This window comes from Perca fluviatilis, chromosome 1, assembly GCF_010015445.1.
Source record: "Perca fluviatilis chromosome 1, GENO_Pfluv_1.0, whole genome shotgun sequence".
In the NCBI taxonomy this organism is placed as follows: Eukaryota; Metazoa; Chordata; class Actinopteri; order Perciformes; family Percidae; genus Perca; species Perca fluviatilis.
Window position 1 is genome coordinate 1,297,799 of NC_053112.1, and position 144,179 is coordinate 1,441,977.

At 41.4% G+C, this 144,179-nt stretch overlaps 4 protein-coding genes, 2 long non-coding RNA genes and 2 pseudogenes across 7 annotated transcripts in view; 7 read left to right on the forward strand and 1 right to left on the reverse strand.

Annotated features, from left to right (window-relative positions):
* The first annotated feature begins 4,914 nt into the window (after positions 1–4,914).
* On the forward strand, positions 4,915–5,737 carry LOC120566887. Its single transcript, XR_005640481.1, has 2 exons — positions 4,915–5,054; positions 5,622–5,737. It is a non-coding gene; the product is annotated as an uncharacterized LOC120566887 (long non-coding RNA).
* A 191-nt stretch (positions 5,738–5,928) lies between these two features.
* On the forward strand, positions 5,929–17,938 carry LOC120566300 (annotated as a pseudogene).
* Positions 17,939–43,825: 25,887 nt separating this feature from the next.
* On the forward strand, positions 43,826–49,396 carry LOC120566495 (E3 ubiquitin-protein ligase TRIM39-like). Its single transcript, XM_039813014.1, has 2 exons — positions 43,826–43,989; positions 47,097–49,396. Exon 2 carries the CDS (start codon positions 47,099–47,101, stop codon positions 48,746–48,748), a length of 1,650 nt encoding a protein of 549 aa, XP_039668948.1. The 5' UTR covers positions 43,826–43,989; positions 47,097–47,098; the 3' UTR covers positions 48,749–49,396.
* Positions 49,397–54,455: 5,059 nt separating this feature from the next.
* Positions 54,456–55,185, reverse strand: LOC120566915. Its single transcript, XR_005640489.1, has 3 exons — positions 54,844–55,185; positions 54,556–54,737; positions 54,456–54,472 (listed from the first exon to the last, which is right to left on the reverse strand). It is a non-coding gene; the product is annotated as an uncharacterized LOC120566915 (long non-coding RNA).
* Positions 55,186–66,158: 10,973 nt separating this feature from the next.
* LOC120566750 (E3 ubiquitin/ISG15 ligase TRIM25-like) lies at positions 66,159–71,254 on the forward strand. The gene is made up of 2 exons (XM_039813377.1): positions 66,159–66,347; positions 69,790–71,254. Exon 2 carries the CDS (start codon positions 69,792–69,794, stop codon positions 70,905–70,907), a length of 1,116 nt encoding a protein of 371 aa, XP_039669311.1. The 5' UTR covers positions 66,159–66,347; positions 69,790–69,791; the 3' UTR covers positions 70,908–71,254.
* A 4,192-nt stretch (positions 71,255–75,446) lies between these two features.
* LOC120566444 lies at positions 75,447–80,843 on the forward strand (annotated as a pseudogene).
* An 11,127-nt stretch (positions 80,844–91,970) lies between these two features.
* LOC120566759 (E3 ubiquitin-protein ligase TRIM21-like) lies at positions 91,971–101,466 on the forward strand. Of its 2 annotated transcripts, none has more exons than XM_039813388.1 (3): positions 91,971–92,082; positions 95,091–95,373; positions 100,625–101,466. In XM_039813388.1, the coding sequence occupies exons 2-3, from the start codon at positions 95,103–95,105 to the stop codon at positions 101,371–101,373; spliced, it is 1,020 nt and encodes a 339-aa protein (XP_039669322.1). In that variant the 5' UTR covers positions 91,971–92,082; positions 95,091–95,102; the 3' UTR covers positions 101,374–101,466. The 2 variants fall into 2 exon arrangements, with proteins under 2 accessions (XP_039669322.1, XP_039669332.1); XM_039813398.1 differs by having other exon boundaries at positions 95,094–95,373.
* A 40,575-nt stretch (positions 101,467–142,041) lies between these two features.
* LOC120566800 (pyrin-like) overlaps positions 142,042–144,179 on the forward strand; it is a 6,486-nt gene continuing 4,348 nt past the window's right edge. Inside the window, exons 1-2 of the mRNA XM_039813454.1 lie at positions 142,042–142,062; positions 142,801–143,080. Of these exons, the coding sequence (XP_039669388.1) occupies positions 142,810–143,080 (271 nt within the window). The 5' untranslated portion in view covers positions 142,042–142,062; positions 142,801–142,809. The remainder of the gene's footprint in view (positions 142,063–142,800; positions 143,081–144,179) is intronic.

Consider the following 144,179-nt stretch of genomic DNA (forward strand, 5'->3'; position numbering starts at 1 on the left):
TCTTGGGCCACTGTCATACACTATTTTCACAAATGATTTATCACTTGTTTTAAAAAAGGTCAGTATATCGATGTATGCAGATGATTCAACTATTTATGTGTAGGATTCTCGTAGGGTACAGATTTGATCATTGGCAAATTATCAAAGATGTTTTATCAATATTAATAAAGTTATGAATATGGTTATTAATAACTTTATCAAATCGACAAACAATCAAAACGGGGCACCACCATGCTAGTCAGGGACCAATAATCAAACTGTGGAACAGTCTCATTTCTGTGGTAATCCTTTAAAAAGGAAATAAAGGAAGGGGGTGAATCCAAGCAACGGACCTGATCGACCAGCAATTGTTACAACAAGTACACAAATAATCACAAACAACTGCTAATTAAGTATAATAAGATTTATTAACTTCACAATTATCAGTAGCTAAACAATAATCCTTCAATAATAAACTCATATACCTTTTTATAATATCACAACCAAAAACAAAGCAAAAACAAAGCAGCATGTGTCATGGACATGTCTGTGTGTGTGTGAGTGTGTGTGAGAGAGAGTGAGTGACAAAGGAGGGGGGCGGTGTCGGAGTGTAGTTCTAAACACCAAAACAACTCCAAAGATGGCTACTCCTGTGAGCTGCACAAAACTATTTAGCCCCAAGAGGGCGGTAGTGGTGCTGCGTGCGCGGAGAGGGCTGAAGAAGCTGGGGGTTGCTAGGCAACGGGCACGCTTAGCCGATCTGGTAGCTAGTTCCTGTTTTAGCTCTGTACAAACGTAGGGAGATCCCACGTGTGAAGCTACAGCGTTAGCTTGGTAATTGCGCGGCTAGCCTGTGTCGTGTGTGTGCGTGTGTGTGTGTGTGTGTGTGTGTGTGTGTGTGTGTGTGTGTGTGTGTTAGTAAAGGACGAAAGAGAAGGAGAGTAAAGAAAAGAGGCACTTCTGATCTTAAGATATTGATAATGACCTAGTTCCCCTCAGCCACTGTCCTACAGACTGAGACTTTTGGTTTTGCTGAGGGAAACGTCACTATAACCACTCCAGTAGCTAGCAGCTGATTTTCGCGATTCTATCGCAGACAGTAACTAAATTCCATGAAAGGAATGAATTAGCAGGTAGCGATTACGGTTTTAACCCAGCTACTTTAACACAACATAAATCAAACGATATAATGATCAGTTATATATTCACAGACAGATTAATAATCACATATGGACCAGTACATGATTAAATCAGATCACATTAATGGCAACAAGTGGTAGCGAACCCTTTTGCTCATTAGTAACAAAACAAAACGCACTAGTTCTATTATCTGCCCAGAACTGTGTAAGCCTTACTGTATATGCGTTGTTTGTTAGTTAAACCGTTTGCCAGGGTTTAACGGTCCGTTTCGTCCGGAGCAAAGGACGAACGTACTCCAGGTCGACCACACAAGAAAAAGAACGTAGTCCTTTTCTTCAATCCAGGCTGATTAAGCCCGCTGAAGATGAAGGAATACTTCGACAAAGTATTCCCTCGGATCCCCTTGGTATATCAGGCCGATATAAAGTTTGTACCAGCTCGAAACTCGACCAGCGAGATGATGCTAGTTTTCTAGCTTACTAGTCCGGACTAGAGTGCTTCCTATCAGTGTTGCCAACTCCTCAGTAAGGAAAGTCGCTATTGGCTGTCCTAAAAGTCGCTAGAAGTCGCTAGATGACGTCATACGCTCATTTGCATACAGCTTAGTGGTTGTGTCAGCAAGGTAGATAGAAAAAAATAGAAATCTTTAGCCAAATAATCACAAATTCAATACAGGAATTTATTTTACCTTATAATTATTACTTAGGTAGCCTATCTTTGAAGTGAAAAAAGAAAAAGAAAAAAAGAAATTCTACAATGGGATGGAGAAAGATTGATAAATAATTCTCAAAAAAGGCTGGGTTGCCCAGGGCCAGGCCAGCTCAGCGGCGACTTTCTCCGCTCACGTCCCGCTGTCTCTCCTACCTACACCGGCACCCGCGACGCTGTCCCTTCTCCCCTTTCTAATGCGCGGCACTGTGCTGCTGCACAATGTGCACATGAGGAGAGAGCACACAGAGGGGGGGCTGCTCCTCTGCTCCTCAGTCACAGAACAGAAGAGAGGTGAATGTTTTGGCGGCTACAGGGGAGAAATACCTTGCGTGCTCGCTGGACAATACTGGCGACTTTTTCTACCTAAAGTCGCCAGATTTGTCGCTAGTCGCTTTTGTGAAAAAAAGTCGCTAAGGGGGTCTGAAAAGTCGCTAAATCTAGCGACAAAGTCGCTAAGTTGGCAACACTGCTTCCTATTGCGACGTGAGTCACGGTGGAAAAGCGAAGAAAACACACCTCCTAGTGGCGGGTGGTGCATTCAAGGACCGACGACCAATGAGAAAACTGCAACCTGGTCATAGGTGTGAAGCAGTTCTTTGTCTCACCACCAGTCTGCCTTGTCCACACGTGTTAAATGCACTTTCTCCATGTTGCGAAGTGGCGGCTTGTATGAGTTTCGTGAGACTGGTTTTGGAATTTACATGTAGGCCAAGATCCTTTGTCTCGCAGTCAACTCAAGTTGAGCCAAAACGCTGTTTAACCAACTCTTGGTCCCCAACATATGTCTTCACCTACATTTCATGAGTTAACCACCAACCTATCACAAGAGCTGCAATCAGTGGTTGAATGGGTAAAGAGGAATAAGCTAGTTCTTGATGTTTCAAAGATGAAAAGCATGATGTTCGGTTCACATTATAATCTTCATAATCAACCTGAGTCAAAGCTTTGTATAAATGATGTATTTGTTGAACAGGTCCATGAGACCAAACTGCTAGGAGTTATTTTAGATAGCAAATTATCATGTACAAAACATGGTTGTTAAGATGGGAAGTGGTGTTTCTGTTGTAAAAAGATGTGCACCATATTTGTCACAAAGCTCAACCAAAGTAGTAGCTAAAGCTTTAATATTGTCTAATATTGACTATGGTTCAGTAGTATGGTCTAATGCAACACAAGAAAAAATAACTATATTGCAAATGGTGCAAAATAGAGCCAACACTATAGTGCTTAGGTGTGGATATAGAACAAATGTTACAATGCACAAATGTTTAGGTTGGTTATCTGTAAGAAATAGAGTACTCTATTCATTATGTGTTTGTTTTTTAGGAATATTCTTCTAAGAAGGAAACTATCTATTGTATATAATAGTTTACCTTTCAGTTCAGATATACTGTACATGATTATGCAACTAGACATGAAACAAGAGGTAACTTTACTTTACCAAAGCAAAGACAATTAAAGCTGCAAGCAGCGATGAACGGACCCTCGCACCCCTGCCAAATGAACGGCCATACCGACCAGCGTCTTGCCAGTACGACAGTCGACATGGCCGTGCATTTGCATGATAATCAAATAGTGCGCAGAGTGCGGGGCGATGGATACTATGTATTGTAACTTCTTAACTAACTTAACTACTTCCTGTTTCATGGCTAAAAGCACAAAAAGGCTTATTTATTTAACCAATTGAACCTCCGTATTGTTATTTTTCATTATTTTTTCTTCTCCCTTTTCCTTCTCTTCCTTCCCCACCCAATCCCGATAACTCTTTAATTCAACTTAATTCTTTTGTGTTACTGTCTGATCGTTATACCACTATGACACCTGTTTTGTTTCCCTAGTCATCGTTTGATGGTATTTGTTGGCACATGTTTGCTCTGTCTATATCACCAATAAAATTATTTGAAAAAAAAGGCTGCCACACTGTTGGTAAATAAAAAAAATAAACATGCATTATGTTGCTCTATATCAAGTGTGGACCAAAAAATTTAAATTTCATGTAATTTGGATGTTTGTCAAATGAGGATAACTTCATGAGGTTCCATCATGCTGCTGGTACCGAAAGTAAACGTACAACGAGGGCGAAGAAGAGTACCAACAATATAAATAAAATGCATAATTAACATGTGTATGTATGTATGTACATACATGTATGCATATGTATGTGTGCATACTAGTCAAATGTTTGTTTGTCAACTTTGTTGTTTTTAGCCATGTGTATTGTTGTGTATGTACACTGAGAGCAACAGAAAGCCAGAGGCAAATTCCCTGTACGTGTTCATATTTACGTGGCCATTCAAACTGACTCTGATTCTGAAACAGGCAGAGGAGCCAGTATTATCAGGCAGCTGCTATGTCTCTAGTCACTTTTTTGGAGACAGAGTTGAACTGTTACTGCCTGAGACACAGTTGCAATGTAGCGTTTGTAATGTAGGTCACTGACCATAATGTGACCTATCTCAATTTACACAGCAAGCTGGGAAATAAACGTCAGTAATGAGTGCAACAAGTTAGTAGACTGCCAAATTGTCACTGGACCTTTCTCTCTGTGTGTGTGTGTGTGTGTGTGTGTGTGTGTGTGTGTGTGTGTGTGTGTGTGTGTGTGTGTGTGTGTGTGTTTGTGAAAAGAGATCAAAGGAATGGAAAGAAACATGACCATAAATGACAGCAAAACACAATCAAGTCACACACTAGTTCTCATCTACCAAAATCAATTTGATTTGATTTAGATTTTTTATATTGATATGAGATTAACTTAGAGAAATCACGAAGCATGTAATAATTAGATTTTTTGTTTGCTTTAGATTGCTTGACAGTCCTATTTTTAAACTGTTTTTAAATGGTTAAATCAAGGGGGTGATCCAGAGCCTACAACAGACTTTAAGTATAGTGCCGAGTAAGCAAAAATTAAATCAAGACCTGGCCATATCCACAGAAACCTGAAACAGGATATTTAATCACAATACATATCTGCCTATCTGTGATACCAAATTTGGTATCAACCACATTTAACTTTTGGGGTGTCATCAAAAATGATTTAATATAAAAGCTACTTGTGGATACAGTGTTTGATAGAGAAGACCTGGGAGTTCCTGCTTGTGGCTGCGCCTATGTTCTGCTTGAGATCATTTGAAACATTTGAGTGCATCTTGTTTTGACACCTACTCTAAAAACAAGAACCGGACCTTTTGAGAAGGATCGGTGATTACTGTTGACAGAGAGGTCAGGTAAGGACAACTTTTAATATCATCATTTTTATAAGCATTTAATACATGTGCAAAATGTCTCATTTATTGAATGTCTGCAGTAATTCATCCACACATTTTGACAAAACCAAACAATAGGTTAGTATTTATTAGCAGTAATAACCTATTCTGAAAAGGATTGAGTCACGTTGTGAGTCAAAGCCCACCTGTAACCATACAAAGACATGGTTTCAGTGTGGATAAGTTTCCTATACATCAAAATGTTAAGTGCTGCTTAAGTTAGATAGATAGATAGATAGATAGATAGATAGATAGATAGATAGATAGATAGATAGATAGATAGATAGATAGATAGATAATATTTAATGTCACTGCATATTTTTACACAACTAAACTTGGTTGGAGCAATCAGGTTTGCAGCTTAGAAATACATGAAAAAATATAAAATATGCACACTTGCACACCTCCCTCATGCCCATGACCTCATACACATCATTACCCATGATATAAATGAGCAGTGAACACAAAGGTTTAATTACATGGACTTAAAAACTCTAAGATGACACTTACTTTGTAATTATCTAACAGAAATCAGCCGCCACAATGAGTACGGACGCGGAGATGGCCATTTATGGCAAAGCTGCCATTTACCTTCGTAAGCCAGAAAGGGAGAGGATTGAGGCTCAAAGTGCACCATTTGATGCCAAGAGTGCCTGCTACGTGACCGATGTCAAGGAGCTGTACTTGAAGGGAAAAATCATCAAGAAAGATGGTGACAAAGTCACAGTCGAAACCTTGGAAACTAAGGAGGTTAGTATCATAAAGTCAGAGTCAACTGGGAGAATCAATATGATCAGTTCTCATTGTGAAAAAATGTTTTCACATTTCCAGCAAAAGGTAGTGAAAGAAGCTGACGTCTATCCAATGAACCCTCCCAAGTATGACAAGATTGAGGACATGGCCATGATGACCCATCTCAATGAAGCCTCTGTGCTGTATAACCTCAAAGAGCGTTATGCAGCATGGATGATCTATGTAAGACAATCTGCCTAATGAGAAAAGAGAACTATTGCAAATTGCTATACTTGTAGAAAACATAGAGTTAACTGTTGAATCTCTATGATCACTTTCAGACCTACTCTGGGTTGTTCTGTGCCACTGTGAACCCCTACAAGTGGCTCCCAGTGTACGATGCTGAATGTGTAAGTGCCTATAGAGGCAAGAAGCGTATGGAGGCTCCACCCCACATCTTCTCTGTCTCTGACAACGCTTTTCAGTTCATGCAAACTGGTAAGTCATTACCGGAACAATTTATCAGTATATGAAGTTTCTGTAAATCATAGTTAAATATTTTGTTTTTGCTTTAACAGATAGGGAGAACCAGTCTATCTTGATCACGTGAGTTTGTTACATTTACATTTATAGACTTTGTTTAGCAAAGTTAAATATCTTTATCCAATTGTATACATCTGTGTCTATACCTAGTGGAGAATCTGGTGCTGGAAAGACTGTTAACACCAAGCGTGTCATCCAGTACTTTGCAACAATTGCAGTTGGTGGACCGAAGAAGGACGACTCAAAGGTATGTTACTGTATGATTAAAATTCAGGGTTATTTCTCTATTGAATATTTTTTCAGGGGAAAAAATTAAGTCATTTCTAGACAGTAATTCTAAACCTGGATTATAGGGGTCACTGGAGGATCAGATTATTGCAGCCAATCCCCTGCTGGAGGCCTATGGTAACGCCAAAACTATTAGGAATGACAACTCTTCTCGTTTTGTAAGTATGCAACAATTTCTACCCATGAGAGAGGTCTTGTTACAGATTGCCAATGTGGAGGGACAATAAAAATCCTTTGATCCAAACAGGGTAAATTCATCAGAATCCATTTCGGCGCAACTGGCAAACTGGCAAGTGCTGATATTGAGACATGTAAGTAATAATACTCATAGTACATACAAACGACTGGAATTGAAAATTGGCCAGGCTGTGATTTATGAACAATATTTGTAGATCTGCTGGAGAAATCAAGAGTGACATACCAGCTTTCTGATGAAAGAGGTTATCACATCTTCTTCCAGATGATGACCGGCCACATACCTGAGCTGATTGGTAAGCACATTGGTGTTGCACATTGTTTAACCTCTTTTCATATGGAACAAATGTTCTGACATTTTCACTCTTTTTGATCTCCAGATTTGGCACTCATCACCACCAACCCCTATGACTTCCCCATGTGTAGCATGGGTCAGATCTCTGTGGCCAGCATTGATGACAAAGTTGAGCTGGAAGCCACTGATGTGAGTGATCTTCACTTCAAAATATTTAAAACATTTTTTGCATTAAATGCAATTGCATTTTCCTAAAGTGAATATATTTCGGTAATACTATTTTGAACTCAGAACGCTATTGATATCCTGGGCTTCACTCATGAGGAGAAAATGGCCATTTACAAGTTGACTGGTGCTGTGCTCCACCATGGTAACATGAAGTTCAAGCAGAAGCAGCGTGAGGAACAGGCTGAGCCTGATGGCACAGAGGGTGAGTGTTTAATGCCAGCTCAAAGTGAATAGCTTGGGAACAACAGTAATGAGGTTCTTAATCACACTTGTGTCGTTTTACATCATGATGGAAATCTCTGAACTATTTTCAGAGGCTGACAAGGTTGCTTACTTGCTGGGCCTGAACTCCGCTGACATGCTCAAGGCTATGTGCTTTCCCAGAGTGAAGGTCGGAAATGAGTATGTCACCAAGGGACAGACTGTACCTCAGGTAAATATGAATTACCAATATCCTACAATAAAAAAACAAAACAGATTGGTGATGTTAGTTTTACTAAATCAATGTAGCAAAGGGTTTATTGGAAATTACAATACAAAGGCAGTGTTCATTATGTTGCTACTTTAAGAGTTTTACACAATGAATGCTAAATACATAATGTAGAATAAGTCTAGGACTGTTTTAGATGTAATTTTTTATTATTAGATCTTTTGTATTAATTACCTCACTAGTGAGGTGCCCATTCAGGCGGATTGCTTGGCCTGTGATATTGGTGCTTTTAGCTTTCTCGAGAATCCCTCATACAATCAACTTAATGCTCACACTGGGCTTCCTGAGCAATACACCTGCCATGACATAGTTGCGTCACATACCCAAACCACGGCTCCTCATGGTCAGAAACACTTTTCAAATACACTGGTTCAGGGGGGAAAATGTCAAGAGCAAACTTTACCATTGCCTGTGGGCCCAAGGTAAAAGGGCCACAAACAGCTATAGATTCATTATGATGTTCAGATATGAAAAATATAGGATATGTTACAATCCTAAATCATTGTACCAATAAATAACTTACAAAGCAATTAAAAATGGGCAACTCAACAGCAGTTCTGACTTACTGTGTCCTACTTCAGAGGAAAACATACTGCTTCCCTGACAGAGAAATGGTACTGGTTACATTGCAGATTAAGATTTTTCCTCACAAAATTATTCATCATTACACTATGCAGCATTATTTTGTAAGTATGTAAGTACATTCTGTTGATAATTCCTGTCTTTTACTCTTCACTTTAAGTAGACATCGGAATGCAGGACTTGTACTGTGTGGTGATAAAAAACATTTTGACTAGGCCTAGTTCTAACACTGCCAACACATTGCCAGTTAGAGAAAAGCTGAGAAGTACAGGATGCTGTTTTTGTTAGAGTGATTAATCGTTGCGTTCACGCTGCTTTCCTTGGTAAAATCATTCCTCTATGTCAAATAATCCCATCCGCTCTGTGCAAATGTCAGCGACAGGGTACCGGCCATTCTTATTATACATCCAAGGTACAGGTAGATGCGGAACCAGACCTTGGGTTAGTTTGTCTGCGGAGGCAGCTGCCAGGAGGAAGAAAGGCTTTGCCGAACACCATATGGTGCCTGGCTTATATATCTATATAATATCTATTGTCGGCAAAAACATCTTGTTAGCGTCATGTCCGTTTACATGTGTGTAACATCTTTCACATATTCAAGTCACCAAATTCAACCGGAAAACCGGACAGACAGACTCACTCACACATATTCGTGCCTTTATTAAAGAGATTAGAAGAAATACCAGAAATCAATACTAATGATTTTTACAAAAAGGTCAAATCACATCCTTGTTTCTATTCAGGTGATGAACTCAGTGACAGCCCTGGCCAAGGCTATCTATGAGAGGATGTTCTTGTGGATGGTCGTTCGTATTAACGAGATGTTGGACACTAAACAAACAAGACAGTTCTACATTGGTGTCCTGGACATTGCTGGTTTTGAAATCTTTGATGTAAGCTTCATTTCCAACAATTCATATATATATATATGAATACTTTTCATATTGCCCTGCGAGAGATTATACTGGTTAATTGTCCCCTCACAGTTCAACACCTTGGAACAGCTGTGCATCAACTTCACCAATGAGAAACTGCAACAGTTTTTCAACCACACCATGTTTGTCCTGGAGCAAGAGGAGTACAAGAAGGAGGGTATTATCTGGGAGTTCATTGACTTTGGCATGGACTTGGCTGCCTGCATTGAGCTCATTGAAAAGGTAATAATTTGGTGATTATATATAATTGTTCTTAATTTGAATAAATTTATCACTAAAAGAGCGTATTTTGGCCATATCTTCACTGTTTTCGCTTTTTGCTCGCAGGTTTCTCTATAGAGCTCCCCCTACAGCTTCGGAATAGATATTTGGCAGCTCCTATGTTTACTCATATCGGACTCCTCGCTCGGTCAATCTGCCGTTTCCTCTTTCTCTGTTCCGCCGACAATGCTTTCCTACCTTTCTGCTTCTTTTTTACTGGCTCAGCCATGACGATAGTGTGAAAAACTCCATCGCTACCTTGTTAGCCGGTTCCTGAATGGCCGTATGTTTGCAGTGCCATGAAGCTATTTGTTACATTGCGAGACCTGATATCACGCGATACTTCCTGACGCTGAGGCCGGCCGAAAGTTGCAAGGGTGGTTTTTCCGCTCACAGGCGCTAGGGGTAAGCGAGAAGACCACCATTCAACTCGAAAGAAGTCATATAACCATTCCAATGACTCCGAAGCTGTTCAGTTAAGGTAAATTAGGCTAAAAAAGATGCATAGTTCCCCTTTAATGACATACTTCTTCCAACTTTTTTAAGCCCATGGGCATCTTCTCCATCCTTGAAGAGGAGTGCATGTTCCCCAAGGCCACAGACACATCCTTCAAGAACAAGCTGTATGACCAGCATCTTGGAAAAACCAAAGCATTTGAGAAGCCTAAGCCCCCCAAGAAAGGCAAGATTGAGGCCCACTTCTCCCTGGTGCACTACGCTGGTACCGTGGACTACAATATCGCTGGCTGGCTGGACAAGAACAAGGATCCACTGAATGACCCGGCCTTGTCAGCTGTACCAGAAATCCCCAGTGAAACTGCTGGCTGTCTGCTTCCCTCTTATCGTTGAGGGTATGATAGTAACTACAGTAAACTGAAACATGTTTTTAGGCTATACTGTATATGTTTAAGTAACTGTAGCAAGTGTTAATGTACATTTTATTTGTCATCCTAACGAAACATGTCCAATTAAAAATATCAACAGATACTACCAAGAAGGGAGGCAAGAAGAAGGGTGGTTCTATGCAGACTGTGTCTTCACAGTTTAGGGTAATGTTGCAAATTTATCTTATATATGTATGTATATATAGCTTGGTTTATTGTCTAACTCACAATTGATTACATGTCATAAGACTCACCATTTTGGATCTACAGGAGAACTTGGGGAAGCTGATGACTAACTTGAGGAGCACCCATCCTCACTTTGTGCGCTGCCTGATTCCCAATGAGTCAAAGACTCCAGGTACATAGAGAACATAATCTCAAGAGATTATTTGAGGAGTGGTTTTGTTTTGTTAATATGGTTTCCATAATTTTGTGCTGCTTTAACTAACTAAGACTATTTATTCAAAGAAGTAATTAAGAAATGTATTTTTTACAGGTCTGATGGAGAACTTCCTGGTCATCCACCAGCTCAGGTGTAACGGTGTGCTGGAGGGTATCAGAATCTGCAGAAAAGGTTTCCCCAGCCGAATCCTTTATGCTGACTTCAAGCAGAGGTATTAATGGATATTTTAATAGAATTTTGATAAAGACTATTAAAAGAAAATGTTCACACTGACAATTAACTCTCATAAAAAAGGTACAAGGTGCTGAATGCCAGTGTCATCCCCGAGGGCCAGTTCATTGACAACAAGAAGGCTTCAGAGAAGCTGCTTGGGTCAATTGATATTCCGCATGACGAGTACAAATTCGGACACACAAAGGTAAACACCTTGCTCTCTTATTTTACTGTAGATTAATGACCAAAGAGGTTAGGTTGTTCAGTGCAGTGTGTTTGTTTTTCTGTTAATTATATAAAGCAAAATATCTCTAAATTACGTACGTGATTGTAGAGTTTGGTGCAAAGTGATTTATTGTTAGGATAGAGGCAGAGCAGCCTGCATGTGGCCATTATCAAAACACCTTCACCTTAGAAGCCCTGGACCATGTGGGGTAGATGAAATTTTTTTTGTTTTTGTTTTACAGGGTGTGAAGTATTCATTATCTGAGTTCATCCTACATTCATTTTTATTTTGTGTTTGATCAGGTGTTCTTCAAGGCCGGTCTGCTGGGTGTCCTTGAGGAGATGAGAGATGAAAAACTGTCATCTCTGGTCACCATGACTCAGGCTTTGGCCCGTGGTTATATCATGAGAAAGGAGTTTGTGAAGATGATGGAAAGGAGGCATGTTGAAAACAGCTCATTCTCAATCATGGTATTAAAAATCACTAACAATATTGTTTACAACAGCTACTTCTTGTCCGCAGGGAAGCCATATATACCATCCAGTACAATATCCGCTCATTCATGAATGTCAAACACTGGCCATGGATGAAGGTGTACTACAAGATCAAACCTCTGCTGAAGAGTGCTGAAACTGAGAAGGAGCTGGCAAATATGAAGGATAACTATGAAAAAATGAAAACTGACTTGGCTGCTGCCCTGGCCAAGAAGAAGGAACTGGAGGAGAAGATGGTGTCCCTTCTGCAGGAGAAGAATGATCTGCAGCTGCAAGTATCATCTGTAAGTACACATCAACAGAAAATTGTGCTTTTCATGTTTTTCAAAGTTGATGTGCTAACATTTATCTTTATAAAATTAACTAGGAATCAGAAAATCTGAATGATGCTGAAGAGAGATGTGAGGGACTTATCAAGAGTAAGATTCAGATGGAGGCCAAACTCAAAGAGACAGCTGAGAGACTGGAGGATGAAGAGGAAATCAATGCTGAGCTCACAGCAAAGAAGAGAAAGCTGGAGGATGAATGCTCTGAGCTCAAGAAGGAAATTGATTATGATGACAGCTTACTTCCTTGGCGCAAAGTAAGAAAAAGAGAAACATGCCACAGAGAACAAGGTTTGTATATAATAGTAAAATATTTCCGCTAAAATACATTCTGGAGGGAGACCGTGAAGCCGTAATTTTACTTTTTTACTTTTCATTAGTCCCAATTTCCCGCAGAGCTGAGGTTGAGGGGGTCGGCGACTGGAACAGTGAAAGAGAATGTCAATTCAATGAAAAAAACAAAAAAAGCACAACAGTATTTTCACTTTAGCATTTTCACTTAATGCAGAATGATAAACAAAATAGAGATAAAAGCCTTTTTCTCCTGACTACGCTAAATTCCCATGGAATAGAATAGCCACAGCAGGTCTTAGAAAGTGAATAATTTATTAATTATTGTGTTTTCTTTCCCATGATGAGAGTAGAATTGTGTGCACCCTGCAGTCCATCTCACAGCAGTAAACACATTTTATTCTCACCCAAAGACAGAAACAGAACTCGTTCTTAGAGAGAAAGGACACTACATAATGTAATGGAAAGGCATTTGACCCTTTGCTGTTTTTCATTGCTTTTACAGGCTGGTAGCGTAGATACAAGTGCACCCCCACTAATTTTTTTTCTTCTCCAACCTGCACATTGAAAAATAATACAGAGGAAAAACTGTAATAATCCGTCCAGCATATCAAGTAAGATTATAATGATGACAGTTTAAAGACAAGATGTTTCTTGCACATTTAGGTGAAGAACCTGACTGAGGAGATGTCCTCTCAGGATGAGAGCATTGCTAAGCTGACCAAGGAAAAGAAAGCCCTTCAGGAGGCTCATCAGCAGACTCTTGATGACCTGCAGGCAGAGGAAGACAAAGTCAACACTCTGACCAAGGCCAAGACCAAGCTTGAGCAGCAAGTGGATGATGTAAGATTACAAAGTCTCTTGGATTGGCAAAGCAGGATTCTTGAATTTGATGATTAAAAATGAATCGTATTTTTCAGCTTGAGGGTTCTCTGGAGCAAGAGAAGAAGCTCCGTATGGACCTTGAGAGATCCAAGAGAAAGCTTGAGGGTGATCTGAAACTGGCCCAGGAATCCATCATGGATCTTGAGAATGAGAAGCAGCAGTCTGATGAGAAAATTAAAAAGTAACAGTTTTTGAATTTGTACACAAGAATCATTCTTATAAACTGTGTGGTCAACTGCATGAACTCTATGTACTTCATCTAAACTTCTCACAGGAAGGACTTTGAAATCAGTCAGCTCCTTAGCAAAGTTGAAGATGAGCAGTCACTTGGTGCTCAGCTTCAGAAGAAGATCAAGGAGCTCCAGGTGACACATGGTTTTAATTTTAATACAATTTTGTGTATTAAAAGTTAAAGTTTACGGTATATCTACATTGAACAGGCTCGTATTGAGGAACTGGAGGAGGAGATTGAGGCTGAGCGTGCTGCTCGTGCCAAGGTTGAGAAGCAGAGAGCTGACCTCTCCAGGGAACTTGAGGAGATCAGTGAGAGGCTGGAGGAGGCCGGTGGTGCCACTGCTTCTCAGATTGAGATGAGCAAGAAGCGTGAAGCCGAGTTCCAGAAGCTCCGTCGTGATCTTGAGGAGTCCACTCTGCAGCACGAAGCCACTGCTGCTGCTCTTCGCAAGAAGCAGGCTGACAGTGTTGCTGAGCTGGGAGAGCAGATCGACAACCTCCAGCGTGTAAAGCAGAAGCTTGAGAAGGAAAAGAGTGAATACAAGATGGAGATTGATGACCTCTCCAGCAACATGGAGAATGTTGCTAAAGCAAAGGTACACAATGCTATTTTATTACCCAAATTAGTATAGTAAAAAAATTACTTGATATTATAGATAATATCTGATCACTGATCTCATCTATATTTACTCATTAGGGAAATCTTGAAAAGATGTGCCGTACTCTAGAGGACCAACTCAGCGAACTGAAGACCAAGAATGATGAAAATGTCCGTCAAATCAATGACACAAGTGCACAGAGAGCACGTCTCCTGACAGAAAATGGTATGGTACAAGCTGTCAGTTAATGATCTGTTGTGTATGTTATTGAGAAACGTGACACAAACTGATGTATCATGGCATCTTTCACACAAGGTGAGTTCAGCCGTCAAGTTGAAGAGAAAGAAGCTCTTGTCTCCCAGCTGACCAGAGGCAAACAGGCATTCACACAACAGATTGAGGAGCTGAAAAGACATGTTGAAGAGGAGGTTAAGGTAAGAAACATTTAAGTAAGTGTGTATTGGTATTATTGGTTTGGGATTCAGGAATTTTGTAAATTCAATCATATTTCTTACACCAGGCCAAAAATGCTCTTGCCCATGGACTGCAATCAGCCCGCCATGACTGTGATCTGCTGAGGGAGCAGTTTGAGGAGGAGCAAGAGGCCAAGGCTGAGCTGCAGCGTGGAATGTCCAAGGCCAACAGTGAGGTGGCTCAGTGGAGAGCCAAGTATGAAACTGATGCTATCCAGCGCACTGAGGAGCTTGAGGAAGCCAAGTGAGTAACATTCAAACAATTCAATGGCCAGTGTATCATTTTAGCACAACTCAACTTTGGAGCAAACATTGTACAGCTCTGCCTTCATATGTTCATCTAGATCTTTAAAAACTAGCTATTAATAACAACACTAGGCTGATTATAAATTGCCCATCCCCCTTTCCAAAACCTGTTATTTTGAAATACTCGCTACTCTAAGAATATTAAGGCTTCAAACAAACAACAATGCAACACTCAAAATACAAGAACTCACGCAACACTAATACTTTAGGTCACTTCATAGTTTAAGTGGGAAACTAATCTTACCTTCTTTAAACAGGAAAAAGCTGGCTCAGCGTCTTCAGGAGGCTGAGGAGCAGATTGAGGCAGTGAATTCCAAGTGTGCTTCGCTTGAGAAAACCAAACAGAGGCTCCAGAGTGAGGTGGAGGACCTCATGATTGATGTGGAGAGGGCCAATGGGCTGGCTGCCAACCTGGACAAGAAGCAGCGGAACTTTGACAAGGTAGTTTTGTTAACTTTGCGTCGCCAAGCCACACAAACAATGAAAGACATATTTATTTTTCCTCATATTGCTACAACAAATAATCGTGTTATTCAGGTGTTGGCAGAGTGGAAACAGAAGTACGAGGAGGGTCAGGCAGAGCTCGAGGGAGCACAGAAGGAGACTCGTTCTCTCAGCACTGAGCTGTTCAAGATGAAGAACTCTTATGAGGAATCTCTGGATCAGCTGGAGACTTTGAAGCGTGAAAACAAGAACCTTCAACGTGAGTTCTACATTATGCAACAGTTACATTGTATTCAACCCATGTATTTCTTACATTGTATTCAACGTGTGTTGGAATAAATTTCACATTGTAAGGCTTAACAATATAAAACATGTATATCTCTATGCAGAGGAGATCTCAGATCTGACTGAACAGCTTGGTGAGACTGGCAAGAGCATCCATGAGTTGGAGAAGTCCAAGAAGCAGGTGGAGACTGAAAAGTCTGAGATCCAGACGGCTCTTGAAGAGGCTGAGGTACATTTTCTTCTGGGGACATCTACTGAAAAAAAATCTAAATCATGGACAAATATACTTTAAAAGGTTTTAAGGCAGATATTAATATTTATTTCTTTGATATCATCAGGGAACTCTGGAACACGAAGAGTCTAAGATCCTGCGTGTCCAGCTGGAGCTCAACCAGATTAAGGGTGAGGTGGACAGGAAGCTGGCAGAGAAAGATGAGGAGATGGAGCAGATCAAGAGGAACAGCCAGAGGGTGATTGACTCCATGCAGAGCACTCTGGATTCTGAGGTCAGGAGCAGAAACGATGCCCTGAGAATCAAGAAGAAGATGGAGGGAGACCTGAATGAGATGGAGATTCAGCTGAGCCACTCCAATCGCCAGGCTGCTGAGTCCCAGAAGCAGCTGAGGAATGTGCAGGCGCAACTGAAGGTATTGTTAGACACAGAATTGTTGCACAGACTTTTGTCAGTGCAGGTACATTTTGGCATTCGTGTGAATATTGTCCTGATATTTTTTCTCTAGGATGCACAACTGCACCTTGATGATGCTGTCAGAGCACAGGAGGAATTCAAGGAACAAGCTGCTATGGTGGATCGCAGAAACGGTCTGATGGTAGCTGAAATTGAGGAACTTAGAGCTGCTTTGGAACAGACGGAGAGAAGTCGCAAAATTGCTGAGCAGGAGCTGGTGGATGCCAGTGAGCGTGTTGGACTTCTGCATTCTCAGGTGAACAAGCCTAATCATTTCTTCAATAATTCAAAAATCTAATGACATTTTAAGTAACATGTGAAAATCAGACATGTGATGGCTAATGTGCCTACATATTTTTTGCCTTTTAGAACACAAGCCTTCTGAACTCCAAGAAGAAGCTTGAGTCTGACCTGGTCCAGGTCCAGAGCGAAGTGGATGACACTGTTCAGGAAGCAAGGAATGCAGAGGAGAAGGCCAAGAAGGCCATCACTGATGTGGTTTACATTTTAATTGGTCTTACTTTCACTCCAATGTGTATTTTCAAGATTATTCTAATCAACATTTTATGCTGTCTCTTCTAGGCTGCTATGATGGCTGAGGAGCTGAAGAAGGAGCAGGATACCAGCTCCCACCTGGAGAGGATGAAGAAGAACCTGGAGGTCACTGTTAAGGACCTGCAGCACCGCCTGGATGAGGCTGAGAACCTGGCCATGAAGGGTGGCAAGAAGCAGCTCCAGAAACTTGAGTCCAGGGTAAGAAAGAAAGAAAGAATGAAAGAAAGAATTTGCAGATCTGAAATAAAAAAAAAAATTATTCTTATTGCCTTATTGTTCATTAAAGGTGCGTGAACTGGAGGCAGAGGTTGAGGCTGAGCAGAGACGCGGAGGAGATGCTATTAAGGGTGTCCGCAAATATGAGAGGAGGGTGAAGGAGCTCACCTATCAGGTACAGTCACTTTGATAGTTGTCAAATCAACTTATCTATTACAAAAACATTTATTTACTTTAAATAAACTTTAACAGACTGAGGAGGACAAGAAAAATGTTGCCAGGCTGCAGGATCTAGTTGACAAGTTGCAGCTCAAAGTCAAGGCCTACAAGAGGCAGGCCGAGGACGCGGTAAGGGCAATATATAGATTTACACAACACTGAAAGCTTGATACTGTGGCAGATTTATTTCAATTGAAGATTACCTTTGGTCTTTTAGGAGATTCAAAAATGTCAATCTTTATGTTTTTTCAGGAGGAGCAGGCCAACACTCATCTGTCCAAGTGCAGGAAGGTGCAGCATGAGCTGGAGGAGGCTGAGGAGCGTGCTGACATCGCAGAGTCCCAGGTCAACAAGTTGAGAGCGAAGAGCCGTGACTCTGGCAAGGTAAACACACCAATAAAGACTTAAATTAAATTTTAAAAAAGTTATGACAGAAATATACTTTCAGTTAGATTTGTTTGAAATAAAGTTGATGAAATACTTTTTTATTTGTGTTTTTAGGGTAAAGAGGCAGCTGAATAAAGAAAACTGCCTGATCAGCTGTTTCTAATCATATAATATGATGTGAGATGTGCTGTAAAAATAAATGGTTTCCTTGTCACAGTTAAATTGCTGTCTGCCTGCTTCTTGTCCTTTACATGGTTTTCCTCAAAATGATAAGTGTTAGACTGGGAAAGTGGCTTTCCAGTAAAAGCAATTTTATTATGTAGTACTATATGACCCAGCTGACCAAGCTTTATCAACAAAAGTCTACAATTTTGATTTAAATGGTTGGCTACATGGCCTTAATAACTTGTATGAATCAGATTTTCCTCAAACTAACAAATGCTTAAATCTACCTTCATGTGACTTATTTGACCTCTTCCAATATCAATTTTCTGGAGAGAAAAACATTGGATGAATGCATTGCTTAATGAGCATACCCACCCAAATAAAATACTTAAAAGTCATGGGGGCCACAGGCCAGCATGATTTACAGGTTAGTCAAAGGTACACAAATCAGATGATGGAGATGCAGATTCTTACCCTGAGACTGTATCCACACAAACATTGACATTTTTTATTTGTCTATAATATAATAGTGACATCTCAGGGTGTTTCATGACTTAAATGGCGTCAAATACTGTAAACACAAAATTTTGCTGGCAGGTAACAAATTCAAAGTAAAGCTGCAAGCAGCGCTTTGATCGGGCTCCCTCGATCCTCTGCCATGCATTTGCGCGCACTCAAACACTGCAAATCGTCACCAAATGAAAAGGGAACACCCTGCTGAGTTCCAATGATACCTCACACAAGACTCTACGCCATACAGTTCATTAGCTGACATTAAAGGGGGTGTGGCTTAAGCATATGGGGTGGGGCAAACCGTCACCAATTAAAACCAAAAAAAATTGACCAAAAAGTCAATTTGGGCTCTGTAGATGTCCCCAGACATGGACCCTTCTTGTTCATCGATAAATGCTCAAAAGGGTCGTCATGCAACACCCACTACTCGTTGAACTAAAAGTTTTGCTTTTCATAACTTTTCATTGATGAGTTCTTTAGATGACAAAGACTGAATCTGAAGTTGATTGGATGAAATCTCTCAGAATAGTTTGTTAAAAGCATAGCACGCATAGTCTTTGGGCCTACTTCCCTGTTGCAACTAGGGCCGCCTTATGACTTTGAGTAAATTTTGCCAGTAAATGTCCTCAGGGTTAGAGTCTTATGAATCATAAAAAGTTTTGAGGCAATTGACAATGTACATGTTACACCCACTTCCCTGTTTTGATGGCAAAACACACAAAATGGTCGCGCGTTGAAAAGTTTTTCTTTAATAACTTTTCATCTTTAACGCCTTAAGATGGCACAGACCAAATTTGAAGTTGATCGGATGAAATCTCTAGGAGGAGTTTGCTAAAGTACGGAAGGGAATGGCCAAAAATCGTGACTAACTTCGAACTCTTCAATTAAAAATGGCGGACTTCCTGTTGGGTTTAGGGTATGGCTCTAATTACCTTTTTTGTACATCTTGACATGGTACATATGTGTACCAATTTTGCGTAGTGCTACGTGCACGTAAGTACTGTAGGGGCTTAATTTTTAAAAGTTTTCTAGGCGCTACGTTGTTTCATTTTTGTGCGATGATCTAAAAGTTTTTCTTTTAATACATTTTCATCTTTAACGTCTTAAGATGGCACAGACCAAATTTGAAGTTGATCGGTTGAAATCTCTAGGAGGAGTTCGTTAAATTAAATTTTCACCAGAATTGATGCGACCGCCAATTTTGGTGAGTTTTTAAATATGTTAAGCCCCTCAAAAAGCCAATTCATTTGCCAGACAAAGAATAATAATTCCTTCAGCTGCAATAGGGCCTTCACTGCTGTAGTTGCTCGGGCCCAGAATACTGTTAAACGAATGGTCATGTATAGAGCAATGCAAGAATGGAACGTGTTACCTGAACAAATAACCCAAGAAAGCCATTAAAGGAGATATAAAAGTTTAGTTAAAACATATCTATTGATGAGAGAAGTTGAGTAGACAAAGAAACAATATTGGTTGAGGTTTAACAATATATGTACAGTACAGGCCAAAAGTTTGGACACACCTTCTCATTCAATGCGTTTCCTTTATTTTCATGACTATTTACATTGTAGATTCTCACTGAAGGCATCAAAACTATGAATGAACACATATGGAATTATGTACTTAACAAAATATTGTGAAATAACTGAAAACGTCTTATATTTTAGATACGAAGATGAAAAAGTTTTTGTCTTATAACTTTTTTATCATTTATGATGTTGTTATGTGTATTTATTATTGCATTGCCACATTTATTATATTTGAAAGAGAGTTATAAGGAACTCAGGAAGAATAGCACTTGCAATGCAGGAACTAATGAGGATCCTAAATAAACAAACAAGAAATATATATATATATATGTATGTATATATATATATATACAGTGCCTTGCGAAAGTATTCGGCCCCCTTGAACGTTTCGACCTTTTGCCACATTTCAGGCCTCAAACATAAAGATATAAAACTGTAATTTTTTGTGAAGAATCAACAACAAGTGGGTCCCAATTATGAAGTGGAACGAAATTCATTGGCTATTTCAAACTTTTTAACAAATAAAAAACTGAAAAAGTGGGCGGCAAAATTATTCAGCCCCTTTACTTTCAGTGCAGCAAACTCTCTCCAGAATTTCAGTGAGGATCTCTGAATGATCCAATGTTGACCTAAATGACTAATGATGATAAATAGAATCCAGCTGTGTGTAATCAAGTCTCCGTATAAATGCACCTGCTCTGTGATAGTCTCAGAGGTCCGTGTAAAGCGCAGAGAGCATCATGAAGAACAAGGAACACACCAGGCAGGTCCGAGATACTGTTGTGGAGAAGTTTAAAGCCGGATTTGGATACAAAAAGATTTCCCAAGCTTTAAACATCCCAAGGAGCACTGTGCAAGCGATAATATTGAAATGGAAGGAGTATCAGACCACCGCGAACTTAACGCAGACCCGGCCGTCCCTCTAAACTTTCAGCTCATACAATGAGAAGACTGATCAGAGATGCAGCCAAGAGGCCCATGATCACTCTGGATGAACTGCAGAGATCTACAGCTGAGGTGGGAGACTCTGTCCATAGGACAACAATCAGTCGTATACTGCACAAATCTGGCTTTTATGGAAGAGTGGCAAGAAGAAAGCCATTTCTTAAAGATATCCATAAAAAGTGTCGTTTAAAGTTTGCCAAAAGCCACCTGGGAGACACACCAAACATGTGGAAGAAGGTGCTGTGGTCAGATGAAACCAAAATCAAACTTTTTGGCAACAATGCAAAACGTTATGTTTGGCGTAAAAGCAACACAGCTCATCACCCTGAACACACCATCCCCACTGTCAAACATGGTGGTGGCAGCATCATGGTTTGGGCCTGCTTTCTCTTCAGCAGGGACAGGGAAGATGGTTAAAATTGATGGGAAGATGGATGGAGCCAAATACAGGACCATTCTGGAAGAAAACCTGATGGAGTCTGCAAAAGACCTGAGACTGGGACGGAGATTTGTCTTCCAACAAGACAATGATCCAAAAACCTAAAGCAAAATCTACAATGGAATGGTTCACAAATAAACATATCCAGGTGTTAGAATGGCCAAGTCAAAGTCCAGACCTGAATCCAATCGAGAATCTGTGGAAAGAACTGAAAACTGCTGTTCACAAACGCTCTCCATCCAACCTCACTGAGCTCGAGCTGTTTTGCAAGGAGGAATGGGCAAAAATGTCGGTCTCGATGTGCAAAACTGATAGAGACATACCCCAAGCGAACTTACAGCTGTAATCGCAGCAAAAGGTGGCGCTACAAAGTATTAACTTAAGGGGGCTGAATAATTTTGCACGCCCAATATTTCAGTTTTTTATTTGTTTAAAAGGTTTGAAATATCCAATAAATTTTGTTCCACTTCATGATTGTGTCCCACTTGTTGTTGATTCTTCACAAAAAATTACAGTTTTATATCTTTATGTTTGAGGCCTGAAATGTGGCAAAAGGTCAAAGTTCAAGGGGGCCGAATACTTTCGCAAGGCACTGTATATGTATATATATATATATATATATATATATATATATATATATATATATATATATATATATATATATATATATATATATATATATATATATATATATATACACAGTACAGGCCAAAAGTTTGGACACACCTTCTCATTCAATGTGTTTCTTTATTTTCATGATTATTTACATTGTAGATTCTCACTGAAGGCATCAAAACTATGAATGAACACATATGGAATTATGTACTTAACAAAAAAGTGTTAAATAATTGAAAACATGTCTTATATTTTAGATTCCTCAAAGTAGCCACCCTTTGCTTTTTTTGATAACTCTGCAAACCCTTGGTGTTCTCTCAATGAGCTTCATGAGGTAGTCACCTGAAATGGTTTTCACTTCACAGGTGTGCCTTGTCAGGGTTAATTAGTGGAATTTTTTCCCTTATTATTATTATTATTAAAAAAAGCAAAGGGTGGCTACTTTGAAGAATCTAAAATATAAGACATGTTTTCAATTATTTAACACTTTTTTGTTAAGTACATAATTCCATATGTGTTCATTCATAGTTTTGATGCCTTCAGTGAGAATCTACAATGTAAATAGTCATGAAAATAAAAAGGAAACACATTGAATGAGAAGGTGTGTCCAAACTTTTGGCCTGTACTGTATATTTTATATATATATATATATATATATATATATATATATATATATATATACACACACACACACACATATATATACATTGTAGAAATATATTGGGTTTAGAATAAAAATGTCCTGTAGCCTGGGATGGCCTCGCTGTCTCCTCCTGTCTGGCATGTGTAAGATAAGACGGGTTCAAATTTAGTGGAGCAAAAGTGCTCCTGATTTGTTTAATAAACAATTGGAACAGAATGCACCTAATGAAAGCTCTTAAAGGAACAAACAATCTCTAGCGCGCAACTGCTCTATCTTCTCGGAGACAGAAAGTCTGAGTGATATCCAACCGATTGGCGGCCCACACGCAATAGCGGAAGGAGGAACCTGAAGATGAATAAAAGAATAGGGAAAAGGAAGGTCCGGTGTCAGACCTGGAAAGACTTTGTTGGTGGTTAGGGAGAGAAAGTCTCGAAGGAGCGGCTGATCCATATGCATATGAAAGATCTGTTTGCAATATCATTTTACTAAAGATTGTTATAGGTTAACTGAACGAATACTGAGTATTCATTTCTTGGTCTGCCTTTCAACGAACACAATAAGTAAAGGGGAAACTTTGAGAAGTGACCGGTGGTTCTTAAAAGACTCTGGCTTTTTGAGCCAGAGTAGAATCGGTCGCTTTTTTTCCTACAACATACATACACATATATACACACACATATATATATACACACATATATATACACACACATATATATACACATATATATATATATATATATATATGTATTTTGGCCCTAAACCATTTAGTGATTTGTAAACCAGCAAAAGTATTTTGAAATCAATTCTTTGAGGCACTGGAAGCCAGTGTAAAGACTTCAGTACTGGAGTGATGTGATCCACTTTCTTGGTTTTAGTGAGGACTCGAGCAGCAGCGTTCTGAATCAGCTGCAGTTGTCTGATTGATTTTTTAGGGAGATTTGTAAAGACACCGTTACAGTAGTCAAGTCTACTGAAGATAAAAGCATGGACAAGTTTTTCCAAATCCTGCTGACCTAATCCTAATAGTCACATTAAAGATAATGGAACAGTGACTTCAAATGGTAGCCGTAGAAGTTCATGTCATATCAGGGCGCTGCAGGGCGTTACAGGATGTAGCGTGGCCCAGCAGAGCATGGATGAAGCTGCAGTGTTCAGCAGGACGCAGCATGACATTGCAGGGCCCCGCAGAGCTTAGCAGGGAGTGCAGCAGGACCACGGCACCAGCTGCAACCAAGATGTTGGTGCCATCGTACTCCAAGGAAATATGCTGGGTGAAAAAAGACTCCGGAGAGTAAACTGCCCAAAAGCTAGGTTAGTAACAAGCATTTCTGGGACGGGATGCACACAAATGGAAAGGGAGAGGAGAGAGCAGCTCAGTGTGTCAAAGGAAGGAAATCCCCCGGGATTCTAGAACTATAACAGCGTAACTAAGAGAGACAGGCAGTTTAAGGAGTGGAGCCTGGTCAGGCTTAGAACTCTCCCCTGCCGGATTGGGCTGTACTGGCCTGCCTCCCTCTTTTTTATTATATTATTAATCTGACGACTATGAAGAGAAGCAGGTGGGCCTGGTTAGGTGGACGCTGCAACTCCTCACTCCCTAACTATAAGCTTTATCAAAGAGGAGAGTTTTAAGTTTATTCTTAAATGCGGTGATGGTTTCTGCCCCCTGAACCCAGACTGGGAGCTGATTCCACAGGAGAGGAGCCTGGTAGCTGAAGGCTCTGGCTCCCATTCTACTTTTAGAGACTCTCTGAACCACTAGTAGCTCTGAGTTCTGGGAGCGCAGTGCTCTCGTGGGACAATAAGGTACTAAGAGCTCTTCTAGATATGATGGTGCTTGACCATTTAGAGCTTTGTAGGTCAGGAGAAGGATTTTAAATTCAATCCTGAATTTTAAAGGAAGCCAATGCAGAGAAGCTAATACAGGTGAAATATGATCTCTTTTCTTAGTTCTCGTCAGAACACGTGCTGCAGCATTCTGGATCAGCTGGAGAGTCTTAAGGGACTTATTTGTGCTACCTGACCGTAGGGAATTACAATAGTCCAGCCTGGAAGTAACGAATGCATGGACTAGTTTTTCAGCATCGTTTTGAGACAGGATGTTCCTAATTTTGGCAATGTTACGAAGATGAAAAAAGGCTGTTCTTGAGGTTTGTTTTAGATGGGCGTTAAAGGATATATCCTAATCAAAAATAACTCCTAGATTTCTGACAGTAGTGCTGGAGGCCAGGGCAATACCATCCAGAGTAGCTAAATCTTTAGATAATGAGGTCCGGAGGTGTTTAGTGCCCAGCACAATAACTTCAACTTCAACTTCAACGTTAGAGTTGAAAACCCTCAGAGCCCTGAGGCCATTTTTACAATTCCTTGTCCGTCTGGTTTTATTTTCTAAAAAAGCTTGTAAAACATCAACCCTGTTGTCTAAAGTCAATTCATGTACATCGTTATTTTCAAGAAAAATTGGGCTATTAGAATATTTGTGCTGTAGTGAGGTCACTTGAATGTAAAAACACGTTGTATGACCTGAAAGACAAATAAATAAATAAAACGGAAAATGAATCTCACTGATATTTATTGATATCACACATAAACATTACAACTTATACAGTTGACAAAATATATACATTTGTTCCAAAAAAGTCCAGACGCTTTTGCCAATAATCAAAATAATAATGTCATTGTGAAAAACGGGCTTCTCTGCCCACGTCCACACAGGATGGTGGCGACAAGGACACACTGAGAATGGGTGGTGATGGGATGAAGACACAGCCAACAGCCAACGTGGATTTGCAGGAAAAATGTAGATTTATTTACAGTGCTCTAAAATACGTCATCCAGCACTCTGTTAACAACAAAAAAAACTTCCAAAACAAACAAACAAAAAATTAACCACTGGGTTTCTCAATTTAACTAGCACAAGCAAAAAAAATCTCTTCTCTCAACAAGTTTCTGTATACAACCTCTCAGCAAGTTGACACTCTCCCCCACTCTCTCTCGAGGCAGAAAAACCTGCGCTTTAAATAAGGCCCTTCAATTACACTAATTGGTAGAAACCAATTTCACAGGGGGTTTTGTTAAGTATAGTGGTTCAGCAGATATTTGACCTAATCACACACATACATTGAAATATACTTCATACACCTCATGTACTCCTAATAATACTAATAACATTAATTTCCTGTAATTGAATAAACATTGCATTACAATACAGCCCATAATTTTATACTGACACAATAGCTTTCCCCCGCTCAAATAAACCCTTTCCCCTGTCCCAAACAGGGAATAAAATAGCCATTTTCATGGAGTTCGTGTTCCTTGGGGAAACTAATTGATGCGGGACCAGGAAAATGAAAGTCGGTGCTATCAGTGTAATGTTGGTGTTTGCGTGCACAATGTATGGATTAACAGAAAGAAATGTGTTATGGAGCAGAATCGACGGGTACCACGTCGTTCGCTATGTGATTTACAGCTGTTTGGTGAGTAACTGAAAGTTGTGTAAATAAAGATTGCGCATGAATGAACCACGCTGCGTTTGCCGGCACCGTGTGTAGTTACAAACATTCGCCGCTACATGTCTGTGTGCTTGTAAGCGCGTTTGTGCGTGTAAGATAAGGAGTCAGTTTAAATGTTGTGGGGAATGTCAGGCGAGTTGGGGAAAAGGAGGGGGTCTACCTTTTCACATTTCCCTCCTCTTCTGGAGGATCGCCACTGGGGTGGCGAGACAGAAAATCTGCCACCACGTTCTGTTTGCCAGCCCTGAACTGCACCTCAAATCTAAAGGGCTGCAAAGCCAAAAACCAACGCGTTATGCGTGCATTAGTGTCCTTCATCTTGCCAAGCCAGGTCAAGGCTCGGTGGTCCGCTTCAAGGACAAAGTCTCTACCCAGCAGATAGTACCGGAAAGTGTCCAGTGCCCACTTTATCGCAAGACACTCCAGCTCCACAGCTGAGTATCTGGTCTCCCAGGGAAACAGCTTGCGACTTATGTAAGCCACCGGTCGTTGCTGTTCTCCCTCACCCTGGAGTAGTACTGCCCCCAGACCAACTCCAGAGGCATCGGTCTGTACAGTCCATCGCTGGGTAAAGTCTGGGCTCTGCAGCACAGGGTCACTGCACATAGCCTCTTTTAAGTCCTTGAAGTCCTTCTCATGCTTCTCCTCCCACCTGACCTTCACCGGACCAGACTTTCTTGTCAGGTCAGTGAGGGCCGCAGCTCGGCTTGCAAAGTTAGGCACAAACCGCCCCAGGTACCGCACCTCCTGCTGGGCCAAAGCGCATTTCTTGGGCTGCGCAGTCAGTCCTGCCGTATGTATGCGCTGTAGCACCTCCCCAAGATGCCCAAGATGCTCGTCCCAGGTAGCACTGAAGACAACAATGTCGTCCAAGTAGGCAGCTGCGAAAGCACCAGTCCCATCCAGCACACGGTCCATCAACCGCTGGAATGTGGCTGGCGCCCCCTGCAGGCCAAACGGCATCATCTTAAACTGGAACAGGCCCTGGGGTGTCCTGAAAGCTGTGTAAGGTCTGGCATCCTTAGCCATTGGCACCTGCTAGTAGCCCTTACACAGGTCCAAGGTGGAAATGAAGTGTGCCTTCCCAAGGCGCTCAATAAGGTCTTCCAACCTGGGCATGGGATATGCATCAAAGTGTGATTGAGCATTTACCTGCCGAAAGTCGATACAGAAGCGCATGCTGCCATCTTTCTTTGGAACCAGGACGACAGGTTTGCTCCAGGCACTCTTCGACCGCTCAATCACTCCAAGTCTCTGCATCACCTGCAGCTCCTCCTGGAGGACAGGCAACATCCGCTCTGGAACTCGGTACATCCGCTGCCGGAGTGGTGTGGTGTCCTTCACTCTTCTTTCTGCTCTCAACGAAGGCGGTCGCTTTTCTCCCTCTCCCTCCCAGGCCTACCCTGCTTGCTATCTTGTCTCGTGCTGTCTGCTGTTTCTTGTACTTTTAGAGTCTCTCTCTCTGCACTGCTCCTAAACTACGAATTATGGATTTGATTAACTGGTCTCTCGGCGCAATTGACACCATATTCTCGACGAGAAGCTCGGGTTCGGGGGAACCTGACTGCCCTGCCGGGACGTTCGCTACACGATGGACGCGTGGGAGAGGTGGCGGGTCGTGTGTCTGGCGGTTCTTTCCGTGGAGGACATTGAAGATATCTACCTATTCGGAACCATGATAACAGGTCTTTTGCTGATTGGCTCAGGCATTGCCCTGGTTTATCGAGAAATTAAAGTGAAGACGGGAACAGAGCAAATTACCTGGCTGCCCGTCATGGTTGAAGCTGTGGGCAGAGCTGTCGGAACTCAAATTGTGACTCTGAACTCCGTAAGCCACAAATTGGATACTGTGATTATCATGGGCCCAAAATTGGATACCATCTTGGAGAGACAGTCAGCTCTGGACAAGCTGGACAACATCTTGGGGAAACTCCACGGTTTTGGCAAGGAAATTTGATCGTTACGGAGACCAGAGGGGACATTTCAGAGAAGTCGGGAGTGACTAACTGCCGGCTTCCTAGACCCAAGACAAAACAAATTCCAACCTTATCTTTTCGGCTCCTGAACCAGCGCTGGCCTTGGCCAAGGCCGGTGTTGAATACTCACCCCCCTGGAGCACTACAGCGAGGCACACTCTTCATTTCCCCACCCGACCCACTGGCACCTGTTGATTGTTACTTCGTACTGGGTCCTGTTTCAGGGCTAACTCCATGGCAACCGGCTGTGTATCGGCAATGACAATCGTGCGGACTGAGTAAACCAGATTACGGGGGCCAGACGTGCTTGACTTAACAGGCCTACACATACACAAACTTTGACATACATACAGATTTGCAACCACACCCCAGCCCCTATCCAGCGCCTTCACCGCTTCTTCCCCAGTCAGGCGGGGGGTCTGGGGCCAGCGCCTTTGTTTGGCTGCAGGACCAGATGTCTGTTTGCCTGTCCTGGACTACCTCTACTCCGCAGCCCCTATCCCGATGCACCCATCATCCCACCCCCACTGCGTGTCATGTTATATTGTTATGTTGTGTTATGTGCAGCAGTGCAAATGTACTGTTATGTGGTGTGCAGCAGTGCAAATGTATTGCTTGTGTGCTTATGTGCTGAGGTGTTTTTTTCCTGTTCCCACACTGTACCCCTATTCAGGGGCATAGTCTGGGAGTTTCCTTTTTCTCCTCGTCTCTCCTCATGTCATGCTGTATTTTCTTCCCACTTATATGTGTATGTACCTTGTAAAGCGCTTTGTGATTTATATCTGTGAAATGCGCTCTATAAATAAATTTTACTTACTTACTTACTTACTTACTTCAGCAGGACGTTGTGCTCAGCCATTGATGTGGATCCGGGCTGGTCGCTGAAGAGGCCATCAGGTATGACAGCCCACAACTCCCGCTGCTGTTGTGGGGTAAGATGTGTCATGTCAATCTCTCCTGCTGGATGGTCTGTAGGGAAGAACTGCTCTGGGGTGTCTTCCTCCTCCTTCACTGCTTGTACCAGCAGCTGTTGGCTCAGTGGCACCTCTCTCGTACCCACTCTTTCAGCAGGTTAATGTGAAATACCTGCCGCTGCTTTCTCCTCTCTGGCATTTCCAGCTCGTAGGTTGTGGGCCCCAGCTTCCTGCTGATGCTGTATGGTCCCTGCCACTTGGCCAACAACTTGTTCTCCTCCGTAGGCAGGAGTAGAAGAACTTTCTGGCCTGGCTGGAAGGTTTGTTGCCTTGCTCTCTGGTCGTACCAATTGGTCTGGGTCCGCTGCGCTTGCTGCAGGTTGTCCTTCACTAGGGTGGTCATCTCTTCCATCTTCTCCCTCATGGTGATGACATAGGTGAGGATGTTGCTGGTAGTAGGCTTTGGTGACTCCCAGGCATCTCTGAGGAGATCAAGCGGGCCCCTCACCGGTCTACCAAACAGGAGCTCGAAGGGGGAGAACCCTGTTGAGGCTTGGGGAACCTCCCTGTAGGCGAACATGAGGTAGGGGAGCCAATGATCCCAGTCCTTGCCATTGGCAGCTACAAACTTTCTCAGCATGCCCTTCAAGGTCTGGTTGTACCTTTCTACCAGTCCGTCAGTCTGGGGGTGGTAAGGAGTAGTCCTAATCCCCTTAATACCCAACAACCCATACACCTGCTTCATTGTCTTTGAAAGAAAAGCTGTTCCCTGATCAGTTAGAATCTCCTGGGGAATCCCTACCCTGGAGAATAACTGTAGAAGTACAGTGGCAATGGTTCTAGCTGTGACCTTTTGTAGGGGAAAAGCTTCGGGGTAGCGGGTGGCGTAATCACAAATTACCAGTATATATTGGTGGCCTGCCTGTGTGCGCTCTAGGGGGCCAACAATGTCCATCCCTATCCTAGTGAATGGCACATCAATAACTGGGAGAGGCTTAAGTGGGAACGGCTTGACCTTGTGCTTGCTTGAGATCTGACATGTGGGACATGTTTTGCAGTATGTGTATACATCAGTATAAATGCCAGGCCAAAAGAATTTGCCGGCTATTCTCTGAAGGGTTTTTACACTTCCCAAATGACCTGCCCAGGGGATGTCATGACCTAAGCTCAATATCTTTGGCCTTAGGCTACAGGGGATCACTAGCTGCTCATTGCTGCTCCCTTCAGGCTGGTGATATAGCAGGCCCTGTTGCACAAAGAAAAATTCTCCCAAAAGAGCTTTTGCCTGACCTGTGCTCACCCCCTCAACTACCGTAGCCTTGCCGAAGAGCTCTTTTAGGGACTCATCTTGCCTCTGCAGCTCTTTTAAATCGTGGGGAACTTCCCATATATCTTCCCCTGCAACTCGTTCTGGTTCTGACTGAGCCATAACTCTAACAGTGCCCAACAGCTTTTCTCGTCTGCGCTGCTGACGGGTCTTCACCGCCTTAACTTTCTCTGGAGAACTGATCTCCTCTCGGCTGAATGGCATCATCTCCAATTCCCTCTGGCTATCTGTCTTGGTCTGAGACCTGGTAGCAACCATACTCACTGGCAGAGTAGACTGCACCAGTTCTGGCAGTATAAGCACATCCTGGCCTAAAATCACTGGATGGCTCAACCCCCTAACAACGCCAGCTCTTAGCCTATATGTCTGTTTGTGCACCTCAAGACAGATGTCGGCTATCGGATACTCATGCTCATCTCCGTTGACACAGCACACTCTAAGGCGTTCACCTGTCAGCGTTTCGGGCTGAACCACCAGGTGGGGTTGGACAAGAGTCTGGGTGCTGCCGGTGTCAAGAAGAGCCCTCGCTGGCCTGCCATTCACTGTGACCTCTATTGTCTGTACCTTGCCAACATACACAGAGTTTTTAATAAGCCTAGGGACGGAACACACACAGCTTTTTGCTCTCCTGACAGGGCATTCTCTAATAAGGTGTCCTGGCTTACCACAATAGTGAGATACATAGCTGTCCCTACTCATGGGGGGTATGGTTGTAGGCGGGTTGATATGTCTAACGTGAGTGTTCTGTGGCGGGTAATATCTGGTGCCTGGACCCCTACTCTGCTCACTACCCCTTGGACCAACTCCACCCCCATAACTGACAGACTTACCCTTTGTCATTGGTCGGTTGGCGCCCTGCTGGCGGAAGTCCTTTGGTCCACGGCGAGCAGCCAGGAATGAGTCAACAAGCTCTGCTGCTTTGAGCCCAGTGTGTGGATCATGCTCCTTGACCCACACCCTCACATCTGGAGTCATAGAGCGGAGGAACTGCTCCAGAATGAGGATTTCCCCAATCTCTTCAACCGTCTTTTCAGCTGGCTTAATCCACTTGGCGTACAAGTCTTTTAGCCGGTTATAAAACTCTCTTGGGGTCTCCCCCGATTGCAGGTTTGGGTCCCTGAATCTCTGTCGGTACACTTCTGCACTTATTTCATATTTTGCCAAGATGGCATCTTTCACCTTTAAGTAATCCACTGCGTCGTACGGATCCATGGCTACATACGCTGCCCGTGCCCTACCGGTCAGATATGGCACCAGGAAAATAGCCCAGTCAGCTTGGGGCCACCTGTAGGCTGTAGCCAGTCTCTCAAATGTAGTCAAGTATTGCTCCACGTCGTCCCCTTCTTCCAGCCATGGTACGGCTGCTCGGGTCCCCGTTGCTGGCGATGGAGCTGCCGGTGGTGCTGCAGGTATCTGCGGAGCCGCTGGCGGCGCTGCCGGTGCTGGTAGCGCTGCCGGTGCTGGTAGCGCTGCCGGTGCTGGTAGCGCTGCTGAGTCTGGTAGGGTGGCTGGTGGCAGAGCTCCGCCAGCACCTCTCTGGTCCAGCTCATCCCGAAAGCTGTTGAGCTGTACTTGCACACTTCGCCACCTCTGCTCCTGCTTAAATGACTCGCGATCCTGGCTCTGCAGGGACTTCTCTACCAGGCTGTATAGAGCTGCCAGATCTGGTGCCCCACCAGTGTCATCCACCAGCTCTTCCCCACTGACTCCTTCTCCCTCCTGCTCATCATCCTTGGCCAGCCGTCTGTACGACCTTGCCTGTCGTACCTGGACCCGTCTTCCAGGCCTCTTTCTCAGTGTCCTGGAGGACGCCACAATCCCACTTCTGACACCAACTGTGAAAAACGGGCTTCTCATCCCATCACCACCCATTCTCAGTGTGTCCTTGTCGCCACCATCCTGTGTGGACGTGGGCAGAGAAGCCCGTTTTTCACAGTCATATTTATTGATATCACACCACACAGCAATGCTACACAAGCATTTGTGTTGTCTAAAACAGTTCTATGTATTTAGAGTCATCCAGTGTAAAAATAAACATAATGAATATTATAACTCATATAAATGACAAACTATTTACATATCTTCAAAAAAGGCCCAAAAGTATCCCAAATATCTAAACAGTGATGCCATTCTTCTCTGAAATAGACTGGAATTATCTCTCTTTTTCACTTTACTCTTTGTTCTCGCTCGGAACAGCCTGGAGTGATCTATCTTTTCCACTCTCTATAGTCTTTGTGTGACGGACCTGCCTTCCCATTGGTTGAAAATATAAACACTGTCTTGCAAAGCATCATGGGAGATTTATACTAGACGGCGCACAGAGCTAGCGGCAGAAATTACCGAAAACGAGATAAATTATGGACATCGAGTGGATAAATCTTGGATGTAAGCGTTTGGATTTATTGCTGAACAACTCCGAAAAGAGGCACAAGTTCCAGGCTGGATAGAAAACCTTCTGTAAAGGCTACAAAGACAACAAAGACACCCCCATGATGGCTAGCTCGTTAGCTAGCAGGAGAAGACGGCAAGAAGCTAGCGGCAGAAATGACCGAAAACGAGATAAATTATGGACATTGAGTGGATAATTCTTGGATGTAAGAGTTTGGATTTATTGCTGAACAACTCTGAAAAGAGGCACAAGTTCCAGGCTGGATAGAAAACCTTCTGTAAAGGCTACAAAGACACCAAAGACCCCCCCCCCCCCCTCCCGCCCTGTGATGCCTAGCTTGTTAGCTATTACCAGGAGAAGACGGCAAGAAGCTAACGGCAGAAATGACCGAAAACGAGATAAATTATGGACATCGAGTGGATAAATCTTGGATGTAAGAGTTTGGATTTATTGCTGAACAACTCTGAAAAGAGGCACAAGTTCCAGGCTGGATAGAAAACCTTCTGTAAAGGCTACAAAGACACCAAAGACACCCCTGTGATCCCTAGCTCGTTAGCCTTTCGCTGGAAAAAAGGGTAAGATGATCGATAAAACTTTCATAAAGTTATCTAAATATTAATCGGAGGTGCCGTGTGACGTCGTGGACGATGTCAGTGTACTGTGAGGGTTAACATCAGAAAATTGTAGGTCATCCAGGATTTTATATCTTTAACACATGCTTGAACAGTAATAACAGTGAAAGTTAATTGAGTGTTTCCTAATAATATTACCAAGAGGAAGCATATATAAGGAGAATAGAATTGGTCCAAGCACTGAGCCTTGTGGAACGCCATGGCTAACTTTAGCGTATTTGGAGGATTTTTCATTAACATTAACAAATTGAGATCGATCAGAGAAATAGGATTTAAACCAGCTTAGAGCAATTCCTTTAATGCCAACTAAGTGTTCCAATCTCTGTAACAGGATGGTATGGTCAATAGTGTCAAACGCAGCACTAAGATTTAGTAAAACAAGTATGGAGATAAGTCCTTTGTCTGCAGCAGTTAGAAGGTCGTTAGTAATTTTCACCAGTGCCGTCTCTGTGCTATGATGCTTTCTGAATCCTGATTGAAAGTCCTCAAATAAACTATTGCTATGTAGAAAATCACATAACTGATTAGCAACTACCTTCTCAAGGATCTTGGAGAGAAAGGGAAGGTTAGATATAGGTCTATAGTTGGCTAAGACCTCGAGGGTGGGTTTTTTAGAAGAAGTTTTACTACTGTATACTACCACTATACAGTAGCCCACTTTAACAGCTTTAAACAGTCTCTCTGTGTCAGTTCTCTGGACTTTAGGAACTGGTTACTGATGGCCTCTTACACACTACTTCCTCCATTTCCTCTGGTTGTTTCACAATAAAAGCTTTCCACCAGAGAACCAGTGGAAGGCTTTTAATGTGAAGCAGCTGGAGGAAATGTACAATAAGCAGAGCTTTGTTAGCAGTGCTGTTCTTTAATAAAAACTGGTCTACACAACAGGTTGTGGACATATTCTGAGCTGTTTTATCAGAGTAGCGCTTCAGCTTGCCGCCCCACTTTAATGGGCTTGTTTGTGCACAGCTCGTTGCTCGTTAAAATACTTCTGTCAGGGCTGGATGAGTGCTGAGGCAGGAACATGATTCTGGACCCAAAGTTCACGATACGATAGGGCAGATGTCGATTGGACGATACCTCGAACAATGATGTGAAAAGCAGTGGCAGCTGGCCAATAGCCTCCAGCTGGTGCTTGTGCTACGCTACATCGATGCTAACAGTAACATTCAAGAGCGTTTTTTTCGAGTTCATTACGATCCAGAGTGCAACCGCCAACACCATCGCTACAGCGCTGCTGGAGAGGCTCAGCACCATACTCTCACATGAACAAAAGGCCAAACTTATTGCCCAGGCTTACGACGGAGCAAGTGTGATGAGGGGAGCCAACGGCGGAGTGCAGCGTAAAATATTGGATGTGTATGAAAATGCGCACTACGTCCACTGCTATGCACATCAGCTGAACCTCATCATGCAGCAGGGTACTTCATGCATCCCCAGGATCGGCACTTTCTTTTCCGACCTTGCAGGATTTTCTGCTTTCTTCTCCAGGTCTCCCAAGTGAACCACCGTGCTTGACAAAGTGGTTGCGCATAGACTCCCCAGAGCCTCTACAACACGGTGGAACTTCCACAGTCGCGCTGTAAACACTGTGTACGAGCACAAGGATGACCTCCTAACGTGTTTCCAGACCATCAGACACTCTGGGAACTTTGACCCCCCTGACTGTCAGAGAGGCTGGGGGCTTTGTGAGAATGCTCGAAGATGATGCTTTCTGTTTTTTCCTGGCACTGTTCCACAAGATCATGCCAAATGTGGACATGCTTTTCAGCCAGCTGCAGAAGAGGAACATCGACCCTGTCTTCATTAAAGCACTTGTCCAGAGGTTCACAGACAGCATGCTAACAATCAGGTAAATAACTATATTTACTATTGGCTGATAAAGCTGTTGTTGTTAGAAAGATGAATAGCTCACTTCCAACAGTGTAAAAGCCTAAATGTGTCTTGACATCAAAATGAGTGATTATCATAGAGCACATCACAATTATATTTGTTTTAGTATTTTAAAAGGAAAGAGAAGACACAATCAGACTTGGATAATAATGCAGGAAAGTATTACACAGTTTGTTTTATTTATTTGTCTGTTAATTGTGTATTGTATTCGATTGCTGTATGGTTGGTGGCAAACCAGTTTCCCTATTGGGATTAATAAAGTTTTTTCAATTCAATTCAATTCAATTAAAACAGGCGTATTCAGGTGTCCACCAGGTCAATTTCTAGAAGAGGCCTAGTTGTTATTGAAGATTGAAGATTAACTTTGTCATTCAGACTATTACTTACATAGGACAAGTGCACAGCAAGAACTAAATTATATTGCATCCCTCTCACAAATGTAATAGAAAAATGACTTAAAAATGTAATAACATAAGTTAATTATGTACATCACAGGTTAAAAGCAGTTACTAGACATAGTTTGTGTGTGTGTATGTGTATATATATATATATATATATATATATGAGTAACTGGTTATGTGTGTGTGTTGAGAGGGGGTTACAATGAGTTAAGAAGTCTGATGTAAATGTAAATGGACTGTTCTTATATAGCGCTTTTCTAGTCTGAATGACTACTCAAAGCGCTTTAACATTGTACAGGAACCATTCACCATTCACACACATTCATACACTGTGGCCGAGGCTGCCATACAAGGTGCCACCTGCTCATCAGATAATCATTCACACACATTTACACTCCAATGCGCAGCATCGGGGGCAACTCGGGGTTCAGTGTCTTGCCCAGGGACACTTCGACATGGGCCAAGGATCGAACCACCAACCTTCCGATTGGCAGGCAACCACTCTACCACAGCCGCCCCAATGGCAAGTTATCAAATTAAACTTTATTTTTTGGACCCAGGGCCTCATTCCCTCTTTGTGTGGGGACAGCGCATCTGACGAGCAGCAGCAGCCCATAAAGCGACGGAGGATGCTGGGACCAGGAGAACAACAGAGGTTGGTTACAGAGGTAAGTTGTGATGTAATTGTCAGTGTTTCCCCTAGAACTCCTTTTTCAGGCCTGGTAGTATGTAGCCAAAACCAAAAACCCTGAACAATCAGCACCTTAGTAATCATATACTTGACTTGGACATAGGCATGTGTTCAGTCAGGATCACTTGCAACAAAATAGCTTTATTGCAAATTAAACCTGATGATGTATCTTTTACAGGTATGTGATACCATCCTGATTCATGCCAAGGAGAGGTTCTCCTTCACCCAGCACCTCATCAGCAACTGTAGAGGTGTACCCCATGTTGAACAAGGCCAAGCTCAAAACTGAACTGTCCCTCATCTATGAGAACAGTGAGTTCAAGGCTTGTAGTGGTGCAGTGCCCCTGTACCAGTTATTTATGGAGAACAACCTTCAGAGCACTTTCACAGAGACTGTCAGCCTCCTCAAGATCCTCATCACCACACCCATGACAACAGCTGAGTCAGAAAGGTGCTTCTCTACACTGAAGAGGATCAAGACCTTCCTGAGAAACAGCATGACACAGGATCGCCTGAATGCTCTGGCTATGCTCTCCATGGAAAAGAAACTTGTCAGGGACATTCCTGACTTTAATAAAAGGGTCACTGAGAGGTTTGCCACTCAGAAGGACAGATGGGCAAAATTCTTGTAGAAATAAGATGACACACACACACACACACATACATACACACAGCAGCACTAACCACGTTTCTTTGTATATAGTTAACCTTAGCATAAAAAATCATCCAGTTATATATGGTACTCTAGAAAGTCTTAATAGTGTGTTTGCTAATATATATATATATTACTGTATATTGGCAGTACGGTGGCTCAGTGGTTAGCACTTCTGCCTCACAGCAAGAAGGTTCTGGGATTGAACCCAGGTCGTCCCAGGCCTTTCTGTGTGGATTTTGCATGTTCTCCCTGTGCTTGCGTGGGTTTCTTCCGGGTGCTCCGGTTTCTTCCCACCATAAGACATGCATGCAAGGCAACTAGGACTACAGTTGAAAATTAGCCAATTGGCTAACACTGGTGCATTTACAGAAATGTTCATTAATGTGCATTGTCTTAATCAAAGGAATAAATAAAATATGTTGTTTTGTATCAATTAATTGTTGCAGTTCTGGAGCACATTAACAATTAGTTACATTTAGTTTGATCATAAAATACTGTATGCTGTTCTTCCAATCAAAGGTTTGAGTTCAGCTACTTGATATCCATTTCTATACTATACATCCTTTATACAGTGTAAGATTTTCTATAAACTTTATAATAATTTCATGTTATTGTCAGGGTTCAAAATGAACTTTTTCGTCCACCAGCCAAATGACTAGTGAATGTTCAAATTTGACCAGCCACTTTAATAGATTACCATTGTTTTTTTGGCTGGTGAGTGAAGCAAATCTACCAGCCACATGCATATTTTACCAGCATTTGGCTGGTAAATGGTGCTAATTTTGAACCCTTGTTATTGTCCACTTTCCACTCTGTTCTGACAACATGCCTGTTGCGTTGCCTATTTACTACCAATGGCACCATTTCATGCGCTCAACAGTGCAGCGTCCGCCTAACCCGGCCCACCTGCTTCTCTTCGTAGTCATCAGATTTATTTATCATATAATCAATAGTATAGCGAGAGTAGAGGGATGCAGGCCAGTACAGCCCGATCCGGCAGGGGAGAGTTCAAGCCCGATCCGGCACCTCTCTCTAAGCTAACCTGCCTCTCTTTGTTATGCTATTATAATTCTAGACTACCGGGGAAGTTCCTTCCTTCCTGTGACACACTGAGCTGCTCTCTCATCAATGTTTTCATTTGTTTCCTTTTGTATGCATCCTGTCCCAGAACTGCTTGTTACTAACCTAGCTCTGGGGAGTTTACTCCCCGGAGTCCTTATGTTTCTTCTTCACAGAGCTATGCTCTGCGATTCCCTGCAATGCCCGACCGCGTCCTGCTGCGTCCGCTGCATCCATGCTCTGCAGTGCCACGTTACATCGCGCAACACCCTGCTGTGATGTTTATACGCACAGAGTAGTCAGGATCCGGAATAGGAGACTGCACTACTCAGTATGACACGATGTGCCCTGCTATGACATGAACTACAATGACTACCTTCAAAGTCACTGTTCCATTATCTTTAATGTGACTATTATTGCCACTGTTCATCACACCCCCAACCGGCCCCGTCAGACACCGCCTATCAAGAGCCTGGGTCTGCCGAGGTTTCTTCCTAAAAGGGAGTTTCTCCTCGCCACTGTCGCAACAGCCACTGCTAATGCTTGCTCTTGAGGGAATTACTGTAATTGTTGGGGCTTTGGAAATTATAGAGTGTGGTCTAGACCTACTCTATCTGTAAAGTGTCTCGAGATAACTCTGTTATGATTTGATACTATAAATAAATTGAATTGAATTGACCCTCCCCCACAAGGGGCACTGGTGTAACAGTCAACATCCTTTCCAAAAGATGTCACTTATGTGTAGAAATAGTCAACTGTTTACAAATTCAGTTTAAATGCAAATGAAAGGCTTGTGTTTGTGCAACATGATGTTTATGTTTTTGTGTAAAAATGCCTCAACTTTTTAATATTGGCATTAAATAATTACTGACTATTTCACAGAGCACTGCTGTCTTGCAGTTTGTGTTAAATTGTATCGCGATGGTTACAAAAAACAAAAACGTATGGCACAGCCCCACCGAGAATATTTTTCACCAGCCGCCATCATGTGACAGGTATGGAACTGTTAGCAAGTCCTCTTTGGAGATTCAACACATCTATCTGAAATTGGGTCAGCAGAATCTCAAGACCTTCGCGGTGTCAAATTGGGAAGCTTCTGTGTTACCGTACAACGAAGTGCCATGTCGGGCAATTTCCACATTTCACCATAACAAAAGAAGCGGTTGACTTTACGTTGTCCAATCTGCCCCAAATTGCTGAAGACATCTACACGCCTATATTAAGTCATAGTCATAGCACTACCTACACAAATGTATTCGTATTTGACACAGATCATTAGGTTTACATAAAATTTACATAGTGGGGTCTACACATGGTATACAGCAATATCACGGTTCATGAGTGTATGTTATCTATTGCCACATTGTGGCCACAGGAAGTGGAACAAAATGTACAATACGTCTTTTTCAGTGGCACACACTCCATGCAAAATGTCTAACTCATGCGCACAGTGTTTGATTATCCTACAAATGCACAGCCACGTTACCAGTGCTTCATCAGTATCCCCAATGTGAATGTGCGAGGGCCCATTCACCACTGCTTGCTGCTTTAATTAAAACTGTAATTTCAATAAAATGTTTTCTTTTCTTTCACACTATGTGTATATATGGCTGCTGTGAGCATTCTGCCATCTGAAGATCAGTTTCTGTGCTCCATCTGTCTGAATGTGTTCACTGATCCTGTCACCATACCATGTGGACACAACTTCTGCAAAAACTGCATCACTGAACACTGGAATACCAATGACCAGTACTTGTGTCCGATGTGTAAAAAGGCTTTCAACACAAGACCTGAGCTGCACGTCAACACTTTCATCTGTGAGATGGTTGCTCAGTTCAGACAGTCAGCTCAACAGAAAGCCAGCAGCAGCAGCTCAGAGCAACAAGTGTCCAAACCAGGAGAAGTTCCCTGTGACGTCTGAACTGGAACCAAACTGAAGGCTCTGAAGTCCTGTCTGGTGTGTCTGGCCTCCTACTGTGAGACTCACCTGGTGCCTCATCTAACCATATCAAGCCTCAAAACACATCAGCTGATTGATCCTGTGGAGAACCTGGAAGGCAGGATTTGTACGAAGCACAAGAAACCTATGGAGCTGTTCTGTAAGACTGACTGGACATGTGTCTGCATGCTCTTCTCTGTTTTAGAGCACAAGATGCATGATGTTGTTCCTCTGAAAGAAGGATATGAAGGAAAGAAGGCCAAGCTGGGGAAGACAGGGGCTCAAATTCAGAAGATGATCCAGAAGAGACAACTTAATATTCAGGAGATCAAACACTCAGTCGACCTCAGTGAGGAAGATGCAGACAGAGAGATAGCAGAAGGTGTTCAGGTCTTCACTTCTCTGAAGGAGTCTGTTGAGAGAGGCCTGAATGAGCTCATCAACACGATCAAAGAGAAGCAGAAAACAACAGAAAAACAGGCCGAAGCTTTCATCAAAGAGCTGGAACAGGAAATCTCTGAGCTGATGAAGAGAAGCACTGAGGTGGGGCAGGTGTTACGCTCTGAAGACCACCTCCATCTTCTCCAGAGTGTCCGGTCCCTAAACATCCAACAACCTCCACCCACCAAGGACTGGACAGAGGTCAGCATCCGTCCATCATCATATAAGGGGACTGTGGTGAAAGCTGTGGTTCAGCTGGAGGAGACACTCAGTAAACAGATGAAGAAGTGGCTCGCTGAGTCTGAGCTGAAGAGAGTCCAGCAGTATGCAGTGGATGTGACTCTTGATCCTGATACAGCACATCCTAAACTCATCCTGTCTGATGATGAGAAACAAGTGAATCATGGTGATGTGAAGAAGAAATTTCAAAATAGCCAAAAGAGATTTTCTTATCGTACTTGTGTTTTAGGAAAGCAGAGTTTCTCTTCAGGCAGATTTTACTTTGAAGTTCAAGTTAAAGAAAAAACTAAATGGACTTTAGGAGTTGCCAGAGAGTCGATCGACAGGAAGGTAGACTTCACAATGTGACATGAGGATGGTTACTGGACAATATGGTTGAGAAATGGAAATGAGTACAAAGCTTCTGCTGTCCATTCAGTCCTCTCCCTTTTCAGTCCCGTTGAGGACCTTGGTGTCCCTGTCTCTCTGAAGTCTCCTCCTCAGAAGGTGGGGGTGTTTGTGGATTATGAGGAGGGTCTGGTCTCCTTTTATGACGTAGATGCTGCAGTCCTTATCTACTCCTTTAGTGGCTGCTCCTTCACTGAGAAACTCTTCCCATTTTTCCATACTGGTAATAATGATGGTGGTGAAAACTCTGCCCCTCTGATCATCTCTCCTGTCAGAGTAAACTAATCACTGATCTCATTTCAGGTTTTGATTTGTTTTTAATCAAGGGAACAAATGTACATATTCATATCTTTTAAATCTAATTTTCTACAGAATCTGTTTCCTGTGGTGACTGATTTACACTTCATTCCATTTATTATGGTTAAATGTGCAGTAATTGTTTGCAAATTAAATCAAACTTCATCTTGACATATTTGGTGTCTTTCGAAACGGATTGCTTCTGGAAGTAATAATAAATGTCTGTGGGTTTAACAGAGGTTCAAATAAATATCGTACACATAACGTGTGTCATGATGCATCAAATTAATGTTTTGATTATGTAATTTTATTTAATTTATTTATATTTAATGTTCAGCCACAGAAAACATATTACTGAATATTTCATTGTATCATGAAGCTTCATTTAAGAGTAAGGCCTATTACATCCCATAGTGTCTACAGAACACAATATGTGTCGTTATACCGGGTATAAAAAGTTAATGGATGTTTCTATCTTGTGTGAAAAGTTTTTTAATAATTACTGGTCACTTTGGCCATTTTTTATTTGTTTCATGAATTCGATAAGATGGTTTATGAGTCAAAGAAATCTGTAAATATGTGATTGTAGAATCAAAAACTGTAAAATAAAGCAGTTGTTGAACACAAGGTCTGGGTAAGCAATGACTTGATCACCAAACACTGAACAGAAAAGCCAGGTTTTTTTTTTATTTCAAAAACATTTATAATGTCGAGAGTTCGGACTGGAACAAACAGACGAAATTTGGTCCGACCAAAAGAGGTATTTAGTTGAAAAAACTCTGACACAGAGAGAGAGTATTAGAGGATGGGGAAGCCCGTCTACAAACCAATCAGTTACAAGCATCAGGAGACGTAGCTTATGTATGGGATAATTTTGTCACGTATAGTTCTTTAGTGCGCTCGCATAACTGCAGTGTGAAACCAAAACTTACCAGAAGAAAATGTCTTGAAAAACAATTGTTACAAGTAAGAATGTTATTGTGGATATCTTTAATTACCATTCTGACTAGTTAGAATATCATTTTGACTAGGAGAAATGCTATTATAAATATCTAAAATGTAATTACAGATAGGAGCGTGGTTTGATTAAATGTTAAAATGGCCTGCCACAGCACCTAAGACATTTCTCTTGTTTTCATCTATAGTTGTTCTGCAGAGCTTCTTCTTGTGGGTAACGTCTGACAATAACAATAACTTTAGTTTTCTATGTTGTAAGTTGACATTATTGTTTAAAACCACATTTCAATACTGACAACAAATGTTGTATAATCTCTCTGAAAGAGTCAAACAACAATAATTGATGAGTGCAGGATATTAATTTACACTCTGAACATTTCTTGAGAGCTGACAGCCTTCTAGACTCCCTGCTAGTGTAGACCACTACCTGGTGTTGTGACACAGAACGACCACTAGATGGATCACAGCACAAAGGAATGATGAGACAAAGGTACTGTACTGTTGCCACGCTGAGCACCAAACACTCCTGATACATGAGAGTGAACACACTGTCGGTCTAGTACAGAATAATCACTCATAATGGATGAGGACACAGCCAACAACCTCACATATGTTTTCCTTCAGGAGGAGACACCATCTCCTCCATCTTCACCAGTTTATAAAGAGAAAATCTACTTGTTTCAAGATTCTCGTCTTGTTTTAACACAGAAGTTTATTTCTGAAAAATCACTGAAACAAAGAAATCTGGTGAACTGGTAGAAGTAGAATTAACTCACATGTTGTGTTCCTCTTTTGAGAAATAAACTCAGTTGCCAGTTTATTAGGTACACCTGCTAAAACTAATGACATCTAATACAACATACTACAGTAAATCAAATATCAGTAAGGGTAGACTAAATAACAGAAATATATCAGAACTATAGTAACTTATCTAAAACATTCTTATTTTACACATATCACTTCTATTACAATATGAAATACTATATTTCTGCTACAGAGGCAGATGTTTAAAAAAACCTTTGTTTCAATCTCCTTTCATGTAAACTGTGTGGATGAATGGATGAATCCAGCAAAACACCTTACATACAACATGAGAGCAAACAGGAATTAACTCTCTTTATCTTTGATATTTTTAACTCCCCAATCTTAACACATTCAATGTGTGAAAAGACCTATAGTTATAAGTATATATTTTATTTCTTGATATTCTGATTGTCTTGTTGATGATACATATTATTTTTGTTGCACGATTTGATGCAACATTGCAGATGCGTGTGACGTCTCTCTCTTTGTGTCAAATAAACTATAAACTAAACTCTTCTGGTTAAAATAAAGCTGAGGCACATTAATGTTTCAACACACATAATAAATCATTAGTTATAGCATGACCATTGCTCCATATCAACCAGACAACACCCTGGTATTTCCCAATAAGAGTGCACATGAGAGGGAGGAAACAAACCACAGAGCTGCAGTAAGAGGTGGAGCAACACTGGAAGGAGGAGAGTTTCAACGTCACACTCCAGAAATGAAAGTTAAGTTTGTCAGAGTGTCAGCCACGCTGCAGTAGAGACAAGACTCTGTTTCTCTCTGAAAGAAAACTCAAACTGACTTCATCAGGTCTTTCTCAACAACACAGCAGAGTCTCTGCCAAACACTGGTGAGTACAGCTGATCATATTTACACTTTCAACAACCAGGATTAACACTAAACTTCAGCTCTACTCACAAAGGAAGTTTCACTCTTTTAATTACTTGTGAAATTTGTAATAATATAACTAGACTAACAGTCTCTCTGTGTCAGTTCTCAGGACTTTAGGAACTGGTTACTGATCGCCTCCTACACACTACTTTCTCTATTTCCTCTGGCTGTTTCACAACAAAAGCTTTCCACCAGAGAACCAGTGGGAGGCTTTTAATGTGAAGCAGCTGGAGGAAATGTACAGTAAGCAGAGCTTTGTTAGCAGTGCTGTTCTTTAATAAAAAGTGGTCTACACAACAGGATGTGTACGTATCGATGATGAAATGAAATGAACACCACAGTCAGCTGACACTTTAACACCCCATGTTTTGTTTTTATATGTCCGTGTGAATGTCTCTTTGTGACTGGAGCCTTGTCAAAGACAATTTTCTGTAACCCTTGTGTAACAGACAATAAAGTATTATCTTATCTTATTCTGTGCTGTTTTATCAGAGTAGCGCTTCAGCTTGCCGCCGCACTTTAATGAGCTTGTTTGTGCACAGCTTGGTGCAAGTTAAAACACTTTTGTCAGGGCTGGCCGAGTGCTGAAGCAGAAACAGGATTCTGGACCCAAAGCTTACGACACGATAGGGCAGATGTAGGTGTAGAATTCATTATAACAGAAAACAATCCAGGCTTACGTGAGTCTTTAAGAATCCAAACAAGGTAAAAATTCCAAAAGTAGTAACTGGACTCCACTATGGCATCAAAAGTTCCAAACCAAAGGGGTAAATAGAAAACAGGAACAAGCAGTTAAACTCGACCCTGGACCTTCTGCGTCCAGGCATACACCTCTGTATATATGCGCTTGCTCTACCAACTGAGTTAACCGGCCACTTAAACGCTGCCTTTGTCAAGGTTGAAAGCAAGTAATGTTTGGACAGCAGCCTCTGTGTTGTTGTATTATTATCCTCATAAGTAAACAACACAACATGATTGGTTATGATTCTTATATTCGCAGTGTAAAGCTCAGAAAAACTGACCTTGTTACATGAAAACTATTCGACTAACTAATGTTTGAGTTGCATTAAAGTACTCATGACGAACACAACAGTTCTAAAAAAATACTGATGTGCGAATTAATAGCACGAAAAAAATGTTCCCAGTGTGTAAAGGTCTTAACTCATGTGCACAGTGTTCGATAAACCCAGAAATGTACAGCGACAATGACCAGCAGCCCATCAGGACCCAAGACATGCAGAAGTGTGAGAGGGCCTGTTCATCACTGCTTGCAGCTTAAAGGAGAACTCCAGGCAATTTTTATGTTAGTCTTGATTGCTATAAATATGTGAGTACTGTCGATAGCAAAAAAAGCCCATAGCTACCAGTTAGCTAAAACAGCAGTTGTCGGGACATATTCTAAAGAGTGCCTTTGTGCCTCTTAACAGACACATAATGCAATTAAAATGTCTGTGCAACATGAACAGGGCTCTTACATGACATCAAGATGCGTTTTCAACTCAGACATCCTGCCGCTAGCTCGCCCTGTTAGCTGCTAACTGCCATCCGGCAGTATGTTCAGCCAGGCTTCTGCGATAATCATCACGCAGCAGTTCCATGTGTATTTGTAGCTCATCTATTGTGTGTGACATCAATCTGGCGTTGGTGAGTTGGAGTCTTGGCAGTGGCGATCTATATTGTAGTAGCCTTAGCCGGGCTAGCAGGCCCGACCGGCGTCCTTGCTTCTGCTTCCTCCCCACCTTCCTCGCCCGACGCAGCCGGCAACAATCCAACGAGCGCCCGCTTGTGTGGTGGATGTCCTCCAGAGGACAGGTCATGCCTTCGCTGCAATTTCTTTTTAGTTAGTTTCCCCCTCAAACAAAGGTAATTGAGCACTGTAGTGGTTATGACCATATCAGTGACTATGTAACTACATGGAAACGGGATAAGTTATGTTTGTGGCTTGCACAGTGATAGCGTTATTGAAGGCTAGCTGTAGCTCGCGCTTGGAGCAGCTGCTTCATCTGCATGTTGCCCCTCTGTCTGTCTGGTTCTTTACAATTCTTGTGAGGCTAGTTCTTCGTCTGTATACTCGGGTTCAAATTAATAAGGACGACCATCAAACTCAAAAGGCTCTTCCGTATTCTCCATAGTTACATTACTCCAAGCTTCTTCCCTTGTGAACACCGCTCTTCACTCTTCACACTAAGCTCTGATCTGCACACTAGGCTACTGTTTAACTTTTCCTGCTACAACTGAATTCCCACAGGACAACGCGAGGCTACAGCTAGCCTTCAGTAACTCTATTACTGTGCAAGCCACAGACATCAATTATCCCATTTCTATGTAGTTACATAGTCACTGATATGTTCATAACCACTAAAGTGCTCAATTACCTATTTTTGACTGGGAAATGAACTACAATTTTTTGCCGGGAAGGCATCATCTGTCCTCTGGAGGACATAGCCAGAACACCGGGCGCTCTGTTGATCGTTATCAGCAGCGGGAGGCGAGGAAGGCAGGGACATGAGAGAAAGTAAAAGCAAGGATGCCGGTTTGGCTTGCTAGCCCGGCTAAGGGAACTACCACACAGATCGCCACTGCCAAGTCTCCTACTCACCAACGCCAGATCGATCGCACACAAAAAGCATACATACACTATGCTACAAGTACACACAGAACTGCTGCATGATGATTATCATCGAAGTCTGGCTAAACAACACACTCATCCCTGGCGGCAGTTAGCAGGGCGAGCTAGCTACCGGCAGAAGACAGAGTAGGCGAATTTAAAAAATGTCTGAGTCTTGTGGTCACGTAAGGGTCCTGTCCATGTTGCACAGACATTTTAATTGCATTTTGTGTCTGTTAAAAGGCACAAGGGCTAGCCATTTTAGCTAAGTGAGAGCTCTACATGTAGCTGCAGCAACTCTGTGTTGCTTGCACCGATTTGGCTCATTTGTTTTTCTATTCGAGAGTACTCGAATATTTATTATATCAAGATTAACGCAAAAATTGGATGGAATTCTCCTTTAAATTAAAACTGTATTTTGAATATAATGATTTTCTTTTCTTTCATACTATGTGTAGATATGGCTGCTGCAAATTATCTGTCATCTGAAGATCAGTTTCTGTGCTCCATCTGTCTGGATGTGTTCACTGATCCTGTCGCCATACCATGTGGTCACAACTTCTGCAAGAGCTGCATCACTGATCACTGGAATATTAGTGACTGGTGCCAGTGTCCCTTATGTAAAGAGGCCTTTACCAGAAGACCTGATTTGAGGGTCAACACTTTCATCTCTGAGATGGTTGCTCAGTTCAGACGGTCAGTTCAACAGAAAGCCAGCAGAAGCAGCTCAGAGCAACAAGTGTCCAAACCAGGAGAAGTTCCCTGTGACGTCTGCACTGGAACCAAACTGAAGGCCCTGAAGTCCTGCCTGGTGTGTCTGGTCTCCTACTGTGAGACTCACCTGGAACCTCATCGGACAATGTCAGGCCTGAAAAGACATCAGCTGATCGATCCTGTGGAGAACCTGGAAGGCAGGATGTGTACGAAGCACGATAAACCTCTGGAGCTGTTCTGTAAGACCGACCAGACATGTGTCTGCATGCTCTGCACTGTTTTAGACCACAAGACACATGATGTTGTTCCTCTGACAGAAGAATATGAAAGAAAGAAGGCAGAGCTGGGGAAGACAGAGGCTGAAATTCAGCAGATGATCCGGAAGAGACGACGGAAGATTCAGGAGGTCAAACACTCAGTCGACCTCAGTAAGGAAGATGCAGACAGAGAGATAGCAGAAGGTGTTCAGGTCTTCACTTCTCTGAAGGAGTCTGTTGAGAGAGGCCTGAATGAGCTCATCGACACGATCAAAGAGAAGCAGAAAACAACAGAGAAACAGGCCGAAGCTTTCATCAAAGAGCTGGAACAGGAAATCTCTGAGCTGATGAAGAGAAGCACTGAGATGGAGCAGGTGTTAAGCTCTGAAGACCACCTCCATCTTCTCCAGAGTGTCCAGTCCCTAAAGATCCAACGACCTCCACCCACCAAGGACTGGACAGAGGTCAGCGTCCGTCCATCATCATATGAGGGGACTGTGGTGAAAGCTGTGGCTCAGCTGGAGGAGACACTCGTTAAACAGATGAAGAAGCAGCTACCTGAGTTTGAGCTGAAGAGGGTCCAGCAGTATGCAGTTGATGTGACTCTTGATCCTGATACAGCACATCCTGAACTCATCCTGTCTGATGATGGGAGACAAGTGAATCATTGTGATGTATGGAAGACAATTCCAAACAGCAAAAAGAGATTTTCTTATCGTACTAGTGTTTTAGGAAAGCAGAGTTTCTCTTCAGGCAGATTGTACTTTGAGGTCCAAGTTAAAGAAAAAACTAAATGGACTTTAGGAGTGGCCAGAGAGTCAATCAACAGAAAGGGAGACATCACACTGAGCACTGAGGATGGTTATTGGACGATATGGTTGAGAAAAGGAAATGAGTACAAAGCTTGTGCTGTCCCGCCAGTCCTTCTCTCTCTGAAGTGTCGGCCTCAGAAGGTGGGGGTGTTTGTGGATTATGAGGAGGGTCTGGTCTCCTTTTATGACGTAGATGCTGCAGCTCTTATCTACTCCTTTACTGGCTGCTCCTTCACTGAGAAACTCTTCCCATTCTTCCATACTGGTAATAATGAAGGTGGTACAAACTCTGCCCCTCTGATCATCTCTCCTGTCAGAATAAACTAATCACTGATCTCATTTCAGGTATTGATTTATTTTCAATCAAGGGACCAAATGTACATATTCTTATATTTTACATCTTATTTTCTACAGAATCTGTTTCCTGTGGTGACTGATTTAGACTTTATTCCATGTATTATCATATGGTTAAATGTGCAGCAATTCTTTGCAAACTGAATCAAACTTCATCTTGACATATTTGGTGTCTTTATAAACTGATTTCTTCTGGAAGTTATAATAAATGTCTGTGGGTTTAACAGAGGTTTAAATAGATATCGTTCACATAACGTGTGTCCTGATGCATCAAATTAATGTGTTGATTATGTAATCAGATACACATTTATTTGTATTTGATGTGCAACCACAGAAAACATATTGTTGAATATTTCATTGTGTCATGAAGCTTCATTTAAGAGTGAGGCCTATTACATCCCATAGTGTCTAAAGAACACAGTATGTTTCATTATACCGGGTATGAAAAGTTAGGTAATGGATGTTTCTATCTTGTCTCAAAAGTGTTTTGGATAATTACTGGTCACTTTGGTATTTTTTTTTCTTTCATGAATTCTGTAAGATGGTTTATGAGTCAAAGAAATCTGTAAAATATGTGATTGTAGAATAAAAACTATAAAATAAAGTAGTTGTTGAACACAAGGCCTGAGTAAGCAGTGACTTGAGCACCGAACACTGAACAGAAAAGCTGGTTTACACACAAGGTGTATTTCAGTCGAGGATGATCTTTTTTTATTTTTTTGCATTTAGAAAACATTCATAATATCAAGAATAAAGTTGAACTTTCAGTATTAGTGCCAGGCATAAGAAAAATAATATATATTCATTGAAAAAATTGCAATAAAGAACAATCAGTGACTAGGATGAAGTCGGAATGATAAAAAAAAATGCAAAATTGAAAATAGGTCGAAATATCAGGAGCAATGTTTGCATAAGAAAAGAATAAATCAGAGATAGAAGTTTTTTTTTCATTTTGATAATTAGCCTTTCGCCAAGCCCCGCCCCCCTTAGTTACTGTTGCTACGTCCGACAAACAAATGGTCAAACACGACCAGCGCGACAGATTGCCATGACGGGATGAGGTATACCCGTACGTGTCAGTGACCTTTTTGGGAGCAATACCTCCGCGATATCCTCCAGATCGAAGCAAAAGGGGTTACAGTATGCAGTGGAGGGATATATTCAAATGTTCGACTTTGTGGTAAACTGACGAAAAATAAAGTTGGGGAGCTCAAAGACCCAACACAACAGCAGCTAATGTAGCTAGCGTTAGCTAACATGTTAACTAATGTTGGCTAAAGCTAAAGGGCTCGTTAAACTTAGCTTAGAGAGTAGGTTAACATTCTGGCAATGATATCCATGGTAATCATAACTTTGGTCCAATTTGTGTTCTTGCCTCTAGTTAGTAGATATAGACAACACGGTAACTAGTTAGCTGTTAGCCTTAGCTTTGAGCAGACGTATTTATGCTTCGTACGCGTTCGACACATTTAACTGGGAGTGGGGCCGTCCACACTGTTTTATCCATTGTAGGCGCACTCACGTTGGCCCTCGTTCTGACTCATGAAAAAAACATGAGTAAAATAAAAGACACTACATAAACCAGTGGTTCTCAACCTTTTTGTGCCCTATCTTATCCAGGTCCCTACGCCCCATCAAATATTATGTAGGCTAAATCCCGAATATTAATGATTATGCCCCAATATAGGCCTATTATTGTGTTACTATTGTTATAAAAAAAAAAAAAATATAACACACATGTATTAGTTTCCCAGGTATCAAAAGCCATGTGAATAGAAAATATATATATTTACAGGTTTTAAAGAAAAATGCAACCATTTGACATTCAAATTAAATAACAGCAGCCAATCAGACGACTAGATATGTAACATTCAAACTATAATTAGGTATTATCAAAAGGCCTGCTGCATGGGGTGAACCCAGCACCTTTATAAGATGACTATAATTTGAATGTCCTTTTGTTTGTGAAGTTACCTTGGGGTGTCATGAAATGAGCTTTAAATAAAATGTATTATTATTATTATTATTATTATTATATATTATTATTACAAACACTAACAGTAGCCAATCAGAAACAGCTAGCAATTTAACATTCAAATCTAGTTTCATTCAAATCTAAAATCGAACTGTTCCAACGGAAAACAAGCTGGCACTTATAAAGGATCACACACACACCACACACACGCAAGCACGCACGCACACACACGCAACAGCACGCACGCACACACACACGCACGCACGCAAGTATTTTGGGATGACAAACGACTTGGAACGACACCTACTGCCGAATGGAAATAAGTTTACAACCTTTGAAAGTTAGTGAGAGCGCTTTTTAATGCTTAGAAGAGTCTAGGTTTGCTATGGCCTGTCTTGCGAGTAAATAGCAGAAAAAACGTTTGAGAAAACGCCCCACATCGCGCTGTGTTTTGTGGAGGTGTGAGAGTCCCGTACATAAACTGATCACTTCTATCGCTTCCTAAGAGTTTTAAAACACCAAATAAGCCCCACGGCCGGAGTTTATGGAACAGCTGAGTTTGCCAAACAACAACAAGCACAGGTTCTCGCAGTCTTTTTTTTTCGTGATGGCTGTTTGTCAGTAGAGTTGTGTTTATAAACATCTCGAGTGTTACGTTTTAGTTTTGTGTAATGGGGTTAAAACAGAGTCGCGATTGCTTTTTTCTTACGTAGTAGCTACAGAGTTTTAAGACGGCTGAGCCGTTCCATGAGGGAGCACGGGCTGCACCAACACTGAGACCAGGTAGGATACGCTGGTGTCGCAGTGCGTACTGGCTTTAATGTTGCAGCTACTTGTTGGTAGATGTATGTTTGCGTTCCGCCCCCAAGAGCACCTCAACGCCCCTTTCCAAAATATTGCTTAACGCCCCCATCATCTTCTGAACGTCAAGTACCGCCGTTGAGGCTACTCGCTACTGTGTGTTTATTTAAATATAAGTACACCTACATGTAGGCCTAAGAGATTGCAATATAAACCTGTATATTACTATTAGGACTATAGAATACATGTGTCAAGGATGTAGGCTATAAATTAAATAAACTTCAGCTGGAGTCCGATTTACCACGGCAACACTGTTGACCGCATCAGTGATCTCTTTCCATTCCGCATTCTTTATACAGTCTTTAATAACAGTTTTCAGGCTGCCAAATAGTACACACGTTAGTACAAATGAACCTGAGTTATCAGGGTTTCAATTTCCACCTCTGAAAAGTGCCGGCTTCTCAGCCGGATTACGTCTTGCCATGTCGGAATTGTAGGGCGAGGCCTCAAAACCCGAGAATATATTGGGGCGTGATATTTAAACACAACTCCTCCAGACAATCTCTCGGGGTATCCATGGATGTATTAAGAGGGGGTATCTAGTGTCCGATTTCCAAACGCCGTGGGCGCACCGCTTCACCATCTTGCTTGGAGTCAATGTTTGTCGGACCTGCTCACATAGTAACGGTTGCTATGATGTGTGATTGGACAATGGACGTTTTGGGGGAGGGGCCGGCGAGAGGTCAATTAAGTCAAAATGTTGAAAAAGAATTTGAATGAAAGTCTAAATCCGATTTTGAGAACAGGGTCTAAATATTTTAGGAATAACGTAGAAATATGGAGAATAAAGTCTAAATGTCGAGGATGATGATGAACATTTTGACTTTATTTTCTAAATGCTAAAACCAATCTGAAGATCTTCCTCCTCTGATGTTGTTCCCTTATGTCTGGTACTATGGGGAAACTTGTCTTAACATTTGATAGCTAGACTGGATATTTATTGCAGATTCCGATCCAGGATCAACATTCTAGAATACTGGAATAGAATTCTTACTCCAGTTTCAGATATCTACAATCCAGTTGTTACGAGTCATCATTTTAATTTAGATATCATAAATGCTAGCCTGACATGGTCATACTCAGATTCAAGTCAGAATGTGAGTCTGAAACCGCTCCATTGGGCTGTGATTATGGGGCGTATTCCAACCGAACCAGGAAAAAAAATGCCTCTGCATTCATTGGATAGACCTACAACCAATCAGAGCAACGGAACTCAACTCAACTGTCAACAGAACTCAACACTGTGTATCGTCTCCATAGCAACCACTCTTTGCACAATGCATTCGTTATAACTTCCGATTTTTAGACTTTTTTGAAGCTGGATATATCATTTGTTGCGTGTAAATATGAATGTGGATAACGTTAGTGGTAGTGACATGCTTGCTACAGTTCCATTTCTAGAGATGAATTGGCGAAAATAACGTTTTATTTCTCTGATTCACGGCTTTGTTCTAGCGCCGCTGGGTGCTCTCTTTCTCCAGTCTCTCGCTATCTCTCTCCACCATATTGAGAATGTGGAGATGACGTCACTACACAGTTCCCCGCCCCCTTCCGCCATTTTGGGAGGCTACCCGCCAGAACCGTTCATTGTTTGTGTTGGTAGTAGAGGAGGTTGTTGCAGTTCCTCACTATTTTTAAATGCCTGGAAAACACTGCTTTGTAAAAAGAAATGCTCCAGTGTCTCACACGATTGTCGTGGAAACCGTAGGAACCATGCACACTTAAAAATGATGGGTTAAAAATAACCCAACTTGGGTTGTTTTATAACCCAACCGCTGGATCACTATTGCACCGGACCAACAGTAGTTAATTTGACCCAGCAAGATGGGTTGGTCATTTTTAACCCAACAAATGAGTTAAATATTCTACCCAAATGCTGGGTCAAATTAATTACAATTCTGGGTTGATTCAACTATATATTTGTTATATAGTGTACCCAAATGCTGGGTCAAATTAATTACAATTCTGGGTTGATTCAACTACATATTTGTTATATAGTGTACCCAAATGCTGGGTCAAATTAATTACAATTCTGGGTTGATTCAACTACATATTTGTTATATAGTGTACCGAATGCTTGGCAAAATTAACCCATATCCCAGATTAATTCTAACACATTACAGTACAATTTAAGAAAATAAATTGCAATAAAACTGTTAAACTACAAACCTAGAACAGAATACATGCTAGATTTATGCATATATGCAATAAACACTTAAACAATACAAAAACAAAACATAATGGAATCTTTGAAAAAAATGTATTATATCAACAATATAGTGGAACTGGTGCAGTTCATATCACTCAGGTAGGAAAACATTCAGAGCAAAACAACAATTACGAATGAACTGGCTGAACATTCAACAGGCCAACAGTCAACAGGTCTATAGTGAACAAATTCAAATTCCTATTAAAAAGCTGCTATTAAGAGCCATTAGCTCTACTTGCAAGCAAGTATTCTACTTTGAATAAACTTTACCATTTTAGACTCCCCTCCTGGCATTTCATATGACCAAGTTTCAAACAACTTTGATGCAGCATCCCCATGCAGGACAAGCCTGTGCAATCTATAAAATGGAAAACACATTTTTAAAACCAATTCAATGTGGCACACTAATAAAACATTATAAACAATGCATCCTCATATGTAAGATCATATTTCCCTATACCTACCATGCCTTTGGTCATTAGGTGAGGGAACTCTTCGAAGATCTGATCGATTGTCCAATTGTTGTCCCTAATCCACTTGGCCCTGTAGACTGCCGTGTTCCGCATGTAGGTCTCTATCTGGCTGAGGGGCTGAGAATTGTTTCTCAACCATTCTTTAAGCTGTGACTCATGTTCGTCTGATATGGTACATTCTGTAAAAAAGAACAAGAAAGTTGTCATTCACTGAAATATGGATGTTTTGCTTCATCAAATAATTTTTCAGTTTAATAATTACCTGGTATGAGAGCCCTTGCAAGAGCGCCATCATCTGGCGTTTGTGGTGGTGTCTGTGCCGTGCTCTGCGACCTGCTGGTTGATCTCAGCCGCTTCCTGACGTTTCGCAGCCTTTCCTCCAGGAATCCAGTGGCTGGCTCTATTCATCTATTGGAGTCACTTTGACACATTACATGGAAGCTACTGAAAAAAAGAGGAAATTATATTTCATAAGAATTCATGTCTGAAAAGGGCTTTAGTAGCAATGCAGACTTGATATGCTGTGGATGGGAAAACAAATATTTCTTACCTTTAAATCTTTCGACAAGGTCTGGCACTCTGTCAAAGTGTTAATGACAAAGCTATCCATTGATCTGAAACAAACACAAAAAGAGCTTAAGCAAAGATACAATTGCTATTGTATTAACTATTCGGATATCACCATGTAAAAGCAATGCAGACTAACAGAAGAATGTAATCCAATGTGAAGATAACAGCCATTTTATTTAGCATCACAATCCTCCCTCTCTACCTATACAATTCATATGAGAAATTGCATGCATGTAAATTGTTTTTATATGAATGCAATTCATATTTGAATATTTGTGGCTGCTCACAGCATAGCCTTCAGGGCACGACTGTCAGTACAACAGTCTACAGCAGTGGTTCCCAAACTTTTTATTATATATTTCTTAACCGTTAACTCAAGTGGCCCTTGGCCCCGCCATTTTAAATAAGCATTTGTTCGTATCTATTGTGGGTCACCACATTACTTAAATAAATGCACATACATGCATTTAGTCAGACATATCAGGTTATCTCACTGTTTTTACATACTTTAATCAGTCAAACACTGTGTTATGCTTTCACATTTCACATTAAAAGCTTCAGGAAAAACTAGTGCATTCATTTATAGCCAGTTAAAATAATATAGCTAGCAAAGCAACTAACGGACAGCCTGTTGGCTAGTAAACTATCTAGCTAGCTAGCTAGATAGTTAACTGGCGAATCACCTGGCTAGCTTGAAACTAGCTGGCAAATTAGCCTGGTGAACTCAATAAACATGACCATATGCCCATGGGCATTATGAACTTGTTTCATTAATTCATTAATATAATTCAGACCAAACGGATAAGCTGTAGGCTATCCATGCTTCCATGATAACGGCTAAATGGCTAGCTACGTTGTTAGCCAAACTAACCAACTAGCCTCACAATATAAAAGATAGTACTTTAATAGGTAACGCAACACAGACAATGTGAATTAGACATGTAGCTAGTGTACACAAACCTTTTATTTATTTGCCTCGTTGGATGACCAGACAGAGAACCAGGTTCTCTGCTGTGACAAGCGCTCGGTGTGCGGACTCTGGTGATGATCTGATGACGTTCGAAGCACAAACAACCCAAGTGCTGGGTCAACTGATGTATGTTGGGTTGATGGATTTTGACTCAACGCATGAGTTGCACAAAATAACCCAACTTCCATATAAATAACCCATAATGGGTAAAACATTTCATAACCCAGCGGTTGGGTAGATGAAATAACCCAGCATTTTTTAGGGTGTGTGTTAAAGTTTTTTCGTTTCCCTACATAGAAAAAGCATGAAGGAGAGCATGTCTCCGATGTGACAAGGAGACGTCGGATTTCTTGGGTGGCTGCAATTAGAAGAAAGGACTTTTCTCTGGTCCAGCATAGAGACACCACACTGACTGGAAAGGATCCCTACAGAGACAGACCTTTTAGTGAAAGAGTAATATCCTTTTAGTTTAACATCAAACAGCCCCAAAATCACCATCACCAAGCTCCACCAGACTCCATGTAAATAATCAGGACTTTTAGCGTGTATAGAGCCAGCATATTTCCACCAGACTCCATGTAAATAATCAGGACTTTTAGCGTGTATAGAGCCAGCATATTTCCACCAGACTCCATGTAAATAATCAGGACTTTTAGCGTGTATAGAGCCAGCATATCTCCACATGTAAATGGGTGAATTAAGGGTTTATTTCAACCAAACCAGAGTGGTGATTGTTGGAACAGTGGAAAGATGAACCAACCGGCTTTTGAAGCTTTTGGTTTTATTTAGTTTCTGTCCCCTTTGAATGAAGTGTGTTTTACGATGGTAAAAGTCCTGATTATTTACATGGAGTCTGGTGGCGTTTGGTGATGGTGATTTCGGGGCTGTTTCATGTTAAACTAAAAGGATCTTACTCTTTAACTAAAATGTCTATCTCTGTAGGGATCCTTTCCATAATGTTGTCAGACACTTAGAATAATAATCAAAAACTGAACTTTTAGTGGATGCTAACTGATTAATATACTGGACCAGTTTCAGAGGTTGTTGTTCCTATCAGTTTGTCTCTGTAAGGGCCCTTTTCTTTCGCTCGTAATTTCTCTGTTTAAACCATGGATGTATTAAGAGAACAAGACGCCTTAATGATAATTCCTTGAGCCTTCTTTCCAGCTCCGTGTCTGTGTCGCTCTGACACTGTTGCCCCTGGCAACCGATAGTGTAGGATCCCAAAATGGTGGACGGGCTCAGACACCTTCCAAATCGTGACGTATGTCCTCATTCTCAATAACACTACCGTGCTTTGTTCTAACGCCGCTGGGCGCTCCCTCTCTCCAGTCTCTCTCTATCTCGCTCCACCATATAACGCTACCATGCTTTCGGGGAGTTGTTGAGGCTCCTCCGCTGAGGATTTTAAAATGAATGCGTGGTCTTCTGTAACAGACACGATGGTGGAATCTACACATCTCAATTCTCCAGCGGCAGCCACCTGTTGTAAAAAAATTCAACACAAGCCTTCTTTGGTGACGTAGTTGATTCTGTTACTGTTGATCATCTGTCCGACAATCTGATTGGTGCGAACAGATCCTGTTCAGGCAATAATTAATAATAATAATTAATAATAAGTCCAGACTGAACTTCCCGACCTTGAATGTTGTGGGCGGGTCTAAGTTCGGCTGACATCCAGGCTACATAAATGCCATTTTGCGTATCTAAAGTACATTTTAACTACAAATGTAATTATGGATAACCACTGTTGGCATTATGACTGGTAAATATGCAATTGCATGGATATCTGTTTTTTTTGGATTTCTGAAATTAAAATGATGACTAGTAACAACTGGATTATATATATATCTGAAATTGGAGTTCTTCCTAGTAAGAAATCTATTGCAGATATCTAAAGTTTATTCTGGAATGTAGGTACTGTTTCCTGATTGCGTCCTACACACTGCTTCCTCTATTTCCTCTGGCTGTTTCACAATAAAAGCTTTCCCCCAGATAACCAGTGGGAGTTTTTTAATGTGAAGCAGCTGGAGAAAATGTACAGTAAGCAGAGCTTTGTTAGCAGTGCTGTTCTTTAATAAAGACTGGTCTACACAACATGATGTGGACATATTCTAATAAAATATATTGCAGATATCTAGAAAGTTATTTCTAACTAGGAATAATTAAATACAGATATCTGCAATGAATATCAAGTCTTGCTACTAAAGGGGGCTTTCACACCTATTTTGTTTGGTCCGTTTCGTACTTTTCAGTTTGATCCGAACCAAAATCACAGATGTAAAACAACCCCCGGACCACGGACCAGGACAAACAGCTGAAATTTGGTACGACCAAAAGAGGTATATCAGTTGAAAAAATTCTGACACAGAGAGAGGATATGAGAGGATGGGGAAGCCCGTCTACAAACCAATCAGTTACAAGGTCCTGCTACACCCTGCCATGCTCTGCGATTCCCTGCAGTATCCGGCTGTGTCGTGCCGCGTACACTGCATCCACCCATGCTCTGCTGTGCCACGCTACATGCCCTGCTATGACATGAACTACAGTACTACGACTACCATTGTAGTCACTGTTCCATTATCTTTATTATGACTGCCACTGTTCATCACACCCAAACCGGCACCGTCAGACACCGCCTACCAAGAGTCTGGGTCTGCCAAGGTTTCTTCCTGAAAGGGAGTTTTTCCTCGCCACTGTCGCAACAGCCACCGCTAAGGCTTGCTCTTGGGGGAATTACTGGAATTGCTGGGGCTTTGTAAATTATACAGGGTGGTCTAGACCTACTCTATCTGTAAAGTGTTTAAGATAACTCTTGTTATGTTTTGATACTATAAATAAAATTGAATTGAATTGAATTGAAGAATCGGGAGACGTAGCTCACGTATGGGATAGTTTTGTCATGTATAGTTCTGTAGTGCGCTTGCATAACTGCAATGTGAAACCAAAACTTACCGGAAGAAAATGTATGCAGTGTAACAAAAACATGAACTTTGGTCCAGACCTTGGTTTGGACTTTAAGGTGTGAATGCCCCCTAAATGTTAAAACGGCCTTAAACCTTTTAAGAATGTAAATTTAGTTTTGACTAGTACAATCAAAGTTGTAGATATCTTGAAAAACAATTGCTACAAGTAAGAATGTTATGTGCATATCTTTAATTACCATTATAACTAGTTAGAATATAATTTTGACCAGGAGAAATGCTATTATAAATATCTGAAATGTAATTACAGATAGGAGTGTGGTTCGATTAAATGTTAAAACGGCCTGCCATAGCACCTAAGACATTTTTCCTGTTTTCATCTATAGCTGTTCTGCAGAGCTTCTTCTTGTGGGTAACATCTGACAAAAACAATACATTTAGTTTTCTATGTTGTAAGTTGACCTTATTGTTTAAAGCCACATTTCAATACTGACAACAAATGTTGTATAATCTCTCTGAAAGTGTCAAACAACAATAATTGATAAGTGCAGGGTATTAATTTACAACCCGGTCTCACGGCAGTTCGTGTCAATATCCACGTTATTCTTAATCTATTGATACGTGTTCACGGAGACGTTTTTCTCGTTTTTTACGTGTAAATGTCACGTTATTTTTTACGTGTAAATGTCACGGTGACAATGCGAGGTGGCCTGCTGGGGACCCGCCGGGAGGCGGCCGAAAAGGACGCTCCATGAGCCGGGAGGCGCCCGCGAGACGGCCCGAGGCGGCCCGCTGGGGACGCCCCACAATAACGGGATGGCGGAGGTTGGGTTTAGGAAAACATTTACGGGGAAAGGGCGCCTTAAACGCCGGGGAAAGGGCGCCTTAAACGCCGGGGGGAGACGCGCCACAGTAACACGCGGGACAAAACGCCATACGCAGGGACGCCATCCCCGGGAAACAAAGCGCCGCAAACGGGACGCGATCCCCGCTCTCCCGGGTGAAAGTCCTGTGTTGTTTGACCCATCCACCACCCCGACCAACCTCCCTACGCGGATTTTCGGCTTTTTATATTACTCCCTACAATTTCGTGCTGTGGCCACGAAATATGCTTCCCATTGAAATACATTACTTCACATTTTCGTGTTGTCCACCACGTAAAAAACGACAAAAACGTCTCCGTGAACACGTATCAATAGATTCAAATAACGTCACATTTACACGAACTTCCATGAGACCGGGCTGTAATTTAAACTCTGAACATTTCTTGAGAGGTGACAGCCTTCCTCATGTCCGAGCATGTCTCCATGACTTCCTGCTAGTGTAGACCACTAACTGGTGTTGTGACACAGAACGACCACTAGATGGATCACAACACAAAGGAATGATGAGACAACGTTACTGTACTGCTGCCACGCTAAGCACCAACCACTCCTGATACATGAGAGTGAACACACTGTCGGTCTAGTACAGAATAATCACTCATGATGGACGAGGACACAACCAACAACCTCACATATGTTTTCCTTCAGGAGGAGACACCATCTCCTCCATCTTCACCAGTTGATAAAGAGAAAATCTACTGGTTTCAAGAACTTTCTGGAAGTCTCATTTTCTTGATTCTCGTCTTGTTTTAACACAGAAGTTTATTTCTGAAAAATCACTGAAAGAAAGAAATCTGGTGAACTGGTAGAAGTAGAATTAACTCACATGTTGTGTTCCTCTTTGGAGAAATAAACTCAGTTGCCAGTTTATTAGGTAGGTCTGTTGTGTAGGACTAGATGTTAATATCCCTAAATTATTCATACTTGAGGCACCGATGAGACTCCGTGGGATGCTCAGTTGAGTGATGGCACCCTTTGGGTTGTCAAGTGGGCGCCCTCCTTCTTTGGTGTTTCGCTGATAGGCCCACGACACCTCCAGAGGGTTCAGCAGTGAGTCCCAGCGTCCCAGGTTCACTCCCTAGATGCCATCAACTCACTTGAAAGCCCAGGCGGAGTCCTTTCTTTTCATCCACAGCCACTGGCTCCCCTTTTCAGCAGCCTTGGAGAGGTCTTTGATTGCCTGTCGATGGGCCTTCCCTCGCACTCCCATCTCCCTGAGTAGCCTAGATGTTGAGGTGGCTACGAACCCTCTGCAACCTACTTCCACTGGGTGTACCTTCGCATTCCAGCCCTGTTGTTGTGCATCGGCTGCAAGTTCTGCGTACCTCAGCCTTTTCCGTTCATAGGCCTCCTCCATTGCACCCTCCCAGGGCACGGTGAGCTCGATGATGTAGACAAGCTTCAACGAGGCTGACCACAGAACAAGGTCTGGTCGCAGGTTGGTAGCTGCAATCTCAGCTGGGAAGCAGAGTTTCTTATCCAGGTCTGCCAGCAGCTTCCAGTCGCGTGCTCTGCTCAGCCTCCCAGTGTCTGGTCTTACGGTAGTGAGGCTGCCTTTACTCTCACCCTCCCGGACAAATGCTGTTGGCTGCCACTGAGATGACGGGGGAGGAAGGGCATTCACACCTGTCCGTCGGCTTTCCAGCACTGCTGCAAGACACTTTAACACCTGGTTGTGCCGCCAGGTGTAACGGCCTTGGGTGAGACTGGTCTTACATCCCACTAAGATGTGCTTCAGTGTTGCTAGACTTGGACACAGAGGGCATGTGGGGTCTTCGGCATACCACTGGCTTAGGTTTGCAGGAGAAGGCAGGACATCGTAGACAGCCCTGATGGTAAAGCTTGCCCTGAATGCCTCCATCTCCCACAATTCACTCCAGGAGATCTTCCTCTTTTCCACTCCTTTCCATGCCATCCACTGCCCTTGCTTTACCTGTGCCACAGCTTGAGCACACCTTCTTGCTTCCTCCTCCCGACGTACCTCCTGGACCACAAGCTTGCGTCTTTGAAATGGAGAAGCCTTATGCCACACTGGTGTACTGGCACCCAGGCCAAAACCACTCCTCCCCTCCTGCACTCGCCCCACGATGTCCCTGTGTCTGAGTGCTGCTTTTGCCTGCTCAGTTGCAGCCAATGGAGTCCATTTCCTCCCAGTAGCCAGGATGGGAGCAGCTTGGGCTACAAATGGATCACTCGAATCCAGTAGCATCATCTCCAGTCTGACTTTGGCGCACTTGTACTCCTCTGCCAGGCTGGAAATGGGGAGATGTAACATCCCTTTGCCATAGAGCCCAATGCTGCTGAGGCACCTGGGAAGGCCAAGCCACTTCCTTACATATGAACTAACCAGTCTCTCCAGCTTTTCCACCTTTGAGAGCGGGACTTCATAGAGGGTTAGCGGCCACAGGAGACGTGGGAGTAGTCCATACTGCATGCACCAGAGCTTCAGCTTGCCAGGAAGCAGGGTTCTGTCGATGTTCTCCAGGCCGCTGGTTACTTCCCTCCTGAGCTGCTCTACTTGCTCTTTGTCTTTAAGGGAGGCATCATACCACCGACCTAGGCTCTTCACAGGCTTCTCGGAGACCGTTGGAATGGGTTCCTCGCCAATATGGAAGCGGTGCTCTGACAGTTTCCCCTTGACAATGGAGATGCTTCTGGACTTGCTCGGCTTGATCTTCATGCGGGCCCGTTCAATGTTTTCCTGTAGCTTTCTTAGTAGCCGTACAGTGCAAACCTTGGTCGTGGTTAAAGTTGTGAGGTCGTCCATGTAGGCTCTGAGCGGTGGCAGCCTCAGCCCAGGTCTTATTCGCTGTCCGCCAACCGTCCATCGCGAGGCCCGGATAATGACCTCCATGGCCATGGTAAAGGCCAACGGAGAGATGGTACAGCCGGCCATGATTCCCACCTCCAGGTGTTGCCATGCTGTCGTGTACTCTGCTGTTGTCACGCAGAGTTGGACATCCTCAAAATAGGCTTTAACAAGGGTTGTGAGAGCTGCTGGAACTCTGAAGTAGTCAAAGGCTGTCCACAGGAGGGTGTGAGGCACTGAACCAAAAGCGTTCGCGAGATCCAGGAATACCACGTGAAGATCTGTTCCCTCCTTTTTGGCGACCTGGATCTGATGCCAGATGACACTAGCGTGTTCTACACAACCAGAAAAGCCTGAGATGCCTGCTTTCTGAATTGACGTGTCAATCAGGTTGTTTCTTTGCAGGTATTCTGCCAATCTGTGAGCGACCACACTGAAGAAGATTTTTCCCTCGACGTTTAGAAGGCTGATCTGGCGGAACTGCCCAATCACTGATGAGCCCTTTTCCTTGGGGATAAGAATCCCTCCGGCTCTCCGCCAGGACGTTGGTATTTCCTTCTTTTGCCACACGACTCTCATCAATCTCCAGAGGAATCGCAGGACATCAGGTGCGTTTTTGTAGAGCCTGTATGGAACACCGTTAGGACCTGGAGATGATGCGCCCTTGCTCTACGCAAGATTTGTTCTAACTCACTCCATCTGGGTAGACTGATATCAGTTTGTGCTCTGGTGTGGATTGGCTGGTGGCATGTCAGGAGGGAGCGTAACTTCTTCCTGGTGTCTATCATCTGTGCAGGAATTTTTTAGATGTTCTTCCAGGTCAGCCTTAGATACCAAGAGACTTCCACTCTTCTCCTTTGCGAAGAGACTCTTCACAAATTTGAAGGGATCTTTATAAAAGCGTGATCTTGTTTGCTCCTTCCTTCTGTGCTTCCTCAGAAGGTTTTCAGCTCTCCTCAGTGTTACAAGCCTGCTCTGAATCTCTTCCTGCAGCAGGTTTATGCCACCCTTCTCTTCCTCTGAGGCCTTCCTCCATTGCTTTTTCAGCTGTCTCCTCTCCTTGACTAGGCGATCTATTTCTATCTGCCTTCCGATTTTGTGGGGATTGACGGAGTAGCTTTTTTTTTTCGACGACCACTCCGAACTGTTCCACCCCATAGGCATAGATAAGATCGCCCATTCTTTCCAACTTCTTCATGGTTGCGCCTCTGATCCCTTCCAGTATGTTGCAGAGATCAGTGTTGACCTCCTTCCACAGCGTTTTGTCGCAGGCCTTTGGCCACCGGACCAAGGGCCTTCGCCCTCGGATCTTCTTCTCTGCTGTTTGACGTGATGGGTTGGATTCGGTTGCTTCCCTGTGCCTTGTTCTTCCTCCTCTGGGGCAGGGGTGTCGATGTCCTGCAGACTGTGGTGTGTGTCCTGCTGCTGAACTTCTGGCGACTGACTCGACCTGCTTCTCAGAAAGTAGCTGTCGATGCGACTTCCCCTGTTGCCCCTTCTTTAGGCATCCTTTCTTGCCCTGATGTATTTTCAGGCCTAGGGTAGAAGTAACCTTTGTCCAGCCACATATGCAGTTCTGGAGCTTACGTCCTGCTGTAGCTGTCGGAGCCTCAGGTAGGCTGATCATCAATCTCGTAGTCTGTTCCATTCCTGTGTTCGTACCGGGTTGTCTGCCGACGAGCCATCTTCGCCGCCTCTCGCTGGCTCAAGGGGTATTTTCTTCTTATGACTTTTCGTAGTACTTTGTGGGTGGGACCCATACACCTCTCGTGCTGGATCCCGCCGCCACGGGTAGCTAGCCCATGGCAGCCCCGTTGAGGTCTATTCCCTCATGCCAGCTGTCTTTCCATGCTGTCATAAAGACTTTCCCTTGTTGTCAGCTGCCCTTTCACAGCAGTCACTGGTTCACCAGATGATCAGGTCTGTTGTGTAGGACTAGATGTTAATATCCCTAAATTATTCATACTTGAGGCACCGATGAGACTCCGTGGGATGCTCAATTGAGTGATGGCACCCTACAAACTAATGCAGTCTAATACAACATATTACAGTAAATCAAACTAATATCAATGAGGGTAGACTAAATAACAGAAATAAGTCAGAACTATAGTAACTTATCTAAAACATTCTTATTTTACATATTACATGATATCACTTCTATTACAATATAAAATACTATATTGCTGCTACAGAGGCAGATGTTTAAAAAAAAACTTTATTTTCAATCTTTATTCATGTAAACTGTGTGGATGAATGAATGAATCCAGCCAAACAATTTACATACAACATGAGAGCAAACAGGAAGTAACTCTCTTTATCTTTGATGATATTTTTAACTCCCCAATGTTGAATATTCAATGTCTGAAAAGACCTAAAGTTAATGTGTAAGTATATATTGTATTTCTTACTATTCTGTTTGTCTTGTTGATGCTAAATATTATTTTTGTTGTACCATTTGATGCAACGTTGCAGATATGTGTGCGGTCTCTCTCTTCGTGTCGAATAAACTATACACTAAACTCCTCTGGTTAAAATAAAGCTGAGGCACATTAACGTTTTAACACACATAATCAAGGGCGTAAATCCCAGGGGGGTCAGGACCCCCCCCCCATCTAAGGGTTGTCATCCCTACAAAACTATGCTATGTATTGTAAATAACATAAAGATGTATACTTAAAATATCTGTGTAAGTAGAAAAACAATACAAACCCCAAAAAATGCTTTTTAAGTTTAGAAACATTTTGAGTTCCCCCTCCTTTGCCTCACAGTGGTTTGGTCCACTGCCTGCTGTATGTTAGGAATCAGATCTGCACTCGACTCACAGTCACATCGGTAGTGACAGGAATGTAGTAAGTAGGCGGTTCAAGGATGTTTTATTCACATTAAACATTGGATGACGTTATTCTTTTCTCAATTAGAAATTATGCTGAGTAATTAATGAATTAGTCATGACAAAAAGTTTGCTATGTTAGTGTAATATAATGTAACGTTACCTAGCTTGTTTAATAGCTTGTTGGATAGAAATGCACCCACCACTACAACTCACATTACCACAGCGATAAGCCTAATGTTATGTGTGTGAACTGGGTTATTATCATAGCTAGACTGTATATTGAAGATCTACAGTTGTGTTTTGTTCAATATGATGTTAAGTGTCAGATCAGTAAGTTTGCTGCAGAAAGTGTGGCTCATGTGGCTGTCAGGGTGAACAGATGAGCTTTACCAGTGGCTCACTAATTTACATTATGATCAGCTAATTTAACAAGTGTACAAATCATTGTATTTCTTTTATATGGGGACACTTTTTCAAAATAAGTCATTATGTTTTAAGGTATTTTTGTGGCTTGATTGTAAACATGGTTTTAAAGAACAATATTTTGGTCAATTTAGTCAGCTTTTTCATTGAATCAAGACAAACACTGAAAAGAAGGATAATGGTACAGCCTCCATGCTACACTAATGATAGTATTAAGGCTTTCCTCTGTGGACACATGTCCTCTACCAGTATAATTGTGGCTGTATTATTTGTGTCCCCTTCAACAATTGCTCTTCAGAAATGTTCTGTTTATTGCCCCCCCCTACTGTTAGATCAGATTTATGCCCATGCACATAATAAATCGTTAGTTATAGCATGACCATTGCTCCATATCAACCAGACAACACCCTGGTATTTCACAATAAGAGTGTACATGAGAGGGTGGAAACAAACCACAGAGCTGCAGTAAGAGGAGGAACAACACTGGAAAGAGGACAGATACAACGTCACACTCCAGAAATGTAACATGAGTGTCAGCCACGCTGCAGTGGAGACAAGTCTCTGTTTCTCTCTGAAAGAAAACTCAAACTGACTTTGTCAGGTCTTTCTCAACAACACAGCAGAGTCTCTGCCAAACACTGGTGAGTACAGCTGGTCAGATTTACACTTTCAACAACCAGGATTAACACTAAACTTCAGCTCTACTCACAAAGGAAGTTCCACTCTTTTAGTTACTCTTTTAGTTACCTACACATTACTTTCTCCATTTCCTCTGGCTGTTTCACAATAAAAGCTTTCCACCAGAGAACCAGTGGAAGGCTTTTAATGTGAAGCAGCTGGAGGAAATACAGTACAGTAAGCAGAGCTTTGTTAGCAGTGCTGTTCTTTAATAAAAACTGGTCTACACAACAGGATGTGGACATATCCTGTGCTGTTTTATCAGAGTAGCGCTTCAGCTTGTCCGGCCAACTTTAATGGGCTTGTTGCAAGTTAAAACACTTCTGTCAGGGCTGGCCGAGTGCTGAGGCAGGAAAAGGATTCTGGACCCAAAGTGCACGACACGATAGGGCAGATGCAGGTGTTGAATTCATTATAACAGAAAACAATGCAGGCTTACGTGAGTCTTTAACAATCCAAATAAGGTAAAATTTCCAAAAGTAGTAACTGGACTCCACTATGGCATCAAAAGGTCCAAACCAAAGGGACAAGTAGAAAACAGGAACAAGCAGGTACACTCGACAACAATGATGATATGACAAGTAGAGTTTAGATTCTCTGCCCGAGCCCGAGCCTGGCCCGACTTTTGGGCTGGGCCGGGCCGTTATTTTCCACCACTATCCTCGGGCCGGTCCCTTGATCAAGAATTTGTGTTTTTTTTTAATTTCATTTTTTTCAATCATTACGTTATTAGCCTAATTGGGTGGGGAGCATACCTGTCAAGTATCCCGTTTTGGCCGGGAAAGTCCCGTAAATCTCCCGTATTTTAACCTGCGTTATTAAAAAATAATACCCCGGGTCCGAGCGGAGTAAAAAAAAAAAAAACATTCCCAATCTGAGCTCTGTCACTAGCCTCGCGATAACTGCCACCTGCAGTAGCCTACTACAGGTACTGTAGGTGGCAGTTGTCGCGAGTTTAGTGTGTGAGGTCAGATGATGAGAGACGGATGATGGACGCTTCGACAGAGACGGTGCGCTGCCAAAACTTATGAAGGCTTTACTATGCATTCCCCATAGCAATGCAAGTTGAGAAAGGGTGTTTAGCATGGTACGAAAGATTGTTATAGAGAATAGGATGACGTTAGACAACAGAACTGTTTGCGCTCTACTCTCATGTAAACCACTCTGTAAACCACTCTGGCCCAGCCCACAAATACACAAATACACACCAAGAATGCAAAGTCTGCAACAAATTTATACAATAACTCACTAAAAGAGTAAAGAAAAGTTATGTGAAATGAAAAGAAAAACTGTAAAAGAAAAGCAATATGAAATGAAAAGAATGTGTGGAATGAAAATAAAATGTAAAGACAAGCAATGTTTTAAATTGTAAATGTTTTCAGCATTCTGCATCAAGTGGTGATTTTAGCTTTCTTGTACACCTGTCTTAAAATGTAAGGGATACTGGAGCTTGGTTGGGGTGGTGGGACTGCTTGCGGTGGGCGCCGGAAAAATTTCCCTTATTTTCAAATCCAAAACTTGACAGGTATGGTGGGGAGAAAGCTATGTAACAAATGTGCCCAAAAAGTTACACAAGTTGGACTAGTAAAACATGTTACAAAATGCAACATGTGTCATGCGCGGAGTCTCCTCCTCTCACATGCATCACCGGGGCTGCTGGGCTGTATTGTTTAGCTTAAGTGCAACATGGGGCTTGAGGATGTAAAGAAAAAAAGAAAAACAGGAGAATTACCTTTGAGAAAGTTTGGAGAAAAGTCGGAGGTATGGAACCATTTTAAGCAAGTCGTAGGCAGTGACAACATATGTGTCGGCTTTGTCGAGTGCATTAAGTGCGGCACGCTGTTCGCCTATGACAGCAAATAAAACAGGGACTTCGACGATGAACAGACACATGAAGCAGGCTCGCCATGGCAGAAAAGATGATAGTCAGCCTTCAATGTCCTCTTTTGTTACTTCTCCAAGCATAGGCTACCTCTGAGGGCAAGGCAAGCCCTCACAGAGAAATGCGTTGATTTTTTTTCTTTTTTTACGTTTCTTCATTCAGATCCATTTGCGATCCGTTCCATTCTGAATAAACAAACAGTTTACATGCTTCGTCCTTGTTGCATTATTCATTAAGATCATTTTGAACAGATTTCTGCAGTTCAAACAACTCTGAATTGTAGTTGAGAGCATCAGTTATGACGGCCAACGTATTAAAAAAGTGTTGGGTTTAAATCGGGCTCAGGCTCATAATTCCAGTTAATGTGTCGGGCCGGGCCGGGCCGGGCTCGGACACAACGTGCACGGGCTCGGCTTGGGTCGGGCTTGATTTTTTGGGCCCGATCTAAGCTCTAATGACAAGGACTGAACAGAACAGAGGAAATTAAACACAGGGGCAAATGAGCAGGGAGGGGGTCAAAATGGTGAAACATATTAGGGACAAATCAGACTCAAAGAGGAAACAAAGCTAAACCAAGACACATGAAACCAAAGACTACAAAATAATACAGGAAGTAAACCAAGCCAAACATACATTCATAAAGATGAGTTCAGGAAAAACAGAACAGATAACAAGGAAACAGGAATCAATCGAAACTCAGAGAAAGAGTTAACAAAATAAAACAGGAAATATATCAGAAACCCACAACCCTAACAACTTCACCATCATATGATTTACTTAAGATAACAGTCATCACACTTGTTTCTTTTTACACAAACAATTATGCGATCAATGGTCTCTGTCACTAAAAGATATTGTTTTTGTAGAGATTTTTTACATTTCTGAGGAACTTGGGATGCCTAAAAACTTCTGAAAATTGCAACACATGTCAGAAATGGCAAAAATTGCAAAGTTCTGCAGGGATTGAGGTCGGGCTTGGCCAGCGGGATACATAGCGCTCCTAAACACACACCAGGGGTTGGGATGAGGCAATTTCCATGTTTCAACATAACACAGGAAGCTGTTGTAAATTGACTTTACGCTGTCCAATCTGCCCTAAATTTCTGAAGACATCTATATGCCTATATTAAGTCATAATCATAGCGCCACTTACTGACAACAGGAAGTCAGTTGTATGTGACACAGATCATCCGATTTACATGAAATTTACATGGTGTTATCTACACATGGTATACAGCAACATGACGTTTCATTAGAGTATGTTCTCTATTGCCACATTGTGGCCACAGGAAGAGGTACAAAATGTACAATATGTATTTTTCAATGACACACACTGTCTGCAAAATAATGTCTAACTCATGTGCACAGTGTCTGATTATCCCGGAAATGCACAGCCATGTTGACCAGGGTTCCATCAGTTTCCCCGATGCTAATGGGCGAGGACCCATTCACCACTGCTTGCTGCTTTAATTAAAACTGTAATTTCAATAAAATGTTTTTCTTTTCTTTCACACTATGTGTAGATATGGCTGCTGCAAACTATCTGCAATCTGAAGATCAGTTTCTGTGCTCCATCTGTCTGGATGTGTTCACTGATCCTGTCACCATACCATGTGGTCACAACTTCTGCAAAAACTGCATCACTGAACACTGGGATACTAGTAGCAGGTGCCTTTGTCCCATGTGTAAGGAGGGTTTTATCACAAGACCTGATTTGAGGGTCAACACTTTGTTCTCTGAGATGGTTGCTCAGTTCAGACGGTCAGCTCAACAGAAAGCCAGCAGCAGCAGCTCAAAGCAACAAGTGTTTAAACCAGGAAAAGTTCCCTGTGACGTCTGCACTGGAACCAAACTGAAGGCCCTGAAGTCGTGCCTGGTGTGTATGGTCTCCTACTGTGTGACTCACTTGGAGCCTCATCTGACAATGTCAGGCCTGAAAAGACATCAGCTGATCGACCCTGTGGAGAACCTGGAAGGTAGAATGTGTACGAAGCATGATAAACCTCTGGAGCTGTTCTGTAAGACCGACCAGACATGTGTCTGCATGCTCTGTACTGTTTTAGAGCACAAGATGCACGATGTTGTTCCTCTGAAAGAAGGATATGAAGAAAAGACGGTAGAGCTGGGGAAGATAGGAGCTGAAATTGAGCAGATGATCCAGAAGAGACGACTGAAGATTCAGGAGGTCAAACACTCAGTTGACGTCAGTGAGAAAGATGCAGACAGAGAGATAGTAAAAGGTGTTCAGGTCTTCACTTCTCTGAAGGAGTTTGTTGAGAGAGGCCTGAATGAGCTCATCAACACTATCACAGAGAAGCAGAAAACAACAGAAAAACAGGCCGAGGCTTTCATCAAAGAGCTGGAACAGGAAATCTCTGAGCTGATGAAGAGAAGCACTGAGGTGGAGCAGGTGTTACGCTCTGAAGACCACCTCCATCTTCTCCAGAGTGTCCAGTCCCTAAACATCCAACAACCTCCACTCACCAAAGACTGGACAGAGGTCAGCGTCCGTCCATCATCATATGAGGGGACTGTGGTGAAAGCTGTGGATCAGCTAGAGAAGACAGTCAGTAAAGAGATGAAGAAGTATCTCGAAGCCGAGCTAACGAGGGTCCTGATACAGCGCATCCTAAACAAGTGAATCTTGGTGAAGTGAGGAAGAACCTCCCAGACAACCCAGAGAGATTTTGTAATTGTGTTAGTGTTTTAGGAAAACAGAGTTCTCTTCAGGCAGATTTTGCTTTGAGGTTCAAGTTAAAGGAAAGACTAAATGGGACTTAGGAGTGGCCAGAGAGTCGATTGACAGGAAAGAGAACATCCCATTGAGTTCTGAGGATGGGTACTGGACGATATGGTTTGGAAAGTATGGTATGGAAAGGAGTACAAAGCTCTAGCAGGCCCTCCAGTGTGTCTCTCTTTGAAGTCTCAGCCTCAAAAGCTGGGGTTGTTTGTGGATTATGAGGAGGGTCTGGTCTCCTTTTATGACGTAGATGCTGCAGCTCTTATCTACTACTTTACTGGCTGCTCCTTCACTGAGAAACTCTTCCCATACTTCGGTCCCTGTAATAATGATGGTGGTAAAAACTCTGCCCCTCTGGTCATCTCTCCTGTCAGACTAAACTAATCACTGATCTCATTTCAGGTGTTGATTTATTTTCAATAAAGGGAACAAATGTACACATTCATATATTTTACATCTTATTTTCTACAGAATCTCTTTCCTATGGTAATTGATTTACACTTTATTCCATTTATTATCATATGGTTAAATTTGCAACAAATCTTTGCAAATTAAATCAAACTTCATCTTGACATATTTGGTGTCTTTAAAAACTCACTTATAATAAATGTCTGTGCGTTTAACAGAGGTTTAAATAGATATCGTCCATATAAAGTGTGTCATGATGCATCAAATTAATTTGTTGATTATTTAATAAGATACACGTTTATTTGTATTTGATGTGCAGCCACAGAAAACATATTGCTGAATATTTCATTGTGTCATGAAGCTTCATTTAAGAGTAAGGCCTATTACATCCCATAGTGTCTACAGAACACAGTATGTGTCGTTATACCTGGTATAAACAGTTAATGGTGAAAAGTGTTTTGGACAATTACTGGTCACTTTGGCCATTTCTTATTTGTTCAATGAATTCTGTAAGATGGTTTATGAGTCAAAGAAATCTGCAAATATGTAATTGTAGAATAAAAACTGTAAAATAAAGTAGTTGTTGAACACAAGGCCTGAGTAAGCAGTGACTTGAGCACTGGAGGAAATGTACAGTAAGCAGAGCTTTGTTAGCTTTGTTTTTGCTGTTCTTTAAAGGTCCCATGGCATGAAAATTTCACTTTGAGGTTTTTTAACATTAATATGAGTTCCCCCAGCCTGCCTATGGTCCCCCAGTGGCTAGAAATGGTGATAGGTGTAAACCGAGCCCTGGGTATCCTGCTCTGCCTTTGAGAAAATGAAAGCTCAGATGGGCCAATCTGGAATCTTGCTCCTTATGACCTCATCAAGTCACAACTCATGTTCCAAACTGCTCCAACATTGCCAATAGTGGGAGACATGGGATGGGAATCATGTGAGGCTCGTTGGAAGATATGTATGGCCCAGTTATGGAATCGTTTATTAGATATGGATGCAAGTACAGTTGGTTGACGAGGAAAATATTTCTCTGGGATAAACACATTCTTGGTTCTTGGTCTGAAGATACTGTATATGCAAATTGTTGTGTAACTATTGGTTTAGTGAGTTTTTTCATAATAATGAAAAGATGAATATTGGTTTGTATAAAGAATCTGTTTGCTAAAGACAAAAAACAGTGGGCTGACAATATATGGGCTAAACCAAAATTGTGTATTTTGTGATGATAAAACTGGAATATGGCACAGAGAATGATGTATATAATTTGTCAAAAAGGCAAAGATCTCTATGTGCTCAAGTGAGATCTGGGGTTTTACCTTTAACTGTTGAAACAGGATGATATGTTAGTTTAGAAGAGGAAAAACGGATCTGTCCCATGTGTTGTTTGAATGATATAGAAAATGAGTTCCATTTCTTTTTTCTACTGTCCATTTTATTATGAACAGTGTGACATTTTGTTTCGTATGATAAAAGAAGTGATTGATATAGGTAAATATGGATGATGCTCAAAGACTGAGATGACTGTTCACATGAGAAACATATAAAGTAGCCAGTAATCTTGAGAAAGCCTGGTAGAAGAAAAAAGCTCTTTATCGAGATGATCTGTAGATGAGGATTTGTTGTTTGTATATACTGTGTGTGTGTGTGTGTGTGTGTGTGTGTGTGTGTATGTATATATTTTTATTCATGTATTTCTCCAAATTATTTGTATATGCAACCGGAAGATGTTTGTTAAATAAGTTTGTGGTGTCTTGTAATAATGTGGGATGGGTCAAAAGGTTTGCCATGACACAGAAATAAAATATAACTAACTATAGTTGTTCTGTGATGGTGACATCTGATAACAATAACTTTAGTTTTCTATGTTGTAAGTTGACATTACTGTTTAAAGCCACATTTCAATACTGACCACCAATGTTGCTGACAACAATAATTGATTAGTGCAGGGTATTAATTTAAACTCTGAACATTTCTTGAGAGCTGACAGCCTTCCAATGGAAAAAGGAGGACACACTGTCGGTCATGTACAGAATAATCACTCATGATGGACGAGGACATAACCAACAACCTCGCATATGTTTTCCTTCAGGAGGAGACACCATCTCCCCCATCTTCACCAGTTTATGAAGAGAAAATCAACTTGTTTTAACAACTTTCTGGAAGTCTCATTTTCTTGATTCTCGTCTTGTTTTAACACAGAAGTTAATTTCTGAAAAATCACTGAAACAAAGAAATCTGGTGAACTGGTAGAAGTAGAATTAACTCACATGTTGGGTTCCTCTTTTGAGAAATAAACTCAGTTGCCAGTTTATCAGGTACACCTTCTAAAACTAATGACGTCTAATACAACATACCACAGTAAATCAAACTAATATCAATCAGGGTAGACTAAATAACAGAAATAGGTCAGAACTATAGTAACTTATCTAAAACATTGTCATTTTACACATTACATGATATCACTTCTATTACAATTTAAAATACTACATTGCTGAAAAACCTTTATTTTCTATCTTTATTCATGCAAACTGTGTGGATGAATGAAAGAATCCAGCAAAACACTTTACATACAACATTAGAGCAAACAGGAAGTAAGTGTCTTTATCTTTGATGATATTTTTAACTCCCCAATGTTGAATATTCAATGTGTGAAAAGACCTATAGTTAATGTGTAAGTATATATTTTATTTCTTGATATTCTGATTGTCTTGTTGATGATACATATTATATTTGTTGTACGATTTGATGCAACGTTGCAGATATGTGTGACGTCTCTCTCTTTGTGTCCAATAAACTATAAACTAAATTATTCTGGTTAATATAAAGCTGAGGCACATTAACGTTTTATTTTTTATTTTATTTTTATTTATCCTTTATTTTACCAGGTGATGTCCCATTGAGATAGTCAAATCTCTTTTACAAGGCAGCCCTGGAGCAACAGTACACAAGTTACACAGAATCACAAAAACAGACACAGCAAACAAAACTGATTTACAGTACATGTAAAACAATTTAAAATAACATAAAAAGGCTTATTGAAAACATGTGCATTGTTCAAATTTCGATTGTTTAAGTAATTGTTTAAAATGTTTAAGTGGGATGAGATCAGAAAGCTTCATAACATTTTGGAGTAAATTCCAACACCAAGGAGCAGCATAACTAAAAGCAGTCTTGCCAAATTCTGTTGTTACACGTGGAATATTTAGAACCAAAATGTTAGCGGAGCGGAGATTGTAAAGATGATGATTCCTGGTCAACAAACTAGTAAGATAACTGGGTAAAAGTACCATTAATTGCTTTAAAATAAAAAAAGTGCCAGTGGAACCATCTACGCAGACCTAAAGAGCTAAAACCAGTTTCCTCATAAAGACGACAGTGATGAGTGCGTGACTTGGCATTAGTAATGAAACGTAATGCACCATGGTAGACTGTGTCAAGTGTGTGCAGCGTGGTAGAGGCAGCATGCATGTAAATAACATCCCCATAGTCTAAGACTGGTAGGAAAGTGGCACTGATCAATTTCTTCCTAGCTTGGGTAGTAAAACAGGATTTATTCCTAAAATAAAAACCAAGCTTCACTTTCAGTTTTCTCACTAATTTTTCAATATGAACCTTGAAGGTTAGCTTTTCATCAATCCACAAACCAAGATATTTATAAGATGAAACATTTTCAACGCACTTCCCATCTAGTGTGGAAATAGCTAGAGTGGTTGATGCGGGTACAGTCCGAGACTTTGTGAACTGCATCACTTTAGTTTTACCAGCGTTTAATACCAGTCTAAGTCTAACGTTTCAACACACATAATAAGTTGTTAGTTATAGCATGACCATTGCTCCATATCAACCAGACAACACCCTGGTATTTCACAATAAGAGTGCACATGAGAGGGAGGAAACAAACCACAGAGCTGCAGTAAGAAGCAGAGCAATTCTGGAAAGAGGATAGATACAACTTCCCACTCCAGAAATGAAAGTTAAGTTTGTCAGAGTGTCAGCCACGCTGCAGTAGAGACAAGTCTGTTTCTCTGTGAAAGAAAAGTCAAACTGACTTCATCAGGTCTTTCTCAACAACACAGCAGAGTCTCTGCCAAACACTGGTGAGTACAGCTGATCAGATTTACACTTTCAACAACCAGGATTAACACTAAACTTCAGCTCTACTCACAAAGGAAGTTCCACTCTTTGAATTATTTGTGAAATTGCTAACAATATAACTATGGCTGTTTGTCTGCAGGCCTTCTATACAGTAGCCCACTTTTACAGCATTAAGGATGATTCTTTTTTTGGCATTTCCACCTATAATGGCTATGACAGCTACATATGAAAGGGGACGACATGCAGCCTTCTGCGTCAAGGCATAAACCTCTGTATATGTGCGCCTGCTCTACCAACTGAGCTAAGCCAGCCACTTCAAGACCATTCTTACCAGCAGTGTTCCAAATTTGCGACAGTTAATAAAAACATTTGAATATTGGTGCCAGATCAAGTGCATATACAGAAGCTAGAGTCTGCAGTTTGAGCTCCACCAGACCACCCGAGGTCTCCTGTCTTGTTTCCCCAGCTGCTGAGTGGAGTGACAAGGGTTAGCTCTGCAGACTACAGACCCGCCTCCCCCTCTGCTGTCCGACCACAGCCTAAGCTACTGCAAGCTATTTTAATGAGTTTCTTTTTAGCTAAATACTCTGAGTAAATGTAATTCCCTCTGATAAACAGTGTAGCAAATGTCAAGAGCTCTTATTCTGAAAGGTAAGAACAGAAAGTGTCTCTGGTAAACGCCGCCTTTGTCAAAGTTGAAAGCAACATTTGGACAGCAGCCTCTGTGTTGTTCTAATATGATCCTCATAAATAAACGACACAACATGATTGGTTATGATGCTTATATTCGCAGTGTAAACTCAGAAAAACTGACCATGTTCCATTCCATTCGAGTTGCATGAAAGTATTCATGACGAAAACAACAGTTATAAAAAAAATACTGATTATTAATAGCACGAAAAAAACTTTCCCAGTGTGTAAAGACCTTAACTCATGGGTACAGTGTTTGATTATCCCAGAAATGCACAGCGACGATGACCAGCAGCCCATCAGTACCCCCGACATGCAGAAGTGTGCGAGGGCCTGTTCACTGCAGCTTAAATTAAAACTGTAATTTGAATATAATTTTTTTCTGCTAATTATCTGTCATCTGAAGATCATTTTCTGTGCTCCATCTGTCAGGATGTGTTCACTGATCATGTCACCATACCATGAGGTCACAACTTCTGCAAGAACTGCATCACCAATCACTGGAATATTAATGACCGGTGCCAGTGTCCCTTATGTAAATAGGCCTTTACCACCAGACCTGATTTGAGAGTCAACACTTTAATCTCTGAGATGGTTGCTCAGTTCAGACAGTCAGCAATACAGAAGAGTTGTTGCAGAGCTTTTACTTTTAACATAACGTTATAACGTATAGCGTTAACTGTAACTTAACGTTAAGAGCAACGTTAACGACCAATAACGTGGCTAGCAAAATTACCGACTCCCCGTTGCAGCAGCAGCTGCCGTGAGGTCAGAGTCTAGCGGATCAGGGTCTGGCTCTGCTTTGCGTTTTCCTGCAGTTTGTTTCCTTGCTATTATGTTAAAAAACGCAGCAGTATCCCACCACGGGACACTGTTGTTACATCACTCTGACAGTCAATACTCGGGGTGACCTCGCCGTTCATTGTAACATTTGCAGTTTTTCTTTCAAATACTCTCTATTTTTTCAACTGCCCAAATCCGTCCAAAATTCATTTTCATCGTACCCGACCCTTTTATTATTGGCCCCGGGACGACGGGAGGTCCTGAAGCTCGAGCCCTGGTATCACGTCAATGAGCCACTTCAAAATGACATTAGGTCCAGCCCACAGAGCAGCAGCAGGAGCTCTAACTGACTAAACTACACATGAATCAGATCAACACAGCTCCTGTGTTGGCCAATGAGAGCTTCTGCATTACATTTGTGTTTCAGTTTTCTTTCAGTTTGACAAAACTTTCTGATTTTAGCAGGAAGCCACGATGACGGCAGTGGACCTTTTTAACACTTTGGAGGATTTAAAACAAGAGGAATTTAAGAAATTCAAATGGTGTCTGCAGCAAGACATCCTGAAAGGCTACCAAAGCATCAAAGTGTCCATGTTGGAGATTGCAGAAAGGCAGGACACGGTGGATGTGATGGTGAAAACCTATAAACTTCAAGGAGCTCTGAAGGTGACCAAGAAGGTTTTAGAGATGATCAACAGGAATGATCTGGTGCAGAGACTGCCAGACACCAGCTCAGGACCAGAAGGTCAGTCTCCCTTTTTAATTTGTATTTTCAGGAAGAAAGAGTGGGTGGACATGAGAAACAAAATACTTGTAAGGGAACAAGATTGTAAACAGATAAAAAAAACTATTTTATAGTTTAAAAAAAACCATTAACATTTATGTCCGTGTAGTCTCTGTTTGTTGTAATATTACTGTAGTGGAATTTCAAGCTCAAACTCTGTAAGTTGAGTTAGTGGTACCCAGGTCTCATTCAGGTTAGTGGCCAATATAACCTCATAACCTTTCCAGGTGGACAAGTACTTCAGCTCTGTGTCTAACAGTAACACCTGTATGATAAGACTGCCAAGGTCACGGAGGAAGTCAACACATAACACATTCTGTCAGTCTGTTTTAGGCACCCATCTTTCAGGTTTTTATAAAGTTCAGCTAAACCTAATGTCTCCAGCATGAGTTTAAATAAACCTTCAGGAAGACAGGAACTTCCGAATGTTGGGATGGCAATAACACTGTAATGTGTAATCCTAAATTCTCCTCAATTGAGAAGTCATTAAATACTTCTGTGCAAGTAATCAAAGTCTCCCCGAACCTCCTTCCCGAATGGGAAAGGAGTTGTACTGCTCCTGAATTTTTCTTTAACAGTTTTGTTTGTATACATATAAATGTGTTTGAAATAAAATGGGTACAAACCAGGGGTTAAAATGGGTCGGAACGATCCGGAATGACGTTCCGGCACCTTGGATTATTGCCAGTTTCATACAATCGGTGTTTCCCATCCGTTTAAAATAACGCCAAATATCCATTCCAGCACACCGCTGTGAGTCCATGAACAAGGTAAGTGTCTGTGGTGAGTTCACACTGTAATAAAAGCAGGACAGTCACGTACTATCTGTCAGTTAAACAGGTGAATATCATGTTGCCGGTAGCCTACCGGTTACAAATAGGCTTGTTATCGACACGGTAACGTGTTGATAATACTTAGATGTAGATGTGTCCCTCTTAAAAAATACAAAAGTCCCAGTCCCTAAAGATGTAAAAAATAATAATATATCCTTCTCACTTGAGCTGTCGCCGGTTATACCCAACCCAGTCTCACAGCAGATTGTGAAATGGTCACATTATTCACCCCGGAGGCCGGGCGTTTTGTTTCCCCATTAACCGTCCCGTTATTGTCGAGCATCCACCGCATCCGTGTCCCGAGGTATGAGGCGTCCTCCCCCGGGGTGTGACGTTTGCTTTCCCCGTTAATCTCCGTATAAACCATGTTGTGCTGGGTACCACGAAAAAAAAGAGAAAAATGTCCCTGTGAACATGAATCAATAGATAAAAAATAACGTGACCCTTTAAAGAACTGCTGTGAGACTGTGTTGTTATACATGATGTGTAGGTGAACTAGCTGTTACCAAGATGTTAGGGTTCCCCCACCTGCCAGGTCCCACTAAACCCCTGGTACAAACGCAATAACAACTTTAAACCAATGCAGTGGTCAGTGCGCCTATCCAAGTGTCCAAAGGATAAACTACACATAATAAAATAAAAATAAAAATAATAAAAATGTTCTTTTTATTACATTTTTTTCTTTCATACTGCATGTAGTTACGGCTGCTGCCAGCAATGTGCCATCTGAAGAAGTGTCCAAACCAGGAGAAGTTCCCTGTGATGTCTGCATTGGAACCAAACTGAAGGCCCTGAAGTCCTGCCTGGTGTGTCTGGTCTCCTACTGTGAGACTCACCTGGAGCCTCATCTGACAGCTCCACGTCTGAAAAGACATCATCTGATCGACCCTGTGGAGAACCTGGAAGGCAGGATGTGTACGAAGCACGATAAACCTCAGGAGCTGTTCTGTAAGACCGACCTGACGTGTCTGCACGTTCTGCCCTGGTATAGACCACAAAATGCATGATGTTGTTCCTCTGAAAGATGGATATGAAGGAAAGAAGGCTGAGCTGTGGAAGACAGGGGCTGAAATTCAGCAGATGATCCAGGAGAGACGACTGAAGATTCAGGAGATCAAACACTCAGTCGACCTTAGTGAGGAAGATGCAGAAAGAGAGATAGCAGAAGGTGTTCAGGTCTTCACTGCTCTGAAGGAGTCTGTTGAGAGAGGCCTGAATGAGCTCATCAACACGATCAAAGAGAAGCAGAAAACAACAGAAAAACAGGCCGAAACTTTCATCAACGAGCTGGAAAAGGAAATCTCTGAGATGATGAAGAGAAGCACTGAGGTGGAGCAGGTCTTACGCTCTGAAAACCACCTCCATTTTCTCCAGAGTGTCCAGTCCCTAAACATCCAACAACCTCCACCCACCAAGGACTGGACAGAAGTCAGCGTTCGTCCATTATATGAGGGGGCTGTGGTGAAAGCTATGGTTCAGCTGGAGGAGACACTCAGTAAACAGATGAAGAAGCGGCTCGCTGAGTCCGAGCTGAAGAGGGTCCAGCAGTATACAGTGGATGTGACTCTTGATCCTGATACAGCATATCCCTATCTCATCCTGTCTGATGATGGGAAAAAAGTGAATCACGGTGATGTGTGGAAGAATCTGCCAGACCACCGAAAGAGATTTTCTAACGATTCTTGTGTTTTAGGAAAGCAGAGTTTCTCTTCAGGCAGATTTTACTTTGAGGTTCAAGTTAAAGGAAAGACTGATTGGGATTTAGGAGTGGCCAGAGATTCAATTGACAGGAACGGAATCATCATACTCAGCCCTCAAAAAGGTTTCTGGACTATATGGTTGAGGAATGGGATTAAGTACGAAGCTAATGCTGGTCCTCCAGTCCTTCTCTCTCTGAAGTCTTCTCCTCAGAAGGTGGGGGTGTTTGTGGATTATGAGGAGGGTCTGGTCTCCTTTTATGACGTAGATGCTGCAGCTCTTATCTACTCCTTTACTGGCTGCTCCTTCACTGAGAAACTCTTCCCATACTTCAGTCCCAGTAGTAATGACGATGGTAAAAACTCTGCCCCTCTGATCATCTCTCCTGTCAGACTAAACTAATCACTGACCTATTTTCAGGTATTGATTTATTTTTTTATCAAGGGAACAAATGTACATATTCATATATTTTACATCTTATTTTCTACAGAATCTGTTTCCTATGGTGATTGATTTACACTTTATTCCATGTATTATCATATGCTTAAGTCAAACTTCATCTTGACATATTTGGTGTCTTTAGAAACTGATTTCTTCTGGAAGTTAAAATAAATGTCTGTGGGTTTAACAGAGGTTTAAATAAATATCATCCACATAAAGTGTGTCATGATGCATTCAATTAATGTGTTTATGTAATTAGATACATTTATTTGTATTTGATGTGCAGCCACAGAAAACATATTGCTGAATATTTCATTGTGTCATGAAGCTTCATTTAAGAGTAAGGCCTATTACATCCCATAGTGTCCACAGAACACAGTATGTGTCGTACCAGGTATAAAATTAATGATTTTTATCTTGTGTTGACAACTTTAAAATTAATGTGAGTAGCCCCTAAATTGGCCGTGTTTGAGAGAAAAACTTCTGGTTGCGGGATTGAGTAGTGTAGGGGCAGTGTACATAGCATACACTAGTTGAATTATAATTTAATTTAACTTGTTGCCACTGACATTTTACATTCATTAGATTTTTCTTTTTATTGATCAAAATTTATCACTATGGCCACCCTCCGGCTACTGTTAGTTATGCTGTTAGCTATTATACGAATGGAGGGAGGTGCAGGAATACAATTAGGGTCAAGGGGCAGGGGGGTGGCTGGCTATACAGAGGCAGACCGCTTCATGACAGGAGAAGCGAGGACCATGACAGCATAGGAGGAAAGTGGAAGAGAGGTAGATGACGATGTGGTAGGAGTAGGAAAATTAACTGCCAGGAAGGGAGGGAGGCTCTGTGTGTGTGTGTGTGTGTGTGTGTGTGTGTGTGTGTGTGTGTGTGTGTGTGTGTGTGTGTGTGTGTGTGTGTGTGTACGCGCGCGCGTGTCACGTCATAACGACAACAATCAGTTTGGCTGTAACATTAAAGTTGGTGGCTGTCAGGTAACCTAACAGCTTAAGCTTACATTGAAAATGCTAGCGGTTAGCCTGTTGGCTAGCTGAAAAGTCTGTGTGATCTCTAAAATTAGTGTTGATACAAGCATCAGTGTTCCTTGAATGGCTTAATTAGCTTCTCTTGTATTGGTGCTCTTTTCCTGGGCATATACTACTCTCAGCTTTATTCTAGCTTTTGGGAAGGGTTATGGTTATTGTATTTAGCAGACACTTTTGTCCAAAGCGACAAAATATGAATCTTACAATAGTTAAAATTAAATTTAAAGTTGCTAAGCCAATATTAAGCAAAATAGTAATAATAACAATAATGGCAATACAATATCAAATATCAATAATAAAAAATAAAAAATACCATAAATATACAAATCATAACTCTAATGAATTCATTATTTAAGTTTAAGATCAACAGATACATCTTGAAGGATCCAAAACTATCACATGAACGCTGAACACTAGGCAACTCATATGATAGAATGCACGCATATTTTAAGAGGACTGTCTGCAGGGAATGTGTCTGACCAATCACGGTGGTTGTGGGCCGCCTGGGCCAAAAATGCCAGGGTCGATTTTTTGTCCCAGTCCAGCCCTGCTGACTGGTATAAACGTTGTAAGTCAACAAACCTTTTTACTTTACCTTGAAAGTGTCTTTATTTGTGTTTATTGCTGTGCACCACGAGCAGACTTCAAGACTGTATTGGAACTGACCAATTACTTGTTGTGCTCTAAAACTGAACTAAGTACTAAAGAAAACCTGAGGCGGATTTCTTTTTGTTGGATTTTCTTTTGTGGATTGCTCTATTTTGGATTTCTATTTTTGGACATTTGGACGATACACTTCTTTCTTGTGCTTGGCTTACCTTTGTGTTAATTATATGATCTTTGATTTGAACCTTGGAATGTGCATTGTGTGTATTGTTGGTTTATGTTTTCGTATTTAATGTGTATAGGGTGTACATTTTATATGTGCTTGTGTGGTTTGATCTAGATCCCAAAACTAAACATACAAAATACAACTGACCTAAACCTTGAACCATCTTATCTTAGATGTCAGGAGAGAGACCTGGCTGGCACCCCATTTAGAAAAGAACAAAACAAAACGGATTTAGACAAACTGTCACAGTGTGAAAAGTGTTTTGGATAATTACTGTACACTTTGGCCATTCTTTTATACTGTAATATGGTTTTTGAGTCAAAGATATCTGTAAATATGTGATTGTACAGTTCAAAACCGTAAAATAAAGCAGTTGTTGAACACAAGGCCTGAGTAAGCAGTGACTTGAGCACCAAACACTGAACAGAAAATAGAGTTTAGATTCTCTGCCCGAGCCCGACCACGACCCGAGCCCGGCCCAACTTCGGGCTGGGCCGGGCCGGGCCGTTATTTTCCGCCACTATCCTCGGGCCGGGCCGGGCCGGACCCTTGATCAAACAGTGTTTTTTTTAATCATTACTTTAGCCTAATTGGGTGGGGAGAAAGCTATGCCATAATCCAACTATTATCTATTTAGGCCAATGTAACAAATGTGTCCAAAAAGTTACACAAGTTGGACTACAGTTACAAAATGCAACATGTGTCATGCGCGGAGTCTCCTCCTCTCGCACGCATCACACCGGGGCTGCGGGCTGTATTGTGGAGCTTAAGTGCAACATGGAGCTTGAGGATGTAAAGAAAAAAAGAAAAACGGGAGAATTACCTTTGAGCAAGTTTGGAGGAAAGTCGGAGGTATGGAGCCATTTTAAACAAGTCGTGGGCAGTGACAACATATGTGTCGGCTTTGTTGAGTGCATTAAGTGCGGCCGCTGTTCGCCAATGACAGCAAATAAAATGGGGACTTGGATGATGAACAGACACATGAAGCAGGCTCGCCAAGGCAGAAAAGATGATAGTCAGCCTTCAACGTCCTCTTTTGTTAGTTCTCCAAGCATAGGTTACCCCTGAGGGCTAGGCAAGCGGGCAAGCCCTCACAGAGAAATACGTTGAGTTTTTTACGTTTCTTCATTCAGATCCATTTGCAATCCGTTCCATTCTGAATAAACAAACAACACAGTTTACATGCTTCGCTCCTGTTGCATTATTCATTAAGATAATTTTAAACAGATTTTTGCAGTTCAAACAACTCTGAATTGTAGTTGAGAACGTCAGTTATAACGGCCCACGGATTAAAAAAGTGTTGGGTTGAAATCGGGCTCGGGCTCATAATTCCAGGTAATGTGTTACATTAATGTAATGTGTAATGTGTCACAACGTGCACGGTCTCCGGCTGGGTCGGGCTTGAGCTCTAACAGAAAAGCAGGTTTACACACAAGTTGTAGTTCAGTCAAGGATGATCTTTATTTATTTTTTTGAATTTCGTAAACATTCATAATGTTGAGAATGAAGTTGAACTTTCAGTATAAGTGCCAGGCATAAGAAAAATAAGTTTTTTTTGCATTTTCAGAATAAAGTAAAAATGTTGAAAAAGAATTTGAAGTGAAGTCTAAATCCCATTTCGAGAATAGGGTCTATATATTTTAGCAATAACTTTGAAATATGGAGAATAAAGTGAAAATGTTGAGGATAATGTTGAAAATTCTCAACATTTTGACTTTTTTTTAAAAATGCTAAAACCAATCTGAAGCTCTTCCTCCTCTGATGTTGTTCCCTTATGTCTGGTACTATGTGGAAAGTCGTCTTAAAATTGAATCAATCATCATCAGATCAACATTCTATAATACTTCAATAGATTTCTTACTAGGAAGATCTCCAGTTTCAGATATCTACAATCCAGTTGTTACGAGTCATCATTTTAATTTCAGATATCATGAATGTCATTTTGAATATCTAAAGTACATTTTGACTACAAATGTAATTATGGATAACCCGAGTTGGCATTATGACTAGTAAATATGCAATTGCATGTCTATCTGTTTTTATTTTTTGGGGATTTCTGAAATTAAAATGATGACTATTAACAACTGGATTATAGATATCTGAAATCGAAGTACTTCCTAGTAAGACATCTATTGCAGATATCTAAAGTTTATTCTGGATTTAGGTACTGTTTCCTGATTGCGTCCTACACACTGCTTCCTCTAATTCCTCTGGCTGTTTCACAATAAAAGCTTCCCCCCAGATAACCAGTGGGAGGCTTTTACAGTTTTTGCCCGTTACTTGAACACATTTTGCAAAACTTCGCTCATTGTGCCAAAACTCTACACACAAGTAAACATGACACAACACTGGGAAATATACTATTCACATCTGTGTCAAATTGAAACTATCTATCTACTATCAAAACCTAAATTCTGCTATCAAAACCTAACATTCCGTCAAAATGTAACTCTGATGACAAAATGACACATACTTGCATCATATGCATACACTTTCAGATCAGGGGGAACACACTAGTCTTTGATTTTCAGTGTTTATTCAGAAAGCATATTTTCAGGAGGCACATTTTCAAACAACCAACAAAGCAAATAGGCCTACTCAATATTTTACATTGCAGCACTGTACATTGCAGTAACATGAATTCAGATAAAGCAAAAAAAAATAATAGAAAAAACACTATACTGTAAACACAGAAAATCATGGCAATTGTGCATACGTGGGCTCATGGATCCCGCCGTCTGTTGGGGTCTGGCCACAGGACCTCATCGACATTGCAAGCAATGTCTTCTCCTGCTAGGCACCGGGGAAAATATCCCCTTGCATGTCGAAACCATCCATGGATTGCTGTCACCTGAATGTCGCTGCAGGCCTGTTCCATTGCCTGCAGAAGAGGCATGCGGGCATGTGGTTGGCGGTCATATACACGCCATCTCCAAGCCGAAAAGAATTCCTCTATAGGGTTTAAAAATGGTGAGTAAGGGGGCAAGTATACCACTTCAAATTGATTGTGGTTGGTGAACCAGGCCTGGACCAGAGCAGCCCGATGGAAACTGACATTATCCCATACCACCACAAACCTGGACTGATCTGGTCTGTTCTGTACGACTATATTATGGAGAGCATCTAGAAATGTGAGTATATGTTGGCTATTGTATGGACCTAGTTTTGCATGATGATGCAGAAGCCCTCAAAGGCTTATGGCGGCATACAATGTGATATTACCCCCGTGCTGCCCCGGGACGTGCACAATTGCCCTGTGGCCAATTACATTACAACCCCGTCGTCTTATTTTGCTCAGGTCGAATCCAGCTTCATCAATGAAAATGAATTCATGAGGCTGTGCAGCTCCATCCATGGCCAAGATTCTCTGTAACAAAAAAAACAAACATAGTACTGTACTACAGTGCTACACATACAGGACCCTCACCCCATCACACAGGTACCTGTGTAGCTCTCCGAATGGATCCATGTGGTACTGATATGGTACATATTCAGCTGCTACTGGATTTCACCAATACTGTATTGTAAATGTAAAGGACAGTTACACTTACCCGTACATATTCAGCTCGAAGTCATTTGACCCGGACACTGTTCCTCTCAAATGGGACCCTGTAGAGCTGCTTCATGGTGATGTTGTGTTTTCCCAAGATGCGTCTGATGGTGGTGATTCTCACATGGTTTATGTTGTTGAACACTTGCCTGTCTGCAAGTATTTTCTGTCGTAGCTGGTGGAGACGGATGGCATTGTCTGCCCTCACTAGGTCCACAACGGTAAGTTCCTGCTGTTGTGTGAACAGGAGTTGGCATCCTCCCCCAGAAGGTCTTCTAGTCATTCTAGAGAAATACAACCACAAATTGTCATCGGTTTGCTTCTTTTTCTTACAGTACTTTACTGTATATACTGTATCATCCACTGTACTGAACCATCTCAATATAAGTAATCATGGTATGTATCACAAAAACTACCACTTTGGCTGCAAAACGAGCATTAGCACCCTGCAATTCCCTGTACACGTGATGTGGTAATGTGATATACTGCAGTAAAGTGCTGTAAATACCATCTGAGCAGAGTAGAAGGTAGAGAGGTGAAGACATACCTGTTTTCTAGTCGGAATGTTCTTATTACAGATGCCACTGTGAAGCAGCTTAGATGTGGGTGGACTCTCTGCCCAGCTTCCCTCATAGTCAGGCCATGGTTGATGACATGGTCCACCAAAGTTGCTCTTATATCATCAGAAATAGCGGTCCGTGCATGGCCTCTTCAACCTTGACAATGTCCTCCTCCTCTTCCTCTTCCTCTTGCTCTACCTCTGCCTCTTGCTCTCCCTCCATCCATGCTTGCAAAGTTCTTGAAATGGCTAAACTGAGGGCTTTTTGTAGCTGGCTGATTGGTGTTCAGTTTTGCAAGTAAGTGCCTTCAGGTGTGTATTTGAGTGGTTGCAATTACCCGATGTGTTTTGTATTTTGGATACATGTGTTTTAGGGCTGCACAATTATGGCCAAAATGATAATCACGATTATTTTGATCAATATTGAGATCACGATTAATTATCACGATTATTTGTTGATTTAACCAAAACAAATTTTATTGTCACATAGGCTAATTATAACTGCTTTTACATCCATATTGTGCTACATTCCTCCTTTATTGAAGGATACTGTGAATGAGTATGGCATTTCAGTTGTTGTGCGACCGCATTCCATACATGCACGTTTGCCGTAAGGTATCTACCTGACGAAATAGCAACGCGGATTTCGGTGTCTTAGCTACATGTCTGCGTTGCGCTCTGATGCTCCGAAACCCACGTTAGAGGCAACATAAACGTCGCTGCATGTCACGCTAGTAAACACTAATAGCACATTACACAGCGGTAACGTGCTACCATTAGCTAGCTACAGTAAACACTAATAACACGTTACACAGCAGGTAACGTTAGCCTACCATTAGCTAGCTACAGTAAACACTAATAACACGTTACACAGCAGGTAACGTTAGCCTACCATTAGCTAGCTACAGTAAACACTAATAACACGTTACACAGCAGGTGACTTTAGCCTACCATTAGCTACAGTAGTAACTGGATTAAAAACGGCTAAAATGCTGACAGCTAAACGGTGTGACTGTATTTCACTATAGAGGATTCCAACAGTGGGACGTCCAACAGTCTGCTGCTAAAGCTATGATCTAAAAGACACAAACTAGCACTGGTCACTGCTGTTGTCTGAAAAACAAAACAGACGGGACAAAATGTTGCGTTTACTGGTAAACTCGTAAACATTGTGACCGGCTTATGATGACCGACTGCTGTGTGTATACCCGTTGTGGAATTTTCCTCACATTACTCTGTCCTCTGGGACTGTCTACATCTAAAAACTAAGCTGCGCGGTGCAGGGAACAACTCTGATTGGCTCATGGAGGTACGTGATCAGACAGTGGTTTGTGGAGCGCTAGATTGGCTTTGCAAAACTTTGGTAAGGAGCGTTCTATGAACGGAATGACGCATTTTAAATATCGCTCGATCACGTAAATTTGATCGTGGGAAGTCAAAATCGTGATCGTGATTAAAATTCGATTAATTGTGCAGCCCTAATGTGTTTTCCAAATGGCACCCTGAGATTACATTTTTGAACGAAGTGTCTTATGTATGAAATAGAGTGTAGTATGCAGGACCAAGTGTGTTGCATAAAGGAGTAAGTGTGTTGCAGAATTGCAACTAGAGTGCAAAGCAGCGCTTTTGTTTAAGGTATGGGTACATGTGTTTGAGGTATGGTAACAAAAGCTTCAAGGTGTGTTACTTTAGTCTAAGCATGGGTCTATAGTGTTCAAGCAATGGGCAAAAACTGTAATGTGAAGCAGCTGGAGGAAATGTACAGTAAGCAGACCTTTGTTAGCAGTGCTGTTCTTCAATAAAAACTGGTCTACACAACAGGATGTGGACATATTCTAATAAAATCTATTGCAGATATCTAGAAAGTTATTTCTAACTAGGAAAAATTAAATACAGATATCTACAATAAATATCAAGTTTTGCTACTAAAGGGGGCTTTCACACGTATTTTGTTTGGTCCGGACTTTCGTACTTTTCAGTTTGATCCGAACCAAAATCTCAGGTGTGAAACAAACCCTGGACCACGGACCGGGACAAACAGCCGAAATTTGGTACGACCAAAAGAGGTATATCATTTGAAAAAACTCCAACACAGAGAGAGGATATGAGAGAATGGGGAAGCCCGTCTACAAACCAATCAGTTACAAGAATCGGGAGACATAGCTCACGTATAGGATAGTTTTGTCATGTATAGTTCTGTAGTGCGCTTGCATAACTGCAGTGTGAAACCAAAACTTACCGGAAGAAAATGTATGCATTGTAACAAAAACATGAACTTTGGTCCAGACCTTGGTTCGGACTTTAAGGTGTGAATGCCCTCTAAACGGCCTTAAACCTTTTAAGAACGTAAATTTAGTTTTGACTAGTACAATCAAAGTTGTAGATGTCTTGAAAAATAATTGCTACAAGTAAGAATGTTATTGTGGATATCTTTAATTACCATTCTGACTAGTTAGAATATAATTTTGACTAGGTGAAATCATATTATAAATATCTTAAATATAATTACAAATAGGAGTGTGGTTCGATTAAATGTTAAAACGGCCTGCCATAGTACCTAAGACATTTTTCCTGTTTTCATCTATAGTTGTTCTGCAGAGCTTCTTCTTGCAGGTGTCTGACAATAACAATAACTTTAGTTTTCTATGTTGTAAGTTGACATTATTGTTTAAAACCACATTTCAATACTGACAACAAATGTATAATCTCTCTGAAAGAGTCAAACAACAATAATTGATAAATGCAGGGTATTAATTTAAACTGAACATTTGAGAGCTGATAGCCTTCTTCTTGTCCGAGCACATCTCCATGACTCCCTGCTACACAGAAGCAGCAACAACAGGCCTCCATGTAGATCACTAACTGGTGTTGTGACACAGAACGACCACTAGATGGATCACAACACAAAGGAATGATGAGACAAAGTTACTGTACTGCTGCCACACTGACCACCAAACAAACAAAATCACGAGTTCATTAACCTTTTTTGTTTCTTCTTGTTTTTAGGCTTCAGTGTTTCTGCAGTTTAAACTCTTTGGAGGTCCCAAATGTAGTAAATTGGTAAGGTAGTCAGAAATGTGTTTTTGTATGCATTTCATTACATAGGCCTACATTCAGGGCTTGACATTCCCCACTCTGGGTATTATTTAGTTAGTAACGCAGCATTTTTGCTAGCCACTATTTGGTGGGAAATTAGATTATTATAAACATAGTTTTATTTGATTAGAGTTGACTGTGGTGTGCTACAATTCACTTGAACTAGAATTACAACCTGTGTGTAAAGCTCCTTATGTATGAAAACATGCAACTGATTAAGACATTAAAAGCATAGCTTCTTATTGCATAAGTGTTGTAGGCTTAGAGAAGATTAATTGTAAGATGTTAGCAGCGCGTGCTTACATGTCTCTCAGCGGAGTCAGCAGCTGGCACGTGTTCCCAGAAACGAGAAGTGAAGCACACAAAGCAAAGGTCCTTTCCTGCTGCACGCAATCTCGACTTCTTTTACAATCGTCTTGTAAAAATGTTTTTCTGCCTGTTGGTCTTTTGTGCAGGTCATTGGAAATTTTTTGGAAAAAGGAAGGCACTTTCAAAACATACTTAGCAGGTGAAGTGGATGAAGCATCTCTCTATCATTCTATCATGGGAGCAGCGGTTGTTGTTGTAAATGACCAATCGCCTATCTGGGTTCAAACAATGCTAGTAGCTGCCATTAGCTCTTGGGCGGCGCTAAGCTCCAGACACAGTGACGGTGACTCTGCTAAATAGTCTCAGGAAGGAACTTGTTTTGGTTGAACATTTGCACCTGCAAAAGAAAACGCCTCATCCAACATTAAATGAAGTTAACTGTTCACACAATACAGTAACATGAGATATTTAAATTAGCTGATACATGGTTAAACCATAGTTTACCTTAGTTTAACCTGGAGTTTACCTTAGTTTAACCTTGAGCACCTGTTTGTTGTGTTTCCAGGTTGTTTAAGCGTGGCAGCAGTGCAGCTCTGAGCTCTTTGCCTGCCTGCCGGCTGCTGCTGTTCGAGCTCTCTAACTCAACACTCCCACATTATTTTTATTTTCAAATTTGTAGTCATCAGCCCCCCAATGACATAGACTCAAGTCACATGAGGCAATTTAATTCAAGACTTCACATAGCTCCCTCTAAAACCATAAAAGGTTCTACAACCGTTTCCACATATGCAGGAGTACTCCCCAAAACCTGCAAGCAGACCATGATGTGTAAAAGAGTTCCCCTTTAATGGACTAAGCAAAATGCAGTAAACCATGAGATTTATGTTGAATGTCATGATTTATTGGAGCATGTCAACAATGTGGCTAGAATGAATGATTTCGGTTTGGACAGCTCGACTGTGGATGTCAAAGGTCACCATGATGGACTGTGAGTGCTGGTTAAATTAGTTAAAGTGAAACTAACCAACTCTTCAGAGAAAGGAAAAAAAAAACAATTATTTTACTTTTACAAATGAAAAGCACAAATGATATGAAATGAAACACATCTTTTCTCAATTACAATACACTAAGGGGCTTTACTGATACTTTTATTGGTCTGTTATGACCAGTAGCTTATGGTGGCTAATGTTAGTGTTTCGGGTACATTTCCGTGGGACGTTGGGGTGGGGTGGCCTGCTCACAGGTCGCCCTTCAAACCTGTTGGTTCACCGTGCACAGGAACCTGCTGCATGAAGACGAAGGGTGAGTTGTTGTTTTAGGCTAACTATGTTTCTGTAATACATCTGGAAAAAGCTATACAGTATCATGTTTTGAAGTGCCTTAGCTTGCTAACACAAAGCTAACATTAGCTTACCAACAGTCCTTTTCTAATGACCAGTCCCAACGGGGTCAGTCAAAAACAAGAAATTCACACCTCACAGCTCAGTGTTTCCCCTCAAAATTACCTCACATAGAAGTTACAGGTACAGTACCAACATCACCTTATGTTAAGCCAGGGAAAAATCTGTTCGTAACTAAAGTAATAAAAACATACGAAGAAACAAAACCTAACAACAGAGCTGCAGTAAGAGGCGAGTCAACGCTGAACAGATAACATTCCTACTTCAGTTTCCTTGGAATGAAAATCGAGGTTTGTACATGTTGTTATGAGTTCAGACTGTTCCTCCCACATTACATAATTAACCTGAAAACTGTCCAATCAGAGCGCTGACTGGCAGCCCTACAGGTGTGACTGGGTCCTGCTCACATGTCATAGGACACTTCTAGATATAAAGGTGTTAGGAGGAGTCAGATGAACTCAGACAGCAGCAGCATCTGTCAGTGTCTGCTGATGAAGGTACCACGTCTCTCTGACCTCATCTGAACGGGACTTTAACAGCGGAGCAGCCTGACAGGTAACATTACACACCTTTGATGAAGAAACTCGGCTATCATTTGTGATATTTTGGGGCTACATAATATGACTTAAGATGGGAGCAGTGATACATTCTTTCAGCACCACTGTAAACAGTTTGTAGATCTGAAGTAACTCAGTAAGTATTCTATGATGTGTGACATTTTGGCCAAAATGAGCCTTTTTATGTTTAGTTGAGGTAAGTAATTTTCACACATACACATACATACATACACACAATCGGCAGCAGACTGTAGGACGTAACAAAGGAGACATCATTGTTCATAAAATACACTAAGTCAATGGAGTTAGATTTAATCATCACCAGGAAAGAAGTTAGATTTTAATCTCTGCTGACTTCACTGCTGAGATATGAGCGAGTGTCAGAACGTCTCCATCAGCCTGAATACTTTATTCTCTGAAACTTCTGACTCTACAAAACTACTCAGAACCGTTTGTGAAGGCAGATAGTTGTTTTTGATTGGCAGGTGTGTGTCACAAACTTCATCCCATCAAAAGTGTAAATGTGTCTTGATTTGTGGACACATGTCCTCAACAACAAGATAAAATATATTTATTATTATTATTATTATTATTATTATTAGTAGTAGTAGTAGTAGTAGTAGTATAATTATTATTATTATTATTATTATTATTATTATTATTATTATTATCAGCAAAGGAGTCTTTTAATCCTGACGTACAGACAGTAAAAACACATCCAGGGGTTTCTGAAGGGACAAGTTGAAACTTGCAGTTTGTCTCTGTCAGTCACTGGTGCCGGATAATCCTAATTTGGGCAAAAATGGCATGGCTAGCGTGTGACAATACTGCCACATAAAAACTTCAGTCAAGAATCTGGCAAAATGACAGCTGGCAAACGGAGGGTTGTCACAGTCAAGATCAGATGCTCCTGCCATTGTGCCCTTAGGCCTCCGGGTACTGGTGCCATTTATCTGCATGTACGGCAGTACAGAAAATGGGCAGACTTTCCCTTAAATTACCAGCTATTGCCAGCTAGCTAGCTTGGTTTGCAAGGTGCAACAAAAGACATGTTAAATAACACAATAACACAATGTTATTTAAACACAAGTTTAAATAACTTAAAGTTATGGAAATGGTGAAAAGGGCAGAGTATTTTTCTAAATGAGTCGGCAAGCTAACAGCAAAGCCTAATTATACTTTATTGTTATCAAACTAAGAGAAATGTTCTCATCTCATCCTAAATTGGTCATAAACCTATTCCAAATGCAATGAATGAAATGCAGAGGAGGAAAAGTGCCCTTCTCCTCAAAATCATCTTGAGTTAATGTTAATTTATTTGTAAATTAGAACTTAAACGCTGAGAAACGATCTCATTTATGGGTCAGTATCGCTCTCTCACTTTGCTCGCCCAGGCTCACAGCGTAACGTCTCACGTGACAACCACAGGACTGTTCTTTCTTAAGAACAAGTTGGCCCTTTTGGGGGCCCTATGCAAAAGAAAAACAAGTTTTACACAGGGCCTCCAAAAAGCTAGGAACGGCCCTGCTAGCTGGTGTTTCTAATAATTGGAGGAGCTGCTGGACAAGATGCACCTGTCATGGGCCGATGCGTAGCGTGTTGCCGAGCATTAAATATAATAGAGAGATCTCTTTGCAGCCTTCTATCCCACAGGGGATGAAGAAGAGAAAGTAAGTAACGTTAAAGTGATGGTTCGGAGTAATTTACCCTAGGGTCCTTTGCACCATGACCTCGAGCCAAACACCCCCCCAGAAGCTTTTTTCACCTGGGTCTAACATTGGGCGAGTTAGCGTAGAGTAGCGTTAGCCGCTGAATGACGACATAGCATGGGACCACGTTTGTATCTCTTAACTGACCCCTACTAATTGCCCGAAATGATACCAAAGGTCTACACTAGTACAAATATATAGGTTATGCACTCCTAAAACGATGGATTGGAAAGTTTGTAAGTACACCAGAAGTTTATGAACACTTGCCTGCTCTATTCTGCTCTCTGTTGCTGCTGCTGCTGCTACCTGCAGTTAGACGAGTGCTTAGGGCTGTCTACAAATTACTACCGAAAAGAGATACAACAAAAATATGTATTAATTTAATGATTAAATAAGGTAATGTCTCCAAACTTACCTCAATTATTACTTGTCTCCTGCTAGTTATATTACAGCACTTACTTTAAAAAATAAGTTAAATTAAAAAAATTTTTTGTTGCATCTCTTTTCGGTGTTGTAATTTGTAGACGTCCCTAAGCACTCATCTCACAGCAGCAACAACAACAGCAGAGAGCAGAAGCCAGCAGGCAAGTGTTATTTACATAAACTTCTGGTGTACTTACAAACTTTCCAATCTTCATCGTTTTATGAGTGCATAACCTATATATACTAGTGTAGACCTTTGGTATACTTTCGGCGATTATTAGTGGGGTCATTTAAGAGATACAAACGTGGGTCCATTAGCCCCGCGCTAAGCTATTCAGCGGCTAACGCTACTCTACGCTAACTCGGCCAATGTTAGACCCAGGTGAAAAAAGCTTCTGGGGGGGTGTTTGGCTCGAGGTCATGGTGCAAAGGACCCTAGGGTAAATTACTCCGAACCATCACTTTAAGTGTTAACGTCAGTGACATGATTTAAGCTGTTGCAGAGTTTTGACTCTAAACATAACGTTAAAACATTATTGTCAGCAGAGGCATGGGAAGACATTTTCGGTAGGGGGTGCTGGGATGCTGGGAGTTGGGGGGGTCCACGATCCACGGTCCACGGCCCATGTTGAGTCTAAACAAACTACGTTACACAGGCTCTGTGTATATATGTATCTGCCAGTATTCTGCTCCTTCACAACCGCGTCTGAGTGCAGGGCACTGATCGGTGTGCGGTGTGATTCAGCACAGCAACTTTGTTCACAGCTTCTGGGTGGAAGGATGACTTCTCGTGAATTTCTATGTGGCTATATGCCAATTCTGCTACATTTGTGTTTCAGTTTTCTTTCAGTTTGACAAAATTTTCTGATTTTAGCAGGAAGCCTCGATGACGGCATTGGACCTTTTCAACACTTTAGAGGATTTAAAAGAAGAGGAATTTAAGAAATTCAAATGGTGTCTGCAGCAAGACATCCTGGACGGCTACCAAAGCATCAAAGTGTCCAAGTTGGAGAACGCAGAAAGGCAGGACACGGTGGATGTGATGGTGAAAACCTATAAACATCAAGGAGCTCTGAAGGTGAGCAAGAAGGTTTTAGAGGAGATCAACAGGAATGATCTGGTGCAGAGACTGCCAGACACCATCTCAGGACCACAAGGTCAGTCACCCTTTTTCATTTCTATTTTCAGGAAGAAAGAGTGGGTGGACATGAGAAACACAATACTTGTAAGGAAACAGATTGTTATTTGTGACCTGCTAATACAACTTGTGCACTCGGCAGCAACATATTCTCCAGCTGTAAACGACGCCATGAATCATTTAAGATTGTAAACAGATAAAAAACTATTTTATAGAGAAAAAAAAACATTAACATTCATTTCAGTGTAGTCTATTTGTTGTAACATTACTGTAGTGGAATTTCAAGCTCATGCTCTGTAAATTGAGATAGTGTTACCCAGGTCTCATTCAGGTCAGTGGCTAATATAACCTTTCCAGGTGGAGAAGTACTTCCACTCTGTGTCTCTAACGTAACAGCTGTATGATAAGACTGCCAAGGTCACAGAGAAAGTCAACACATAACACATTCTGCCTGTCTGTTTTAGGCGCCCGTAATATCTTTCAGGTTTTTATAAGGTTCAGCTAAACCTAATGCCTCCAGCATGAGTTTAAATAAACCTTCAGGAAGACAGGAACTTCAGATGGTTGGGATGGCACCTACACTGTACTGTGTAATCCTAAATGCTCCTCAATTGAGAATTCATTAAAAGGATATTTCACCACTGGAAAGATGAATATGTATTAAATTGTGTCATTGATGTAGTAGAAATGTGAAACTCCCAGAATGCACTTGCTTCGCTTCCCTACGAGTCCACTCCCAAGCCATGCCTACAGGTTACAGACATTTAATTCAGTGCATGTGGGTCGTCGGACAAACGGCTGCGGCCCATAGACCCAAAAAGAACAATTTTGCTCTCATCAGTCCACAGAATTCTCCTTTGACCAGTCAATGTGTCCTTTGGCAAATTTCAACCTATTCAGTACATGTCTTTTTTTCAGCAATGGGACTTTGCGGGGGCTTCTAGCTGATAGCTTTGCTTCACATACACACAGGTAACTTTAAGTCTTCTTTGATTTTCCTGGAGCTGATCATTGGTTGAGCCTTTGCCATTTTGGCTTTTCTTCGATCCATTCGAATGGTAGTTGACCATTTTTTCCCACGTCATTCAGACTTTGGATGCCATTTCAAGGCATTTGAAATCATTTTGGCTGAGCAGCCTATAGATTTTGCACTTCTTTAAATGTTTTCCCCTCTCCAATCCACTTTTTAATCAAAGTCTGCTGTTCCTCAGAGCAATGACTGGAATGACCCATTTTGCTGAGTATTTCAGTGTGAAATGCACTATAACCAGCATGCACAATATTTGCTTCCTTCCTTCCTTAAATATGGGCCATAATTGATGCCTGCATCTTCACAGAATCAATCACCTCACTAAGTGAACACAACACTGCTATTATTTTGAACATGCCCCTTTCAATTACAGATTCAATTACACAGAATGAGCAGCATGCATGTCATGACTGTTGAGTCTGTTGGTTTTCTATGACTCTACAACACTTACTAGTAAATTATTTGCCATGTAGAAATATCACTTCTACCAAAAAATTTGATTTATGAGGTTGTTGTTGTTGGACTGCTATTATTTTGAACACAACTGTTAATAATAATAGCACATAAAAATAGATGTTAGTTGTTTCTTTTAAGCATGTGATGAGGTAAAATGTCCAGTTTGGGACATAATAACTTAGCGGAGTAAAAACTATTCTGCCCTAGCAATTGTGTCCTTAACAGATAGCTTACTTGAATACGAATGTAGCTCCAGTAACGTTAGGACGAAGATCTGTTATTCCATAGTCATTCATTTTCCATTCATTGTTAGTCATTTTCAGTGTAAAACTAAAGGAAATAAAAAAGGCATACAGTTACTATGTATGAAATTACTGTATGTCATTATTACTTAATTTAAACAGCTGTTCATGTTCAAGGCTCTGAACGTAAGAAACAACCTAGTTGCTGACAACTTCTCTTTTTCCTCGCTTCACTGTCATGGATAATAATCCATAACAAGCCATATTTGTTGAAAATTTCAGAAGCTCACAGATTTATTGACTCAAAAGTTAAACGTTATCCATAAATATCAAAATCATTCAAATAGAAATGATGTTGCCCAAGCTCAATGGGAAATTGTTGCCCAGCAACATTGCCCAAAAAGTTGCGATATATCAACATCTTTCCTGTCAGAAGGCTAAAGTTACCACATTGTAAATCTAGCATTACTAATCAGATAAACTTAACCCCTTGATGAGGTGAGTGGTTTTGGTCCTTCCAGTGGAATATTTTTTGGCGATGGCAGAATCAGGGAACATACCTGCCAAACTCGCAGTGAAGTCGTCACAAAACACAAAAGGATTTTTTTTCTGTGCTACAAACATTGCCATCTGGAGTTCAGCTTGCATCACGTTTTCTGCCTCTGTCTGTCCTTTCGTGTTGAAGGATGAAATCTCCTGTGTGCCCCTTATGTACTGGGTGGCCGGGAAGTGCAATGCAACATTACAAAGAATGAAACACTTTTACATTTTGGAAAACAAATTTACATTTTGGAAAACAAATTTACATTTTGGAAAACAAAATAACATTTTGGAAAACAAATTTACATTTTGGAAAACAAAATAACATTTTAGAAAACAAATTTACATTTTGGAAAACAAAATAACATTTTAGAAAACAAATTTACATTTTAGAAAACAAATTTACATTTTGGAAAACAAATTTACATTTTGGAAAACAAAATAACATTTTAGAAAACAAATTTACATTTTCGAAAACAAATTTACATTTTAGAAAACAAATTAACAAGATGCAAAACACTTTTACCAGTCCCGAAACAAATTTACAAATGACAGAATCTTCACGGAAAGGGGAATGTACCACATACCGGAAGTGATGAGGTGTTGTTGGTGAGCGCAGTCAATTTGTGTTGTTGTGAGGAGTATATGGCGTGAATGAAGTTTATGGTGACTTTACGCGTGGTCGGTGTTTGGAGTTTTTATATGGCGACGGACCTGACGGAAACACAGGGAACGTACGACGACAGCGCGGGCGGATCGAAGCTACAGCAGGGGGCAGCTGAGTCCGTCTGCAGCTGCAGGACCTGGAGCTCACTGTCCATTCCTGGGAGCCAAAACCGACACCCCCCAGCTGGAGACCCAGGCCGTATTGCTGGGCCCGCTGGAGGGAAGGGAAGCCCGGGAGAATCAGATCCAGGACTGAACGGAGCGGACTGTCACAGCCTGCTGAAGTTTAAATCACAGGTTTCCTAAAGGGAGTCTGCCGGGACTCGGACTGTGGACGACGAAACACGACTTAAAGTCTCGTTAAATAAATAAATACATGCAGAAATAAATGAATCATTAGTGGGGGAGTGAGCCTGGACATTTCAGTCTGTTTAAACTTCACTTTGAAGCAGAACCTCTTAGTTCAGAAGGGTGAAGTTTCCGTTTGTACTCATATCTGTGAACTGATTATAATAAATATTCTTTGTATTAACACATTAATTAGTCTCTTTGTCTTTTTGTTTAAAAAAACTAGAACATCGCATGAGATTTTGACGGATTATAGTGATTTTATTTCCGTTAGACCTTTGCCTACATTGACGCTGATGCATTAAGGACGCCCATAGACAGTATATAAGGCGTGCCTCCTCGTGTTTCAAGATGGCGGCTCTATTGACGTATTCGACCCATAACTGCCGTAGTCAAGGCGACATGTATACAAAACCTTCATCACTTCCGGTATGTGGTACATTCCCTTCCGTGAAGAATCTGTCATTTGTAAATTTGTTTCGGGACTGGTAAAAGTGTTTTGCATCTTGTTAATTTGTTTTCGAAAATGTAAATTTGTTTTCTAAAATGTTATTTTGTTTTCCAAAATGTAATTTGTAAATTTTTTCTAAAATGTAAATTTGTTTCGAAAATGTTATTTTGTTTTCCAAATGTAAATTTGTTTTCTAAAATGTTATTTTGTTTTCCAAAATGTAAATTTGTTTTCTAAAATGTTATTTTGTTTTCCAAAATGTAAATTTGTTTTCCAAAATGTAAATTTGTTTTTTTAAAATGTTATTTTGTTTTCCAAAATGTAAATTTGTTTTCCAAAATGTAAATTTGTTTTCCAAAATGTAAATTTGTTTTCCAAAATGTAAATTTGTTTTCCAAAATGTAAAAGTGTTTCATTCTTTGTAATGTTGCATTGCACTTCCGGCCACCGTACTTTATGTGCCTCTTCTGCTCGATGGTGCCACTGTGTTTTAATGTGCTGGGTAATATAATTTTTCCCGCTGTGCGCTACGTTAAAATCAATGCAACACACCTTGACAAAAAGCATGGAGGTTGTTGATATGACTAGGTAAGATGCATGTGAATTGTTGCGCCCAACACTGTTGAAATTTACAGTTATATTTTGATTTCTTTGCGGGAACACCGCCTTCACCTTTCGGGTCTGAACTTTCCGCGAAGCTTGCGCAGAGATCAACTGATCAACTGGGTTACAGGTTGCCAGGTTGAGGGTTACAGGTTGCCAGGTTCAGGGTTATAGGTTGCCAGGTTGAGGTGACAAACAGGTTGAACATTGTATATGGTGTGTGGATTGTGTGAATAGGATGCGTTTCATACAAGCTCTGGCAACTGGTCAACATTACACAAACATATTGGTCCGATTATTTATAAAGGAGTTTGGGCCATACAAATTACGGGAGTTTCCTGGGAGAAATAAACCGGGAGGCGTCCAGGAGATAGGGCTAAAAAGGTATAGCAGGTATAGCAGCTATGGTATAGTCGGATATTCGGATCCAGCCTTACTTCTTTCTAGTTAATATGTTTTCCATCGATTTTGACAAGAAATTAAGTGTTGACGCTAAAAACGTTTTGGGGAAGACCCCCAGACACCCAGGTTAAAATGTTTTCACAAAACCTACAGTCTTGGTAACAGGTGAACTAGCTGTTACCAACATGTTAGGGTTCCCCCACCTGCCAGGTCCCACTTAACCCTGGTACAAACAGAATAAAAACTTTAAACCAATGGATTGCTCAGTGCGCCTATCCAAGTGTCCAAAGGATAATCTACACATTTATTACACGAAACATTTTGACCATGAAAGTCTAAATTGTGTGGCCTTTGTCCCATTATAATGACACTATTCCATCATATACACTTAGCCACACACACACGCACACACACACACACACACATACACACGGCTCCATAACGCCCACAAATGCACACATTTCTTTTTAAACAAATAATAAAAATTGTCTTTTTAATTACATGTGTTTTTTTTCTCTCACACTGCTTGTAGTTATGGCTGCTGCCAGCAATGTGCCATCTGAAGAAGTGTCCAAGCCAGGAGAAGTTCCCTCTGACGTCAGCACTGGAACCAAACTGAAAGCCCGGAAGTCCTTCCTGGTGAGTCTGGTCTCCTGCTTTGGAACTCAGCAGATCAATCCTGTGGAGACCCTGGAAGGCAGGATGTCTGAGCTGAAGAGGGTCCAGCAGTATGCAGTGGATGTGACTCTTGATCCTGATACAGCACACCCTAAACTCATCCTGTCTGATGATGGGAAAGAAGTGAATGAGAGTGATGTGAGGAAGAATCTCCCAGACAACCCAAAGAGATTTTCTCTTTACTGTATTGTTTTAGGAAAACAGAGTTTTTCTTCAGGCAGATTTTATTTTGAGGTTAAAGTTAAAGGAAAGAGTAATTGGGATTTAGGAGTGGCCAGAGAGTCGATCGACAGGAAGGGAAGAATCACAACGAGCCCTCGGTATGGTAACTGGACTCTATTGTTGAGAAATAGAAATGAGTACATAGCTGCTGCTGACCCTCAAGTCCGTCTCTCTCTGAAGTATTCTCCTAAGAAGGTGGGGGTGTTTGTCGATTATGAGGAGGGTCTGGTCTCCTTTTATGATGTAGATGCTGCAGCTCTTATCTACTCTTTTACTGGCTGCTCCTTCACTGAGAACCTCTTCCCATACTTCTGCCCCTGTAATAATGATCGTGGTAAAAACTCTGCTCCTTTGATCATCTCTCCTGTCAGAGTAAACTAATCACTGATCTCATTTCAGGTATTCATTTATTTCCCATCAAGGGAACAAATGTACACTACTGGTCAAAGGTTTTAGAACACCCCAATTTTTCCAGGTTTTTATTATAGAACAAATGAACAATTTAAGTTAAAAAAGAAATCAAGGAATCAATTTATAAACCAAAATGTATTCTAAATTTTTGACTCATCAAAGTAGCCCCCTTTGGCAGATATAACAGCTGAACACACTTGTGGCATTCTTTCTACAATGGAAATCAAATATTCTTCAGAAAGTTTTTCCCAACTCTGTTGCAGAAGTTCCCATAAATGTGTGGCACTTGTAGGTTGCTTTGCTTTCACTTTGCTGTCCAGTTCATCCCAAACCAGCTCAAAGGGGTTTAAGTCTGGTGACTGTGCTGGCCACTCCATGGTTTTAAGCTTACCATCTTGTTCTTTTTTGCTAAGGTAGTTCTGGCATAGCTTGGACTTATGTTTTGGGTCATTATCTTGCTGTAGGATGAACCCCTGACCAACTAGGCACATACTAGAGGGTACTGCATAGCGCTGCAAAATGCTGTGGTAGTTTGACAGTTGATGTCACACACTGAGGAACCATCCTTTCGCCTACTCGTCGGCACACAAAAATCCTGCGTGATGAACCGAAGATTTAAAATTTTGATTCATCAGTCCATAACACCTTCTTCCAGTCTTCAGTAGTCCATTGACAATGTTTCTTGGCCCAGGCAAGCCTCTTTTTCTTATTCTGACATCTTAGCAATGGCTTTCTTGCTGCAACTCGACCTATCAAACCTGCAGCTTGAAGTCTTCTCTTTACAGTTGAAACTGAGACTTGCTTATTATGACTACTATTAACTTGTGCTTGAAGCTGTTGTCCTGTAAGCTGCCTATCACGCAAGCTGTTGACTCTCAGGAACTTGTCTTCTGATTCTGTTCTTTGGGTCTGCCAGACCTCTTCCGGTCAGAGTTTCCCCCAGTTTCTAAGTGCCTTTTGATGGTGAAGAATACTGTACTCACTGACACCTTGACTTTCTTCGCAATTTCTCTGTAGGAAAGACCAACATTCTTAAGTGTTATGAAGGTCTGTCTCTCTTCCATTGTTAATTGCCTTTTTCCTGCCATTTTTATGGCAACACACTACTTTCTGCAGTACAATACTGTTCATATAATGCTCACAAGGGTATGGTACCACAGTGTGTTCCAACAATACTTTTATACAAACAGAGGGGTTTGTAAGTAATCCAGACAAGTTGGAACACCTGTGGGAATTGGTAGCACCTACTTTCAAAGCTTGATAAACCTCCATTGCTGCAGAACAGTTTTACGTTGTTTACCCATTTCTTGTTCCCTGAAAAAGGCATTTTTGTAAAATTCTGAAATGTACATTTTTTTTGGGTAACCTTACTTTTTTTTAACCTCAGGCAGTTCACCACTTACCTTTGTACCATTTCAAGCTATTAATTGGACTTGAACTGCTAAAATTTCAATAAAAAACAAAAAAATTGGGGTGTTCTAAAACTTTTGACCAGTAGTGTACATATACATATATTTTACATCTTATTTCCTAGAGAATATCCAAATTCCAAAAAGGTCCAATATGTAATACTGACAGCTAGTGTTTAAAAAAGTTACTGCAGTACAAATTAAAAATACTGGAGAGAGTTGTCTTCCCCCGACCCTCCTCCCCAGATTCGAAGTTCACGGAGGTTGCCAGGCTGAGACAGCAGCTTCCACAAAAATGTTGCTAGACGATTGTCTCACATAATCAGACATTACTTCACAGCACAGCGGAGTAGCTAACGTTAGATGCTGGCTATATTGACAGTCATAAAAGCCCGTGCTCACGCGGAGCTCTGTACCCAACTTTTTCGGCTTAGAATTACAGTAGAAACCGCTGAAAACACCACAACTTTGGCGTCCTCTCCACACGCCAGACAGGCACACTTCCTCGGCTTAGAATTACAATAGTAACCGCTAAAAATACCACTACCTGGCAGACTGAACACACTTAATTGGCTTAGAATTATGGCAACAATCGCTAAACACACCGCAAACTCACAGTCCTCTCTTCCCGATTTACAGCCCCCCTCTCGTGGTTTAAAATAACTCACTGTTGTCGGCTCCGGCTGCTGAACTACACGTTGTAAACCGCCATGGGCTGCTTACCTGGTCTACCGGTAACGTTAGCAGTTAGCAGGGTTAGCATGGCAGCGTTAGCCAGGACTAGCCAAGACCAGTCGGGATCACTTTACTGGCTGTGTCTCAATTGTTTTTGTGAGCAACAAACTCGGGTACTCTAGCTATATAATTCAATGTGAGAACACAAATGTTGAAATGACATAAAATGCCCGTCCCTAGTGGATGTGATAAATTAGCCTGAAGCTAATGCTTACCTGTTCAGGAGGAAATTATCCAACTCTGCGTCCTTTTGGGCTCTAAGCTGTCTCCATATTTCAAATACATCTCCAATATTCACCCGGGGTTTGTTACGTCTCTGGTCACGCAACTGTTAGAAACATGCTGTTTTTTGTTTTTTTAGGTCGGTTAGAATCTATCTCCGTTGATCCTGTTCGTTTGTTTTACCCCCGCCCCGACACACAACACACACACACACATATATTCTTAACAGTTTTTTTTCAATTGCTTAAGCACAATTTTGAAAACAGGGACAGTCTTTTTCAAAACACTACACACAATTAGCACAACCACACACCCAATTAGCACAACACCTCAGACCCTTTGCAAAATGAAACACTCTTGCAAAAACTATACATTAATTTATAAAAAAACATATTTTGTTACCATATGAAACACCGCGTTTCATTTGACTTTATTATGTTTGAACCAGATACACACTGCTGTTGCTAACCTAAAACACTTATAGCAATTCTGCTTCTCAGTGATTAGAGTTACTGTAAATGAAGTACACAGAGAAAGTGCAAATTTACAATAATTCACCAAACACTACACAAGACCATGCTGCAGACTGAGGAAAATATAATTTATTTCTCTCAACATGGAGAATCAACAACAAAACAAGTCCCAGTTTTCATGCTACTACAGTAGTGTGACTAACAGTGTTAGCTCAGCAAACAACAGACAAACATAATATACTGTATCCAGTACAGGTTACAATCACAAAAAAAAAATTATCTGAAAAAGTACAGAAAAAACTAGACATTATCTCTTCGCCTAGCTGGATCTGGCCAGAGAATTTCATCAACATCACAGCTAATATCCTCATTGGCAAGACAACTTTCTTGAATGTTGAATCCATCCTTGCACAGCTGCGGTGACGACTTGGTCACAGGGGTCCTCAATGGCCTCAATGAGGGTTACCTGAGCCTGGGGCCGGAGATCGTAAACCCTTGCTTGAATATGGGCCCCCTTCCTCCTTGTTGTTCTCGACCCTCAATCCTCAAATGTCACAGGGAGGGTTATCAAAAGTGCTGATATGGTGCATACAATGAGCAGCTGATTACTGTAACTGTAGACAGATTTTCTTTTACCTGTTTCCTTGTCGAAATGTCCTTATGAGAGATGCCACTGTATATCTAAGATTTGGCTGACTCTTAGTCCAGCCTCCCTCAGCGTCAGTCCGTGGTTCACAACATGGTCCACTAGTGTTGCATGACTTTCACTGGATAAATTTGGTTCTTCTTTGAGCATATTCTCCGGCTTCAGGTCTTCCTCTCCCTCTCCCTCTCCCTCTTCCTCTACCTCCACTCGACCTCTACCTCTGGTTGGGCCTCTTCCTCTACCTCCTTCTCCTCCTCTGTGGATTCCCCCTCTCACTCTCAGTCTTCTTCTTCTGACTCCTTCCATTTTGGTTGAAGGCAGGTGAACTTACCTGCTGCATTTTATATAGTGCTTAAACCTGATTGGTGTGTCTACAATTAAGCAATCATGTGTTTGCATACTTGGTGGCTGTGTTTAACCAATTGTTTCATGGGTGTGTTCATTTGAAAGCCATTGATTTGAAATTGCAAGGAAATGACATCATGATAAATTTCTGTGTCAAATGCATACAAGTGTGTTTAGTATTTTGCAAATCACTGTGTGTAATGTTTTGCAAAAAGTGTGAAGCTGACAGTGTTGTGCTTACAGTTGTGCAAATCTAGGCCAGTGTTTTGCTCCTTGAGTGTAAGGTTTTGCTAATTGTGGGAAAGTTTTAATTTTAGTGTGTAAGCAATTGTAAATAACTGTATTCTAAAAATGATACCTTTGGTTTACATATGTTTGTACTTTTGTTTTCTTGTTTCATGCTACTGTAAACAACACAAGCTATTCTTACAAACGTAATGTTTTGCCCTATAAATATTTTCAGTTTTACTGTAACATTACATTGTTTTTTACAGTGCACTTTTCAACCACTTTCAGCAGATTACTTTCACTCGAGAACATTGTAAATGTAGATATAAGCCTATGAAAGACAAAAGAGCTTTAGATTTAGAACAACAGTGTGTACATGGTATATGCAAAAATTTACTATTATGAAAAAAGTGTTTGCCATTTGATGCAAATGCTTAATTTTGAGACGTATGTATGGTATTTTGAATGCAGTGTTTCATTTTGAAGGAGATGTGAGGCATTTTGCATTTTGTGTGTGCAGTTTTAGGAATTGTGTATAGAGTTTTTAAAAAAGGAGACATAGTTTTGAAAACGTGTGTAAGCAGTTGGAAAAAACTGTAACATGTTTCCTTAATATCTGATGAGGCATTGGTGTCATTTTTGGATTTATTACATTGGACCTTTAAACTTCATCTTGACATATTTGGTGTTTTTAGAAACAGATTTCGTCTGGAAGTTATAGTAATGTAAATGCGTTTAAAGTGCCCATATTATGAAAAAACACTTTTCTGGGATTTGGGGTGTTCTTTTGTCTCTCTGGTGCTTCCACACACATACAAACTTTGAAAAAATCCATCCATGCTGTTCTGAGTGAGATACGGTTTCTTGTGTCCTGCCTTCGTCTCCTAGTGAGCTGTTCAAATCGGCTCGGACTGTACGTCACAGTCCAAATGAGCTGGCTAACCACAACCGTTAGCTCGTTAGCATGCTAACCGTTAGCATTAGCATGCTACGCTAATGCTAACTACTCTTATCGTTCTCATAGCAAAGCACTGCTACAACACACAGTTCACCATAATCTACAAAGAACTACTTACATGTGGCTCTATTTAGAAGTCTCCCAGCTGATCCTGTTGTAACTGACAAAAGAAGAACGGTTTCTTTTACTGTCTCTAGAGTTAGCTAGCTGCATGCTCTACATCTGAGCTACTGAGCATGTGGAGTGCAGTCAAAGATAGTACAGAGAAGAAGATGAAGAGGTCTCACTCTGTAGCTAACAGACAGGTGAAAAGAGGATTGCAGCAGTGAGAGAGCTGTGCAGTACAACAAAATATGGTGTTTTTGAAAATTAAACCTATTCTGGTACAACCTTAAAATACAGTTATGACCTGAAAATGAGCGTAATATGGGCTTTAACAGAGGTTTTAATAGATATTGTCCACATAATGTTTGTCATGATGCATCAAACTAATGTGATTAGTGATTGATTATGTAATCGGATACACATTTATTTGTATTTGATGTGCAGCCACAGAAAACATATAATATTGCTGAATATTTCATTGCGTCATGAAGCTTAATTTAAGAGTAAAGCCTATTACATAGTGTCTACAGAACACAGTATGTGTCATTGTTATACAGGGTATAAAAAGTTAGTGGATGTTTCTATCTTGTTGCTATCTATCTTGTGTGAAAAGTGTTTTGGATAATTACTGGTCACTTTGGCCATTTTTTGTTTCACGAATTCTGTAAAATGATTTATGAGTCAAATAAATCTGTAAATATGTGTTTGTAAAATAAAACTGTAAAATAAAGCAGTTGTTGAAAACAATGCCTGAGTAAACAGTGACTTGAGCACCAAACACTGAACAGAAAAGCTGTTTTTCAGTCATGGGTGAGCTTAGTTAATTTTTTTTAACTTTCAGTATTATTTCCAGGTATAAGAAAAGAATAAATCAGAGATAGAATTTCTTTTTATTTATTTTTTATTTTGAGAATAAAGTCGAAATATTGAAAGAAAAATTTAATGTCGAAAAATAAAGTCTACATATCATTTTGAGAACTGGGTCCAAATATCAAGAATAACATTGAAATATGGAGAATAAAGTATAAATGTTGAGGATGACATTGAAAATTCTCAACATTTTGACTTTATTTTCAAAAAGCTAAGACCAATCTGAAGATCTTCCTCCTCTGATGTTGTTCCCTTATGTCTGGTACTATGGGGCAAGTTGTCTTAACATTTAATAGCTAGACTGGATATTTTGTGGTGGAAGTTTTCTATGGCAGCAGAGTAAACGAATATCAATGTAAAAACGAATAAAGACTGTTTGAGATTTTAACCAAAGTCTGGTCTTTGAGCATTTATTTTATTTTGCAAAATATGAGAATACAGATTCAGGTATGCGTACAACTGATGAGATTACTAAACTAAATTAAACATCACATCATCTATCCCTCTCTCAAGCCACCCCCTAACTTTATCTTTTAGCCTGGCCATAGTTGAAAAGGGACATCACCAAAGTCACCATCCTCACCTTCGTCCCTCTCTCTGTTCTCACATTAGCCTAAACAATAGTTTATCTCAGGAGGCAGTAGGGACTGGTTTGTGGCCTTCTCGACTTTCTCTGCTAAAGTCAAAGAGAGCAGGTTTCTTAAACAAAACCACTAGGCTAAGGTTCATGGCTGCTGCTGTCCCTCTCTCGGCTTTAAGAGTCTAAGAGGAAGGAACAGCATTTTTGTGGAGGTTTAAAACAATCTTTAAGCAAATGGTTATAATCATTAATCAATAACGGTTAAAATAAAATTGCCACCACAATTTATTGCAGATTGTATTTAAATGCTTCCGATCCAGGATCAACATTCTAGAATACTGCAATAGAATTCTTGCTAGGAAGAACTCCAGTTTCAGATATCTACAATTCAGTTGTTACTAGTCATCATTTTAATTTCAGATATCATAAATGTCATTTTGAATAAAGTACACTTTGACTACACATGTAATTATGGATAACCACAGTTGGCAATATGACAATATGCAAATTCAGATATCTAAAAATGTTTTGTGGATATCTGTTTTTAATTTCGGATTTCTGAAATTAAAATGATGACTAGTAGCAACTGGATTATAGATATCTGAAATTGGAGTTCTTGCAATGGGTCCACTAAAACTACAACAATGCTTGCTGTGACGTGCGATGACAGCGAGCTGCTCAGAAAGGCAAATAAAGATTCCTTCCTGCACCTCAATCTCTTCGGCTAGGCGCAGGAGTTTAAAGGAGGCTGTGCCTAGCCCCGATACCGCTGGCTCTACACACCCACCCGCATGCATTTTTTCACTCCAAAATCAACACCATGTACAACAACTTCACCACCTTCCTCCCCTCCTCCACCCTCTCAGTCACTCTCTCATTTCTCTTTGCTGTCCCCTGTGGAGCTTTCACATTTCACCACAGTTATGAACAGCTCAACCTGCAGCACTGACCCCATCAGCTTTCATTAAGACCTGTCTACCATCCATGCCTTAAAGGTGAATTATACTAGCCGCATCCAAGGTGGCGTTTTTTTGTGTGTGTGTGTGTATGTATGTCTGTCTCTATTTGTGTGTGTGTGTGTGTCTTTGTGAGTCTGTGCGTGTGTGTGTGTCTGTGTGTGTGTGTGTGTGTGTATGGGCATGTGTTTGTATGTCTGTCTCTGTGTGAGTCTGTGTGTGTGTGTGTGTGTGTGTGTGTTTGTGAGTGTGTACATGTATGTGTATAGCTGTCTGTGTGTGTGTGTGTATGTGTGACTGTCTGTGTGTGTTTGTGTATGTTTGTGTGTGTGTGTGTGTGTGTGTGTCTGTGTGTCTGTGTGTCCTGCAGCATTCCTCCTGTTCAGGCTGCTGGCGTCTCCTAACGTTAGAGCTGTACAGTAGGAACGCCTCTATCTTTTGTATCAGCTCGTATATTCATTCCGATCTCTCCTCCATCCTGTAGCTTCACTGGAAGATTAATATCTTTCCTGTGTAACGTGTGTGTGTGTGTGTTTGTGTGTATGTGGGTATGTGTGGGTGTCTGTCTATGTGTGTGTTTGTGTGTGTGTGTGTGTGTGTGTGTGGGTATGTGTGGGTGTCTGTCTATGCGTGTGTTTGTGTGTGTGTATGTGTGTGTGTGTGTGTGTTCAAGTTAAGCTGTGTGTGTGTGTGTTCAAGTTAAGCTGTTTTTTTTAATACAAACTTCTTCCTTAAACTCCTGCCAAGGACACTAACAGTCTTCTGCGGGTGTGGTTTCTAAAGAAGTGAACACGCTCTTTTCCCACGGTTGTTAAAACTTGCACGAGAACTGATTTTCATCAAATAAGTATCCCGGGCTTTACTTGCTGTATTTGTATTGATTTCATGTTGTTTATGGAGAAGGAGAACCAGGAAACGAGCCATAAAAAGGCCTTTAGGAGGGTGAGATCAATTAATATTTACTTTAATATCCTAAATATTCCTATCAAACTTAGTGAAATCAATCAATCATGTGTTTTGCTATGTTGTGAAGATGTGTGATATGCAAAAGTGATAGTTTGAATCACTCACCTTTTGAAGCTCCGTGCTCCATATCTACGTTATCTATAAACAACTAAGCTAAGCTGAATTTAAAAATTTGAATTACTACTATTGTACTGTTTATGCATCTTTTTATTCTACTTAGATTACATCTGTAAATTAAACCTTTATTTAATTTATTTGTTGCAAAGTCCCCACTAATCATGAGCAAATTTGTGCGAATTACGTAAATAACATGCAAATGAGGTCCCCACCAACAATGTTGATTTGGATTTTTACAAGTCCCCATATGAGATGGTCAAGTCATTACTTTATCAATTCAGATGTTTAAAGTCGTGTATGAGCTAATAAGGCTATGGTGAGTATACCTGATTTGTTTCACACCTCTAGCACCTTTAGAAAGGGTGGTCCCCGCAAGAGATTGTTTTAAAGTTGGTCCTCATACAACTTATAAACCAGTATGTGTGTGTGTGTATGTATGTGTGTCTGTGTGTGTGTGTGTGTCTGTCTGTGTGAGTCTGTGTGTCTGTGTGTGTGTGTGTGTGTGTGTATGTGTGAGTGTTTATGTGTTTGTGTGTGTATGTATGTGTGGTTGTATATGTGTGTGTGTTTGTGTATGTCTTGATAACATGCAAATGAGGTCCCCACCAACAATGTTAACTCGTTTTTTTACAAGTCCCCATATAAGATGGTCAAGTCATCACTTCATCAATTCACATGTTTAAAGTCGCTAATAAGGCTATGGTGAGTATACCTGATTTGTTTCATATCTCTAGCACCTTTAGAAAGGTCGGTCTCCGCAAGTGATTGTTTTAAAGTTGGTCCTCATGCAACTTATAAACCAGTATGTGTGTGTGTCTTTCTCTGTGTGTGTGTGTGTGTCTGTTTGAGTCTGTGTGTATGTGTGTGTGTGAGTGTGAGTGTGTGTGAATGTGTTTCTGTGTGTATGTGTGTGTGTGTGCGTGTCCATCTCTGTGTGTGTGTTTGTTTGTGTGTATGTGTGTGTGTTTGTCTGTGTGAGTCTGTGTGTGTGTGTGTCCGTCTGTGTGTCTGTCTGTGTGAGTCTGTGTGTCTGTGTTTGTGTGTGTGTATGTGTGAGTGTTTATGTGTTTGTGTGTGTATGTATGTGTGTGTGTATATGTGTGTGTCTTGATAACATGCAAATGAGGTCCCCACCAACAATGTTAACTCGTTTTTTTACAAGTCCCCATATAAGATGGTCAAGTCATCACTTTATCAATTCACATGTTTAAAGTCGCTAATTAGGCCATGGTGAGTATACCTGATTTGTTTCATATCTCTAGCACCTTTAGAAAGGTCGGTCCCCGCAAGTGATTGTTTTAAAGTTGGTCCTCATGCAACTTATAAACCAGTATGTGTGTGTGTCTTTCTCTGTGTGTGTGTGTGTGTCTGTGTGTGCGTGTCCATCTCTGTGTGTGTGTTTGTGTGTATGTGTGTGTGTTTGTCTGTGTGAGTCTGTGTGTGTGTATGTCCGTCTGTGTGTGTGTGTGTGTGTGTGTGTGTGTGTCTGTGTGTGAATCTGTGTGAGTCTGTGTGTGTGTGTGTATGTGTACATGTATGTTTGTCTGTGTGTTTGTCTGTGTGTGTGTGTGTGTGTGTGTGTTTGCGTGTGTGTGTCTGTGTGTGTTAGGGTTAAGCTGTTTTTTTTTTTTTTCATACGAATTTCTTCCTTAAACTCCCGCCAAGAACACTAACAGTCTTTTGGGGGTGTGGTTTCTAAAGAAGTGAACACGCTTTCTCCCACGGTTGTTAAAACTTGCTTTACTTGTTTTATTTCTTGTCGTTAATATATTAATCACTGCATTACAACACCGTTGTTATGTTTCAGGTCTCTATAAGTGAAGTTAAAGGTTAGTTTACTTTCTTTCAACCTGGACCCTATGACTGATGGGAACAACAATCTTTGAAATTGCTCCAGTTTTCAATTCAATTTTACATATAGTGTCAAATCACAACAGGAGTTATTTTGGGACACTTTACAAATATAGTAGGTCTAGACCACACAATTCAATGCACCCAGCAAATTAAAAACCAAAACGTTAAAAGCTGATGTTTTGACTCTGCTGTACAACAACAAACCAAAGGTTTATCTTATGTATCGTCAGGTTTGATGCCAGTAAAGTCACCTGTTAGCCTGACAAGCCAGACCGACATCCAGATATTGGGTCTGGGAACTCACCATTGACAGGGCTCAATCTGAGGGGCGGGATAAACGGTTGTCTTTCAAATTCCCTCTGCACGCCATAGGATAGCACTACAACCAACCAGAGCAACGAAGAAGGTAGCCGAGCTAGTTCATAGATTACACTTTTGCCGTATCCGGTCGGCAAAGCTCCGAACACATCTTCCTTTTTTAAAGGGGTGATAGAATGGAAAACCGATTTTACCCTGTCATAGTTGAATAACGACAGTTCGGTGGGTAAATAGGACATACATAGAAGCTCAAAGTCCCACTGACACCCCTTTACTATGAAAATCTCATATTTTGAAACTGCCGCTGAAAACGGGCGAATCTCAACAAAGCTGGAAATTGACATCAACCTCCCAAAAACCGGAACCTTTGTCAGCCCATGGGTGTATTAAGAGAACGGTCACGCTCCAACATTTACATAGGCTACACAACTGACCTGAGATCAGGTAGTACATTTACATAGGCTACACAACTGACCTGAGATCAGGTAGTCTTCTGACTCTAGCTAGGTCACGCAGATCTCTACTATTCCATTACAAAATTCACTTCTGAAACTTTTTCATGCGAGAAATCAACTATGTAAAGCTCAAATATGGGCCGCTTTACGAAAATGGATGGCTAATTGCAAATTTTGTCTGACTGTGTGTCGGAATTCAGCGCCGGTGCTGCCTGTGTAGCTGCCTCGCCGCCCGGCCTGCCTTCCTTCACAGACCCCGGCCTGCTGTGAGGTACTTGGAGCTGCGTCACGACTGGCAGCCCACTGCACTCCATACGGTGACTCTGCAAAGTCACTGTCTCTTGGGCTAATGACTACCAAATGCCCCTGCCCTGACAGAGCTCCAGGGCCTGCAACGCCCTTCTTCCTGCTACCTAAATGCCCGGTGTATGTGAGTGAGAGCGCGGTCAGCGAGCTTGTTACGCCAGCAATCTCTTACCACAGGTTTCAGTTAATCTTTTAATGTGTGTAATTATAATGTGTTGAGTTATTTAAACAAACGATTGGGGAAATAAACGCCGCTTGGGCTGCCCCCTATACTTTAACCACGGCCACTTACTCAGACCATGCCCTTTCCTAACATTTGAACCATTTAAGGTAGAGTCTTGTGTAAAGTGTCACTGAACTCAGCAGAGAGTTCCTTTTAATTGGTGACGATTTGCAGTGTCTGAGTGCCACGCAAATGCACGGTCGCATGGAGCGGAATCCACCAGTAACCCCGACGTGCGAAGAGGCGCAAGGGCCCGTCCAACACTGCTTGCAGCTTTAATTATCTGTTGTTATACGTGTATTCTTTGTTTCCTTACTTTACTTACGTACTCCCCAAAACCTGCAAGCAGACCTTGATGTGTAAAAGAGTTCTCCTTTAATGGACTAAGGATAACGCAGTAAACCCTAAGATTTCTGTTGAATGTCATGATTTATTGGAGCATGTCAACAATGTGGCTAGAATGATTTTGGTTTGGACAGCTTGACTGTGGATGTCAAAGTTCACCTTGATGGACTGTGAGTGCTGGTTAAATTATTTAAAGTGAAACTAAGTAACTCTTTAGAGAAAGAAAAAAAATATTATTTTCCTTTTACAAATGAAATGAAAGGGGTTTTACTGATTCAACCTTTCTTGGTCTGGTATGACCAGTAGCTTATGGTGGCTAATGTTAGTGTTTTGGGCGCATGTCTGTGGGAAGCTGGGGGGTGGCCTGCTCACAGGTCGCCGTTCAAACCTGCTGGTTTACCGTGCATAGAAACCTGCTGTATAAAGACGAAGGGTGAGTTGTTGTTTTAGACTAACTATGTTTCTGTAATAAATCTGGATACATTAAAAAGCTATACAGTATCATGTATTCAAGTGCCTTAGCTTGCCAACACAAAGCTAACATTAGCTTACCAACAGTCCTTTTGTAATGACCAGTACCAACGGGATCAGTCAAAAACAAGAAATTCACACCTCACAGCTCAGTGTTTCCTCTCAAAATAATCTCACATAGAAGTTAGGTGCAGTACAGACTTCACTTTATGTTAAGCCAGGGAAAAATCTGTACATAACTAAAGTAAGAAAAACGTACGAGGAAATAAAAACCTAACAACAGAGCTGCAGTAAGAGGCGAGCCAACGCTGGAAGGACAACATCCCAACTTCAGTTTCCTTGGAATGAAACTCAAGGTTTGTACATGTTGTTACAAGTTCAGAGTGTTCCTCCCACATTACATAATTAACCTGAAAACTGTCCAATTAGAGCGCTGACTGGCAGCCCTACAGGTGTGACTGGTCCCACGACACTTCTAGAAATAAGGTGTGAGTATGAGTCAGATGAACACAAATAGCAGCAGCAGTAGGATCTGTCAGAATCTACAGACGAATTTACGACGTCCATTGACCTCATTTGAACGTGACTTTAACAGCGGAACAACCTGACAGGTAACATTACACACCTTTGATGAAGAAACTCAACTATCACTATTTGTGATATTTTGGGGCTACATAATATGATTTAAGATGGGAGCAGTGATGCATTCTTTCAGCACTATTGTAAACTGTTTGTAGATCTGAAGTAACTCAGTAATTAGTCTATGAAGTGTGATGTTTTGGCCAAAATGAGCCTTTTTATGTTCAGTTGAGTCAGATTTAATCAGCACCAGGAAACAAATTAGATTTTAATCTCCGCTGACTTCACTGCTGAGATATGAGGGGGGTCAGAACGTCTCCATCAGCCTGAATACTTTATTCTCTGAAACTTGATGAGCTGTTTATTCTGACTCTACAAAACTACTTAGAGTCTTTCGGAGGCGGGGCCTGTGTTGTATTCCCTGGGTTTGATTTGGTGAGATGCCAGAGAGTTGTTTTTAATTGGCAGGGTGTGTGTCATAAACTTCATTCCATCAAAAGTGTAAATCTGTCTTGGTTTTGATTTGTGGACACATGTCCTCGACAAGAAGATGAAAGATACTTATTATTTCATGATTATAAATCATATAATCATATAAATCATAAATAACTTCAGTCAAGAAGGACAGCTGTCAAACGGAGGGTTGTCACAGTCAAGATCAGACGCTCCTTGTGCCCTCAGGCCTCTCCAGCTAATGACTCTGTCTTTTTGTTAAGGCTAGATGTCGAAGAGTAGTCGTGAGCAGGTGTAAACACTCGGGATGAGTCAAAGATGAAGTTTACAAGATAGGATTTTTATTGTTTTCCCAAATAAGGCCATGGAGACAAAATAGTGGCACAAATTAACAAAATTATGGAAAGCAAAAAAAATATATACTTTCAAAAAAAATAAAGTAAATTGACTTGGGAGTCAAAACAATCACATAATATAAATATACAACTATTCACTAATTGACCTTAAATTAAGTCAGCACTCTGAGGACATCCTACAGACTTACGTCCTATTCCCTCAGGTGTTCTGCCAGCTCTGTCACGAGCAAATACAACCGCTACTCTATATAGCCTGAAGCCCACCCCTCAAATTGGAACATACCAACACAATACAATGCATTGGTGACTCAGGTGAACAGACAGTAAAGGCTTAAAACAGCCAAACTTAATACATCTATTAGGCTAGAAATCTACCAAAGATTATTTACATGATTAACAGAAACATTTCACAAAGCCACAAGATACCTTGACAGCTAATAAAATAATTACTTAAAAAATAATTAAAAAATTACGGTTCACTTCCTGTTACCCCGGAAGTCCTAACCTTATTTATACCTGAGGATTGCGGCAAACTTTCCTTTATACAACAAAGAGAGCACATGCTGGTAATTATGCTGTAAAACATGCCACAGTTAATTAAGGTATCTATTATATCATTAGTAAATGCAATATTAAGCCTTGACCTTACTGTTAATAACAGTTAACTAAGGTGTCTATACTACTATTAGTTAATATAGTAAAAAGCCTACACAAACTGTTAGTAACAGTTAACTAAGGTGTATATTTTACCATTAGTTAATGTACTAAAAAGCCTAAACTGTAAATAACAGCTGACTGAAGTGTTTAACCATCATTTACAAATGTTATCTAATCTTAACAAACTCTTGATAACAAGTAAAACCTTAGTTTATGTTAATTAAGGTATTTCCTAATGTAAGATGAGATTTATTTTGTGACTATTTAGTTAACAGATGACCTTGTTAGGGTTACTGAAATAAGTCACATATTTCCATTAATTGTAGCTTCATAGTGTATTCTGTTCCTTGAGTTAACAAGGGAGCTATCTAACATGTTATACCCTGCGTGTAATTCAGTAACAGTTATGTTGGCGGAGGGATATGATGTTGAGATGATGAAGCACGTTTTGTCATGAGTCTTGAGTTGTCCTACACTTGAAGAGTGTCATTAAATTGAACCAAGTTACACAGTTGAAGCTGTCTCCGTGCTCTTACTCTACCTACGGCCCGAAAGTACATATTTTTAATAACGACGAGTTAATAGTTAAAGTGATGGTTCTGAGTAATTTACCCTAGGGTCCTTTGCACCATGACCTCGAGCCAAACACACCCCCAGAAGCTTTTTTCACCTGGGTCTAACATTGGGCGAGTTAGCGTAGAGTAGCGTTAGCCGCTGAATAGCTTAGCGCAGGGGCTAATGGAACCACGTTTGTATCTCGTAAATGACCCCACTAATAATGCCCGAAATTATACCAAAGGTCTACACTAGTACAAATACAGTGCCTTGCGAAAGTATTCGGCCCCCTTGAACGTTTCGACCTTTTGCCACATTTCAGGCCTCAAACATAAAGATATAAAACTGTAATTTTTTGTGAAGAATCAACAACAAGTGGGTCCCAATTATGAAGTGGAACGAAATTCATTGGCTATTTCAAACTTTTTTTAATAAAATAAAAACTATAAAGTGGGCGTGCAAAATTATTCAGCCCCTTTACTTTCAGTGCAGCAAACTCCTCCAGAAGTTCAGTGAGGATCTCTGAATGATCCAATGTTGACCTAAATGACTAATGATGATAAATAGAATCCAGCTGTGTGTAATCAAGTCTCCGTATAAATGCACCTGCTCTGTGATAGTCTCAGAGGTCCGTGTAAAGCGCAGAGAGCATCATGAAGAACGAGGAACACACCAGGCAGGTCCGAGATACTGTTGTGGAGAAGTTTAAAGCCGGATTTGGATACAAAAAGATTTCCCAAGCTTTAAACATCCCAAGGAGCACTGTGCAAGCGATAATATTGAAATGGAAGTATCAGACCACTACAAATCTACGAAGACCCGGCCGTCCCTCTAAACTTTCAGCTCATACAATGAGAAGACTGATCAGAGATGCAGCCAAGAGGCCCATGATCACTCTGGATGAACTGCAGAGATCTACAGCTGAGGTGGGAGACTCTGTCCATAGGACAACAATCAGTCGTATACTGCACAAATCTGGCCTTTATGGAAGAGTGGCAAGAAAAAAGCCATTTCTTAAAGATATCCATAAAAAGTGTCGTTTAAAGTTTGCCAAAAGCCACCGGGGAGACACACCAAACATGTGGAAGAAGGTGCTGTGGTCAGATGAAACCAAAATCGAACTTTTTGGCAACAATGCAAAACGTTATGTTTGGCGTAAAGCAACACAGCTCATCACCCTGAACACACCATCCCCACGGTCAAACATGGTGGTGGCAGCATCATGGTTTGGGCCTGCTTTTCTTCAGCAGGGACAGGGAAGATGGTTAAAATTGATGGGAAGATGGATGGAGCCAAATACAGGACCATTCTGGAAGAAACCCTGATGGAGTCTGCAAAGAGACCTGAGACTGGGACGGAGATTTGTCTTCCAACAAGACAATGATCCAAAACATAAAGCAAAATCTACAATGGAATGGTTCACAAATAAACATATCCAGGTGTTAGAATGGCCAAGTCAAAGTCCAGACCTGAATCCATTCGAGAATCTGTGGAAAGAACTGAAAACTGCTGTTCACAAACGCTCTCCATCCAACCTCACTGAGCTCGAGCTGTTTTGCAAGGAGGAATGGGCAAAAATGTCAGTCTCTCGATGTGCAAAACTGATAGAGACATACCCCAAGCGACTTACAGCTGTAATCGCAGCAAAAGGTGGCGCTACAAAGTATTAACTTAAGGGGGCTGAATAATTTTGCACGCCCAATATTTCAGTTTTTTATTTGTTTAAAAGGTTTGACATATCCAATAAATTTCGTTCCACTTCATGATTGTGTCCCACTTGTTGATTCTTCACAAAAAAAAACAGTTTTATATCTTTATGTTTGAGGCCTGAAATGTGGCAAAAGGTCGAAAAGTTCAAGGGGGCCGAATACTTTCGCAAGGCACTGTAGGTTATGCACTCATAAAACGATGGATTGGAAAGTTTGTAAGTACACCAGAAGTTTATGAACACTTGCCTGCTCTCTTCTGCTCTCTGTTGCTGCTGCTGCTGCTGCTGCTACCTGCAGTTAGACGAGTGCTTAGGGCTGTCTACAAATTACTACACCCGAAAAGAGATACAACAAAAATATGTATTAATTTAATGATTAAATAAGGTAATGTCTCCAAACTTACCTCAATTATTACTTGTCTCCTGCTAGTTATATTACAGCACTTACTTTAAAAAATAAGTTAAAAAATTAAAAATATTTTTGTTGCATCTCTTTGCGGTTGTAATTTGTAGACGTCCCTAAGCACTCGTCTCACAGCAGCAACAACAACAGCAGAGAGCAGAAGCCAGCAGGCAAGTGTTATTTACATAAACTTCTGGTGTACTTACAAACTTTCCAATCCATCATTTTATGAGTGCATAACCTATATATACTAGTGTAGACCTTTGGTATCATTTCGGGCATTATTAGTGGGGCCATTTAAGAGATACAAACGTGGGTCTATTAGCCCCTGCGCTAAGCTATTCAGCGGCTAACGCTACTCTACGCTAACTCGCCCAATGTTAAACCCAGGTGAAAAAAGCTTCTGGGGGGGTGTTTGGCTCGAGGTCATGGTGCAAAGGACCCTAGGGTAAATTACTCCGAACCATCACTTTAACGCTAACAATAACTAGCGTTACACTAATATTACTAGGTGGTTGTTAAAGATGATAGCATGCATGTCTTAAGATCCACAGCCAAGCCATCTCATTATGAGAAAACTGTTTTCATTGTTTATTTCCGGGTTATGGTTGTCCACATACCTTTGTCCACTATATTTGTCCATCCTCCAACATATGATTTACTTTTGGTGAGATCAGTGAAAATACTCCATAGTCTCCATGCAGAGGTTTGCTTGTTCCCTTGTCTTCATGTAGATAATCATTAGCTATATAATCATTACTTAACCATAACTGGTCACTTGGTTAATGTATAATAATACTGAATAAGCATTACTAAACCATAACTAAACACATAACTAAGTATGTCTGTGACGCCGGACACTGGCAAAGTCTCTGGGACGCCGGACACCGGCAAAGTCTCTGGGATGCCATAAAACGGCACAGTCTCTGAGGCGCCGGGAAACGGCACAGTCTCGGTAGTTTTATACGTCACCACCTCTACAAATAAGTTGAGCAACCACTAAATTTCTAAAATCTCAGGCCAGAGTAAAAGTCACTCAACCTAATATACAATAGCCAAACTAAATGAACTCCCCTCAATACAAACATAAAACCCAATCATAAAAAGATACAGAAAAGTTAAGATTAAAAAGATACAGGTAAGCTAAGTAAATAAACTCAAACTAGGCAAAACAGCAGCAGCGCTGCACTCTGCATGGACAGAGAAAAAAAAAAAAAAAGTCAATGTCTATCCTGGCATGGCAAAAACACACAATAAGAGTGACCAACAGTAAAAGTACCTTGCTATCTCCTCCAGCAAACCACGGAGCATAAATCAGAACAGCACACGAGGCACATCAGGCAGCGACAACAGCAGACAAAGGGAAAGTCGGAGCGTACCGGACGGGCATTTATTTCCGTGTGTCTCACGTGATATCTCACATGACATGTCTCAGTGACGATTTATTATTTACCTACCATTAATCATCCAGAATCTAACCCATTTGTTTTTTCTGGGAGACAATAAGGGTTAGGGTGGCGCCCTGCTGTAGTCCTTGTAGTTCTTCTAAAAGTGGTTGTACCACTGCTACAGGGCTCCTCTTGTGGGAGAGGGGAACCAGAGACTGAACTATCCACTTGTGGATCACTTATCGATAAACTTGACTGCGCAATGGTAGAATAGTTCAGTACAGGTGTCTCCAGTAATATCCCTATTCCGTGGTCATCTCCCTCTTCTTCTGCCTCGCTCTCTCCAATGCTTACTGAAAGAGGATCCCATGGGCCAAACTGCGAGGGTACAGGAGCATAGGTTGGTTTGAGCATGGTTCGGTGCACTTGTCTAATGTGCATTAGATCATGCAATGGTGCTATAGAATAGACCACTCCACCAGGATCAGGTACTCTTACCACTTTGAAGACTGTAGACCCCCAGGCATCCTGAATTTTATTCCGACCCCGTATCCTGTGGTCCCGCATGTAGACCTCCTGCTCCATCTCCAATGGTTTACTCAGTGTCAGTTGGTCATGTCTCTCTTTCCTCTGCTTGGCTGCAGCCTCCATCCGATCCTTAGCACAGTCAAAAGCCACCTGCAGGCGCCGTCGATGTTCGGCACGTTTGTTGTGGGGGGTGGCCCAGAAGGAAGTCCACAGGTAAGTGGGGTTCCTGGCCAAACATAAGAAAATGGGGGGACTCACCAGTCGACTGGTGAGTGGTGGTGTTGTAGTTGAACACCAGCTGGGGAAGGTGTTCTGGCCAGTGACTCTTTTGAATAGGGGGGAGTGTGCGCAGCAAGATATGTAAAGTTCGATTGAACCTCTTACACTGACCATTTCCCTGAGGGTGGTAGGGCGTAGTACGCGTCTTCTGAATGCCATATAGTTCACGCAGCTGTTGGACCAATGCACTTTCAAAATTCCGTCCCTGATCGGAGTGCAGACGGGCTGGGACTCCATAGCGACAGAACCACTCTTGCACCAACACTTTTGCCACAGTAGATGCTCTCTGGTCTCTAGTTGGTACAGCCTGGGTGAATTTGGAGAAAATGTCAGTCATTACCAACACCTGTTCCCTGCCATCTCTGGATGGTTCCAATAAGGCAGTGTTGTAATGTAACGGAGTACAAATACTTCGTTACTGTACTTAAGTAGAAATTTCACGTATCTGTACTTTACTTCGCTATTTAAATGTATGTCAACTTTCACTTTTACTCTACTACATTTCCTAGATAAAATTTATACTTTTACTCCGTTATATATTTCCACTAAGCATCTTCGTTACTCGTTACTAAAAAATAAAATTAGAAGAAATGTGTGCGACTGCAATAAGGGAGGTTTGGCGAATCACTGCTCCTAGATTGCATTACGCACGCTCCGCACACCGTGCGCTCTATTTCAGCGCTTGTTTGTTGCTAAAGGAGGAGGAGGACGCACAACTGAAACCGCCATGGAAGCATGAGCACCTACTGGAGGACCTCCGTATTCGTTAACGCGACCAGGCTCGACAAAGCAATGGCACGACGGGGCCCGGGGGGGGCCAGTAAAAACGTATGTCGGGCTGGTTGCAGCCACAGTCACTGGTGTGTGCGTTACTTCACGCAGCACATGTAGCCTACTGACTGGAAACGTTACCGAGGATTATTTACCGCCGATGGCGCAGATGAACTAACGCTACACTCGTTACTGTAAGTAGGTAGCCTACAATAAAACCTCCATGATTAAAGAGTCAATACTTATCAATAACCCACCTACCTGTTGTACAGGTAGAAACACGTAGAAAGCGATATTTCAGTCTGCGCTGTCCACTCTCGTCCACCGCGCTGTGCAAACACAGCTCTACTCTGCAAATAGCGACTTTACAAACAAGCTACAATGAAAGATGTCAGTTTGTAGTCTAACTGTTTGTCTTAATTTGCAACCAATCTTGAACTTTGGACAAACTCTTGTAAATGTAGCTGCTGTCTAAACGAGCCATCCTCTCCGCTGAAGCGGTAAACCTATGGATGTATTATAAGACCAAAACAAATACATGTGGCTACTTAATATGCACGTGAATGACGCCTTCTTCATTCTTGACGATGTTGCCGGTGGTATTATTTAGCAACAGAATTGTCTTATTTCAAATTAGGCATACAGGACTAATCTGAGATCATTTTCTAGTTAAGTAGCCTATCTAGTTATCATTATGGATTTTCCATGTTTTTAGGGGTTTGCTTACTAATGTAAAAAATATAGCATTAATTTAGTAAGAAAGTGAAAATATCAAACAAGATGGAGTGTCTGCTTAAAAAAATTCTGGCCCTTGGAAAAATGTAGTTGATGACCCCTGGTCTAGCTTTGCTGCTAATGGCACAACATCCAGTGGCAGTGGCTAGCTGGGTTAGAACCATTTTCTAAAGCATAGGTGCGGTGTATATTTATTAATCATTAATTACATTGATGTCAGCTCTAAAAATCAGCTGTTTGTTCTTTGAACTTAAGAGAATTGTGCCTGAAAAGTCAGAGAAAAGAATGTGATTTTGATTTGATGAGTGAGATTAAGAAGATATGGGAACCCTGAATATGCTTTATGCTTTACTAGAGGAAAGCCACAATAAAAGTTCTAACCGCTTGCTTTAAAAAAAAAAAAAAAACTTTTACTTTTACTTCAAATACTTAAGTACATTAAATATCAGAAAATTACTTTTGATACTTAAGTACAGTATATATCAGATACTTTAAGACTTTTACTTAAGTAATATTCTAAAAGGTAACTTTCACTTCTACCGAAGTCTTTTTCTAATACGATACTTGTACTTTTACTCAAGTATTGCTTTCTAGTACTTTATACAACAATAAGGTGAAGTCAATTGCCAGAATCTGGTTCGGTCGGGCAGCGAGTAGGTGACCCATAGGTGCACGGATCTGTGGTTGGGTTGACTTGGCAATAGTGCACCGCTCACACTTTTGACACCACTGTTTTATTTCTTGGTCCATCCCTGGCCAATAGCATCTCCGCCGAACAAGCTCAGCGTTCTACGCCTTGATGGCCGTGATTTTGGTGGAGGTGTGTCAGGACTTCCTCTTTGATGCTCTCTGGTAACAACAATTGGTGAACCACTTCTCCTCCATCGGGACGAAACAGCCGACGGTGAAGGAGACCCTCTAATTGTACCACACGACTCCACTGCCTCATCAGCCTGCGCACCTGTGGACTCAATTCCTCTCTCTCTGCCTGACTTGGCATCCTCTTCTCACGCCAAAAGTGGATGAAGGTACTAATAGCTGGATCAGCTTGCTGGAGTGCCTGCAGGTCAGCAGAGGTGCGAGAAGGTAAAGCAATCACAGCAGACTGCACAGCATGATGAAGCTTACCCTGTCTGGTGGCTGATTGAAGGATTCCCGGTACGGCTGTCCCTGGCAGGGCTTGGTCCGCGCTTTGAATGGCTCCCACCACGGGTAGTCTTGACAATGCATCTGCGTTCTTGTTAGTGCGGCCAGGACGATAGCGAACACTATAATTAAAAGCAGACAGTTCAGCCACCCAGCGCTGCTCAGTAGCACCCAACTGCACAGTGTGAAGGTGGCTCAAAGGATTATTGTCCGTCCAGACCACGCATTTTTGGCCCCACAAATACTCCTTGAACTTTTCAGTCATGGCCCACTTCATGCCAAGAAACTCCAACTTCATAGAGCAGTAGTTCTTCTCCGCAGGGTGTAGGCTTCGGCTGGCATAGGCCACAGGCCTCACCTTCCCATCTTGTTCCTGCGACAGCACTGCACCCAAATCACTGTGACTAGCATCAACCTCAAGGATGAAAGGTAGGGAGAAGTTAGCAAAAGCCAAGGTGGGTGTACTCACTAACCGTCCTTTCAGCTCCTGAAAACTCTTCTCACAGTTCTCCGACCATGACCCATCCAGTGATGCACTCTGTGATGCCTTTTCGAGTCTTTGTTACTGAGAGTTCGGCCACCAGACGATGCAGCGGTGCAGCCAGTTTGGAAAACCCATCCACAAACCGCCTGTAATAGCTAGCAAAACCTAAAAAGGATCGGAGCTCAGAGACATTAGTAGGGTGAGGCCAGTTAGCCACTGTAGAAATCTTACTTGGTTCAGTAGAAACCCCTTCTTCAGAGATCAGATGACCCAGGTATTGGACTTGTTTTTTAAAGAAGGAACACTTCTCCAGCTTTGCCTTGAGCCCTTCCTGTTGTAAGCGGTTCAGCACCAGATCCAGACGACTAAGATGCTCTGTTACACTGGAAGAAAACACAATGATGTCCTCTAGGTACAACAGTAGTGACTGGCAGTGCTGTGCTCCAAACATCCTTTCCATAAGGCGCTGGAATGTACCTGGTGCATTACACAGTCGAAATGGCATTCGGTTGAACTCAAATAACCCGAAGGGCTTACAAAAGGCAGTCTTTTCCTTGTCTTTTTCTGCTACAGGTACCTGATTATAACCGCTGGCCAAGTCCATGGTGGAGAACCATTTAGCTCCGGACAGCGCATCCAGGGACTCATCTATTCGGGGATGAGGAAAAGCATCTCTCCGGGTCTTGCGATTTAGCTGCCGGTAGTCAACACACAGCCGAATACTGCCCTCCTTCTTTCTAACCAGGACAATGGGGGAGGCGTAGGGGCTACTACTCTCTCGGATAACCTGGGTCTCCAGCAGCTGGTGTATATGAGCCTTCACAGCCTCATAGTCAGAAGGGGGGATACGCCTATACCTCTGCCTTACAGGCGCATCATCCAGTAATGGGATATCATGTGCAATAAGATTGGTGCAACCAAGGTCACCCTCAAAAGAAGAAAACACTGACTCATGTTTCAACAACAGTGTTTTGACCTGGTCCTGTTCGACCTCAAGAAGAACCCCTAAGTCAAGGTTCCTAATATGCTCCTGCACCGGGCTAATCCCCCCAGCCTGAGAATTTACCGTAGCTGTGACTTGCTCACCCTCAACCTCACTGACACCCGTTGGTAAGCTCACGACTTCTGCTTCTGTCAACAGACCCAGTGGGCAACGACAATGAAGAATGACTGCTGATGTACCTACGGTACAATCGGTATATATGCTGTGCCCCGAGCAACATGAACCAAAGCAGGGGACACCAACAGCCCTTCTGGTAAGTGACTGTTGGTGGTCAATGGCTCTAACAGGACTGAACGAGAGGACCCAAACCGAGCGGAACAGGTGGCAGCTATCACTTTCATAGTGCCCCCTGGAATGTGAACTGCTCTCTTACCGCGAACTCTAGCTAGGCCCGTTTGGGGGCTACAGGTCTGGATCTTTGTCTGGTGGCACAACTGGAGGGCTCGCTGCCAAGGTGTGGGGGCATCACGAATTGCTGAAAGGTCAAACAAATCGGGGCCATATTGGTCAAAAAGCTCTTTATAACAACCACGAATGATGTTCATATCTAAAATACCTGGGACCTCAGGTGATATTGACTGCTTAGGGGGGTCTTTCACTACCAATACACCCCGCTTTTGTATGCTTCTGCCAAACACTTCAACATCTAACTCCACATAGCCAAGGTATGGGATATCTAACCCATTTGCAGCTTGTAACCGCAACCAATGGCAGGACTGAAGTTGGTCCCGGAAATTTTCTCTAAAGAAGCTTTCCACCATGGTAGGTACCATAGATCCCGTATCGAGCAAACACTTTACGTCTACGCCCGCCAACTTAATAGTCACCTGAGGGCAAGGAGCAATCAACCAGTCTGCCACTGCCTCGTCTACCTGGTTTTCACCTGCTGAGCCACTGAACCCCCCTCCAAATGTTTGGCTCTGCACATTAGAGGGAGCTAGTTTTCCGCCTGCTGGGAACTAGTTGTCGTGACAACCGGAGGAGTACGGACAAAGTTGGACGTGGAGGAGGCTGCATTTGTAAAAGGTTCTGACTCAACTGATTAATCTGTTCCTGCTGTTTCTTCAACATGGCAGCCAATTCAGCTAATTGTGAGGTAGTAAAAAGAGTAGGGGAATGAGCAACTTGACCCTGAACTCTAGAGTTTTGCGCAGCACAGAAAGAGGGCAGTGAATACCTTTGGCCTCCTTCGTTTGGCTTACCCTCCCGTTCCCATCTAATGGCCTCAGCACGTACATCAAGCAGGGAGAGCGCAGCGTTATCACAAACCAGCCATTTCAGTTCCATGCAAAGAGCAGAGTCATTAACATTTTCTACAAACTGGTCACATACTAATACAGCAGAATTCAACATTCTACTAGGGGCACCAGCGACAACCTTCTCCATAAGACAATATAAAGCATGTGAATATTCTTGCAAGGATTCTCCTTCTAGCTGTTTTCTGGAAAAGAAATCTTCCTGTAAAGACACATAAGATTTAGAACAGCCATACAAGTCCTGCAGTATAGTCAGAATACGCTCAGGGTCCTCTCGTTCAACCTGGGGCCTATACCTGATCTCATCCTTAGCTGCTCCCTCTAAGTGATCAAATATAAAATAGGCCTGGTCAAGAAGCCCTAGGTGTCTAGCTCATATACTAGCCCATACTTCTTCCACCGACTCATCTACCCTAATGCCATGGGCACCTCTTAACAGGGGACATTTCCTCTCTCTTAGGAGATAAAATACACGCTCAGATGGAGCTGGGTTAGACACAGTGGGGGTGTTTGAAGCACTAGGGCTTGGTTGTGCCTCTGCCTGTTCTTGCAACAAACTGTCCTTTTCCGCCTGGAGCTGCTTTACACGATCCCTCAGTTCTTGCAGTTCTTCAGCCATGACTCCTCAACACTGATTGAACACTGCCCAAAAACTCCAGCAGGGGAATGTCGTCTGGTCCCTCGTGGTGCCAGCTGCTGTTTTGCCTTAAAACTACTCAACTACCCCTATATGATAGGACATGTAGATGAAAAATAATAATAAAACAGCTGAACTACAACACACGTCTCTGAATGTGGATCCTGCCGACAACGCCAATATTTGTAACCAGGCCCAGAAAAGGGCTTAGCCCAAAATTTAGCAATTCAACAATTGACAACGCCACCTTGGGACTTTCACCCAAGGATTTAAAATTTTATTTGATATCAGTTAGTACCAATCTGGGGATTCCCACGACACAGGCAAGTCCACATAAATGATCAGAGACGAGGTTGGTTTGGGCAACTTAAAATAATTTATTGTAAACCCCAAAAAACAATGTTAATTTAAAATATAACTATAATCAATAAGCTTAAAAAAAAAAACAACACAACACAAACAAATCAACCAAAAATACAAAACACAGTAGAAAAGGGGAATTTCATTCAGATAAAGACTATTAAAGTGAAACTGTTTGAGTGGTCAAAATGCTTATTGTGGGTGGATCATATAACAAAAGAAACAAAAACTACAAATAAACACAACATGCAAAATATTGAAAAATCAACCCAAATCACATTAAATCTCATTAAAACCATGCAATGTTACTGATAAAATGAACCAGTTATATGTCACCACCTCTACAAATAACTTGAGCAACCACTAAATTTCTAAATTCTCAGGCCAGAGTAAAAGTCACTCAACCTAATATACAATAGCCAAACTAAATGAACTCCCCTCAATACAAACATAAAACCCGCTTCTGATTCCGATACCTGGATTTGCGTATTGGCCGAGACCAAGTTGGATCTGGTACCAGAGTGTTAAAAAATACATGTGTTATAATGTTTTAACAGCTGTGTATTACTATCCCTGTATGGATGTGATATGATTTCTATTTTTGTTGTTAAACTCACGCTGAAAAACCTTTTCTTATCCAGTTTATTTATTACAGCAGGAGGGTCTGGTCTCCTTTTATGACGTAGATGCTGCAGCTCTTATCTACTCTTTTACTGGCTGCTCCTTCACTGAGAAACTCTTCCCATTCTTGATGGTAAAAACTCTGCACCTCTGATCATCTCTCCTGTAAGTGTTGACTATTAAGCTCATAGGCATCGATTTTGGTGGGGGAATTCTTGAGCGACAGATGCCAACAAATCCCCAAAACTCTCTATCCCCACAGGGCAGGCCCAGACACAGCCGTTCTGCTGCTGCGCTGGCTGCACGCTTCTCTGTTCACAACACTGCAGCAACTGTAACATTGGGGGGGTAATGTTACATATACCTGTAAATGTATACATTGTTATTCATTTACATTAGTAAGCTACAGGACAGAGTCTTTCAAAACATTACCTGTGCGAAAGACAAAAAAAAATGAATGCGTCATTGTACCCATCACTTCTGGAAATTCACCTCCAAATGCGCCGTGATTAAGATCTTATTTCATGTATTGACTTATCTTCATTCATGGGAAACAAATGTACATATTGTCAAGAAAGACACGTCATGTGGAGAATGTCTACCTGTATTAAACAGACTATTTTCAGTTGCAGAAGAAATCCGTCTCTATAGACACCAAATTTGTGAAGCAGTTTTACAGTAAATTTGTAAAACATTGTAATTGTAATTGTAAAGAGAGAAAGCCAAAAAGTGAACTACAAGTTCTGCATGAGAGACACAAACTAAGGCTAATTCAACATCTGTGTGTGTGCGCGTCTGTGTGTGTGTGTGTGTTTGTGTGTCTGTGTGTGTGTCTGTGTGTGTAAATTAAACCTAACAGGCCTAACAGATGACAAGTTTTGTTTTATAGACATAATTATTAATTATTTTACTTGTATTTGCTGCAACACCTGAAGTTTGTCTCAGGTGATCAATAAACGTCTTCTAAAGAGAACTCCTCCCTCACTTCCCAGGCAAATGCTACTGACACTCAACATGTGGCACTGTAACCAGTAGAATCTTCTTATCATATATTTCTTATAATTTGCTTCACTGAAACCATTTAGAAATGTTTGGTAAGTCAGAATTGGCTTTGACCATGAGGAAAATAAATCCGACTAGAACTATGCTGAACTACTACTGGACTGCTGGACATTACTGACAATTCCAGCCCACCCCTGCACACCGTCATCAGCAACCTGAGGAGCCTGTTCAGTGGAAGGCTGCTCCTTCCCCAGTGTAGGACCAACAGACTCAAGAACTCCTTTGTCCCTCATGCCATCATACTCTACAACTCCTCACTCGGGGGGAAGAGGAAACAGGGTAAAGAGGACAGGACAGAACAGGAAGGAAGGGAAGGAGTGGTAGCCACTCACTCATTCACTGTGCAATTACTTAATAATCTACTCACATACATACCTGGACACTCTAACTGCTCTTAACTGCTAATTTATGCAAATGTATTCACTTTATAATAACACAATGCATACACAGTCCTATATATATAATTATCTCTATCTCTATTTATCTGTAGTTATTTTTTTTATTTTTTGTTTACTTCCTATATTTAGCTAAACGTTTATAGTTATTGTTATTCTTATACTGTATTTTCTATACTGTATTTTTTTATACCTCTATTTCTATACAAGTGGTTTGTAAGCTGCTGAAATCTGCTGCTGGAAATCTAATTTCCTTGCGGGAGTCATCCCAAAAGGATCAATAAAGAGAAGTTTAAGCGTGTTTTACAGTAACCGCAAGCCAAGCTGGCGCGTGCATATGTGACGTCATGAAATCATCGTGACTATTTATACCTGCGCTGGTGGTCGCGACACTAGTTGGAGTCTTCTCCTGAACAGCGGTGGCACTACTGAGTAAAGGCTACTGACGTTACTCTTTCTACTGCCTAGAAGAAGAAGAAAAAGGTAAACAACGGCAGAACTGGCAGCAGCATTGCCGTCAATGCTTCAATTTGATTCAGTGACCTACTTCATCGGATCGAGCCTTTCATTCACCATAAAAGAACTCATCTTAACCCAGTAAGTTTACCAGAGAGACCTGAGTCCTGGCATCTGGTTGTCGGCAAACTCATTCAGGCCTCCTGTTTCTGCTTTGTCGCGCGCCGCTGAAAAAAAAAGAGCCGTGCGCGGATATTACATCATTTTGACGTCACAATTTCGCGCGCCGTCTTGGATGCGTCTACTATATATAACTTCTTTAAGTCTAAGTCAGTCTGAGGACAACCTTTATTGACAGACTCAGATACCCTCAATGCACCACCGAGCGCCACAGGAGCACTGAAAAAATGTAATCATTGACTTTAATTAAATTTATTATGGCAACCGGTTCCACGTATTTTTATTCAGAAAGTTAAAAGCAAAAATATTAAGGTCATTTAATTTAACGAACGATATATTAAAATTTTTATTTTTTTTAATGTTTTCTTGTCTGATCAACAAGACATATTTAAGCTTAACCAAATTAAGTCAGTTATGTTTTATTAACCTAAAAAATATATGTACAGGCTACATATTTTATATTTGTCAATTCAGCATATATCTTATTTGTAGTCATTAAATAATACATTTAAGTTTAGTAAATGAAAACATTAGGTTTTCATCTACTATAAGTTTTACTATTTACTTTGACATAATTCTAGTTTGTCAACCGGTTCCACACAAATGAATTACATGAACATAGTTTTCTTATTTCCTTTATTCACCAACACAGCAATGATTCAGTAACATTTTGGTGCAATTCTATACACTACAGTAACATCGTATACAATAAAGTAACATTTAAATGCATGTACACATTTGTAACACATGGAATTACAGCTGTAAATATTAGTCGATTGATTGCCAGCAAATTAAATAATTCACACTTTTTAATAAATAACATACTTTTTACGGTTTAATAAATAATTAATACTTTTTACAGTTTTCAGATTTGTTTACAACAAAATAATAGTCTCTCCATCTAACAGCCTTGCCACTGGAAACTTTAATTTAGATGTTAACACTTTAACAAACATCTACTCTCTGTTAAAGTAGCATTTCTTTAACGGGTATATGAGGTCTGATGATTGAACTTCCTTGCAGTTGTTTTTGATGCAGCTTAGTGTTAAAACATCCACAAAATATCCATAGTTATATATCAACCGTTTTTGCGCAGCATGGTCTCTCAATTCTACATCACTTCTCTAGTAGTGCCACTCAACTACCACTTTTCATGTATGGTAAAACCTTTTCAAAAGTTTGCAAAAAAATTTGTTGTTTTCCTCAAGTGTAGTTTCTCTGCTCTATTTTCAAACAGGTAATAATTTTATTCAGTTTCGGCCCAAAATATTTCTCCTGTTCTATGGAACATTCAGCATCCAAATCAGTGATTGTCTCATTCGTACAGTTGGTTCTTGAGCAGCTGTCCACAAACATCATTTGTCTGGTTGTTCACCCTCTCCCTCTGCTTCGCTCGAGCTGACCGAAACGAACCGCTAACCTGAGCTAATTGCATTGGGCCACCAGCACTAAATTCAAGTTTAGAAACACTACACACGTTAGCTATAGCTAAGCGGCGCCCTGCTGGATAAACAGCCAACCGACATGGGTAATACAGCTAACGTTAGCTAGCCAGCTAAGTTTGCTAGCAAACATGTCGAAGACCCACCTGCTTTTACAGCAGTTTGCATCACAAACACAAAGTACAATCATGCTCAACATGAAAATATTACAAAACAGGTTTGAGTGAAAAAACGGGGAGGGTCAGGGGTCCATTGACATAATGGACCAACAGATCCCGTTGCTCTGGACGGAGACCAGTGAAGGCTATTAGAAGCACTTTTCCGGTGATCTCTAGCTTTACTGCGCAGCCTCCAACTGACAGAGACAACGTAAATGTGACGTGAGCAACGTGTCTGAAAGTTGGAAGTCTTCTGGTAGCTGTGCCAAGAGAAATCTCAATCATTCCCAATCTTACAGAGACGGAGAGCGTAGGTATATGTAAGGAGATAGCATGGGCACAGGCTAATTATTGATCACTAACATGCTAGTTAACATTAGTCATTAAACCTAAACAGCTCATGTAAGTCCAAACTGCCTGCGAGCTTCTCCTGTACTATACGGTAATTCCTCTACTATGCGACAGTAAGTTGCTTGCTTATGACACAATCGTTTTCCTATTTTTATAAAAGCGTCTGCTACAGAGCCATAACGTGATGTACAAGGTAATGGAGCCTTTTATACGTTGTCGTGTTTCTTCAGAAATGAACAATGGACAAATAGAGTCTTTAAATGCTTCAGATGTAAAGTTATTCTCTGTCAAAGTGACGTCAAAATGAATGGCAGTCAATGGAATGCTAACGGCGGGTGATCACTTGTTAGCATCAAAATGGCGGCATAGGGGCTACACATTCCAGATGCTCGCTTACCCCTTTGGCGGGGTCAAGTCAGGAATTCAAAGCTATACGCATGCGCAGTCTGACGCATTTCAGTCTTCTTCTCCTTTTTTGGTTTAAATGGCAGCTGGTGTTTTATACTGCCGTCTTCAGGATGTAACAAGTATTGCAATGCTCATTCACTTAAATTAAATGTTTTGGGATGTATCAACACATTCATATTTCTTACAGGTAACAATAGACACAATTACATGGACTTGACTTGAAAATAACATTTTAACCTAACAAAGACATGTATTTTAAGTAAACTGAACATTAAACAACTATTTAAAGTGCACAACCCCCCTGATTAAATCTTTTGAGTGAGGTTGTCCTGCCTGTGGCCATCAAAATATATAACTCCTCTGAGTGTTACACGCTTAGACCTTTTACACATTTCCTGTTTCTCTACCAACTGTCTGGTTCATAATGCTTCTTTCTACCATATAAGGCTAACTCTGTATTTAAAGACCTTTTGTGCATCAGAGTTCTTGTAACCACTTCCTCAATGAGATGCACACAGCTTCTTAGCAAGAACCACAACAACCTTAAACTGACATTCCTGTCTGACATCTGCAGCTTAAAGCATTAACTGTCCGTATTTAATGGTATTATTTCTACAACACTTATTATTTTACTTGTATTTGCTGCAACAGCTGAACTTTGTCTCAGGTGATCAATACAAGTCTTCTAAAGAGAACTCCCTCACTTTGTCTCTGGTTAAACTGATGATTTGAAGTCAAACTGTTTCTGTGAAATCACGTGACATTCAAATCTTCAAAAAATGTCTTCACTGCAGTCTATGAAGTTACTCCGTCTCTGAGAGAGTTTGTGAAATCGTGACCACAGAGTGTCCTCTGTCCCTTCCTGTTTCTGATGATTTGAAGTCAAACTGTTTCTCTTAAATCATGTGACCCCAGGACGTCCTCCCTCTCTACTGATATATGAACTGTTCTCTTCTCTCTCTGCCTCTTCAGCATCACAGACCAACAACACAGGTAAGAACACTTTAGAACTGGAACTACTTTAAGTCATACTATCAGGAGGTAATACCAGACATACAGTGCCTTGCGAAAGTATTCGGCCCCCTTGAACGTTTCGACCTTTTGCCACATTTCAGGCCTCAAACATAAAGATATAAAACTGTAATTTTTTGTGAAGAATCAACAAGTGGGTCCCAATTATGAAGTGGAACGAAATTCATTGGCTATTTCAAACTTTTTTTAACAAATAAAAAACTGAAAAAGTGGGCGTGCAAAATTATTCAGCCCCTTTACTTTCAGTGCAGCAAACTCTCCAGAAGTTCAGTGAGGATCTTTGAATGATCCAATGTTGATCTAAATGACTAATGATGATAAATAGAATCCAGCTGTGTGTAATCAAGTCTCCTGTAAATGCACCTGCTCTGTGATAGTCTCAGAGGTCTGTGTAAAAGCGCAGAGAGCATCATGAAGAACAAGGAACACACCAGGCAGGTCCGAGATACTGTTGTGGAGAAGTTTAGGGAGGGGTGGAAAAAAAAAATTTTCCAACCTTTAAACCCCCCCAGGAGCCATTTTCAAGCCGATAATATTGAAATGGAAGGAGTATCAGACCAATACAAATCTACGAAGACCCGGCCGTCCCTCTAAACTTTCTGCTCATACAATGAGAAGACTGATCAGAGATGCAGCCAAGAGGCCCATGATCACTCTGGATGAACTGCAGAGATCTACAGCTGAGGTGGGAGACTCTGTCCATAGGACAACAATCAGTCGTATACTGCACAAATCTGGCCTTAATGGAAGAGTGGCAAGAAGAAAGCCATTTCTTAAAGATATCCATAAAAAGTGTCGTTTAAAGTTTGCCAAAAGCCACCGGGGAGACACACCAAACATGTGGAAGAAGGTGCTGTGGTCAGATGAAACCAAAATCGAACTTTTTGGCAACAATGCAAAACGTTATGTTTGGCGTAAAAGCAACACAGCTCATCACCCTGAACACACCATGCCCACTGTCAAACATGGTGGTGGCAGCATCATGGTTTGGGCCTGCTTTTCTTCAGCAGGGACAGGGAAGATGGTTAAAATTGATGGGAAGATGGATGGAGCCAAATACAGGACCATTCTGGAAGAAAACCTGATGGAGTCTGCAAAAGACCTGAGACTGGGACGGAGATTTGTCTTCCAACAAGACAATGATCCAAAACATAAAGCAAAATCTACAATGGAATGGTTCACAAATAAACATATCCATGTGTTAGAATGGCCAAGTCAAAGTCCAGACCTGAATCCAATCGAGAATCTGTGGAAAGAACTGAAAACTGCTGTTCACAAACGCTCTCCATCCAACCTCACTGAGATCAAGCTGTTTTGCAAGGTGGAATGGGCAAAAATGTCAGTCTCTCGATGTGCAAAACTGATAGAGACATACCCCAAGCGACTTACAGCTGTAATCGCAGCAAAAGGTGGCGCTACAAAGTATTAACTTAAGGGGGCTGAATAATTTTGCACGCCCAATATTTCAGTTTTTTATTTGTTTAAAAGGTTTGAAATATCCAATAAATTTCGTTCCACTTCATGATTGTGTCCCACTTGTTGTTGATTCTTCACAAAAAATTACAGTTTTATATCTTTGTTTGAGGCCTGAAATGTGGCAAAAGGTCGAAAAGTTCAAGGGGGCCGAATACTTTCGCAAGGCACTGTAAATGCATGAGGAAAATGTATTTGCCATAACTGATACTGAGGATACTACATTACATTCATATGATTTCTTATTTTCAGTGTCCGTAGTCACCACGTCAACAAGCTTCTAGAACTTGAGACACATTTCAGTGAACCTCTTTCTGGGTTGACCAGGACTTTAAAAACACAGGTATTTATCACAGGTTGGATGATTCTGAATCAGTCAGTCTTCCTGCATGTTACATCAGCTACTGCTCTGCTCCTGAGATCAGCAGGCCTTTCAAAGGTTTTCCTAAAAAAGTAAAGAAAAAGTAGTCAAGTGATTAGTCCGTTTGCTAGATGGCCATTTAAAAGGACTTAGGTTTCTAAAGATGGAGTCTAGAGAGAAGTTTCCACTTACAGACAACTCTGATTTTAAAGGTCCCATGGCATGAAAATTTCACTTTATGAGGTTTTTTAACAATAATATGCGTTCCCCCAGCCTGCCTATGGTCCTCCAGTGGCTAGAAATGGTGATAGGTGTAAACCGAGCCCTGGGTATCCTGCTCTCCCTTTGAGAAAATTAAAGCTCAGATGGGCTGATCTGGAATCGCGCGTTTACTTCCCCCAACAGAAACCGTACAATTCAAAACATTCTCACACCCAACTCGTAAAATAAGGACGTCCGGTCAGGAGCCTTTCTCGTTAGGGCCCGAGCGCCGACAGCGACAGCGGCGAAGGCCCTATTGAAACTGAAGGAATTAATCTTTCTTTCTATTCTTTCTTTCTTCCGTCAAATGAATTGGCTTTTTGAGGGCCTTAACATATTCAAAAACTCACCAAATTTGGCGGTCGCATCAAGTCTGGTGAAAATTTATGTATTTTAAGGGTTTCGGGAATAGGCGCACAAAAATGGCTCGCTAGCGCCCCCTAGAATGTTAAGAAAATTGAGCCCCTGCAGTGCGTTTAACGTAGACTCACGAAACTTGGTACACATATGTAACATGTCGAGATGTACAGAAAACTTCATTAGAGCCATACCCTAAACCCAACAGGAAGTCCGCCATTTTGATTTCAAAGTTCGGAATTAGTGCGATTTTAGCCATTTCCACATGTCGTACTTTAACGAACTCCTCCTAGAGATTTCATCCGATCAATTTCAAACTCTGTCTGTGCCATCTTAAGATGTTAAAGATGAAAAGTTGTTAAAAGAAAAACTTTTCGTCATAGGGCGGTCGCGGGCGGGCGGCCATTTTGCGTGCACAGCCAGTTTGTAGCTGCAAGTGAAGGGTGTACGTTGTCCGACACCTCGAAACTTTCAGGATTCATAAGAGTCCAACCCTGAGGACAAATAAAGGCCGATTTACTTAAAGTCATAGCGCCCCAGTGGCAACAGGAAGTAGGCCTAAAAGTCAAGGTGTCTACTTTAACGAACTCCTCCTACAGATTTCATCCGATGTACTTCAAACTTGGTCCGTACCATCCCAACACCTTAACGATGAAAAGTTATTAAAGAAAACTTTCGTCAGACGGTGGGTGTGGCGTGGCGGCCATTTTGAGTGTTTAGCGATGAACAAAGAAGTTGCTGTAACTTGAGTGTACGTTGTCGTATCTGCCCGAAATTTCTCACGATGGACAAGGGTCCAGGCCTGAGGACAACTACAGGCCAAAATTGATTTTTGGTCATAGCGCCCCCCGCTGGCAACAGCAAATCTGCCTTATATGACAAAAATCATCCGATTTACATGAAACTTATAATATGTGGTCTACATGTGATACTGAGCCAGCCCCTATAATATGACCACGCCCACTTACTCAGGCCACGCCCCCTTTCATAACATTTGAACCGTTTAAGGTAGTCTTGTGTGAGGTGTCATTGAACTCAGCAGACTTCATTTTTAATTGGTGATGGTTTGACCCGCCCCCTATGCTTAAGCCCCGCCCCCTTTCATACAATTTGAACCATTTAAGGTATACCCTTGTGTGAGGTATCAATGAACTCAGCAGAGACTTCCTTCTTCATTGGTGATGGTTGGACCCGCCCCCTATGCGTTAGCCACGCCCCCTTTCACAGCTAATGAACCGTATGACATAGAGTCTTGTGTGAGCTATCGTTGAACTCGGCGGGGAGTTCCCTTTTCAGTGGTGACGGTTTGCGGAGTCTGAGTTCCGTGCAAATGCACGGTCGCAAGGAGCGGCGTCCGCCGGTAACCCCGACGCACGCAGAGGCGCGAGGGCCCGTCCATCGCTGCTCGCAGCTTTAATTGTTTCTTTCTTTCTATTATTATTATTTTCCCGTCAAATGAATTGCCTTTTTGAGGGGCTTAGTATATTCAAAAACTCACCAAATTTGGCGGTCGCATCAAGTCTGGTGAAAATTTACGTACTTTAAGGGTTTCGGGAATAGGCGCACAAAAATGGCTCGCTAGCGCCCCCTACAAAGTTAAGAAAATTGAGCCCCTACAGTGCATTTAACGTAGACTCATGAAACTTGGTACATATATGTACCATGTCAAGATGTACAGAAAACTTCATTAGAGCCATACCCTAAACCCAACAGGAAGTCCGCCATTTTGAATTAAATGTTCGAAATTAGTGTGATTTTGGCCATTTCCACATGTCGTACTTTAACGAACTCCTCCTAGAGATTTCATCCGATCAACTTCAAACTCGGTCTGTGCCATCTTAACACGTTAGAGATGAAAAGTTGTTAAAAGAAAAACTTTTCGTCATAGGGCGTGGCCGTGGCAGGGCGGCCATTTTGTGTGTTTCGCCGCCGAAACAGGAAGTGGGTGTAACTCGAGTGTACGTTGTCCGATTACCTCAAAACTTTTCAGGATTCATAAGAGTCCAACCCTGAGGACAAATAAAGGCCGATATTTACTTAAAGTCATAGCGCCCCCTAGTGGCAACAGGAAGTAGGCCTAAAAGTCAAGGTGCTATACTTTAATGAACTCCTCCTAGAGATTTCATCCGATGGACTTCAAACTTGGTCTGTAACATCCCAACACCTTAACGATGAAAAGTTATTAAAAGAAAAACTTTTCGTCAGACGGTGTGGGCGTGGCGTGGCGGCCATTTTGAGTGTTTAGCCATGAACAAAGAAGTTGTTGTAACTTGAGTGTACGTTGTCGTATCTGCCCGAAATTTCTCACAATTGACAAGGGTCCAAGCCTGAGGACACCTACAGGCCAAAATTGACTTTTGGTCATAGCGCCCCCTGCTAGCAACAGGAAATCTGCCTTATATGACAAACCTCATCCGCTTTGCATGAAACTCAGAATGTGTGGTCTACGTGTGATACTGAGCCGCCCCCTATAATATGGCCACGCCCACTTACTCAGGCCCTTTCATAACATTTGAACTGTTGAAGGTAGAGTCTTATGTGAGGTGTCATTGAACTCAGCAGAGAGTTCCTTCTTTATTGGTGGTGGTTTGGCCCGCCCCCTATGCATAAGCCACGCCCCCTTTCATAACATTTGAACCGTTTAAGGTATACCCTTGTGTGAGGTATCATTGAACTCAGCAGAGACTTCCTTCTTCATTGGTGATGGTATGGCCCGCCCCCTATGTTCAAGCCACACCCCCTTTTATTACTAATGGCCCGATTGATGTAAACACTTGTGTGAGGTATCACTGAACTCAGCAGAGACTTCCTTCTTCATTGGTGATGGTTTGGCCCGCCCCCTATGTTTAAGCCACGCCCCCTTTCATACATGCTGACACATTTAAGGTAGAGTCTTGTGTGAGGTATCATTCATCTCAGCAGAGGCTTCATTTTTAATTGGTGATGGTTGGACCCGCCCCCTATGCTTTAGCCACGCCCCCTTTCACAGCTAATGAACTGTATGACGTAGAGTCTTGTGTGAGGTATTGTTGAACTCGGCGGGGAGTTCCCTTTTCATTGGTGACGGTTTGCGGCGTCTGAGTGCAAGGAGCGGCGTCCGCCAGTAACCCCGACGCGCGCAGAGGCGCGAGGGCCCGTCCATCGCTGCTCGCAGCTTTAATTCTTATTGACGTTAAAAGTCTCCTTTAGCGTCTCATGTAAACGTGCTTGGTCGCCACTATTGCCAAGCGGGGGAGGACGCCTCACACGCCGGGAGACGTGAAGCGCGTCAATAACGGAATCGCGGAGGTTGGGTTTAGGAGAAAAACAACGGGGAAAGGACGCCTCAAAACCCGGGAAACGTACGCCGGAGACGGGGAAACAGAAAGTCCGGTGTTTTACCCATCCACCACCCCAACCAACCTCCTTACGCAGCAATTTCCCCTTACATACCACTCGCTAAATCTCATCCAACTGCGGCTCTCCCCAGTACGTTACACAAATACGCAGAAGGGTGCTTTTTTCGTCGCATCAGACGCTGAAGGCCACTGACCAAACGTACTTATTTTACGAGTTCGGAATGAGAACGGGTTGTACAATTACATTAGACTCGAGCGCTTGCGGTTACATTCGGTCTCGATATACTATTTACACACTCATACTGACTGACACTAGACTCAGAGGACAGTCTAACTACCATGTAGCAACATTCACTTCTAACATTTAACTTAAAGTGATGGTTGGGAGTAATTTCACCCTAGGGTCCTTTGCACCATGACCTCGAGCCAAAAAAAAACCCTGAAGCTTTTTTCAGCTGGGTCTAACATTGGCATGATCAGCTGAATAGCTTAGCGCAGGCGCTAATGGATCCACGTTTGTATCTCGTAAATGACCCCACTAATAATGTCCGAAATGATACCAAACTTCTACACTAGTACAAATAGGTTATGCGCTCATAAAACGATGGATTGTAAAATTTGTAAGTACACCAGGAGTTTATGTAAATAATACTTGCCTGTTGGCTTCTGCTCTCTGATGATGCTGCTGCTGCTGCTACCGGGCAGTAAGAGTGCTTAGGGATGTCTACAAATTACAACACCGAAAAGTAGCTCATTTCCTGATTGATTCTACCACCACCACTCCAGTGGAGGCGCTAATGAGCTAGATTACTACACACACGTTATCAGTCTAGCAGAAGAAAACCAGCTACACACAACGGCACAAATGCATTAATGTGAGAACAGGAGTGAGTCGGTTCATTGACGTATGGCACTCGATTCTCCCGGTTCAGTGACACGAATCGGGTTAATTAACCGGCTCTTTGCTCAGAGGAGTTCTCTCCAGTTCGTCAACACTAACACAGAAATGGCACATCCTAAGGAAAGCTCATTGTGGGACTGGCTCTAGTGGCTGTAATTCTGCACCAAGGCTGAATTTAGGGAAAGAGACTTCAGACACAGTATTAGGGGACCACTAAGGTCTATATAAAAGAGACTTCAGATACAGTATTAGGGGACCACTAAGGTCTATATAAAAGAGACTTCAGATACAGTATTAGGGGACCACTAAGGCCTATACAAAAGAGACTTCAGATACAGTATTAGGGGACCACTAAGGCCTATATAAAAGCATCCAAAGAGCACCATGTCATGGGACCTTTAAAAGGCCAGAGGTCAGGAGATGCACCAGATTTAATTGTCTTTTACATAACTATACTGTATTGATTCTGCCTATTCTGTGTAGCAACATATATGGATTAAATAATTCTAATATCTTATTTACATGCACTGTTGATTTGTTCTGTCAAAAGATAGGACATAAATAATCTCAAAACTATAGAGTTTTAAGTAACTATGAAATAATTGTAAGTAGTTTTTTACTAAACCTGCAAAAGATTTCTTATTAATCAACACATATGAGTTTATAAACTCAAAAGAAAGCAAATGCTACTGGCACTCAACATGTGGCACTGTAACCCGTAGAATTTATCTTATATATATATATATATCTTATAATATATTTCTTAAAATTTGTTTCACTGAAACCATTTAGAAATGTTTGGTAAGTCAGATTTGGCTTTTGGCCATGAGGAAAATAAATCTGACTAGAACTATGCTGAACTACTACTGGTCAGTCTGAGGACAAACTTTATTGACATAGCCTTTTGTGCATCAGAGTGAGACAATTCATCACATAAGTGAGGTTTGTCGTAATACTTATAAATGTTAACTATCATCACTATCTATATTTAAAAAAGAGCCATGAGAATAATTCATAATAGAGCTCAACAGTGTGGTTCTGGAAGTAAAAATCCCATTGATTGATTGATTGATTGATTGATTGATTGATTTAGATTATCAGAGATAATGTCTAAAGACAATCCGAGGTAGACCGAACCCGAGCTCTGAGGATGGGAAACAAATGTTTCTGCTCTGGTAGAAGACACAAATATGTATGAAATCAATTATTTATTTTAAATTTATTTTAATCATGATCTTATGGAGACAACATTACCCACGATCCTAGGCGTAACAGCGACGTCTCCGATTGGTCCAACTCACGGTTACCGTGGAAATGTTTACAGAACCCGCGAACAGCTAAAGCGAGCTGATACCACTGAAGTCTGTGATAGTTTCTGTATACAATCTTGTTCCTTTGACGTTTCTTCAGTTTAAAAAAAAAATGTGCCAAATGAAACGTTTTATTAAATGTCTGATAATCAGGATCACTTTGATCACATTGTGCTGTGTCGCTGTTTAACTGGACAGTAGAAAGGTTTCTTCATGCTGATTGGCTGATTCAAAATATCTATTTGATGCATGCAGATATTCTTCAGAATTTCTCTCTTCTCTAGCTCACCCAGTAAGAGCGTTCGCCCCATGTTGGCTGAGTCCTGCAGCGGCGCGGGGTTCAAATCCGGCCTGCTGCCCTTTGCTGCGTTTCATCCCCCATCTCTCTCCCCCTTTCATGTTTATCCACTTTCAAAATAAAGGGAAAAGCCCCAAAAATAATCTTTAAAAATAAAAAGACATTGATCTGGCACTGAGAGGGCTCGGCCCTAAATAGCCGATAGTAAGAGGCTTCAAAACCCTTTCTAGATGGACTAGAGCCAGCCAAGGGTGGGAGGAAACTAAGTGGCTGCTGAGGGCCCCACTGCTGTCAGGGCCCCTATGCTGTCCATTCAGGAAGAGAAAATGTGAAATAATAATTAGGGCTCAAGCACCGAGACGCAAGGACAATAAGGTACACAAGAATGTAGGTAGTTACTGAGGAACAAATGAGGAACTAAGCACTATAGCTTTAAGTGTCATTTGGTAAATTATGACCCTTTTAATGCTAAGTTAGCATTGTTTGACATGTTTGTGTTTTTGACAACTTGGCATTAATATGTCATGGCAGGCCTAATTATCAAACTTAGAGAAACAGTTTAGCTTTATGTGTTGACATCACATTAAACTGTAATGAAGTGGTCGTTTTTTACATTGGCTGTCATGAGACCATTGTAATCGTGTCATAAATATTTTTCCTTGACCAAGGTGATTAAGAGTTTTGGATAGATAACGTTACTTGTTGAACTAACTGGAGAGATTGACTTATTATAGACCTTTATATCAATATATATATCAATATACACTACTGGTCAAAAGTTTTAGAACACCCCAATTTTTTCAGGTTTTTATTGAAATTCATGCAGTTCAATGTCTTATTGTACTCTGAAATGAAAGAATAGAACAAATGAACAATTTAAGTTAAAAAAGAAATCATGGAATCAATTTATAAACCAAAATGTATTCTAATTTTTGACTCATCAAAGTACCCCCCTTTGGCAGATATAACAGCTGAACACACTCATGGCATTCTTTCTACAATGGAAATCAAATATTGATTTTTAATATTGGACCTCACCAATGAGAACTTCTGCTCTGATTCATTTGTGTTTCAGTTTTCTTTCAGTTTGACAAAACTTTCTGATTTTAGCAGGAAGCCACGATGACGGCAGTGGACCTTTTCAACACTTTGGAGGATTTAAAAGAAGAGGAATTTAAGAAATTCAAATGGCATCTGCATCAAGACATCCTGGAAGGCTACCAAAGCATCAAAGTGGCCATGTTGGAGAACGCAGAAAGGCAGGACACGGTAGATGTGATGGTGAATACCTATCAACTTCAAGGAGCTCTGAAGGTGACCAAGAAGGTTTTAGAGCTGATCAACAGGAATGATCTGGTGCAGAGTCTGCCACACACCAGCTCAGGACCAGAAGGTCAGTCACCCTTTTTCATTTATATTTTCAGGAAGAAAGAGTGGGTGGACATGAGAAACCCAATACTTGTTTGGGAACAGATTGTTATTTGTGACCTGCTGATACAACTTGTGCACTCGGCAGCAACACATTCTCCAGCTGTAAACGACGCCATGAACGATGCATCATTTAAGATTGTAAACAGATAAAAAAATATTTTATAGATAAAAAAACATTTTAACATTTATTTCAGTGTAGTCTCTATTTGTTGTAACATTACTGTAGTGGAATTTCAAGCTCATGCTCTGTAAGTTGAGTTAGTGGTACCCAGGTCTCATTCAGGTCAGTGGCCAATATAACCTCATAACTAGAGATGCACCGATTTCAACTTTCTAGGCCGATTCCGATTTCATATTTTCTAACCACTTTACAGCACATATTAATTTTCTATCTTTTCTTTAATAGAACATTTTACATTTTCATAGAACATAGAAACATTTTTGAACAGATAATGGATCACTATAAAATAGAACTATATAAATTACACCTGGTGTGGAAAATTCACACACATCTAAAGTGCAATGTTAGAACCATTTCCTTCTTTTTACATCCAATATCCACCTAAAATATATATATAATAAATAAAAAGAAATTAAATATAGCCTTGCAGTAGCCTATAAAGATATTTCTCAAAACACACACACAGGTCTGTTTGAACATCAACAGTAACGTTACCTGAAAACATAAACATCATCGCTCATTTTACACACAGTTTAGCAACAAAACTAAATGCTGAGGGAAGATTACTACGTTTTTAATGTTGGTTTGGAGCAGTATGCATCCCCACTAACCTGGAAAGCGTTTTAAACAGTAACGTTAATACAGCGTGTCGGAGGAATCCAGCGTCTCTCTTTATTTTGTTGTTGTTGTTGCAGCGGGGGCGGCAGAGGTACCGCAGTGTTCGCTAACGTTAGCTTCTTGTCTCATCTGGGGTCTGATAAACAGTAAATTCATCAAAGTCAGTGTGCCCAACGCTATTTTCCGATAAACTGTAGCTGTCATATTTCACGGGATCGCATGAGTGTGGTTTTCATGTTCCAGTTGTTCAGCCTCAGAGGGG

What these genes read in the sequence shown, in the direction of transcription:
- LOC120566750 (XM_039813377.1), top strand. Translation starts at nt 69,792, where the DNA reads ATGGCTGCTGCAAACTATCTGCAATCTGAAGATCAGTTTCTGTGCTCC.
- LOC120566495 (XM_039813014.1), top strand. Translation starts at nt 47,099, where the DNA reads ATGGCTGCTGCAAATTATCTGTCATCTGAAGATCAGTTTCTGTGCTCC.
- LOC120566759 (XM_039813388.1), top strand. Translation starts at nt 95,103, where the DNA reads ATGACGGCATTGGACCTTTTCAACACTTTAGAGGATTTAAAAGAAGAG. An exon ending in CACCATCTCAGGACCACAAG is followed by an intron (nt 95,374 to 100,624) that starts GTCAGTCACCCT and finishes CACTGCTTGTAG; the next exon opens with TTATGGCTGCTGCCAGCAAT.